General features: G+C 47.8%; 1 protein-coding gene across 1 annotated transcript; it reads right to left on the reverse strand.

The window, feature by feature from the left end:
- Nucleotides 1-20643: 20643 nt before the first annotated feature.
- On the reverse strand, nt 20644-110974 carry PDIA5 (protein disulfide isomerase family A member 5). The gene is made up of 17 exons (XM_060150471.1): nt 110815-110974; nt 89401-89527; nt 86429-86516; nt 76889-76972; nt 76584-76629; nt 72592-72684; nt 69571-69631; nt 64668-64735; nt 58035-58126; nt 57870-57941; nt 51408-51544; nt 34833-34903; nt 34140-34300; nt 31799-31929; nt 27516-27586; nt 21359-21493; nt 20644-20871 (listed from the first exon to the last, which is right to left on the reverse strand). The coding sequence occupies exons 1-17, from the start codon at nt 110860-110862 to the stop codon at nt 20791-20793; spliced, it is 1566 nt and encodes a 521-aa protein (XP_060006454.1). The 5' UTR covers nt 110863-110974; the 3' UTR covers nt 20644-20790.
- Between the last annotated feature and the right edge of the window lie 33205 nt (nt 110975-144179).

Consider the following 144179-nt stretch of genomic DNA (forward strand, 5'->3'; position numbering starts at 1 on the left):
TTGAAGGGAAGACGAACAGCAGATGGACAGTATTTATTAAAATTATATTGTAAGCCTTGTGGCAAATGACAGTGATATTATTTAGACTACAAGAATGCCTATGTTTTAATAAGATAAACTTAGTATTAATTATTATTTCATATATTTCAAGCTAAAAGCCAGCTTATAAATAATCCATAGGTTAAAGGAAAAATTATAACATAAATTATGACCATTAAAATTGTACAACAATGAAAACACTCCTTATGAAAACTTGAGTGAGGCAGTCAAATAGAACTAGAAGAAATACTATTTGTCTGATGGTTTACGCTGGGAAAAAAAGAGGGGTGGTAAGTTAATGAGCAAAGCGTTCAATTCAAGAAGTGAGAAAAAGGGTAATAGAATGAACACCAAAAAAATGGAAGGAAGAAAAAAATTAAGATAAACCCAGAAATTAATGAAAATAGTAAACATACAATAGAATGATCGACAAAACCAAAACAGATTCTTTGAAAGGTGAATAAAAGACAGAACTCTTGCCATCCTGTTCAAAGAGGAAAACAGGATAAGAAAAATCACAAATGAATATTGTCATAATGAATTAATGGAAAGGGTGACATAAATATAAACCCAATATAGATTTCAAAACACATTGGGGAATAACACAAATTAATATCCTATCAATAATCCTGAAAACATCCTTGAAATGGAAAATTTTTCAGGAAAAAATACCAAGATTGTCTAGAGAAGGAATATAAATCCTAGATAGACGAATAACTAATTTCAAAAATTGTGTCAATAATCAAAAATTGACACCCCCCCCAAGGCATGGGGCCTAGACTTTTTTAACTTTTTATTTTGAAATAATCATGGATTACAGAAAAGTTGTAAAAATAGTACAGAGTGTTCCTGCATAATCTTCGCTCAGCTTCCCCTACTGGTAACAAATTACATCACTACAGTATAATTATCAAAACACAGAATTTAACATTGATGCAATAACTAAAAAACTATAGACTTACGGAGAATTTTACAAGTTTTCCCAAAAATGTCTTTTTGTCTTGGGATTCAATCTAGCATCCCACATTACATTTAGTAACCATATCTCCTTAGTCTCCTCCATCTGTGACATTTCCTCAATCTTTTCTTGTTTTTCATGACCTTGATACTTTTGAAAAATAACAGCAAGTTACTCTGTAAAATGTCCCTCTGTTTTCTTTTTTTTAATTATTATTATTATTTTTTATTTTATTTTTTTTGCAGTACGCGGGCCTCTCACTGTTGTGGCCTCTCCCATTGAGGAGCACAGGCTCCGGATGCACAGGCTCAGCGGCCATGGCTCACGGGCCCAGCTGCTCCATGGCATGTGGGATCTTCCCAGCCAGGGCAAGAACCCATGTCCCCTGCATCGGCAGGCGGACTCTCAACCACTGCCCCACCAGGGAAGCCCCACACTTTTTTTAATCCAAGGAAATGTACTATTATTTTAAGACATATTAGAAAATACCATATTTTAATATAAACTGTACATGCATAACTTCCCCTTTCTTGTCACCTGTATTTTTCTACTCATATGAATTGAAGGGAAGATGAAATTATTTCAAAAGTAGTGAACCAAGGCCTCCTTAGCTAAGAACCAGAACTTGAAATAAATTAGGTTTGGTTCAGTCTGGAATATTAATTGGATTTAATTATTTATAAGCTAAGTGTCATATGGGTCCCTGATCCTTAAAAGAACTAATCACATTTCAAAGGGCAATGAAAAGCATATAAATGTAATAAAGTTGCCCAGTCTAATTACCAGCACATTATCTGAGAGTCTGTGGAGAAAGTGGCCTATTTGACATTCTAGAAACTAGCCTAGACTTTTGCATCAGACTTTGTACAATGTCATTTAATACCCATGGAGAAGAAACAAAGATTTTACACACACACACACACACACACACACACACACACACACAACACAACACAACACATACTTCATAAGGATACATGCATATTTAAAAACATATATCAGGTGCATTGGTGGATGACTATCTGGGGGAGAGTAGAGATGAATGGGTAAAAATAAAATTATATAAAACAAGAAAGGGACCTTCTATGGACTGACAATAATTTCCTATGAATTGAAGAATAAGATTAATCCAGCTCTCAGCACTTGAGATTACAAAAAAATTCAAAATACAAAAAAACAAATACAAAACAACCTGGACCTTCCCTTGACCTTAAGGTGCTTATAAATTAGAGGAAAAATGATTTTGTAATATAAATGTGATAGCTTGTAAGGTGCTAAGAACTTCTGGATTCTTAGCCAAAGAAATAGTACAGTAGGGCTTCCCTGGTGGCGCAGTGGTTGAGAGTCCGCCTGCCGATGCAGGGCACGCGGGTTTGTGCCCCGGTCCGGGAAGATCCCACGTGCCGTAGAGCGGCTGGGCCCGTGAGCCATGGCCGCTGAGCCTGCGCGTCCGGAGCCTGTGCTCCGCGACGGGAGAGGCCACAACAGTGAGAGGCCCGCGTACTGAAAAAAAACAAAAAAGAAAAGAAATAGTACAGTAATCTTTCACTTAATGAGTTACCCTAATGCATTAGTAATTTGGTTACCAAAACAATTTTTTTCCAAAAAGGGGGAAAGACTATCATAATACATTCAGTGGAAGATATCTCATAGTTTATACCATTCTTCATGCATTCATCTCTTTTGAACTGTCACATTTGGCTACAAGTGAAGAACTAAGGCACACAGGTTAGAGAGAAGCCATAGAGAGAACAGTGAGCCTGGTGAAAGATGTTACAGCCCTGGCATGGGTAAACAGGAGTCCCTCTTTTGTTTTGGAGTGAAAAGAATGTAAAGGCAAATATCCAAGTGATGCTACACATAACATGTAAGGATGCAGACTGCGTGAACATCTGATCCTAGTTACATTACTAAAGCAGAATATATAAACCAAAATTATTCACAGTTACTGTGATATGACACCAACCGTCTAATGGGAGAATTCGGGAGTTTCTGTGTTAAAATGCAGGTTTGTTTTAGATAAGACAAGGTAGGCTCAACACAATAAAGTTTTACCTATCACTCATGTCATGGTCCAGTGTCTTGGGCTGCTCCCTTAGCAGCTCTTCTCCAAAGGGGGACCCAGGGATCTTGGTTCCTTCATCCAGAACACATGGCGTCCAAGGGAAGAGAGAGCTGGAGGATCATTACAGGATGTTTTAAGAGTCAGACTGAAGGTTGTTTCCACTGCTCCCCCTGCATTTCACTGCAGAGAAGCCAGTCATAGACCCCACAGCATAATTATAAGGAAAGCTGGGAAATGCAGAACCCCCCACTCCCCAGCATCCAAGAACAAACAGAATGAGGAACGCCCTGTGTTGCCTCTGCCAGACAATCGGTATCAGGAAAATTATTGAAGAAATCAGAAATTGCTACTTTCTGATGCTTGTGACAATACACAATATGTGACCACTTATTTATAGACACAAAATGCTAGTCATTAAAACAACTAATCCCAATTTTTCAGGTTGATCTGGACAGCAAGTCTCAGAATAAAAAGAGCAAAAATCCAGCCCAATTTTCCCCTAGTTGTGCAGAAGCTCAGTAAAATGGTAGAATTTACGGTGCTCCTGTTGAGACAGATCTGATAGAAGTAAATAAACCTGTATTTCATTAAGGTTCATTACTCTGTATCTCTTGAAGTGTAGTCTTGAACCCAACAAGGTAATTTTATTTAGTTGAAAAAATTCAAAATTCAACCATTTATTTGGATGTGAATTTTAAAAAGAAAGAAAAGGAGCAAATTAATTGTACATAGCAGCAAAACTGAAAAAAATACCATTGCCTGGCCTCCCTTTGGATTCCACAAAGCTCACAGAAAAAAATAACCAGTATTAGGAATTCAAAATGTCCAGGACACCAAAAGAATGCTTTTCCCAACATAATCTGCAAAAGCCCTGTGAGTCAGGGAGGTACCCTCCTTGCCCTCCTCACTTACAACGAATGACCAACTGGCAGACAGAGGGCCTTGCCACTGAGGGTGGTGGATCTTAACCCTTTTTGGCATTGTGGATCCCTTAGTACTACCACCACTAGTACTAATACCACTACTATTACGACTCCTATCCCTAACTTACATTTATTGAGATTGCCATATGTCATGCACTCTGTTCTGCACTTACACAAACTCTTCTATGTTAATGCTCAAAACAACCCAGTATGGAGAAATCATCATGATGTCCTTTGTGCAGAAGAAGAAACTAAGGCACAGAGAGGTCCAGGTGACTTGCCCAAGGTTGCATAACTAGTTATCAGCAGCCTGGAGCAAGAACTGTGACCCAGGTCTGTCTGCTCCAGAGCTTCCTTAAGCTCTTAACAGCACTGCCTCGCTGGACCTCTGATATTACATAACAGTTATTACTGATATACTTTATAAGACAATGCTCATTATGAATACTGGTTAACACCAAAAAATAGGAAGCAAATGAAAATCAACCTGTCATCCTACTATCAAGAGGTCATGGCTACTAATTTATTGCTCTATTTCCTTCAACCATTTTTAAAACAGCTTTGGGTCAAAATAAAGGTGTCATTCTTTTTTCTGTTCAATTGTGTTGTTGAAATATAATTCACATACCACATGATTCACCCATTTAAAGCCTATAGATTCAGTGGGTTTAGTACCTGCACAGAGTTGTACAATCATTACCACCATCTAATTTTAGATTATTTTTGTCTCCAAAAAGCTTGGCATCCATTCCCCGACCCTCCTACCTCCCAGCTCTGGCAACCACTAATCTACTTTCTGTCCCTATTGATTTGCCTATTCTGGACATTTCATATAAATGGAATCACACAATATGTGGTCCTTTGTGACTGGCTTCTTTCACTTAGCATGATGTTTCTGAACATGTATCAGAACCTCATTTCGTTGGATAATATTCCACGGTATGCATATACCACATTTTGTTTCTCTAGTCATCTGTTGTGGACATTTGGGTTGTTTGTACTTTTTGGCTATTATTAACAATGCTTCTTTGAACATCCATGTATAGGTGTTTTGTGTGGGCATACATTTTCATTTCTCCTAGGAATGGAATTTTTGGCTTATAAGGTAACTCTATGTTTAATCTTTTGAGGAACTTCCAACTATCTTTCAAAGCAGGTGCACCATTTTACACTCCCACCACAATGAATGAGTTCTAATTGCTCCACATCCTCTCCAATGCTAGTTGTTGTCTGTCTTTTGATTACAGCCAACATACTGAGAGTGACGTTGTAGCTCACTGTGGTTTTGATTTGCATTTCCCTAATAATTAGTAAGGTTGAGCACCTTTTCATATCTTCTTTGGAGAAGAAGTCTATTTAAATCCCTTGTCCATTTTTAAAATTGGGTTATTTCTTTTATTGTTGAGTTATAAGAGTTCCTCGAATATTCTGGATACAAATCTCTTATCAGATATCTGATTTGTAAATATTTTCTCCCATTCTGTGGTTGTTTTTTCACTTTCTTAATGGTATCCTTTGAAGAACAGATGTTTTTAATTTCCATGAAGTCCAATTAATTTTTTTTCTTTGGCTGCTTGTGCTTTTGATGTCATATATAAGAAGGTCATGCCTTATTTTTAATAAAAATATTTTTAAACAAACCAGAATCATATTAGATGAAACATTTTGTATCTAGATTTTTTTCATATCATATTTCATCATATGCATTTTCACCTGTAATTTACCTAAAAAATTTCCCCAAAATTTTACTTTAAGGTTATGCTACTTAGTTTTATCAAGGCTTCAGAGATATAGTGGGATTGGAGAAGATGCTGGAAAACATTGCAAAAAAAAAATCCCAAACTAGCAAATCAAATCTCCAATTCAAAAATTTAATAACATTCATTTTTTTTTTTTTTTTGGTGGTATGCGGGTCTCTTGCTGTTATGGCCTCTCCCGTTGCAGAGCACAGGCTCCGGACGCACAGGCTCAGCGGCCATGGCTCACGGGCCCAGCCGCTCCGCAGCATGTGGGATCTTCCCGGACTGGGGCACGAACCCGTGTTCCCTGCACCGGCAGGTGGACTCTCAACCACTGCACCACCAGGGAAGCCCAATAACATTCATTTTTAAAGTAATATAATTACATTACAAAAATGTAGAAAGAAGAGAAAACAAAAATACCCATAATCTCATCACCATAACAGCCCCATCATTATCATTTTAATGTATTTTCTTCTGGTACTTTTTTTTTTAAGCATATCTTTGAAGAATTGCAATCATACAGTATATACAAATTTGCATTCTGCTGTTAAAATTTAACACACCATAAGATTTCTTCCATGTTTCTCCCTAGTTTTCATAACTATCATTTTTACCAGCTGTAGAATATATCAAATGAATGTACTATAATTTACATAACTATTCTTTTATTAGATATTTGGCATTTTTTCTGGAATCTCTCCCTCTTCCTTTTTTTCTTTTTTCCTGTTATGAGTAATGCATAGATTAATGTTTTATTGCTTATAACTGTTTCCATGCTTGGGATTATTTCCTTAAGATACACTCCTAGAACTGGAATTGCTAAATTGAAAGTTATAATTTTTTTCATGTCTCTCAATATTATATTGCCTGATTACTTTCCAAAAGATTTGAATCACTCTGAAATGCTATTGATGATGATTGATGATGATGCTTTGGGTACTATCATTTTTTAAATACTTTGTTAATTTAAGTTTTTAAAAAAGCTTCTTGTTTTAATTTGCATTTCATTTTATTACTCCTTAAACAGCCCACATAGATGGGATGTTCTGGTTTCATTTCCTTTTAAGTTAATTATTAATGCGAGGAACACATTTAAGCCTGTAATATATTAAATATGTAGCTATCTATATATATAGGTATATGAATACGAATATATATTTCAGGGGATGCACTACTTTCAAGTTTTATTTCAATGGTAAATTTATGTTTATAACTTTGCCATAGAGATATAATTCTAGTAAATTTCTTCTGTACTTGTTGAATCAGGGTCTATATATTAGTGAGACTTTTTTTTTCCCTAAGCAGAAGGGCAAGTGGGGTGAAAAGATAAATTAGTAAAAAAAAATACTCATTTAGATAAGGTATTATTATATCTTGATATTGCTCATGTTAAAATTTTATAGCCAAGTTCCCATCATTTTGTAGACATCTTTTAGTATGTATTATTTTAAATATAGCTTATTATTTTAATTATCTCCAATTAAAAGCACTTTTATATATCAATGTGTATTCTAGTAAAAAGGAGCTTTGGATTCTTTCCATTTTGTAATATGGCCTCTATTTCTCTCTTTAAAGTAATTTTAAATATAGCCAATAAGTCCCAAGGAGTTCCTTTAGATAAGCTATGAATTTAAAAATTAACCCACATTTTATTTTATTGTGCTACAGAATAAATGTTAAAGGATTTTCACTAAGTGTTTTTGTGCCTTCGCTAAGTACTTTTCTTTTATCTGATTATTCACACACTGCTTTCAATGAATACTAACTACTTCTATTTGGCATTCTATTTCTTAGTGAGAAGGTGGATTCACCACATCTTAATTATCATTATGATTCCATTACTCAGGTAGTCCTTGGAGACCACAAGAATTTGTCCAGTTACTTGCAGTTACGGTCAATCATTGCCACCTGAAATTAATGCACAATTAAGTCAAGTCATGAATATCCCGATTCAGATGTCTATCTTGAAAAAACGAAGTTAAGAAGGCATTTTGGCAATTTCAGAATACATTTTTTCTTTACTGCTTTTTAAAAGAGCCTATCAAAAGTTTACAAAATGGGGTTTCCATCGTGGCACAGTGGTTAAGAATCCGTCTGCCAACGCAGGGGATGCGGGTTCGAGCCCTGGTCCAGAAAGATCCCACATGCGGCAGAGCAACTAAACCCGTGTGCCACAACAACTGAGCCTGCGCTCTAGAGCCTGAGAGCCACAACTACTGAGCCCTCGTGCCACAACTGCTGAGCGTGCGCTCTAGAGCCTGCGAGCCACAACTACTGAGCCCTTGTGCCACAACTACTGAAGCCTGTGTGCCTAGAGCCTGTGCTCCGCAACAAGAGAAGCCACAGCAACGAGAAGCCCCCACTCATAGCAACTAGAGAAAGCCTGTGGGCAGCAACAAAGACCCAATGCAGCCAAAAAGAAATTAAAAAAAAATTTTACAAAATGATATCCATTTACTTACCACTTAACTTTGGATTTTTTAGAAATTTAGGAAGCTCTGAGGGTGGGCACTTATTTGAATCAAAACGAGGGCATTTTTCTGTTCCACTTCTCCTCCTCCATTATTATTTTCATCCCTCCCTGTGGTTGGTTCCTTCTTTCTTTCCCTATTACTCTTTTAACTTTATCTAATCCAGGTCCATATTCCCACTTTATTCCCTCCTTCTGGGTGCCCCTCCTTTTGTCTTGCCCTGCCCTTTCTTTGGACATCACCAAATATCTAGCTGTGTCTCTAGTTATCTTTTTTCATAACTCCTATTCTTTTTAATATTAATATTTGTTGTCCTAATTTTCATAGAGTATCACAGTAATTCATGCCCATTACAAAGACTGCAAAAACAGAAAATGTAGGAAGAATTGAAAACCACCAGTTATTCCAAGAAGTAACTACTATTAACTCATTCCTGTATGTCTTTTGTCTTCTTTTCATTAAAAAAAAAAAAAAAACAGGGCTTCCCTGGTGGCGCAGTGGTTGAGAGTCCACCTGCCGATGCAGGGGACACGGGTTCGTGCCCTGGTCCGGGAAGATCCCACATGCCGCGGAGCGGCTGGGCCCGTGAGCCACGGCCGCTGGGCCTGCGTGTTCGGAGCCTGTGCTCCGCAGCGGGAGAGGCCACAACAGTGAGAGGCCCGCGTACCGCAAAAAAAACAAAAAAAACAAAAAAAAACAACTTAAATCAGGATCTTATTAGATACATTTTGTATCTAACTTTTCTCACTTCATATTTCATCACAAGCATTTCACCTCTAATTTACCTAAAATGTGTAATACCTCATTGAAAAGAAATTGGAATATCTATAAAAGCAAGATGAAGAAAATGAAAATCACCCAGAGATAATCACTTTTAACATTTTGATCTGTTTATTTCTGGTCTTTATTCCTATGCATATTGTTACAAAAGCTGGATCATACTCTACATATATTTTATAAAATATTGAATTTTGTGTAAAGATTTTCAACATTTCCTCAACAAACATTTATTGAGCACTTAGTAAGTTCTGGGTGTTGGGAAATATAGAGAAGGAGACGGAAAATGCCTTCACTTTCATACAGCTTACTTTCTAGTGAGGAAGAAAGACGATAAGCAAACAAATAAGAAGAGATATGACATCCTGAGGGACAGGTGCTAGAGAAAAAGAAAGCAGAGCGAGGGGATGGAGAACAATGTAAAGGGTGTTGGCTCCTTTGTATGGGGTGGTGAGAGAAGGAGGGGCGCCCAAGGAGATATCTGAGCAGACATCTAAAGAAACAAATTTAAAAAATATTAAAAATACAATATATTTTTTCTGGATTTTGTGTTATTTGTAGTGGATTTCCGCTTTTTAAGTGTTTAACTTGAAATTTCTCCTTTTTATCCTTTTTTTGAAAAAGATTTTTTGACGTGGACCATTTTTAAAGTCTTTATTGAATGTGTTATAATATTGCTTCTGCTTTGTGTTTTGGTTTTTTGCCCATGAGGCATGTGGGATCTTAGCTCCCCGACCAAGGATCGAACATGCACCCCCTGCATTGGAAGGCGAAGTCTCAACCACTGGACCACCAGGGAAGTCCCTCTCCTTTTCATTCTAAATAAATATCTGCCTTTATCCCAAATTTTGTATTCTTTTCCTTAAAGAGGGCCCCTAAATAGAATAGGCATCAGTGCTCACAAATCGCGAATCTGTGGCTGGCAGTGCTCTCTGCGATGGGGGCTGGCAGACATAACTCTTAAAGGGAGAATGATGTTGGGTATCAGTCCTTAGACTCCACCATACTGATGGGTGGTCACTGGTTCAGCAGATCAGAAGCCCAATCTGGCAGTGGAAAAGCCCAGAAGCAGATTCACATTACATAGTTCTGGGCAGGTTTAAGATTTGGGTCAGGAATTCCCTGGAGGTCCAGTGGTTAGGACACGGCACTTTCACTGCCATGGCCCGGGTTCGATCCCTGGTTAGGGAACAAAGATCCCACTAGCTGCAGGCGCGTGGCAAAAAGGATTTGGAATCCCAAGTACATCTGAAAGTAATGCTGGAAACAAGAGGATGGGTTGAATACACATATAGCAAAAAGTTACGTGCCCAGATTCTACCGCCACCTCATGCATCACCCTGGCTGATGGAGCTTGGTTTATTCCAATTCATTCTCTGAGCTATTGCTATCAGCAATTTACCTTCTTCAGACACCTCTGGTTTTTTTTTAACATGTCAAAGTCTTCTGAAAACCCAGGGTCTGCTTGCACTCAGATAAGCCCCTCTATGCCTTCACGGGTTCGTTTATTTCTTGACAGAAGAATTTTGAAACCCAGACCAATTTGTTTCCACGCTGCAGAAAGTGGAAGGTTTTAAAGCAGTCAGATGATGAAGGAATTAAAGTCTGTGTCTGCTGAGGTTCTAACGTCCTGTAAGAGGAGACATTTGCTCGGCAGACTCCCACCCTCGATGCCACGCAGCACACTCAGTGATGTGGCAGCGTTTGAAACGCCATGTTCCACACGTGCTGCTTATTCTGTGATCTGGAAAAGTAGAGGGGGGTATTATTACTGTCACTTACTTTGCTGCCTTTTGAGTATTAGAGCCAAGATTATTTCAGCTGCATAGATCCTGTATTGCAATGATAATGCGGATGGATTTACATATATAGCTCCCTAGCGAATGATTTTTAGAAACAATTTTCAGGAGAGTTAAAGGTAGCAATAGATGAAAAGCAACTTAATTACTTAATCATAATGAAAAATTACCAACCTTTCGGAGGATAATGTTGTTGGAAAAACGTCTTTCCCTTCATTTTTCCATTGTCCCAGCTTTGGTTCCATATATACAAGTAAGCACCGCACTCTGGTGAAGCCTGCTGCACTCAGCCCACCGCTTCTGAACTCCGGCTGCAGTTCAGAACAACCTGGAGATCTTTTGAAACGTATCAGTGCCAGGACCCCATCCCCAGACACTCAGGTTCAGTTGTTTTGGGGGTGGGGCCCTGGCTCTGATAGCTTTTCAAGCTCCCCAGGTGGTTAATCATGGAGCCAGGATTGAGAACAGTTGCACCTGGGAAAAGATGGGCAGGAATGTGATCTCTCCTGCTCCCAAGGAGCAAAGCAGCAGACAATACTGGTGACTGCAGGGAACTCAGCCCCTGGGGTTACCGGTTTCCAGTGACAACATGCTGATGTCACCTGTTCCTTCCTTTTCCTCATCATGAGGTACTTAGGGCTTGAAATAGGAGGGTATCTGGGGTCTGTGGGGCACAACTCTCAGCTCAGGCTGTGAAGGTAACTGTCATAGAAAGGATGCCCTCCCTCTCAGCTAAATATTCAGAGTCAGAGATATGGGCCAAGAGGATGAGGACATTCTCAAAGTGACTGAGACTTTATTGCTGGAAGTGGTTCAGTGAAAAGAAAAGGAGGATCTACATAAAAGAATCCAGTGGCGGAGGAGCACAGATCACAAAGCACAGGGAGCAAGAAGGGCACACGGAAGAGGCCTTGAGGAGAGTTCCTGGAAAGCCTAGCTACTGAGGCTCGCAACAAAAAATTATGACAAAGCGAGAGAGAGGCATGGACATATATACACTACCAAACGTAAGGTAGATAGCTAGTGGGAAGCAGCCGCATAGCACAGGGAGATCAACTCCGTGCTTTGTGACCACCTAGAGGGGTGGGATAGGGAGGGTGGGAGGGAGGGAGACGCAACAGGGAGGAGATATGGGGATATACGTATATGTACAGCTGATTCACTTTGTTATAAAGCAGAAACTAACACACCATTGTAAAGCAATTATACTCCAATAAAGATGTTTAAAAAAAAAAGCTATGACAACAGAAAGGGCTGTTTTAATCTGCATCATTTTAATGGATGAGAAAAGAAAGTGAAACTCCACAACTTTTTATTTCCGTTTACTCTGTCAAAGAACATGATCACTGAATAAAATAAGATGGTCTTTGGTTAGAAAGAACTGAGATCCAGGATAGAAATTTTAACTGAAAAAAAAAAAAAGCCAAAACAGCTAAGAAAATTCTATTTAAAAAGAAAGTAATTAAAATGGGGTTTAAAAATAAAATAAAATAGGAATAGATAGATTAGTGGAACAGGGCAGAAAAGTAAGGCATCTGAACACATTTTGAAATTTACCATATGATAAAAGTGGCATTTCAGTGGGGAAAAGGTAAATTAATCAAAATGATGATGGGGCAAGTGGTTAGCTATTTTGAAAAACAAAACGCTGGATTCCTACCTCACTCCTTATAACAAAATAAATTTGAGGTATATTTTTAGATACCAGCAAAGCACCAGTAAATATATAAATATATGATCTTGGAGTAGAAAAGAATTTTCTGAATCTATATATCTATATACACATATACATGTACACACATACATACACACACATAAAAAGCACACTACAGGGACTTTCCCGGTGGTCCAGTGGTTAAGACTCCACGCTCCCAAGGCAGGGGACCCGGATTCCATCCTTGGTCCGGGAACTAGATCCTTCATGCTGCAACTAAAGGTCCTGCATGCCGCAACTAAAAATCCCGTATTCGGCACCGAAAATCCCACGTGCCACAACTAAGACCCGGCACAGCCAAATAAATAAATATTAAAAAAAAAAAAAGCACACTACATGTTTGTTTATGAACCAAAAAAAAGCACCAGACAAAATGCTTGGCAGGATACACACCACACTTAACAGAAGTTATTTCTGGGGCATGAAACTGGAGGGCAATAAAGTGAGACAGTTTCTCTCTCCTCTCTCTCCATTTATATTCTCTCTCTATATATATAGAGAGAAAGATACACATGTAGATATATATACACTAAGTTAATAACTAAATACATATTTTATATATAATAGAAATATATAATATATATTTAATATATATTTATATATAAAATATATATATATTTATATATAAAATATATATTTTATATATAATAGAAATATATAATATATATTTAATATGTATTTAGGTATTACAGTTTTTATATAGAATTTTAAAAACTGTAAAAAATCAACACTGGTTAACAGTTTGAAGAAAAGCACTTGCATGCTCTCAATAATTTCAGATTTTTTTGACCCAGACAAATCTCCCCTCAGGGGTCCTGAAAGAATGTGAGACACGGCTAAGTCATAATGCCGAGCTGGCATTATGCTGGGTAGCTCAGTACTGACTAGTGGGGCTTGGAAAGGAAGCAATAATTACTAGAAGCAAGCATCACCCACAGAAAGTTTTGTTGGTCATGGAAGTAAGGAAGGAAACCTGCATTGCATCTGAGCTCCGCTACTTACCGCCTCTGTCAACATTTATGAGTTACCTAAACTCCCGGAGCCTTGGCCTCCTCATTGTAACATCATGGAGTTGTGCGAGCGTTGTACGAAAGGGTCCTAGAAATGATTCCCAACTGTAAGGGGCTGTGCACAGGTAAAGGATTATTATTTTTTCACAGGGTTATTAGATTGGTTCATCAGAGGAATGTGGTAGACACAGTATATCCAGACCTCAACAAAACATCTGACAATATCTTTCACTGTATCTTTTAGGAAAGGTTGGAAAATAGGAGTTAGATGCTGGGACAAGTGAGGAACTTGTGGAATGACTGTGCCTAGGGAAGCTGAACTAGTAGACTGACAGGAAATTTCTGTTGGCCTAATACAGGAGTCTAGGTTACACTCTATCTTTTGCAATGTTTTAATTCTCATCAAATTTGCAAGGGACATGAAGTTAAAGACAGAAAACTTGTCAGAGACAGAAACCCAATCTAAAACATCCTGGCAGGCTAAAACAAAGAATTTTCAAGATAAAAGGTAACTAGAATAACTGTGTTTTATAATTACTTGGGGGTTAGGGGCACCGATCTTTTGCGTGGCCGAAAATAGCGTGTAACGTAGAATTGGCCCCCCACATCCTCCAATCCTCTGTATCCATGGTTCTGTAGCCATGGATTCAAGGACCCGTGGATCAATTGTGTAGTATTATAGTATTTACTACTGAAAAAAATCCAGATATAAGTGGACGTGCAAAGTTCAAATCCATGTTGTCAAAGGGTCAACTGTATATCAAAAATAAAATGTGCCAAGATCTTTACAAAAATATACATCCCAGAGCTAGCAAGGGTTACGAAAACAGGTTACTTCATAAACTCTTGGTAAGAATATAAATAGGTACACTGATGAAGGAAAATTGACAATATATATCACTGGCCTTAAAAAAACAGGCCTTAAGAACAAGTATATTCTTTGACCCAGAAAGCCACTTTTGAAAATGTGTAAGATGCATGAAATAACAAAACCAGAGCTGGCCATCCCAGCATTATTTATGATAGAGAATAACTATATATAACATATATATCTAATGGTATGAATTTATAAGTAAAGGATAGTATTTACATAGGATAAAGTACTATAAAGCAGTGATTCTCAGCTGGGGAATAATTTTGCTCCCATGGGACATTTGGCAAAGTCTGGAGATATTTTTGGTTGTCACAACCTGTGGGGAAGGGGAGATGCTGCTGGCATTTAGCAGGTAGAGACCAGAGATACTGCTAAAAATTCTATAGTGTGTAGAAAAGTTCCCCACAACAAAGAATTATCTGTTCCAAAATGTCAATAGTGCCCAGAAATAGTGTTGAGAAACTCTGCTGTATGGTTTTAAAAATTATGTGGAGAAAGAATAATGACAGGAAATGATACGGGAGAGTGTTTAAACATTTTGTAAATTTTTTAAGTTATAAAATACTAAGAGATTTTATTTGTGTGTGATCTTTAAAAATTGGAAGATGATACGCTAATCAATAGTAATTGATGAGTAGCAGGGCTATGAATGATTTAAATTTTCTTTTGCATGCTTTTCTGCATTTTTCAAAGTTTCTTATAACATATATTACCTTGAAAATAAGTAAAGAAAAATATTCAATGAAAATTAATTATCAAGGATTGGTCTTTTCTGTGAGCAGTGTGAAAAAGTTTTGATGGTTTTTGCTGACAGTGAGCCTGTAATCTTAGACTACATTAATGGAGATATAGCCTATAAGATCTGGAATGAGTGATTCATGGTCCTCTCCCCCTTGTGCTGGCCAGGTCTCACCTGGACTCTTATGTTCAGGACTGGCCATCACATTTTATCAGGAATGTAGAAGATGTATATTTACACTCTGCCTATTTATACAGAGAAAAGTTGTGTGTGTGTGTGTGTATTTTCCTATTAATTGATTTAGTAGAAGTGGTTACCTCAGTCTGATCCAATAAACTGAAAGTTCTCTTTAGGTAACTCTAGGATGGCTCCCTAGGTAAAGGTCCAGTCTTTAAAAGGCCCTCTTCTCCACGAGGTGTGGACAAAGTGAAACTGACAGAGAGAGGGACCTAGATTCACACCAGGCCCTGCAGATCCTAGCGCCCCCTGCTGCTCAAGGCTGCACCTGGCGTGGTGGCTGCTGAGGGTCACAGGGTCCTCCTGCTTCTGGGATACTCTGTTGCTGTCTGTTCCCAAAGCCTGAGCTCATGCACTTCCTTCCTTCTCTAGACCTGGCTGGGGCACCACCTCATTCCCGCTGGTGCTGTGGACCCCCGAGGTCAGCCTGTGATCTCACTGAAGTGACAGCTTCTGGTAAGCACATTACCTAGATTATCAGCCCATTTCTGCACCCCTCTGTGTGGGCACAGAGGAACTCTGGGTCCTGGCCAGACAGGAAGCAGGGCTGCCTAGAGAGAGTTAAAAGTCAGGCCCACTTTGCTAAATTGGGTCACTTAGTTTATATATTTAGGGCATGCTCTTTTTAGGGCATGTGTAATTTTTTGGGGGGTGTGGGGGTTTGGGGAGAAGCACTTTTTATTTTGATGTAATTTCACATGTAAAAAGTCACATATGCCCTTTACCTAGATTCACCAGTTATTTACATTTTGTCTCTTTAGCCTTATCTATGTGTGTGTTTGCACATATATATATTTTTTTCTGAATCATTTGAAAGGATATTAAAATCCCAGGAAAAATTCATATATAGATAAGATTATTCTAAAATTTATATGGAAAGGCAAAGGAACTCCAATAGCTAAAACAATTCTGAAAAAGAAAGGTAGTGGGAGAAATCAGTCTACTTGATTTCAAGGCTTACTATATAGATACAAGTAATTAAGATTGTATGGTGTTGGTGGAGGGATAGATATAGATCAATGGAATAGAAGAGAGAACCCCAAAATAGACCTCTGTAAGTACAGCCAACTGATTTTTGACAAAAATGTAAAAGCAATGCAGTGGAGGAAAGACAGTCTTCAACAAATGGTCTGGAGCTATTGGACATCGACAGGTCAAAATATGAACCCTGACTTGAGTCTCACATCTTATATAAAAATTAATTCAAAATAGATCATATATTTAAATGTAAAGCTTTAGGAAAAAAACAGAAGAAAATCTTTGGCAACTAGAGCTTGATGATTTTTGACTAGCGTGCCAAGACTGTTCAATGAAGAAAAGACAGTCTTTTCTACAATTGGTGTTGGGGAAACTGGATATCCACATGCAAAACAATGAAGCTGAACCCTTACCTTATACTTAACTCAAACTGGATCACAGCCCTAAATGTAAGACCTAAAACTATAAAACTCTTAGAAGAAAACATAGGAGAAAAACTTCCAACATTGGATTTAGCAATGATTTGTTAGAAATCACACCCAAAGCACAGGAGACAAAAGAAAAAAATAGAAATATCAGAGTTCATCAAAATTAAAAACTTTTGTGCATCAAAAGACACGATCAAGGAAGTGAAAAGACAACCCACAGAATGGAAGGAAATATTTGCAGATCATATATCTGATAAGGGATTGATATCCAGAACGCATAAAGAACTCCTACATGGGACCAATAACAACAACAAAAGAACCAGAGACAATCCATTTCAAAAATGGACAAGGAACTTGAATACACATTTCTCCAAAGGAGATATACATATGGCTAAAAAGCACATGAAAACATGCTCAACATCATTAATCATTAAGGAAATGCAAATCAAAACCACAATGAGATACCACCTCACATCCATTAGGATGGCTATTATTAAAACACACACACACACACACACACACACACACACACACACACACACACACACAAACCCAGAAAACAACTTTTGGCAAGGATGTAGAGAAATCAGAACCCACGTGCATTACTGGTAGGAATGTAAAATGGTGCAGCCACTATTGAAAATAGTATTATGATTCCTAAAAAAACTAGACATAGAATTATCATATGATCCAGCAATTCCACTTTCAAAAGAATTGAAAGCAGGGACTCGAACAGATGATTGGCACAATTTTGTTCACAGCTGCATTATTCACAATAGCCAAAAGGCACAAACAGCCCAAATGTCCATTGACGGATGAAAGGATAAACAAAATGTGGGTGTATCCGAACAATGGAATATTATTCAGTCTTAAAAGGAAGGAAATTCTGACACATGCTATAACATGATGAACCTTGTTCATCATGCTAAGTGAAATAAACCAGACACAAAAGGGTAAATACATGCTTTCACTTATATGAGGTACCTAGAATAGGCAAATTTATAGAGACAGAAAGTAGAATGGTGGTTACCAGAGGCAGGGAGGAGGCGGGTATGGGGAGTTGTTGTTTAATGCATACAGAGTTTCAATTTGGGATGCTGAAAAAGTCCTGGAGGTGGATATTAATGATGGTTGTATAATAATATGAATGTACTTAGTGCCACTGAACTGTATACACTTGAAAATGATAAATTTTATGTTATGTGTATTTTACAACACAAAAAGGCGCACACACACACACACACACACTCCTCAGTTGCAGCAGCTACATTTCAAATACTTAATAGCCACATGTGGCTAATGGCCACTGTGTTGGATATTCTAGGCCTAAAATAAAGGATTTGGGGGGAGGCGTATATTTGGTGGGCTCGTAACAATAATTTGATTTTCACATGTAGCTCAAGGATATCAGTTTCATCTTTCCAGGCTTAACATAATAAAATAATGGTAAACCGTAAGAGCATACCGGCAGGGAGCTCAGTTGTGACCAGTAATGCCCAGTCACTCTAACTGGGAACAGGACTGGCCCCTCCTCCATTCTATGTGATTTGGGCAAGTCACATGAGCCACAAGTTTCGCCTCTGATACATAAGAGGGCCCAGTGCTTTCCAGATGAGATTCCACATCTTTTTATACTGGTGGAGCAAATCAGTTCCTGAACCCAGAGCATCACCTTTCTGTGCCTGGCACAGAAGAGTTTCTGGAACCAAACATCTCTAGAAAGGGAGGGCACCATGTGGGGAAGAGGAGAAGGGTTGGGGGGCCAGCTCTGGGAGCTCTGGTTAGTGGTGATGGGGAATCACTGGTGGGCGAGAGGTATGCGGGACGCAGAGTAAGGCAGACCCATGGGGAATGGAAACAGAAGCAACGACCCAAAGCGGGGAAACTGAGGTTATGCCAAAGCCACCAGAACGAAGACTGGGAATCAGTTCTCTCCTAACTCTACACTTGCTTCTTGCAGAGAAATCAGCCTGCAGAGGTAAGATCTAGGGGAACCGAGGGGATAATGGCAGGTCCTCGAGTGAGGGCTAGGGCGGGGTCTGCACTGAAGATCAGTGAACCCCAAATGAACCAAGCGAGGCCACTGGGAATGGAACTAACCAAGGGCCATGATCTAACCAATCTGCAGAGCTCCAGAATTGGGGCACAGGGTTGAGGGGTGGAGGTCGGGGGGAGTGGAGGAGGGGAGCTCTGTCTGCAGAGGCAGCTGCCCAGAGCTGGGAAGAACTTGCTCAGGTCATGCCCAAAGTCATGGTAAACACTAGACCTTCTGACAAAGGCCCCATAATTAACAAATCCTGCATATAAACAGTGAAAAGGATGCCATTTCCCGATGCTTTCAAGTCCTCACACAGAAGCCAACCCAGGCTATGGATTAGATGGAAAGAAAGCCCTGTGCCTTGAATGTGAGCGCCCATGGTCCTCTGCCAGGAAGTGGATTTTGTCAGGTATTAAAGATGCAGTTAAAAAACAGCAACGTTTTTGGAGGCACAAATAAATATGTTCCTCCACAAATACTCCAAGTGTCCATTAAGTGTGCCCACGTGCTCACACACTCCCTCATGAGCCCCTTGCAGGAGCGGGTACATGATATTCAGCGTCAGGATCAAATGGCTCTTTGACAGCGTACGGCACCGGCTGAGCTCAGTGAACGTGACATCTAAACGTGTGCTCCTTTCATACCCATGCACCTGGGGGGAGACCAGGGGGCCACTTAAAAAAGTGGGTGCTTAGGGAAAAGAGAAGGCTGACCTTAGGGAAGCTGGGACACGGGCTTTCAAGACCTTTGACCTCACTTAACGGAGCTGTGCGCAGTGGCACTTCATCAAGGGCACCATGGGGAGCTCTGCGGCTCTCACCCCCGCCCTGGGGGACACATCAGAAAGAAGGCAGGGGCTGCAAGGGACGGGCCGGCCCAGGAAATAGGGCTGTGCCCACAGGCCAACTCCCCTGTAAGGCCACCAAAGTGTGCCGCCCAGTGTTGCAGCTCCAGCAATGCCACCTCTGAACTTCCCCGAGGAGCCCAAGGCTAGGACTGCCGCTTACCACGAAGTCAAGACAGGGGAGTGAAGCTGTTCTACTCCCTTCCTCTCCCCATGGAGGAGGACCATGGCTCTGGCAGCATCACTGGGCACAGGCCCGGTGTTAGTCATGCAGGGATGCAGAAAGCAGACCTAGTGGGAAAGAGTCAGGAGAGAGACGTGACAGAGACAGAGTGGGGCCTGGGTGGCACCCATCCATGAGAATGCAGTGCGAAGATGTGGAGGTTCCTGCAGCGGGGCGAGGGGAGCTGGTTTACAGACCAGCATCTGCACACGGAGAAGAGGCCACCACGTCCCACACACCGTCCCTTCCAGCCAGTGTGCCAAGCAAGCAGCTGCACAAAGGCCCCTCCCCCAGTCCACCTGAGATGCCCCTTCCAACCTGGGCTTGACAGCTGCACTCATCCCTAAGTGGAGACTTACTTTTCTTTAAAGGGAGAGCTGGGAGGGAATGGAGAGAGCAAGAGAAGACAGAAATAGCCGGAGAAAGAGAAATATGTAAATGCATTCCAGGAAAACGCCAAAACTGAAACCGCAATGACCCAGAAAAAGCTAATGCTTGGTTCCCGTCAGCGTCACAATCCCATTTTCCCTGATCATCTTAACGTGTTTCCCCTCAAAGTCAGTCATTTTCCAACAGGATATTTTGTGGTCTGATTCCGCTGTCCTGCTCTCCAGTGGCTGACAGGGGCCCGTATCCCATGCCTCCCTCCTCATCCCCCTGCCCCCCAGTCCCTTCTGGGCTGGCGTGGGGCTCTCCACCTCCCAGGAGAGGACGTGGAAGGAGGGAGAACACGGGTATCTATCTGTTAGAACAGGCTCCCTGGAAATAACCCACACCACCAAACAACTGGTTTAATTTTATTTCAAAATTGTACAAAACGGCCGTAAGCGGCTATAAAAAACTTCATCTTCAGAACACGTGGAAATTCAGAAACAACAACAAAACAGGTATCCTTCACAGTGTAATGGAAAAGCTTTCTCTGAGGCAGAAATTACAACTCCTCCTTCTTCTTTCCTAGTCTCTCATGGTCTCCCTCCCGGAGTGTTCGAATAAAACTAGTAAATCCCAACTCCTGTAGCGGAGGGAAAGAGAAAAAAAAGGAACTTTAACCTGATGCGGATGTGTGCCCCCCGCCTCCTTACTCCCCTTCCCTGACCGCCACCGCGTGCTCACTCCTCGGGACACAGAGAGGAGGCCGGGGGGTGGGGGAGCGGGGCCGCGGGGGAGCGGGCGGAGGTGGGGGCAGGGGGGAGCCGATGGGGGGGTGGCGATGGCTGGCCATGTGGGGAGGGTCTGCTTGGCTACAGAGAAGCCCTGAAAAGTGGGTGAGGAAACTGTCCTGCACCCTGGAATCCGCACCACACCCCCGCATCCCCCGGTTCTGGGGCCAGGACTTGTGTGAAAACCCCTTGAGATTTTCTCTCAGCCCGGCCAGAGCCTTGCCTTCTCAGCTCTGAGCACTGCAGCTGACCTCTGTGCTGTCCAGGAAGCCTCCTCAGTGGCTGTTTCCCTGCCCGTCAGCAGAGAGAGCTTGGGGCAGGTGCCTCCCTGCAACTCACCGTCGGATTGGTGTCGTACTTTTCTGCAAACTTCCCGTAGTGGTAGTAGTGGAAAGTGGGGTAGGCCTTGATGGCCTCCTGCTGACACAGGTCCTGGTTCTTCTCTTTGATGCAGTCAACAGCGGCACAGGCAATCTGTGGGGCCGAAGAAAGGGAGGGTCAGCATGGGGGTCTCCAGTCTGAGAGCTGAGGCCTGGACCAGGCTGTACTTGAGACCCACATCATTTGCTTTTTGATCTCCTCCCCAAAAGCAGGGATACGCTGAAGCAAAGCAGCCCCATTCCAGAGCTCCACTGAGACCGAGACTGCCTGTTTTCAACCCCCCAGGCAGACAGGTGAGGTTAGGGGACTTAGCTTGGAATGCCCTCAGACCACCCTTTAAAATCAAGAGTGTAATGACTGTAAAGGAAATTATGACTTGAAAGCATCTGTAAACACCACAAGTTTTGTGATGCTTTCTGTGAGGCGCTGTGGGACTCATTCGCTCATCAACTCATATTTCCTGAACATCTTCTGGGGGAGGTAGGGTAGTACCAAGGTTAAGGATAAGAGCTTTGGAGTCAAGTTTCCCATATTAAGACTTAAGGAAAATTACCCAGCCTCTTGGGGCCTCAACGTCTCGTCTGTAAAATGGAGATAACAGTACCTAGACTGTCAGGACATTATGAAGACTGAGTGAGAGAAGTCAGGTGAGGTGAAAGGGCACAGGACCTGGCACACGGTGAATGGTCAGTACACGTTAGCTGCTGTTAGAATGACTCCTACTGGCCCCGGACACAAGCTCTGTCCCCAGTAGGAGCTCAGCATCTGGTCAGGGAGTTGGATAAAGAGGTGAGTCCAAGGCATGACAGGAGGTGTGTGGAGGTGGTCCAGGGTGCCAAGACGGCCCGGGGAGTGGCAGAGAGGCGCTCTGCAAAGTTTGCCACGTGGGCTAAGGCCTGATGGCGGAGGAGAAGCCAGTTCCAGCCAGGGGAGCACATTCCAGAAACCGGGACAGAGTTCAGCATGAGTAAAGCAAACAGTTTTTGGTCAGAAGGAGGTTAACTGGCCGTTGGCCTATTCTTGCCCACTGAACAAATTCCACATGCAGGGTAGTTTTTCCTTATTTATTGTTCTTTCCCAATAAGAGGGTAAAAAGCAGACATGGGAAACGTTCCTCCTGTTGAGGGTCACAGAGCAGGGAAGGAGGGGAGAGGGTCAATTAAAGGCAACAGCAATCCACAAGCATTACAGAAGAGGGGCCGGCAGCTTCTGAGGAGAGGAGGCAGTGATGGAAGTCCTGCTATGGGCCAAGCCTGTTCTAGATGCTACGAGGACAGTGGTGACCTTGACAAAGTCCATCATCAAGCGACTGACATTCTTACTGCAGGCAGGCAGTTAACAGACACATCACAAGTGAGATCACTGCAAAGTCCAAGGGACGCTCTGAAGAAATCAAAAGAGGGTGCTTGGATAAGACCACGGCCAGAGGGGTTGCTTTCGCCACAAAGGCCAAGGAGGCCTTTCCAAGGAGATAACATTTGACCTGAGACCTCAGTGATGAGGAGGCAGCCAGCTGCGTGAAGGCCCGAGGAGAGAGCACCCAGCTAGGACCAGCCCATGCTGGGACCGGCCTGGGAGAGGAATGGGCGCCGTGCCTCCGAGGGCTGGAACCCACGCAGGAGCCCTGGCAGAACTACTACCACGCCGGAGGTTTAAAACTACTGAACAGCCGGGTCTCACAGAGTTCTCTGGCTGCTGGTTGTTTCCATTTGGGTGGAGGCCCCCTTTCCAGGTAGGAGAGCCCTGCAGGCCGCCAACAGTCCACGCTTACCGGCCTCTTACCTGTGCCCAGGTGAGCGGGGCTACCGTTCCGCAGGCAGCAGCGCTGACAGGCAGTGAAGAGTGAGCTGTGGCCTGCACTCTGGTTACCAGTCGCTCATCCTCCCTCACCCGCCCTCACGCCCCCCTTCTACCTCTTCGGCTACGTTACGTTCTACATGATGAGACTTCTTAGAGCAGAGTCTGCAAACTCTGCACGCAGTCCCTATCTGGCTCTCAGTCCTGTTCTATTTGGCCCACGCAGAATATTTTAAAAACATAAATCTGAATTAGCTGCCAAGCTAGAAAAACAGCCAGAAGATTTTATGTGAAGTTTGGCTCTCCAGCTTCTCTTTAAAAGCCAAATCTGAGGGCCCTTGCCCTGCCTTCCCATAGGGTCAACTTGCCGTTTGCCTGCGCCCCTGCAGGCTTCTGAGAACCCCAGCTTGCCCTCCAAAGACCTTCCTGAATTATTCAGAAACGTGAGGCAGAGCCTCTTCTGGGGACGTTTCTCGGGGCAGGTGCTGAGCGGCCGGCCCAGGGGGGGACCATGCACGTGGGGCAGCCTCTGTGTCCAGCCCTCGGCTAGGGGCTGTCACTCCCCTGCTAGGCTGTGAAAGCGTTTGATGAGCGCTGCTCCGGGCCGCTGCTCTCCCTGCGTCCAGTTTAAATTATGAATTTAATTTGTATACATTAAAATGGGGAAATGTGGGAAGCAGTGGGAAATGTCGTGTACAGTTTTACAAATCGACTAAAATAAAAATGGGTCCTCATTCTGAATCCCCTTGAACAGCTGGCGGCCACATACACGAAATGCTACTTCTGGCTGCAAAGGCTCCTTTGCTCTCAGTCTCTGTAGGAAGAGGGGAGACAAGCACAGGCCCCTCTCCAGGAAGTGACTGAGACTCTTTGGAAAGAAGGCAGCAAATAAACCTCTTTACATCTATCCCAATTTCACCTGTCTAAGCGCCTGCCCCCCTTATACCCACTCAAGATCTGCAATGACTCACCTACGGCACCAAACGTACACTGACTTCTAGATTAGTTCCATGGTAGGTGGCTGTCGTGCCCTGCAATGTCCCCTTCGCCCAGCACTTGACTTGCCACTGGCACCTGCAACTCTTGGCTGAAGGGAGCTAGAAGTAAGGCCCACAATGGACGGGGCTTGCAGACATGTCCCCTGGCTTTCTCGCCTCTGAGGGGGATGGCTCTGTCCCTGCTGAGGTCTCCAGGGACTGAGCCTAGTTACCCATGTGGTAATTTGCTCATTAACACCTGCTCTGGCTTCCCTTCCTCCATCCCCTCAACTGCTTCCTAAGACCACCTCCCCCAAAACCCCCTGCATAAGAGTCCCAGGCCCTGAGTCCACATCTGGGAGACCTCTGACGATGCCTATTCTTTCAGTTCTGATGCTGCCCCTTTCCAGCTGGGTAACTTTGGGCTAATCATTTAACATCTCTGAGAGTCAATCTCCTCATCGGTAAAATGAGTAATAATACCTAGCTGACTAAACGACTGTGAGGACAACACAACGTAAGGCTTTAAAAGTACTAGCAGAAGAGGCGCTCACAGGAAACATCAAATACATCATCTGGTTCCTTCATCTAGCCAACATTTACAGAGGTTTCAGGCGTCAAGACTGTGGGGGACTCAAGGACAAATGAGGTCCCTGTCTTCAGGGAGCTTTCCCTTCTGATGGAACTCGGGGGACCACACACAGCACACGCAACACGGCCAGAGCCTCGTCAGCCAATCACAGAGGGGCTCCTGCTGCCCCAGAGCCCATTCCTGGGACGACCTTGCACCTGGCCGGGAGCTGTGCTGCATTGCTGTTCCCTCAGCCCCTACCCCCAGGCTGGGACACCTTGAGGTAGAGGGAGAGAAAGGCCCCACTTTGCCAGCCCGGTGATCCCCTGACCCCCGCCTGCACCCACCAGCCTTCCACCTGAGACCCTTGTCCTCCATGGCCACGTCCAGAATGCTTCTGTTCCAACACTAACAGTGTGCAGCCCTTTCTCCCCTGCAGCATGTCAACTGCTAAAGTCCCCAGTAACCTCCTGGGAGGGGGAGGCTCCCCAGTTAAAATATGGGCTGCCTCACACAGCTTTATTGATTCAGTAAAATAAATCTCTGCAGGAGCTAATATTGACTTTGGCTATGAAAATGGAAGTGAACAACCAACTGCATATTGATTGGGGAAGGAACAGGGACCAACTTCTGGGTGGAAAAAAAAAAATGCAGTTCTGGCTCAGAGGTGGCAGCACGGGGTGTCAGGAAGGAGTCAGGAGACCCAGTTCCGGCTGTCAGTGACCCACTGCGCGTCCCTGGGCAAGAGATGCAGCTCCTCTCTGGGCCTTGATCTGCTTGAGGAGAAGGAGAGGGCTGGACAGGCCAGTGGTCCCCAAACACCAGCCTGTGGCCAGCAGAAGACCCAGCTCTTAAAAATGACACATTCCTGGAACCATCCCCCAGAGGCTCTGAGCTGATAGTTCTAGGATAGCACCCAGCCATCATGGCACCAGTACCCCAGACCAGAGACAGAAGGCTTCCCTGCTATTACTGAGAGCCGCCTCTAGGAACTCCAGGCCTGCCGGCTGCCTGGGACAAAGAAGTTAAGTGTGTTCCTGAAAATGAGTGAGAGTGATGCCTGGCTTGGAATAAAGGAAGTTGGAAGGAGGGACAGAGGGAATAACAGGGGGAATGACTCCAGGAAAAGGTCAGCGACATTACTGGCCCAAGTTAAGACAAGTAAGCAAAGGCGTATCAGTATCTCAGAGAAGGAGGGGGTCACCATGGAAATGGGACCCCTCTGCATCAGCAGAGGGGACAGGGAAGAGGAGGAATGGCCCTCAGCTGCCTACCGTGGGCACGGCCAGCCTGGCCTCGTTGGGACTGATGTGTTCCCTTCACAGACCCTGGAGCGCGGAGACCTGAGCATCTCGTGGGGCAGGAAGCCCCCACACCTGTCACTCTCCTGCGTGTCCAGAGCACCGAGTGTTCTGGGTGAAGAATGATGGGAGTTGGTATGGAGAGACTGCCAGTCTAGTCCTGGCCCCGGGGAGTAAAGGCCTCCCCACACCAACCAGCACCCAGCCCCGCAGGGACGAGCAGCCTGGGCTGCGCTGGAGCTCTCAGACTGGAGGCAGCCACTGTGCTCAGGCCCTGGCTGGCAGAATCGGCTGGAGTGGTGAGGGAGACGGAAGACAGAAAGTCCCTTCTTGCCGTGCCCCTCTCGATGCAGGCCAAGTGGCAGGGAGAGGAGAGAAATTTTTCTGGTCCTTGTATTCCCTCCTGATGGTGAAGGGTGCCTCAAGGGCACAGGCAGGACTTCTGGGTGACAACGGGACTCCCCAAGTTCAGGGAAGGGGCTCGGAGTCTAAGTCTTCACATACGTGCCCGTGGCCTACCCTGGCTTCCTCTGACTCGCTGTCCCTGTACAGCTCTCACCATCCCATCTCCACCACCGTAGGGCTGATGCAAGGTGATCTCATCATCTGTATCCCACCTGCCCTGGCCGCACCTGACAATTCCACCTGGGAAAATAAGGCAGCAGGCAGAGATGCACCGGACTTTGGCCTTGGGTGTGCGTGAGCGCATTTTGGGGGTCTTTCAGGGGACAGGTTCCTACGATGGAGCCCCAGGCTGGGAAGAGCCTTTGAAACCATCTAGACCAGCACCCTGACTTTAGAAGAAGGGAACTCGAGGCCTGGAGAGTCTTCCAGCTCACGTAGTTTAACAGCAGCCCCGATGCACCAGTCTGAGTTCCGGGGTCTTCTCCCTGCCATACACCCCCTCAGCCTTGGAGTCTGCCCTGGCTGCTGGAGCGGCCTGGGGGAAATGTGCCCGGGGCCCCCTCCCCGCTCTCTAATCCAATCTGCAGCTCTAGCTTGTTAATTTTATGCTTCATCAGTCAGCAGCTGCAGGAGCCTTTCACTTAGGTGGGATGAGGCTCTGCACACACGGCTGTGCTCTCCTCCACCTTGGCTGCCTCCAGTTGACTTTTGTTGGATTTTTTTTTATTTGTACTTTTAATTATACAAGTAATGCATGACTACAAATCCTACCATAAAAATATTTGAACACTAAAGAATAAACAAAATGACCCCTTTACCACCCCCTCCTCCAAGGAAGGGCTGTAACAGTTCAGTGTATCCCTTTTAGTTGATTTTGCAGCATAAATGCAGCCTGCTCTATCCTGCCTTGTGAAAAGGATGTCCTGGTTGCCAGGAATCCCCGGGTCTCAGCAGAACCTGTCTGGGGAGGGAGGGTACCTGAACAGAAGGGAGGAAGGTGTGGGCACTGGTGGCAGGGGGAAGCTGGAGGTGGGACGAGAGGTGAAGAGGAAGGGAATCCTTACCTTTCGGTCATCTTTGAAGGCATCAGCAGTGGCAGTAAAGTGTGGAATGACCTTCTTACAATGCGGGCACCCTGAGTGAGAGGGGAGGAGAGAGTTACACACATGGGGGAGGCTGCAGAGCCAGGGGCCCTGCCTGGAACCTCCAGAGAAGCCTTTCCAGGAGTTTCTCTCCACCCAACAGACTTTGGGGTTCATCTGATTCCCACCCCCCGCGCACCCCACTGTCAGGGTTCACGTATCAACCCCACCACTCAGACCCTCCACTGTGCATCTGCTGTTGGCAAGAGGGCTCTGCAGGAGCAGCGTCAGGTCCATTCCTGACGCTGCCCTCAGGGTCCATAAGAGCCTGATCCAGGGTGCAGCGGGAGCTTTGGGCTTAGAAAGGAGGACGCATGCTCGGGATTCTCTGAGCCTGTCACAAGGTCCCTTCTCTCGCCCCAGTGACAGTAGCAAATCTCTCCACTTCATGATGGAGAAAGTGGGGCTGGGGACGTAGGGGGCTGGGAACAGGCCCTCTGCCTGACCCCGGCAACTCATGCTTTGCCGCTGTTTCCCACATTCCCAGCAGCCCTCACCCCAGACTGAGCAGCCAAACCAGGCCCCTGGTCCTCATGCTGTCCTTCCTCCCTGCTCCACAATCCACCCGAACCCGAGATCCAGGAAAGGGAGACTCAAGGTCAGGCTGAGAGGAGGATAAGCTGCCAGGAGTCCCTGACGCTTCTCAGGGCCTGAGAAGTTCCCAACCCAGGGACGAGGATCTATAGTTTTGGAGGCCCTGGATGGGACAGAGGTGTATGTGGTGCCCTGAGCCCCTCCAGCTCCAGTGACAGGTCTCAGGCCCGGGGCTGGGACCTGTGTGGGACCACTTTCTCCTCCTGTTTCAGCAAGCCCGGGGCAGCGTCCACTGAGCAGAAAGCCCAGGAAGCTGCAGGCCACTCTGTCCCAGACCCGCTTCCCTGGCCCTTCCCTCAGTGCTCGCCAATTAAACCCCAAGCCCACCCCTCCCAACCACCCTCCAGACACTGAAACCAACTGCCAAGAGAACAGCACTGCTTTGAGGGAAGGAGTTCCCTGACTGTGGTGATTAATTCTGATCAAAACACAGGTGGGAGAGGCCAGATGCCCCACGGGCAGACCTGGCTCCAGCCAGCTTCCTGACAAACAGCCCTCCCATGGCCCTGGGGAAACCCAGGCAGGGAGGGAACCGAGACAGCCTGGCTCATCTGCTCTTTCCCTTTTCAAAATAAGATAATAATGACTGGCGTTTCAGAGGGCTTTGTGAATCCAAATTAAGGCTGAGCTACATGTGAATTTAGCACCTGAGCCTTTTCCTGAGATGGGCGGGACCACCCATGTGGCCTGGCTGGCAGAGTGGCCAGCTGGCCCCAGAGCAGCGTGGATGGTGATGGGGAGGCAGCTTCAGGGGATTTTCCCAGCATCCATCACAGGAGTAGAGAAGATAGCTAGGCTGGTTACGTGTTACACCAGAACTGAGATAAAGTACCTCGCAGAGCCGAACTCATGGCAGGTGCTAATGGCAATTACAAGAACACTGTACTAATTTGACCCAACAGAGGGAAGAACGGCTCAAATTCATGAAAACATCATACTACAAAGGAATGATGGTATATAGCTTTCAAAACGTGTAAAGAGCACAACGTGCTGGTTGAGAGCGCGTCAAAGCGTGCCCTGTGGCACCTAGAGGTCCCCTGTGAGCGGCACATGGACACCCATTAAGACGTCAGGCTGGCCGGAAATAAGCTACTCCCTTCCCCCAAATCTGGTGTCACTACTCATTTCTCCTTTCTAACCTCTCTGCTTACTCGAAGTATAAAGGTCACTGTCAGCCTAGTGCAAACTCCTGCTGCCATCAATTTAAAGCATCTAGGTCTCAGATTAATGGCCTTCTGGTACATCTCATTTTCTCATTATCCAAAAGAAAGAGCATGGCAGATGAATAACTAGAGGGGAGGCTGTTTTAGAAAGGGCATGAAGATGTTTCCCAGAAGTGTCAGTTAGGCCAGAACAGGCATGATTTTTTAATTTGGGCTCTTTAAAAAGGTACCACCTCTGTGTAACTGGAAATGAAAGCAGCCTCCCAGAGTGGGGAAAGAGGAACAAAGACCAAGGACAGGACAGAAAATTCCAATTCTAGAGACTCAGCCAAGCTGGCCTAAAAAGGGGTCACCACGACCAGACCATGATTCAGAGCAATGTGGGGGGCTTGGAACAGAAGAGAACAATGAAACAGCAGGAGGAAGAGCTGTGTAGAAACTGGGCTGGTAGGAAGTGGGGGGAGAGGAGAAATGGGGGTTGGTGTTTGCTTTTTTACTTTATACCTACCTTTATCTGTAGTATTTAGGTTCTTTATATAAAAGTATATGTTATATACTACATAAATTATAGATAAGGATATATTATTTTTATCATTGAAAACATTTTAAAGATTTTTTTTGTCTTTAGTTAGTTCCCTCTTTCCCTGCCTCTGTCCACTGATGAACACACACGTCTCAGGAGCCTGGAGCAGAGCTCAGGACAGGAAAGTGCAGCAGGGGAGATGGGAGACTCCAGGCACCAAGCCCTCTGCCAACAGGTGAGTCGCTCAGTGATGGGGCCCCGTGTGGACCGTGTTTAGTTATTTTTGTCAGGGCAGTCTGTGAGGCCCTTGAAGCCGGCAGGGACCAGGCCTCCTTCCCTTGTATCCTGGGTCCCCGAAAACATCCAGCACACAGCGGTTACTTGAGGCAGGTCATTAGCACCCCAGCAGGGTAGGCGTCCCCTGAGGTCTGGGGGGAAGCGGGGAGCATTTCTTTTTTCTTTTTTTTGCAGTATGCGGGCCTCTCACTGCTGTGGCCTCTCCCGTTGTGGAGCACAGGCTCCGGACGCACAAGCTCAGTGGCCATGGCTTATGGGCCCAGCCGCTCCGTGGCATGTGGGATCCTCCCGGACCGGGGCACGAACCCACGTCCCCTGCATCGGCAGGCAGACTCCCAACCACTGCGCCACCAGGGAAGCCCGGGGAGCATTTCTAGGGAAAGTATTTAGTCTGGACTTTCTCAAATCCACCCAGTGGCTGGTCAAGGACTCCTACTTCTCTGGCCAGGTTCCCGCCGGCTGCCGGGAAAGTAATCGCCCTCTGAATCGGGACTGTGACTAAAGGAGAGCAGCAGCCCAGGCTGCAGGAAGGGCTCTGTCACTGACTTGCTGCCGTGGCTTGGGCAAGTCAGGGATCCCCTGAGTCTCAGCCCTGCACCCCCAACTCTGCCCAGAAGGAAGACAACTTCTTAAAATCCACTCAGTCTTCCAGGCTTACTCTAAGGACAGAGGAAGACAGCAAGAAGCTCTGTAAGGAACCGACAGGGCACAAGGCCCACTTGTGGAAGAAAAGGCAAAAACAGAGGGAAGTGTCAGCTGCCTGAGGGCGGGGTCTGAGGCTGGGCCAGGAGGTGACCTGCCCAGACAGTGAGAACTGAGGAGAGACTTTACAGATTATTGACACTGGAGAGGTAGGGGCAGGAGGTTAGGACTCGACTGAGCTGCCTGCTTCTCTGTGGAGCCCAGCTTTATTATCCCCATTCCATTACATGGAGCTGTAACCTGGGGGAGAGAGAGGGCAACAGGGAGAGACAGGGCAACAGAAGAGTGAGAAATCCAAGAGCCTTTCCTTTATGTATCAATGAACAACTTGAAAATGGGAATACACAAAATTTGAGACCACAAACACCAACATTAGCAGACGTGTCATTCCTTCCACTTAGGCTTGGATTAAAGTGGGGATCACGGTGAGGACCTCTGAGTGACTATGATGGTACTTTTACCCCAGTTTCAAATCCATGGCTTCAGAGCCACTTGGGAAGGTCAGGGAAAGGAGGCTGGGCTGGGAGTGCTCAGCAAGATGAGGGAAGCAGAGGCCTAACCGGGCTGGCTGAATTCCCAGCTGCTAAGTTGCAGGATTCAAAGGTGAAGTCAGTGCCTGCAGGGATGGAGGGAGCAGACAGGAGGGAGGAGGCGGCCGGGTGGGAGTTTCCAGGCAGTTGAGGGGACTGAATAATTACAAGGCAGGCCCCTGGCACAGACAGAAGCAGAGGGCTTCAGGACTGATGTGAGGACAGAACCTGACAGAGCTGGACCTGGATTCTGAAGGACCTCAGCCTGGAATGAAACCTGCTCACAGCAGACAGCCCAGAGTCGGCCTGCGGCTGCCTGGTCCCTGGGGGGATCTTCTCAGTTCAGTCAGGCCCACCCCTCTCCCTCGTCCCTCAGCGAGCGCCCCAGCTACTTACAAGGGGCGTAGAACATGACCAAGGCGTGCTTCTTCCTCTTCAGGGTGTCCCGGAAGTTGTCCCCAGCCAGATGTACCACGCTGGTCTGCTGCTCTTCCCAGGCGGGCTCTGGGGGTGGAGGGGACTCAGGACTGCAAGAACCGGGGGTGGAGGGGAGACAGTCATTAGGAGAAGCTCGTGTACAGGCAAGCGCTTCCGCCGCCCCCAACCACTCGGAGAGCACATGAGAAAAAAAATCACTTTGCATCCTTTCTAAAACTGAATTTAAAACCTCAGTTTAAACATGAAGAACTGCGAACCATCTGCAAAGATTCCCTCTAAGGAGCCTATTAAGAAGCCATTTTGTGAAGGTGTGGAAGACCTGAGTCGCTTTTACGACCTCTCCAGTCATCTCCTTGCCATGGGGAGAAGCCCCTGCACCTGGGCTCCCTTCCCCTCCCTCCTGCCTCTTCTGGGACCCTGAAGCACCCTCCATTATCTTCTGCTCCTGAGCCTCTGTTCTGGTGGACAGAGCATGCGCCACGGAGGTGGGTCTGGGTTCAAATCCAGATTACTGATCACCTGTGGGACCTTAGGTAAGTTACCAAACCCCTCTGAGCTTCCATTTTCTTTTCTGCTAAATGAGTACAGTTGAGACCTACTTCCTGGGCTCCTTATGAAGAGCAGAGACAGTGTGTATGAAGCACCTAGTCGGTCAAGCAGCTAACAGTTGCTAAGAGCCTATGTGCTCTCATAAATGACAGGCATTCGATAAGGGTTTATAATTTTTCAATCTCCTTCTGTTCACTGGTTCCCTCCACTCTGCCTCACAAAAGTATAGATCTCCAGGGTCTTTTAAAGCCTTTGCTGCCCTTGTCCCCCTCCCTACAACCACACTTCTCTCTCCCTTCTGAGAAGTGTCTCTGGGGAGCGGTCCGGACCCCGTGCTGCCACACGCACCCCCTGCACTCCCTCCTTCACGTCAGCACCACCTGGCTTCTGACCACCAGGCCTCAGGCCTTGTACCCAGCGAGGGCAGCATGAGCACAGCACCGGGCACCCCACGGCCTCTCTCACCTTTCAGAAGCCCTCCTACCAGAGACCCCTTCCCTACCTTCCCAACAGCCTTCTCTCTTCTTCTGGTTCTAGCTCCGTGCCCCTGCAATTCTCGTAAGATCTCATCCCTCTGCGTGGCTTCCATAATCCCCTAGGCTGAGGATGACTCGAGCCCTGGCCTCTCACCCAAGCCCCCTATTTCCAGGTGTTTTTCAGGTATTTCCACCTGGAGGTCCCACTGTCACCCCAATCCCAACAAGGCTTAGAACTCTTCCCTCTCGTCCACACTTCCCAAAACAGCTTTCTTCCCTAACTTCTTCGTTTTGCTTAACAGCACCCCTGTTCTCGTGCCCAAGACGGGCCCCTCCCACCCTTCCTGTCTTCCCCACTTCTTTGCCCTCCAGGTGCCCTGTCAAACACCCTGGACTCTTTGGCTGACACCAACCTTCTGCTCTGCCCTGTCCCTGCATCCTGCCTCCCCAGGCTGGCCTGCTGGTGCGCACATCTCAGTCACCCAAGCGCGGCCACGTGTGCACAAGCCTGGAAGTACCATCAGCCTCCCCCGACACTGTCTGCTTGCCCTCCTGCTGGTGGCCTCAACCCTTCATCTCAGAGCATCTGCTGTTTATGCTCTGCCTGGAGGATTCCTTCCAAGCTCCCCAAAGAACCACCATTTGTCCCTAGGCAAGGCTCCTCACCTCTCTGAACCTAAGTTTCTTCACCAAGGAAATAGGAATAAAAACTCTGGCCTCAGTAGGATCTGAGTATGAAATGGGGCAACAGCTATCAAAGCACGCTGCAAAGGCTGGGAAGGTTCTAGCACTTAGGGGGTGGTGCTGTCAGTTACAGTGCCGCATGAGAGCTGGCTCAGCGGCCATGGCCCACGGGCCCAGCCACTCCGCGGCACGTGGGATCTTCCCGGACCGGGGCACGAACCCGCGTCCCCACAGCTTCCTCTCTTTGAGTATTTCCACACACCATGCACTGTGCTAAAGCACAATAATCCAATTTAATTCTCTGGACAAGCCTATGGGAAAAGTATAGTCTCCACTTCACAGATGGGAAACTGGCGCTTAGCAGGGTCACGTAAATGGCTTGGGGTCACGATCTGAGTGCAGGGCTCTTAGACTCCAAAGTCCATGCTCTTGGGCTTCCCTGGTGGTGCAGTGATTGAGAGTCTGCCTGCCGATGCAGGGGACACGGGTTCGTGTCCAGCGGCTCCTAAGGTTTACTTCATCTCCTCAAGGCCCTCTCCAGTGGCCGACAGCCAGGGACCAAGATGTGCTATCAAGACCAGCAGACTTACTTTTGCATCCACTCAATAAAGCTCTTCTTTGTTCTGAGCGCAGGCACTGCATACTTCTCTCCATTCTTAAAATACTTGAGTGTAGGAAACTCGGAGATGTGGAATCTTTCTGCCAGGGCCTTGTTGACGGTCGCATCAACAGCTGCAAGGACACCAGAGCTCTGGGACGGGGGAGAGGCCAACCATGCATGACAGCCTCAGATGCGGTGCTGGCAGAAGAGGAGCCCGGACACCAGCCGCCAACCCACCGAGGGCCTGCCGAAACCTCACAGGGCAGGAACTTCATACATCCCAGGAACAACTGGACACGGGCCTGTCCATCATTCTCATTTGTGGGCTGAGATGAAGCCTTTTAATCTCCCCCACCAACCAGGCTGTGTAGACTGTGGCTGTTCCCGGTCGGCAGGCTCCCACAGAAAAGAGGGAGAAACTTGGGGCTTCACCTCAGAGCCATGACCTGGCAGAGGTCACCTGGAAGGGTATGGGAATGTGACCCTAATCTCTCTGTACCCCTCCATCCCTGGTAGGGGCCCCACCTGTCTAAGACACATCTACTTGGGGACACAGAAGTTCCGCAGGCCTCCAGGGGCCAGGAGAGCTGCTACAGAGCTTGCAGGGGAAAGTCACTGTAATGATTCCTATCACTGACTCTTTAGGAGAGAGCGGTGGAGGAGTTAAGGAAAGGAAGCTTACATCTGCTTCTCCGTGGAGGACTTCTGCTGCATTCTCAAACTCTGGTTTCATTTTCTTACAGTGTCCACACCCTGCAGGAAGAAATCAAGAGAAACCATGTCCATGGCACAGAGGCTCCAGGGATGTCCCCTGCCTCTGTAAGAGAGCTGGGTCCTAGCCCCAGATACCAGGGGTACCCAGGAGAAAAGAAGAACAGCACCAGCTCAGAGAAAAGAAATCTTTTGCCTGATCCACTGGGGGTGGGGGGGGGGAGGGGCACAAGAGGCAAAAATGAAATAATTACATCAACAATACTGGTGATATGCATATAGGTCCTGTGTGCCAGGTGTGGCTCTAAGTGCTTTATACCCTCACAACAGCCCTACAAGGTATGAACTACATTATCTCCATTTTACAGATGAGAAAACTGAGGCACTGAGAGGGTGGATGACTGCCCAAGGCTACATACACAGCCACAGGTCACAGAGCTGGGCTGAAAACCCAAGCAATCTGGTTGTAGGCCACAGCCACTGGCAGCATGTGCTTCCCAGCACTATGCTACTGTCACCACTATCATCTTCTGCAGGGCAGAAGGGATTTGGGGCCTTGAACTGGGAATAAGAATTCACATAAGCAAGAGTATGGGAAAATGTCAAGTTCCAATTATCCCAATAAGGGAAGAGGTATGATATGACAGGCACAGTGATCTGACTTGTCATTCCCAAATAAATGGTATTTTCTTGGGACAAAGACTGCTTTGCCCTCCTCTCCTTACAACACTTGAACGCAGTAATATGTTATGAATAATGACATTTGATACATTAAAAAGGAAGCAAGCACTTTGTGTCAGTGATGACAGGACATTTGTAAATTGCTTTCATTTTAGTAGAAAGAGTACTCTCTGGCATCTACGCTGAAGGGGCTGTGAGGCGAGTAGGACCAGACTGGCTCAGGCTGGAGATGACTCTAAAGGGAAACCTGGCTGGGAGTGGGGGGTAGGGGGGCACAGACAAGGCTAAATGGATGGTGGACATGTGACTTGGCCTTCTCATGGGGTGTGCTACTGCTTGGGAGCTTAGAGCATCATAATTCTACTACTGATTATTGGGAAAAAGAAAGACAAGAAAGGAAGACACGTGGAGACCAAGCAACATGCTACTAAAAAACCAACAGTTCAATGAAGAAATCAAAGAGGATATCAGAAAATACCTCGAGATAAATGACAACGGAAACACAACTTTCCAAAATCTATGGGATGCATATAAGAGGTAGGTTTATAGTGATATAGGTCTTCTTCAAGAAATAAGAAAAATCTCAAATAAACAACCTAATCTACCATCTAAAGGAGTTAGAAAAAGAAGAACAAGCAAACCCCACGATCAGCAGAATGAAGGAAATAATACAGATCAGAGAGGAAATAAATAAAACAGAGACCAAGAAAACAATACAAAAGATCAGTGAAACCAAGAGCTGGTTTTTTGCAAAGATAAACAGAATTGATAAACGTTTAGCCAGGCTTATCAAGGAAAAAAGAGGACCCAAATAAATGAAAGAAGAGATATAACAACTGATATCAGAGATACAAAAAATCATAAGAGAATACTACAATCATATACCAACAAACTGGACAACCTACAAGAAATGGACAAATTTCTAGAAACATACAACCTTCCAAGACTGAATCAGGAAGACACAGCCTATCTGAACAGACTGATCACTAGTAGTGAAGTTGAATTTGTAATAGAATCATACACCATGATCAAGTGGAATTTATTCCAGGGATGCAAGGATGGTTCAGTATCCACAAATCAATCAACATGATATAACACATTAACAGAAGAAAGGATAAAAATCACATGATCATCTCAATAGATGTAGAAAAAGCATTTGACAAAATTCAACATACATTCATGACAAAGACTCTCATCAAAGTTGGTATAGAGGGAACACAGCTCAACATAACAAAGGCCATTCATGACAAACCCACAGCTAACATCGTACTCAATGGTGAAATGCTGAAAGCCTTTCTTCTATAAATTTATTTATTTATTTATTTATTTTTGGCTGTGTTGGGTCTTCGTTGCTGTGCACGGGCTTTCTCTAGTTGTGGTGAGCGGGGGCTACTCTTCGTTGCGGAGCATGGGCTCTAGGCACGCAGTCTTCAGTAGTTGTGGCACACGGGCTTAGTAGTTGTGGATTGAGGGCTCTAGAGCTCAGGCTCAGTAGTTGTGGCGCATGGGCTTAGCTGCTCCGCGGTATGTGGGATCTTCCTGGGCCAGGGCTTGAACCTGTGTCCCCTGCCTTGGCAGGCGGATTCTTCACCACTGCACCACCAGAGAAGCCCTGAAAGCCTTTCTTCTAAAATCAGGAACAAGACAAGGATGCCCACCTCTTGCCCTTTTCATTCAACATAGTATTGCAAGTCCTAGCCACAGCAATCAGACAAGAAAAAGAAATAAAAGGCATCGCATCCAAACTGGAAAGGAAACAAAATTGTCACTATTTTCAGATGACATACTATATATAGAAAACACTAACACCTCCACCAAAAAACTATTAGAGCTAATAAATGAATTCAGTAAAGTTGCAAGATAGAAGCTTAATATACAGAAATCTGTTGTTTTCTTTACACTAATAATGAACTCTTAGAAAAAGAGAGCAAGAAAACAATCCTGTTTAAAAACTGCATCAAAAAGGAAAGAATACCTAGGAATAAACTTAACAAAGGAGGTGAAAGACCTATATTCTGAAAACTATAAAACAATGATAAAGGAAACTGAAGATGATACAGAGAAATGGAAAGATAACCTGTGCTCATGGATTGGAAGAATTAATATTGTTAAAATGTCCATACTGGGACTTCCCTGGTGGCGCAGAAGTTAAGAATCTGCCTGCCAATGCAGGGGACATGGGTTCGAGCCCTGGTCCGGGAAGATCCCACATGCCGTGGAGCAACTAAGCCCATACGCCACAACTACTGAGCCTACACTCTAGAGCCCGCGAGCCACAACTACTGAGCCTGCGTGCCACAACTACTGAAGTCTGTGCGCCTAGAGCCCATGCTTCAGAACAAGAGAAGCCACCGCAGTGAGAAGCCCTCCTCACCGCAATGAAGAGTAGCCCCCACGGGCCGCAACTAGAGAAAGCCTGCACATAACAACGAAGACCCAATGCAGCCAAAGATAAATAAATAAATAAAAATTTTAAAAAAGTCCATACTACCCAAAGCAATCTACACAGATTTAATACAATCCCTATCAAAATACCCATGACATTTTTCACAGAGCTAGAATAAATAATCATAAAATTTATATGGAACCACAAAAGACCCTGAATTGCCAAAGTAATCTTGAGAAAAAAGAACAAAGCAGCTGGAGGTATCACTCTCTCTGACTTCAGAGTATACTACAAAGCTACAGTAATCAAAACAGTACAGTACTGGCACAAAAACAGACACAATGGATCAACGGAACAGAATAGAGATCCTAGAAATAAACCCACACACTTATGGTCAATTAATCTATGACAAAGGAGGCAAAATATACAAAGAAGAAAAGACAGTCTCTTCAAGCAGTGGTGCAAGGAAAGCTGAACAGCTAAATGTAAAAGAATGAAATTAAAATTACATTTTCTCACACCATATATGAAAATAAACTCAAAACAGATTCAAGACCTAAATGTAAAACCTGAAACTGTAAAACTCCTAGAAGCGAACACAAGCAGAACACTGACAAATTGTAGCAAAATTTGTTTGGATCTGTCTCCTAAGGCAAAAGAAACAAAAGCAAAAATAATCAAATGGGACCTAAGTAAACTTAAAAGCTTTTGTACAGTAAAGGAAACCACTGACAAAATGAAAAGACATCCTACTGAATGGGAGAAGATATTTGCAAATGATATGACTGGTAAGGGGTTAATATCCAAAATACATAAACAGTTCATACAACTGAATATCAAAAAAAAAAAAACCCATAAAACAAAAACAAAAAACCCCAAAACAAAACCCTAACAAAAAAACAACCTGATTAAAAAATGGGCAAAAGACCTGAACAGACATTTTCCCAAAGACATCGCTAATCATCAGAGAAATGCAAATCAAAACCACAATGAGTTATCACCTCACATCTTTCAGAATGGCCCTCATCAAAGTCTACAAATAACAAATGTTGACAAGGATGTGGAGAAAAGGGAAACCTGGTACACTGTTGGTGGGAATGTAAATTGGTGCAGCCACTATGGAAAACAGTATGGAGGTGCCTCAAAAAACTAAAAATAGAATTACCATATGACCCAGAAATTCCACTCCTGGGTATGTATTTGAAAGAAACAAAAACACTAATTTGAAAGGATACATGCACCCCAATGTTCATAGAAGCATTATTTACAATTGCCAAGATACAGAAGCAGCCTAAGTGTCCATGAACAGATGAATGGATAAAGAAGATAGATACATATATACAATGATATATTACCCCGCCATAAAAATAATTCTGCCATTTGTAACAATGTGGATGGACCTAGAGGGTATTAAGCTTAGTGAAATAAGTCAGACAGAGACAGACAAATACTCTACGTTATCACTTACATGTGGAATCTAAAAGAATAAAACAAGCAAATGTATATAATGATACAGTAACAGACTCACAGATATAGAGCACAAACTGGTGGTTACCAGTGGGGAGAGCGAAGGGGGAAGGAGCCAGACAGGGGTATGGGATGAAGAGATACAAACTACTATGTATATAATAAATAAGCAAAAAGGATACAGCACAGGGAAATATAGCCATTGTTTTGTAATAGCTTTAAATGGAGTACAATCTATAAAAATATTGAATCACTATGTTGTATACCTGAAACTAATATAATATTGTAAATCAACTATACTTTAATTTAAAAAAAAAAGAATGTGGACCAAAAAGAAAAAGAAACAAAGGCAGGCAGACAGACACATACTAGTATCATCAGAGAAGACCTCCCACACCCTCCAGGAGCCACTGGGCCATGTAAACAGCTTTCCTGCCTCCATCTGAGCACTTGGCTGGGACAAAAATTCCTCTCTCCTCCAAGGTCATTCCTGCAGAGCTCAGCTCCACATGGCACTGAGACAAAAACAGGTCCGTTCCATTCCTGCCTGTTCCAACTTCCTTAGTCCATTCTCAACTTGCTCCTCCCAGAGACAGGGGGCCTCACAGTGGCTACCCTAACTGTCCCCCTCAACACACACACACACACACACACACACACACACACTGATAACAGAAAACCCTGGCCAGTGTTGTCAAGCCCTCCTCTGGACAGAGTGCTCTGGGGGAGCCATGAGATGACTCGGTGGAGGAAACTCACTGATGGAATCCAGCCCAGGGAGTGGCTACAATTCTCAGCCGGACCAACATGTTGGTCCTTCTCAAATGGGCCCAAGCAAGGGCGAGGGACACCCGTGGGCTCATGGTCTGACTAGAGCCCACTTGGGACCCCCATGAACCATACAGGTATCAAAGTCATCATGATATTAAAATGTAAGAACATTATTTTCCAGAAATGAACACTTAGTGTTATCACAACCCATTTGCACTTTCTAAACAACTGAGTTACAAAAGCATTTTTTGTTTTGTTTTGGTAAATTGTTTGTTTGGAACTGAAAATGTGATTCCCCCACAGAACCAATCTTATACACAGATGCTATGCAGTCTCGAGAGTGACCACAAAAGTCCATTTAACAGGATGAAGCATGTAGAGCACGCAGTGCTATTTCTGTTTCACTGAGCCGTGCCCCAGATGGAAAGCACACAGACCGTGGTCCAGCTCGGGACTCCCAGCGGGCCTCTCTCCCTGCAGGCAGCAGCCACCCACAACAGCAAAAGGGAGAGCATCCTCCTCCGCTCAGGGCAGACTTCGGGCTTTTCTGGGTCACTGACATTGTTGAGAATCTAAGCTTCTCCCCCACTTCTCCCGTACTGATGCATATATGTTCCATACTGATGAATAACTGCAGAGGGCTCCGAATGCCCTGACCCACTCATAGACCCCTGGTTAAGAGGGCAAGGCAACGAAGGGCTGACTGCGAGGCAGTCACTTTGCCGGCGGGAGGCCATAGAAGAACAACGAGCTGTCCCCACAGGTGTCCAGGCTCAGGTATCCTTCCACAAGATCCGCATGTCTGGAGTAAACTGGATATCCTAAGGAGGATTCTACTGACTTAACATGACATATATTAAGACAAACTTTTTTTTTTTTTGATTCTCACTAAAATAAAAAAGAATAAATCACTCTTTGGGGCTTACAGTCAGGAGGCTCTACAACTCTCAAAGGAACCCCCAGGCCTGCCTCCAGGCTGACCGCTCCCTGAACCCTGCCCCGAGATGACCTCCCCTGACAGGGGCAGAGGGAGCTCACCCTGCATGAAGAGACACGGAGAAAAGGAAGCTCAGAGGCTCTCCTGCTGATGGAGGGTCTGTCACCCAAGAGTTCGGTCTCCCCTGGAGAGTAGGAAGTGAGCGGCCTGAGTGAGAGCCGCTCAGCCCATCAGAGCACAAGGGAGGATGCCCGGGCAGGCCTCAGGAGACCCGGGCTTCAGGCTCCAAGTGGTCTCCATGGCAGGCGGGAGGGGCAGGAAGGGGATGCTCCCCTGAGCACCCTCTCCTCTACCACGTTATGATTGGTGCTGTCAGGCCAGTGCTAGCAGGCCCCACGGTCAAGGTGGGTGGTGGGACTGGGTGGGAATGGGGGGTAAAGAAGACAAACCCACCCATAGAAAACCACTGTTTCTTTCCAAAATGTCCCAGTCAATGAGGCAGGACCCCTGAAGATGAGGGAGTTCACCTTCATACCTTTGCCAGGCTCAGCCCTTTGATGCCACTGCCCGCTGGGGAAGCAAATAGACTCCACATTGCCTGCCAACTTCTATTGGCGGCGGGCGGGAGAGGGCCTCTTAAGACAGAGAATTGGCTCACTGGGAAGAAGAGCTGTGATCGACCCACGATGTCTGCACTGGACACAGGAGGGGTGGCTGGAGGACATGCCAGGAGGCGCCAGATTCTTTGGCTTGTACCCACAGCTCTCTCCTGAACCTCTGGCCCCATCTCCCAGGACTCTGCCAAGGAATAAAAGCGCTCGCTCTCTGCACTGGCCTTCCACACACTATCTCAGCAGCCCCATGAGACACAGGGCAGGGATCATCAGAAATGACTGCTCTGGGAGATAGTGATAAACTGGGGATCCCAGGGCCACCGTTAAACAAGATGGGATTAGAAGGTGGATCTTCTGGCTGGAGCTGTGACCACATGAGCTGACCTTTTCCCTGAAGTTCTGTCCCCCAGCACCCAGCTCACTTCATCACAGCCCCTGCCCTGATGGATGAGACCTCTCCATGCGGAGTGTCCACCTGGGCTCTGGCCCCTACTTTGAGTCTCCAGTTCACTCCAGCCCCACCAAACTACCTATTTCTCTTCTACTCACAAAAGACATCTTATTCATATCCTCCTATGGCATTTCATTTTGTAGTGCCCTGTGACTATTATATTGCTGTCTCTTGGTATTTAGGGGCGGCCAGGGCATCTTTTCAAATCATAAATCATATCAAATTCCCTTGGTCAAAACTTTCTAATGGGGCTTCCCCGGTGGCGCAGTGGTTGAGAATCTGCCTGCCAATGCAGGGGACAAGGGTTCGATCCCTGGCCCGGGAAGATCCCACATGCCGCGGAGCAACTAAGCTCGTGCGCCACAACTAACTACTAAGCCTGAACTCTAGAGCCCGTGAGCCACAACTACTGAGCCCGCGAGCCGCAACTGCTGAAGCCCGTGCGCCTAGAGCCCATGCTCCACAATGAGAGAAGCCACTGCAATGAGAAGCCCGCGCACCGCAACGAAGAGTAGCTCCCGCTCGCTGCAACTAGAGAAAGCCTGCACACAGCGACGAAGACCCAATGCAGCCAAAAATAAATAAATAAATAAAATTTAAAAAAAAAAACAAAAAACTTTCCAATGGCTCCCATCACAAGTGGATCGAAATCCAAACTCCTTCTCTCAGCCACAAGTCCCACACTGTTGGACTTTCCTACCCTCCAACCTCAACTCAGGCCATCTCCCTCCTGTCCTCTACTCTGCAGCCTGTGGCCTCTTTCTGCTTTCCTATCTCACCAAGCTCATTTCTACCCCCATGGCTCTTATCGGGCTGTTTGCCTGGAACACGATCTTCCCTCAGGACTCTGCGTGGCAGATCACTTCACATCACGCAGGCTTTAGTTCAAATTTCACTTCTTCAGAGAAATTCCCTGACCACCTGACCACCTAACCCCAAGAAGCCTCAACTCATCACACTCACTTCCAATGGCCTGCTTATTTCCTTGACTGTACTCAAAACAGCTGGAGAAATGTGCTTACTTGAAACTTCCAATCCCCCAAGTGGATAAAAGCTCTCTACAGGCTTGGACATCCGTCTCACTCACCACTGAGGATGGCATCCCACACACTTTGTGAATGAATGAACCTCATGGCTGTGTTGTTCAGGTTATACCTGTGCACACAAGGTTTAACTGAACTAAATCCTTTTGGGGCAAAAGTCACACCAAAGAGTTGCTAGTTTAACTAAACACCTCTATTTAGTAAAACTAGGAGCCAAACCAGTTACTATGTGCATACGCTCCTCTCCACACCACCATTTATATACACTTCCCCCGATCCTTACTAGGTCTGGAAAACATCTTTGGAAATCTCCAACATCTCTGGATGTTGTTCTGAAGTTACCATACATTCCCAAGAGTTCTCTTGATAGCATTATGGTTTTCACTACTAACATCAATTCCCTCTGCTCCCTAGACAAGATACTAAGGCTAAGCAATAAATCTCTGTAAGCAGAGTTTGTGACGATGAGACCAGCCAGGCGCCAAGAAGGAGAGAGGCCCTGGCGGAGCAAACGTCTCCCTCGCTGGCACCCGCCTGGCCTGGGGAACTGTGGGTCATGAGCAGTGACTGCCTTGACCCCAGCCTCCGGGCCTGGCCTTCAGGCTGTCCTGGCCGTGTGGGCTGCAGGAGAGCCAGAGGAGGACGGTCAGAAGCCGGAGCAGGACTCCAGCCCACTGCGTTTTACTGTCCTGATTGTGATTTGATGGGCCATTAAGTTTTACTGCCAAACTTCCTTGTTGGGTTTTTATCAGCTTGTAAGTGCACTTACACTGACTTTCATGACCTGGCAAAGAGGCTGCCCGTCAGTTCCCTGACCACACTCTTTTCTGGCTGTGGGAATGTTGGCTTCCCGTCAATCCCAAACCTTCAGATCCCTCTGGATTCCGTTAACTTCAGTTACACCTATGATTTTATTGCAGGCCAGCTATGGAGACTCTCCTGGCTCCTGTAACCGGAATTTTCCGGGAGACCAGATGACTTTGGAAAGCTCCCTAGTACCTGGCTCTCAAGAGGAGCCTGGATTTTCCTACCCACATTCCTGCTGCCTTGCCTGGACCTTGGCTTGGGTGTGCCAGGGAGGTGGGGCTCCTACAGATGCTGACAGAAACAATGATGCTGTAACATTGTGATGGGCCCCCCAGAAACCTCTGGGCTCTTTCGAGGCTTCCCGCTGTATATGCACCAAAGCTGACTTGTAGACACTCAGACACTCTGGGGCAGACACACACTGATGAATGCCTCATCTACCACGCAGCCCTCTTCTTGCACGAAGAGAAAGTTGGGATTTTTTTCTTCTTCCTTTACGTTAGTGTAAAATGTAGATAACAAGTTTTAAAATTTTTTCTTCCAGGATTCTACCCTAAGGAAATAATCTGACATGTGGACAAATAATTATGCATGAAAATGCTCTCTGCAGCCTGATTTATAGTGGGGAAATAGAGTAAACTCAAACCTTCAACATTATGGTGCTGGTTAGGTAATTTATGGTGCCATTATATAATGGAATATTATGTGACCACAAAAAGTATGTACAAATAAGCATTTTTAATAACATAAGAAAATACTTACAAGATAATGTTAAGAAAAATGTAAAGGAAAAAGCAAGGAAAAAAGAACTTAACAAATGAAATGAAATCCCTTCCTCCCACATGGCACAACAAATGAAAAATCCAGATGAATTGGGGCTTCCCTGGTGGCACAGTGGTTGAGAGTCCGCCCGCCGATGCAGGGGACACGGGTTCGTGCCCCGATCTGGGAAGATCCCACATGCCGCGGAGCGGCTGGGCCCGTGAGTCATGGTCGCTGAGCCTGCGCGTCTGGAGCCTGTGCTCCACAACGGGAGAGGCCACAGCAGTGAGAGGCCCGTGTACCGCAAAAAAAAAAAAAAAAAAAAAAATCCAGACGAATTAAGCAAAATAAGAAAAACAAAAATATTGCCACAAAATGCAGGGCACTATTTTTATATCCCGGATGTCAGGATGGGAAAAAGCAGGCTCGCAGAGGCCTTGGTGATGAGGCTGTGGCCTCTAGAACTTGGGTTTTAATCCTGGCTCTACCTTTTTGGCTATGTGACCTTTCGCAACCTTCTCAACCTCTTGGTGCCTCCCTTTCCTAACCTGTAAAATGGGGATAATCACGATATCCACTTCACAGGATTTGCTGTGAAGATTAAACGAGTTAATATATGGAAAGTGCTTCAAACAATGTCTGATCCACAGCAAGTGCTCAATAAACATTCTAGCTTTTATCTGACTACAAAAATCTAGTGCTCTTTTTTTAAAAAGTTTTTTTTTTTGATGTGGACCATTTTTAAAGTCTTTATTGAATTTGTTACAATATTGTTTCTGTTTTATGTTTTTGGTTTTTTGGCCATGAGGCACATGGGATCTTAGCTCCCCGACCAGGGCTCGAACCCGCACACCCCTGAGTTGGAAGGTGAAGTCTCAACCACTGGACCGCCAGGGAAGTCCCGAAAATGTAATGCTTTTGTACACTGAAAGGCAGCATAAAGAAAGTTAAAGTAAGCAACAGACTAACAGAGAACATCTGGAACCCAGAAAATAGATAAAGATTAATATCCATAAGTATGGAGCTCTAGGTCAAGAAGAAAAAGACAACCCAGTAGAAAAATGGGCAAAGGGAATGAACAGGTGGTTCACAGAAGAAACATGGAAGGCTGATTACCACATGAAGAGATGCTCACCACCCCTGGAAGCCAGGGAGCTGTGGACAAGTTGCCCCTTTGCCCTTTTTAGCAGGAATGCAGACAGCTGATAGCATCCACGACTGGCGGGGATGCAGGCTCCGCCATGCACTGCCAGGTGTGGTGAGCCCTTTCTGGAGGGAAGTCGGCAGGTATCTATCAAGGCTCAAGCACACTTACCCCAAGGCGCAGCACCTTCCCTTCTGGGAGGCTAACGTGCCTAAACGTTTAGACACGCTCCCAAATCCATATGTTTACAAATGTTCACTGCATTGTTTGAACAAAGACTGGAAATAGATGTCTATGACGGGGATGGTTTAAAATCTATGGCATATGTAAATTATAAAATACTATTTGTTAGTTTAAAAGATTGAGGTAGATTTATATGCTAACATCTACATTTACACAAAATTATCTTTAAGACCTACTTACTGGTAAGTGGAAAAAATGCAAATCACAGAAAAATGGATAAGAAATGATTCCTGTTGTTTAGGAAGAAGCACAGGAGAAGGAGGATAACCAACTGGCAGCACTGGTCAAACCTGGGAAGGGAGGCCGGGCGCGGAGGGGACTTTCACTCTTTATACCATATTCTTATGCATCCCTTGAACCTTGCACTGCCAATAACAGGAATGTTGTTAATATTGTTCTTAAATTATCTGCGTCATTAAAAAATAAAAGTGGTAGCACAAAGGAGTTTTACAGCAAGATGGTTACACAAGTCTCCACGTGTTAGGAAAACAAATCAATTTAACTTTATGGTAATTTAAAAAAATAAAAGTTAAAAACGAGGGAATGATAAAAGAAAATGCAACTAGGAAGAATGATGACAAAAAATGGAAAGTGGTTCCTACCTATGGGATTATAGGTAGTTTTTTTCCTTAATCATTTATATTTCTCTGTACCGTCTACATTGTCTACAGAGATCACATATTACTTGGGAATAAGACATAAATGAAGTAAGAAGCAGAAATTCTGGAGTCTGACAGGGACCTGCTGCCGAATCCAGAGAGGCAGCCCAGCCCTGGAAGGCAGGTCAGGCCCTGTGGCCTCCAGCACACTCCTGCTGCTGGGAGTTATGGCAAGGGAAACATCTCATCCCAGGCGGCCCGTTGCCAAGGAAAGGGGCAGAGCTGTGGACGGGCCACCGTAGCCCTGGGGAAGGGGCAGCAGGGGTGCCCTGGTGCCCCAGCAGCTTCTTCTTAGGCCCCTGTCTGCCCCGTCAGCACCCACATGGGAGAGACAGGCTGCTCCTCAGGGTCCCCCTTCCTGGAAGCCCCACTCTGTCCCTTCTACCTCCCCACGCAAATGACACTCGGGGGAGCGGGGGTGTCATTACAGCACCATGTCCTTCCGGGCCTAACGCAGGGCTGCAGGTACAGAGAGAGGGAGAAGCAGGTAGACATTACTGCAGCAAAACGGACAGTGACAAGAGAAGACGAGTAACAATGTACAGTGACTCTTCTCGTTCAGAACGCTGCCGAAAGAAACAAAAGTCACCACGGGGCGGTGGCCGCTGGTGTCCTGCTGCCTCGCCCTCTTCGGACACCACTTAGTGCTCCGTGGGATCAGGGGGCCAGGCCTGGTGCCGTGGCCTCCCTCACCCACTCAGGGCCCCGCGCCGAGGGCCAGATGGACGGCAGAGGGGCCCGGGCTCTGTCCTCGCACCGCATGGTGCCCACGGCCCTCTAGGAGGCCACTGCTCGCATCACACTGTCCTTCCCAGGAGGCCCAGGATCCTGGACAGTGGGCTCTGGAGGGCACACCTGCCTGCGAATCTTGGCTCTCCCTGCTCCCTTGGTGTGAGCGGGGCCGGGACTGGAGCTCACGTACGTGGAGGGCCCCGCACTGTGCTGGGGGGCTGAGCTTATCTGTTCAATGACAACTCAGGCACCAGGAGTACAGGCTGCAGAAGAATCTGTGTGGGGTTTCTAAGGGACTCCAGCTGGGAGGGGAAGGGAGGAAAGGCTGAGATAGGAATTAAAGTGGCAGGAAAGCTGGAAAAGAGGGCAAAGAAGCAGGGGGCTCATGGAGATGTTTACTAATATGCAACAACCAGCGGCCCAGGTGCCTTTCCTGCCAAGAACTGAGGAGTACGGCTCCTCCGAAGGCACCCAAACAAGGTTCCAGGCAAGTGGGACCCGGAAAGAAACGAACACTGAGCACTTCTTCTGTACAGAAATAACACTGCAAAGAGAGACCATGGCTCTTTCTGGGAGTCTGTATCAGGAATAATGTTAATCCTCTTCTCTATATTTTCCTATATTATCCCTTTATAAAACATACATGGGGCTTCCCTGGTGGCGCAGTGGTTGAGAGTCCGCCTGCCGACGCAGAGGACACGGGTTCGTGCCCCGGTCCGGGAAGATCCCACATGCCGCGGAGCGGCTGGGCCCGTGAGCCATGGCCGCTGAGCCTGCGTGTCCGGAGCCTGTGCTCTGCAACGGGAGAGGCCACAACAGTGAGAGGCCCGCGTACCGCAAAAGAAAACAAAAAACATACACACACTCCTTTTTAATTATCAAAAAGGCATCAAGATAAATTCAGCTTTTTAGTTTGAGCTCCACTATTTCAGTCTGTGGGGATCTTTTAAAATCTTAATACCATTGTTCGATATTTTAACTAGCTTCCTTTTTCCAACTCTAACCCTTGCAGATTTGAAAGCTCGCCTTGCTTTTTATAGTTTCAACAAAACTGCTTATAAAAAAACAAGTACCACCCTCCAGACAGAACCAGGCCAGACTCACAGTCACAGAGCACCAAGGGGATGGTCCCCTCATGGTGGCCGCATCCTGCCCGGTTCTCCCTACTGCGCTTAGGAAAACAACAATTCATTTTTGATAAAAGAAAGACACACTAATTCATCAACTTAGCAATCCTATCCCAAGAAGCAAACCAAGCACATGTGGCAATCCTTAGTAGAATCTATGGTCTTCTATGTTGATAGATCCCAACTTGTTTTCCTAGGTCTCCAAAATGGTCTGTTTCTTAACCACTCCCTATTTGGTCTGGGATCGGCACCTGTAACACTGTAATTTCCGGAATTCACATTTTATTAGCTTGGGAAACATGAGCCAGCACTGCCAGTCTCTGGCCTCCTGACATTTGTCCTTTTCTCTAGGTCCCTCAAACACCACAAAAGTTCACGCCTCCTGGGCTCAGATTCCTCTCTAAACCATGTACAGTCCATCCCTTCTAAAGCCCACACTCCCAGATAAAGGAGGAGGACTGTGTAGAGAGATTATTTAATGAAAAGCCACTCCAATCGGATGGGAATTTAAACAGGCAGTTAGTTCTTCAGGGAGCTTCCCCTCGGGCTTTTGCCCTGATCCCTCTCACTCTGCCAGTCCAACAGAAATACACACACACACACACACACACACACACACACACACACACACACACACACACACAGGCAAAGCCGGGGGGCTGACAGACACCTCATCAGAGAATGCAGGGTCCCTAACAGGCAGACACCCACCAATAGAAGCCTCAGATATTTCCATTTCCTAAATTTGAGTCGGAACCCTCTCAACAAGGGTAGTGTACTCAGTAACAAAGACTAATGGGGAAAACAAAAGCTGCTATCTGGTTTCTAGTTCTCGTTCTCTAATTTAGCTCTCAACAACCTCATTTGTTCGTTTTCTCATTCATTAAGCCCTTACTCTATACCCATAGGTGACCTGGATTGGGGGAGTGATGATCATTCTGGTTCAGAGAGCAAGGAGGGTGCATTATAAGGGGAGGGGGCAGGGAAGAACTCTATAGCCAGGCTCTGGGGTCCAGACCCTGCAAGCGTCAGGTACTACAATGGATTGCTTACAACCTAAGAGTACAAGAAAGAACACAGACCAAAATTTTTGTGGGTCTGCAACCAGGGTTCTATAAAGAAAGGGCTTCATAAACAATTATTAAACAATTCCAATCTATCAGGTACATGTTGTTAGGATTCATCAAAGGGGATACATACTCTTCACGCTGTGATGCATAAAGCACTGCTCAAACCACTCTGCACTCTTCCAGGAGCCAGACGGCTCTCTCAACAGACTGGAAGCACTGACACACAGGGGGGACGTTCCCAGGGGGAACTGAAAACAGTGAGCTGGTATCTGCTTCTCCTGCTGGGACAGGGACGCAGGCAGGGTGAGTTCAGCTCTGGATGCAGCATGACTCCCTGCGCCTCCATCAGCAACACTGAGACTGGCCGGGAGAGTACACCGCAGCGGGGAGAGCACTGCAGTGCTGCCTGGCGGGCATTCATCAGGTACCTTCAGCCACAGAGATGCCCTCACTGAGCCCTTGCAGGGCTGGGCGTGATGTGCTCCTAAGGCCCTCTCTGTCATTGCCCCTAATTAGGAGGCCCTTTGAAACTTCGTGTTTTGGGGTTTTTAAAGATTTTTTGTGGTCATTCTTCTAGATAGTCAGAAGAAGAAAGGCCAAAAATAATTTTCCTTTGGATTCTCTTAAGAATTTGGCACTTATAAGAAAGGAGGACTTGGGGAAATCCCCAGTAGTGGTCTGTATATGAACAATTCCTGATTAACCAAACCCATGTGATACTTCAGGGGAAGCGGAAGACGGGAAGGCCAGGGCTCAGCAGTGCAGGACTCACAGAGCAGTGCCATTTCTCCGTGCAATAGTCTCCTTGTCTGTAAAGTGGGGCTAATCATACTCGCTTTGCAGCACTGTGGGTAAGATAAAAGGAGATGACCCTGCGGGCAGCCACTTGGCCACCGTAAGGCAATACACAATGACTAGCGTAAGGGTCTCTATGACAAAGATGATTAATAAAGTATTCTCTCACTAAAGATGCCTCTGTGGACTGGGCAATTATGACACTGATCCGTGAAGTAGTTCTTTTTGCTTTCTTTTCCCTCTTACCCACCATCACTGGGCCCAAGAGCTGGCAAGAAGCTATGAGAGAGGAGCACCCCACACACATGCACTCTGTCCCAGGGTGCTGGGGATCCACCATCTTCACCCATCAGGATGGGCCCACCTTTCCCAGGAATTGCTCCCTGGAACTCTGTGCCCAGGGGCTGTCATCCCCTTGCTCACCTTTCCAGAAGCAGCCTTCTCCCTTTGAGAAACGAATTACAATCAATTTTCCATTCTCCACGGGAACGGGGAGGACACTGGCCTAGAAAACTCCTGAGCTACAGGGCTTTTCCGCCAATACGGCCAACACATTTTACAGCATTCACATGTTTTCCTTCCTTGATGCACAAAGGCTGCTTCAGGCTGTGACGGACGCCAGCTGAAGCAGAAAGAAGCTGTTCTAGGTGCTGCGGGGTCTGAGGCTCCAGCCCTGGCCTCACTGTGCCCTTGCAAGTACTGGGCAAGATTCGGGCCCTCTTGGGGCCTCAGTTTCCCCACCTGTAAGCTGAGGGATGATTGCCGTCCTAGGTAATATCTAAAGGCTCAGAGCGGCGCCCGCCCTGCAGCGGCCGAGGGAGGGAGGCGGTGGCAGAGAGGAGCAAGGTTCCACTCACATGGGGCGTGGAACAGGACGAGCACAGAGGAGTGTTCCTTCACAAACTGGTCAAAGTCTTCATCGGTCAGGTGATAAACGGAGCCGCCCTCATCTGCCCAGGGAGTCTCGGGGACCTGGGGCTGTGGCGGCTGTGGACTGGAAGACCAAAAACAGGCAGAGCTCAGAGCACGCGCCGGGGCCCGCGCAGCCCTTACCCCCAGCGGCTCGCACGGCCGGCTTCAGGGGCGCACCGCGACCCCCCGGAGGAGCGGAGCAGGACTCCTCGGCCCTGCCCACCTCCACCGTCCCCTCAGAGCCCAGAGGTGCTCAGCTGATAGCCTGTGGCAAACAGTCGCTTCAGCTGCAGCCCTCTGGGCGGATCAAGAAACCTCACTTCCTCCCTAGAATCGGGGGCGTTCGTTAGCATCTCAAGCTCTTTCAAACTCTCAGCCAATTGGCAAGAATAAACAGCAACAGCAAGAGTGACCTTTGGCAAAGTTAACCGTTGTGCTGCGTGGTGCCCACAGGGCGGGGAGCGGGGAGAGGGCGTTAGAGGGGAGGGGTGGTGGTGAGGAGGAAAGGCAGAGGCCAGGTGTCTGAGAAAGACCAAATAGCCGGGAAGGGCTGGGGGCCGGGGAGGCGGGTGCAGGGCGTTCACCGACCAGGGTGGGAGGAGGGTCGTAATGAGGAAGGGTGGGGCCCAGGGGAACAAGGCACCCTAACTATGACAGCATCCAGGCTACATCACGAACCCTTCCTAGAGACTGGAACAAAGTTATCTGGTTCTCCAGAGGCGGAATGCTGGAGCAGAAAGGGCCAGGCTCAGAAGTCAGTCCAAATCCGCGCTCTGCCACCACGAGCTGCAAAACCTCGGGCTGGTGCGTAGCCTCCCTGGAGCCTGCCTCCACCTGGGACAGCCACGTGCTGACATCTGTGTCACCAGCTGTTGTGACGGGGGAGGCTCACAGCCGCCCTCTCTTGCTCCAAAGTTGAGGATGAGGCTGCTCGTGACACAAACTCCCTGATGCTTTATGAACACCTTTGCCAGAGCACCTTAATCGCTACTTTGAGAAAACGCTTTAGGATGACAGATGTGAAAAGACAACCATTGCTTCCTGCCTCTGAGAGCTTACCAAAAAAAAAAAAAAAAGTGTAAAGTTCCAGCAGCCAGGGCTGAGAATTCATGAGACCAATGTTGCCCACGCAGTGGAATCTGCAGCCCTCCCACGCAGCTGACACAGTGGGACCTGCCAGCCCCACCCTACGGCAGAGCCTGGGTCTGACGGCACCTTCAGAAGCCCTCTCTGGTGCTTTGGACGAGGCCCCACCGGTGGCTTCAGCCACCCTGGTGTGAAGCAATGTGAAGTGGCAGGGAGAGGGCAAACCACTCTGAGCCCATGCACATCCAATGTCAGGTAGCGCTGATGGCAAAATGAAGCTTTAGAATGAGTCACCAGCCAGACCACAGTCCCAGACCAACACCAAGAAACCTAGGTTCCAAAACCTGGGCTCAAAACACCAATCCCTGAAAACATCACCAACTCCACTTCAGGGAATCTATCTTTCCAATACACCTGGACACATGCAAAATTACGTACATTCCAAGGTATTCATTGTAGATGATTTGTCATAGCAAAGACTAGAAGAACCCAGTGTCCCTTGGTAGGTAAACTGCAGTCCTTCTGCACGATGGAGGGCTGAGCGTGGTAAAGGAGGACAAAGAAGCTCCCCTACACTCTGATGTGGGTAGACTGCTGGGATATACACAACAGGCCATAATGTGCTAACTTCTGCATAAAATAGAGAGAGATAAAAAATACTTATTCATGTTTGCGTGTTATCTGCATAAGGACTAATTAAAGTTGTTACCTCTAAGGGGTAGGAGGGAGAATAGGATGGAGGAACCAGATAAAAGGAAAACTTCAATGTATAATTTTTAAGTATCTTTTAAAAAATTATTTTAATTATGTGAAAAGAATCTATTCTAAAATTAAAATAATTTTTAAAAATCCAGCAAGATTATACACACAGAATGGAGAAGCCAGGCCTCAGCAGCAGTACAAGCATATGAAAGTGCCTGAGAAATTTCTAGTTAAACATGGAGGACATACTCCAAAACCACTAAAGTAACAGTACAAGAGTTTAAAAAAAAAAAAGTATGAACCCACAAGAGCAAAAAGAACAGGAAGACAGCAGCAAAGAGAGAAAAAGAGGTCAGTGCAAATTTAGAAGCTAGAAAACCGACTTAGCAAAAAACTTCTGCCTTTCTTAGAGGGTGGAAACTTGAGGTGCTGGGTGCTCAGAGGGGGCAGGGGCCCAAGAACCACCCTAATATGCAAAGGCTCCGAAGGACCAGGAGGACCCCCTTAAAGCAGGGCTGTGGCCTGGGGCTGAATGGGAGGCCCTCAGGTCCTGTCCATCTCCCCAGCAGCCAGGTGGGTGCACCTCTCCCACTCGGTGGACAGCAGTAAGTTTGCTTCCTGGAGAGGCCTGCAGAGCTGGGCACAGCAGTAAGAGGCACTATAAACTATGCTTTTCACTGTCTCTCTCCTTAAAGAATGGGGCTCCCTCTAGATTATCTCTCTACCTCCTACGCCTAACACAAAGCAGATACCAAATAAACTCTTTTTGAGTCAACAAGGGAATGAGAGAAGAAAAGTTGAAGGAACTGCAGGTGTCTAACCAGAAGAAGAGGAGACATGGGGAACACAACAGTTGTCTTCAAACATTTCAGACTGCACTGGGAAGAGAAACGAAGATTTATTTTCTATGGCTCCATAAAGGAGAACCAACACCAAGTGGAAGCTCCAGAGAAAGAAACTTTAGCTCAACAGAACTAAGAATGTTCTATCTACAACAGATAAGAGAGAAAGAGCCGGACTGGGAGTCAGAAGACCTGGCTTTGAGTCCTGTTTCCTCCACCTTCCAGCTCTAGGGGCTTAGGCAACCAGCCTGACTTAAACATCTACAAGGCAGTATATTTGTAGGCCCTTCTTCATCTGCCTTGCAGGTACATCTAGACAGATAATGCACGTGAATGTACGAAGTACTACCCAAATGTTCCTAGATATCATTCATAACCTCAGTAAGAATCATTCAAACATGAATGGACACCCTCAAAATGAGTCGAGGCCCTGTCCTCTGAGGTGTTTAAGCGGGATGGAGTAACTACATCTGTCCTAGAGGTAACACGACACGGAAAGGGAATTGCCGGGGGCAGATTCGCTGACTTTCACATTCCCTTCCAATCCTGCAACTCTGACTTCCCGCAGGTTCTCCAGGACTGGGAAGTTCACACAAAGCACGTCCTTGCCTGAGGCAGGTGCACATGCCATTGATAAGAAGATGCAACTCAAAACATGACAAGTCAAGAATGCTTTGTGTTTGTTTTCAGTCCACTTCTGGTTAGTATAAAAATACACAGGCAGAAATGGGTAGCTAGGTCAAAATGGATCGCCACTTCTGCACCCTCTACCTGCCAAGCCCAACTGAGTAGCAGGAAATCTGCAGAGAGTGGAATAAGAAACGCAGCTGCCAGAAGCACAAAGGGGCACACTGCCAGGATCATCGCATCTACCCCAGAGCCCTGGGGCGCTCCGACACCAGGGATGCCCTGCCTGGCCCACTCGCCAGTCACGTGTCAGATAGCAGGACTTGGCTCTTCTCTCCTGGGCTTCTGAAAGTCATCTAGAGCAGCGGCCCCAACCTTTTTGGCACCAGGGAGCGGTTTTGTGGAAGACAATTTTTCCACGATGGGGGTGGGGTGGGGGTGGGGGATGGTTGCAGTAACGCAAGCGATGGGGAGCCGCAGATGAAGCTTCGCTCGCTGGCCCGCCACTCACCTCCTGCTGTGCGGCCCGGTTCCTAACAGGCCGTGGACCACTACCGATCTACGGCCCGGGGGTTGGGGACCCCTGATCTAGAGAATTAGCAAGGCTGGATCCACCCTCATCCTTCTACATTTGGTGACCATGAGCCATGAGCAGCCAATGGAGAGGCCCAAGGAAGAAGTGCAGGGCAGCAGGAAAGGTAGGATCACTGCTACCCACCCACCAGGATTTGGTGGAAACCTGGTGAAGACTTAAAACACCTGGCACCAGGAAAACACACACACACACACACACACACGCACGCACGTACGCACGCATGCACGCACACAGCTGGGTATATGTTGGGGGGAATCTAGAAGGAAATTTGCCAAATATCACCACACATTATCCTTGGGTAGTGGAGTAAGAGGGCCACTTTTCCCCTTGTTTAAATATTTACGTTTTTCAATAATGATATAGCTCACTGATAGCCTTAAAATCAGAAAAGACTTCTTAAAAAATGAAGCTAGCTGGCAGCACAGTGACATTGCTAGATCTTGCTGAGGCATGAGATGAGGCAGCTCACTGGGGGTCCTCCCTGACCCCGACTGTGCTGGGGGAGTGGGCTATGGTCATGCCTTTGGAGGAGCTGCCCCCATGTGTGCACCTCCAGCACAGGGACCACAGGTGGTTGGGCAGCTCCGGAGGTGCTACCCAGGGGGACCCGGATGCTGTCTTCCCTTCCCCGGAGTTACCCCACCAACCTCAGCCGCCTGGAGACTGGAGACCCAGGGTGAACCAAAAGCTGCTAACAAGGCCTCCTGTCCATGGGGGTGAGGAGGGGAAGGCGGAGGTGGGAAGTGGGGAGGGCCAGCCCAGGACAGGGATCAGGAGGCAGCCCTGGGGGTAGGAGTGGGGCCCGGGACAGGGTCTGGTGGAGGAGCTGCGGTGGGCCTGGGTGGGGTGGGGGACGGAGTGGCGGAGTCCACCGGGGAGATAATGCCCCGTCGCAGAAAAGCCACTGACGTGCTCCCCTGGTCCAGGGCTAGCAAGCAATTCTGAACACTTTCTAAAAAAAATAATAAACCTTATCCTTCCAAGAAGATACGAGTGTATTTTGAAGCCAGAAAAGGTTAGAGAAGGGGGAGGAAAGCAGATTTTATGCTCTGGTGACAAATGAGACTGCCATTTGTTGAAACCTTCTCCCAAAGCAGAGCGAGATATGTGTGGCAGGAAGAGAGGACATGCTTATTATCAAGTGTAAAATGAAAACAGGGGTGCGAAGGCCCAGGTTAAGACACAGGATAATGGGGAGCTGCCTTCCTGGGCAGGGGCTGGAAATGAGGTAATAGATGGAGACAGAGATGTGAAAATGCTTCCAAGAAATAAAGGACACCATGCAAACATGGTTCTGCCATGGTGTTTTATCTCCTGGGCCCCCGGGAACCCACGGAACAGAAGATTGAGAGTTTCAACCTTCAGAATCAAACAGTTTGTTGTGGGTTTGGGGGTATTTTTTTTTTTTTTAGTACAAAATTTATCTTCCTTTCCCATTCTGAAAATACACATTTTCAACCTCACTGCTTTGGATAACTAATCCTTTAACGCCGTGCCCCTGCGGTAACGATGTCAATAGACAGCCACCATGCTGGCAGCTGGGGAAAGGGCAGAGGCTCCGGCCAGAACGCGGGGGAGCTGCTGCCGGGGGCCGACCCCAGCCCTTCTGCTTGGCAGCTGCAGGAGCTTGGACGAGCTACTCCATCACTCTGCTTAGTTACCTCATTCAGGAAATAAAGGTCATAATAATACCATCCTTATGGGGCTGTCCTGAGGATTCCATGAGACATAAGGTGCTTAGAACAGGGTCAGCCACAAAGTGGAGCTCCCAAAACGCTCCAGAATGCTGTTCTTATGCTAAGCACTGTGCACAAATAAACACACACTGGTGGTGACAAGTGTCAGGCCGGTGACAGGCAGAGCCCAGAGCAGGTGAGTGTTCCGGCGTGGGCTTCAGGAGAGCTCCGGCCACGGGGAAGGTGTTGGGGAGACAGACTCCCCATCCAACACACCAGTCAGGGTCCAAGCGTCACGCAAAAGTCACACACCTAGCATGGGGGGCGGGGGACTGCAGGTGCACGGGCGGTTTGGGTTATAAGGATCTAACCACATTATCAACAGGACCACAGGTTGCTACGAAGCAGCTCCGCGGGGCTGCACGGTGAACGGCAAAGCAGTCTGCAAATCTAAGGCATGAGGACACTTCTTAGCTTCAAGGCACATAATACAAAGTGTTATGTTTGAAATGAGCGTCTGACTGACAACTCTATTTTCAGAGAGACGTGCAGCGGAACCTCTCTCAAACCTGCCGTCCTGGGTGAGAAATACTTCTAGCCATCGGGTAGACTAAGGGGGAAAAACCTATCTGAAATGCAGTCGTCACGGCCAGTCACATGAAATCCTCCCGACTGGCACATTCTGCACGCACAGATCCCCCCCCTCACCTAGATGCAGCCCAGACAGCTGCGTGGGCAGCACAAAATGGTCCTTTCTTTCCTCATTCTCTTCCCAACCACCAGACGGAGCCCTGTGCCCAGGGACACCCTGGGGCCTGGCAGATGCCCCTCCCCCTCTGGGTACCCTCCCCCGCCCCACCAAGGCAAACGCCAACTTACTTCTTCAGCCACTCCACAATGTCCTCAGCTGTGGACCCATAGCTGTCGTACTGGAACAGAAACCGTCCTTTCCTGTGAAACATGAGGAGACACCGTGGGCTCAGCCAGGGAGGCAAACGCCATCATGGAGGGGAGCGGGCGTCAGCAGAGAAGCAGGGGACTTACTCGAAATAGCAGATGGTGGGGTAGCCGCGCACACTGTACTCCTCCTTGATGTTTTCAAATTCCGAGGAGTAGACATTCATCCCGGCCAGCACCTGGGAGCAAAGAGAGAACAGACCTGTCCACTCTCCACCCACAGACGCCCTCACCTTGTCCATGCCTGCCCAGCTGTCCCACCAGAAACAGATGATGGGGACGAAGCCTCACAGTCTGACGCACAGCCCAGGGCAGCGGGGGATCAAGGATAGCCAAGCCAGCTGGGAACGATGCCCGAGTGCTCTGGAAGAAGCAGTCATCTGGGCCCAAGGGCTGCCCCCCATACAGGCATTCCCTGCTGCCTGCCCTGTGGGAAAAACCATCCCAGAGCAAGACAAAGTTCTGAGGGTTGAAGAAGAAACCTGGCCTTGTTACCAAGGTCAACCAGGTCCTAGAGTGGGTTCACTGCCACCCAAGTACATATTATGCCTTTTCTCTGCCCATGTCAACTAAGGTTGTACTCTTCTCCCAAGTTATGGAATCACCACTGAGCCACTCTGCCACTCTAAGGCACCCTTGGACACCTTCCTGGATAATACCTCAGTCTGTCCGCCCCGGCTTCATGTGCAACATTCTCAGATCTCACAGTTAATGTGGCCAAGGAGGTTGCATGGTTCTCATGACCATCCACCTGCCTAACTCTCCTCCCTCCAAACCCTGTTAGGCGTCCTGTGGGGGACCATCACCTACAGCATCATTTGAGCATCATCTCTGAAGTCTGAACGTGTTCTGGTGGCAGGGGTCCACATATCCAACACCCCTGAATGGGAAAGGAAAACTGTAGTAGCTTGTATTACTGATGACAAGCCTATGTACTGAGAACAACCCAGAATGAGTCCCCTAGAACTCCTTTCCTGAAGCAGGAACTTTTTTCTATATGGCAGGATCAGGTGCCCGGAAAAAGGACTTTGAATCTGTTCTCACGAGAGAACACAGTGTGGCCAGATGTAAGAGGGCTGTTCCACAACGCCGGGTGGCATAGAGGGGCAGGCAGAGGAAGTTCAAAAAAGTCAGCAGCAGTTACAGAAGCAGAAAGAAGAAACCAGGAAGCGGAATTTTGCTGAATAATATGTAAGGAGGCATAGGGAGAGAAAACGGGAGAGAGCAGTCTCAGTGGACAATGAACTTGATTCAGAGGACTGTTTCCACTTGGCAGTCACGTGACCTTGGACAAGTCACTCACCCTCCCCGAGGTTCCCTGTTTGGAAGATGTGGGTGAGGAGACTATCACAGGGCTCTTGAGAGAACTGAATGGGATGACCCAAGTCAGAGGTTTTAGCACAAAACTGGTGCTCAAGTTCTTTATTTCCTACCAAATCCTGGGTAATGGGAGCTACCTGTGCCTCTGGCAGCTCCATCCCTACAGGCATCTAAACGTATCTTATGAACCATTTTAAGTACCTAGCACAGTGCCTGGCATACAGCAGACACACAATAAATGTTTGCTAAATCTGTTTTTTTTTTTCCTCCCACCCCCTTGTGGAATGCTATAAGGAATACAGGGAAAATAAGCCTGAGACAGAACTTCCTAGAAGCCCTGGAGCACTCTAAAAGCCCGTCTGCTCACTTCCCCAGACTGATTCAGCAGCCTGTTCCAGTAATAATTGTCTACTTTAGAGTTCTTTTTTAATGTCTAATTGGTCTCCCCAGTGTCAGTGCACATTCACCACGAGGTTAATCTTCCACATCCTCCTCTTTCATTACATCACTTCCCGGTGCAAAACCTTTCAATTCCACTGAATGCAGGCTAAAGTCTAACTCCACACTCAAAGACCATATGGTCCCTGTCTCGTTTTTTAATTCTTCTTTCCTACAAAAGCGTTAATTGTGCACCTGCTAGGGTCTAGGTTTTTAATTCTCCCAGGAATGAGACAGTCTGAGATTTCTGCACAGAGAGGAAGTTGGACTGTTTGCCGTCTGGGGCCCCTTGCAGATGGGAATATACCACAGTGGCTAGGAGCCTGGGCTCAGGGCTTAGGATGCTGGGTCTAAATCCTAACTCCTCTCTCAGTAGATGTTTTCCTTGAGCAAGTCACGCTTACCTCTGTGCCTCAGCCTCCTCATCTGCAGTCCCCTCCTCTGGTTGCAGTGAAGCCTAAATGAGATGGTACAAGTATCTACAACACTCAAAATCTGTTAGCCGTCTTCACTGATACCACTAAGAAGCTCTGCAGATGCGCTCACACTCCCAGAACCCATGCTGGATTCTCCTGGCCCTGACTTCGAGTATTCTACCCCCTTTGCCCATGTGGCCCACTCCCCCTCTCTCGGCTACCACCGAAGACTCATCCATCTTTGAAGGCAAATCACATCCCACTCCCCTAGGTGGCCTTTCTAAACCACCTTTGCTTGTGATGAACTCTTACTTCTCTGAGTTTCTGTAGCACTTCTGACTACTCTGGGGTCATTTATTAGTGAATGAGATAACTGTTTTTTGAACGACTACTTACAAACACTTTTTGGAGTCTGTGAATCCAAATGAGGCAAAACTGGTCTCAACCTAAGGAGAAGTTAGGGTCACCGTGCCTGACACCGAGCCATGTGCGCCTGGGGCCAGTCGGCTGACATAACATGATCTTCCTTGTGTCCAGCCCGTGCTGTGACAGGAACCAGCAAGGAAACTCCACAAAGCAGGAGCGTGTGAGCTAGTGGTCAAGGAGGGTAAGATTTCCACAGACATTCCAGGAAGAGAAAATGGAGACAAGACAAAACAAGACGTGGCTCACGAACCGAGACCATGCTGGTTTAACTGTAGGACACACAGAAGGGAGTAGGGGGAGAAGGCTGGGCGAGTTCACCGAGGTCGCTGTGGACCAGGCTTTAAGGTCTAAGAAACCAGGACTTTATTCAGGAGGTGCCGGAGAGCTATCGGGGGTTGTAAGGGGAAAGTCACAGGTCGGGGAGACAAGTCAGCAGTCTCTGGTAACCACCCTGTATGGTCTAACCAGGGTCTGACCCGGGCTAGTGGGCAGGGAGAGGATGGAGGACGTGAGGGGGACAGATGGATGACAATGGCCCGGCAAAAAGGCACACTGCAGAGGAGCCTGCGGTGCTCAGGAGGAGTCGGGAAGGAAAGCTGGCCACTGCCCGATGGAACGACACTGAATTTCATTTTAGACATCCTGCATCTGGGATGCAGGGAGAAGAATGCAGCCCAAGACGGGAAGCAAGCAGTCCGCCACGTGGTACTGGAGCTTAGAGACTCAGGCTCCACAGAGCTACATTGTGTTGAGCTATAGATGTAGATAAAAATCACTGAGGGACAGTCCATAGGAGACAAGGAGAGTACAGGACCGGGCCCTTGTTCCAATGTGTTAATAATAAAGGAAGGAGGGTGCAAAGCAGACCCTTGGCAGCACCCCGTTCGGTGAGTGGAAGGAACGGTAAGCACAGGGCAGTGGGAGCCGCGTGGAGGTGTCAGTCACCTGTACCTGTGAAGCGTCTGCAGGCTATAGAGCTGTCTCCACGCACCAGCCCATTCACGCACCCAACAGCCCAGGGAGATGGGCAGGGTTGGTGTTATCATCCCCATTTTAAGGATGGGGGAAGTGAAGGCTCCAAGGCAACTTGCCCAAGATCTCCCAGTGGTTAGCAACAGCCAGCACCACAGTCTGATCTGCACACATCTGTCACCAAGACCGACACGTTTCACTGTTTACACCCAGATGGCCCATCACGGCCAAGGTTAACAAAAGACTCAGTGTGAACATCAATAACTGGCAAGGCTGGGAAGAGGAGACAGACGAGGATGGGCTCTGCTCTGAGACGGGGAGCGGCTGCTGATGACGATGTCCATTAGTAGGAGTAGGTGGGACAGGTGCCGATGACTCACCAGACGTCAGCGACAGCAAAAAACAAGAGGCAGATCTGAGTCTGGAAAATGGCAAAGGCTGTGCATCCCTGACCCAGCCTCGCTCCCAACTTAATGACATCATTAGGTTGGACACCTCCCAAGAAATCTGTAGAGGAGGAAGGTTTCTAACCCCTGCCACAGACACGGCCAGCCAAAAAGGGCCCAAAGATGACAGAGGTGAAGAGGAAACAGGAGGTGCTGACCCAGCTGGATTTCAGCAGTGCGGTGAGGAGCAAGCTTTTGATTTCAGGGGACCAGCAGCCCATCTCTGCCCCGTGCGCAAAGACAAAAAGGAATCCACACCTCTGGCTGCCCCGTTCCTGGGAAGCTGTGGCCGCCCCATGAGCCCTGGCCTCTAGAGGCCTCCTGAAGTAGCTGATGGCCCCGGTGGCTCGGACCCTTCCTCCTTTATGGAGCTGGGAAAGGGTGAGAACTTTTCAAAAGGTGCTTTCCTAAGAAACTAAGGGGAAAGCAGAACAAAACAAACCCCAAGCAAGAAAATACAGAAGCAAAGTAATGGATGAGTTCACGTAACACAGAGGTAACTGACACCTGGCCAAAGCTGGGCTTGAATCGGCCAGGCTCATTGGGTACCTGAACAATCCCACTGACTTTTCTATAACGTTGTCTAGGGAACTGGGAGGGTCACCTTTTTCTATTTCTTGACCTGGGCCCAAGCAGGAGAAGCAGGTACTGGGTGTTTTTTTTTTTTCCATTTTTGGAAGCAGGTACCCTTAACAAGTAATCTTCAGGGCTAACCTTGCAAGTGAGCCTATTGTGAACCCAGGGCCCTTGTCCCACAAACATCCTTCCCACTTTGCCTCTGTCCTTAGGAACTGATGCTCTGAATTCCTTTCTAAAAGGAGAATATCGCTTTTAATGTAAATATAGAGCTTCAAATAAAATGTACCCAGTAAGCCACATGCTCATTCATTCACTCATCAGCATGTGTTGAGCACCTACTCTGAGCTTGGCCTGTGCTCTGTGCTGAAGAAACCCTCGAGAACGCACATCTCAGTGAGAAAACCTTATTATAATTAGTATCAACTGGTGGGCAAAGCGATCCAGAACAGAAGCAAAGATGAGCAGACACGACCATGCAAGGCAGGGACAGGCTCTGGGGGAGCACAGGAGGGGCCTGGAGGAATGCTGAGTTCGGCAGGGAGAGGCAGCATTGGCTGAGAATCTTCCAGAAAGTGCACGAGACTGGCACCAAGACCTCACCTGCTTTGACGGAGCTGGCTAGCTTATCTGTCATCTGAATGGGGCTGGAGTTCTTTACCCTCCACTGCACTACAGAGTTCGGAGGGTGAGCTGAACGGTTGTCTAAGTGTATACGGGTGCAGCAGAAAGAACTCTGTGGGTAATTAAGTCTCTTCTCCAGGCGAAATAATCTTAAAATATGGTATCTATTGAGGCCCCAAAATGTGAAGTGAAACTTCCCCAGAGTGATATATGTGTGCCCCAGGGCCAGACGTCTCCAGGCAAGTTGCTAAAAGTTTATTAGTGAGAAACAAGCAGGACACTGGTGTCTCCCCAGAAATGAGGTCAAAAGAGAAGCACCTGGTTCTTTGCAACCCAATCCTGGGGCCAGCTAGCAGGGCTGTCACCGTGCTCAGGGGCTGCCCTTTAAACCTTTTTTAATTGACTCTGAACTAATCAGCAACTTAGTTTGGTCCATAAAGATCACGGTGCAGTTTTAAGATCTCAGGACTCCCTTGGTGGGGCTCTGGCCCACCCCACTGAGATGGCACCTGATGACCTTTCACGAACGGAATATGGACTTCGCCATGCTCTCAGAGGAGCTAGCAGTTATTTTTCTGTTGCCACCAAGAAGAAAAAAAAAGAACAAACACCCAAAACTAACGAAACAAAAATCCCCAAACCTCTGTGGCTCGGGGTAAGTGCAAAAGTGGACAGACCTATGGCACAGAAGAGACAAGCCTGGCAAGGCGAAGGACACACAGACACGACCAGGCCCCTCAGCGACTGACGCCCAGCCCTGGGTGAGGTCTGACTGCCCCGGCCTCCCCTCCTCCCTCACTGACCATCCTGGTTGCTCCTACTTCTCTGAAGGCCCGTTTCCTCAGTGGCTCCCCTTCCCCTCCTGTCTGCTAAAGGTGGGCATCCCTGAGACAACCCTGTCTCCCGCCTGCTCCCCGGCACACTCTCCTTCCGAGAACCCGTGGGCTCAGGTTTCCAGCTCCCCACCGCCTCTCCCCGCTGTGGTTCCAACGTTCTTCCTGCCCCACAGGAACCACAGAGCCCTGCAAGCCCGGGCAGGAGGCTGCCTCATGGACCCTCTTGTGCTTTGGGCCCACCCTTGGTGTCACCGTGCCCCCCTTTCTTTGCCACTGGGCTCCCCGGGCACCGAGAGAGCCCCGGCCTGCTTTGGAGCCCAGCCCCCGTCATTCTAGGCCCCTGACGGTCTGCTGTTGGCCCCTGGCCTCTCGGCGACACCGAACGTGCCTTGCTGGTTTCCTGGTTATTTCATTACTGGTCTTTGACAGGCGCCAAATTCTCCTGGTCCCAGCAATTCTGGCCAGTTCTCAGCATCCGCTGAGGACAGGTCTCTGAACCACACGCCTGGGGCAGCAGGGGCAGCAGTAATAGAATAAGTCTTTCCCGTGATTTCAAAACCTGCCCTCTCCCCTCTTCCTGCACCCGTCCTCCGCCATCTCCCAGGGAGAGAGGGAGAAGTAGGGAGCTGGCAGGCAGCCCCGCCTGGCCCATGGCGCCTCACTTACGAACAGGCCCCGCAGCTGGGTCGCAGCCTTCTGGAAATGCGGCATTATCCTCTTGCACACGCTGCACCCTAGTCACCGGCAGGAGAAAAACCAAACGGTTACAACTGGCCCCATGCTCCGCCCTCTCTCCCCTCAGGCCAACCTCCACCAACAAGCATTTATCCCACCTCCAGAAGCCAGGACTGCCCCAGGCTCTGGGAGCACATGGGGACAGAGGCAGAGGCCCCAGACCCCCAAGAGCTGACAAACCCCAGCCCAGCAGTCACTCAATAAACGCGGGACTGACAAGCAAACGTGACGCAGCTGGGGGAGGGCAAAGCACTGAATAATTTAGAGCTGAGGATGAGTTCAACAGGAATTCAGGGAGCCGGAGCAGGTGCCAGGAAAACACCCCCTTGTGCGCAACTAAAAGCCTCCCATCGCTGCCCAGCCAGGGGCTGCAGATGAACCTGAATCAAATGCTATTAGGAGGAAAACTGTGCAACCATACATACAATGGCTTTGAGGATTTTCTGCCTCTTTTCCTTCATTAACAGTGAATCACACCATGGCTAGAGGCAGCCGAGCGCTGGCCAGAATCAGACACTCAAGTTCTCATCTTCCTTCGACCTGCTGGATGGCCCCGACGGGCCACCTCTTTGGGCTGCTGCCCCTTCCGGCAAATGAGGGGTGTTGGACCAGATGGCCTCAGGCCCCTTCCAGCACTGACACTGGGGAACTCTGTGATGTCTTTGACTCAACCCTCTCTGGTCCACCATGGTCACACTCCTCTCTCGGGTGGTGAAACCTCCAAATTTGGGGGGCTCAGGGCCAAGATAGCCAGGCCCCAAACACCCACTCCTACTTCAGAGAGACTTTGATTTAAACCCACCCCTTCCCTTCAACCAGAACAAGCCACACATGGGCACTGACACCGCAGGACACGAGCCCCAGTTTCCTCAGACAGGAGGAATTCTGACACACAAGGCTGTTACTCTTTCTGACAGCCGCTCTGCTGCAAAACAGGCTCTGACATGCTTCTGAAGGCCACAGACACCAAAGCTGCCTGGAACCCACGTCAGTCTGGATGTCATCTCGACACGGCACAGTGGGGACAGGGCCACGCAGCAGCAGACTAACAAGCTCTAACCCACATTTAGCTAATGCCTTGGCAGGTTGTGGGCAGAGTAACGCAGGTAGAGAGCTGCTCTCAGCCACTGGGCCAGATACAGACACTGGAGAACAGTGAGCAGGTCAAAACTCCGCGGAGACCACCTGAACCTCCCCAGCACCAAGTCTACTAGACAAGATGCACTGCAGGATATTTTGACATAGAGCTCTCAAAATGCCCACAGCCCCCCTCCTTGACGTTCCTGCCTGGCGAACAGATGGACACACACACACACATCAGCGCATTACGCCTGGGCTTAAGTACATGCTGTTAGTTCAGGCTCAGACTCAAGGAGACACAGGAGCTGCTGTGAGGTCAGCCTGCAGCGCAACCCCATAGCATCTGCCCTCAGAAGACAAGAAGCACCTCTCCCCAGCAGTTGCCACCACAGCATGGTCCCCACAGGCACCGGAAGGGAGGAATATGACACCTGTCAGGGGCCTTGTTCCCTCTGTGGGGATTCGGAGAGAAGAATGGAAACAGAGACAGCAGTGCCAACTCCCTGGGGTGCCCAAGCTCCACCAGGTGGATGCCACGTGGTAGAGATGGGATGCCGCACAGCAGCGGCAGAGGAGGGAGCTCAGCTCTGGGGAGAATGAGACCCAGGTGTGCATCACCCCTTGGCCACTGCTGCCTGTGTGATCCCGGCCTAGCAATGTAAGCGGTCTGAGCCTCAGCCTCCCCACCTGTAAGGTGGAGACAACACCTGCCCTGCAGGCTGAGGGCAGAGCCAACACCTGGGAGGGCGGGCAGAACTAGGCACCAGCAGGGGGGCCTCTACCAGCACAAGGCCTGAGAGCCTGCCTCCCCATCCATGGTGGGGTGACACTTCCACCGGGAATGGGGATGTCACTCCACTCCCCAGGAGAGAGGATGAAGGGGGCACACATCAAGCCCTTCACCCCCCCCTTTGGTCAGTGACTTGATGAGATGGGGGAAGTTGGACACCCACTGGGTCACACTCAGGAGTTTACTGCCTATCCTCACAGGTGTGGCCTCTCTCCCCCAGCTCTGCTGGTCTACAGCCTGCAATGACAGTATCCCCCGTGACTCCTAAACAAGTGTCAGTCAGCCAGCTGTCCCCATGGGTGGAGTACCGGGTGAAGAAGTTATTGAGGGGAAGAAGAGATGGAAGAGTAACAGGAAGCTCTGGGCCAAGCCAGTTGCCACTTGAGCTTTACCAAAAATAGAGCTCGTACTGTGATCCCTATTTGAGTTTATCTTTCAACTGATTCATTCGGGAGGAAAGGGCAGAGAGAAGACTAATTATCACTCTCAAACCCCAAAACTTAGAGCACCAGCCCTTTTATTTTCTCATTAATTCAGTCAACGAACATTCACTGAATAATCAGTAGGTCCTTGGGACCCAGATTTGTCACAACTAAAGGCTTCCACTGCCTTTAGGCTCCTTCATCCCAATCTTTGATCCGTTAGGATCAAAGAATCCTACAGGACTTCCCAGTTAGGGAATTGGTGTTTCCCAGGAATAAGCTGAATTATGAGGCCATGACTGCTTGGTTGGACTAGTATAATAAAAGCACAAGCTCGTTTCATTAAGAACAACAGCAACAACACAATCTGGGGATACCTGGGACCCAGGAGGCCAACCAATCTGATCCCACACAAGTGTAAACTTAACAGCCCCGAGTTTTCTCCCTCCCTCTCCACTATTCATTGTTCTATGACACCTACAAGGATCCTAGCTGCTTCTGCCTCAGCCTCCTATTCTACAAAGATAATAAGCCTGCTCGCAGCTCTGCCTGCTGTGATGTGGAGGACGGTCGCCCTTCCTGACAGCCTGGAGAGTCGGGGTGAGGCAGGGGGACTGGCATACACACTTCGGTGCACATTGCTAGTGAGCCTCTCCCCGCGATTACCTACTGTCGTTACGCTGCAACCTGCACGGTTATACCATGACCCTGCCTTGTGACACGTACTGTATACTGACATCACTGTTTTAGTCTCATTTAACCAATGTGTTGAGACCTGAAGAGTTCTAAGATAAACGAAGGGAGGCCCGTCCTCAAGGGACTACGCAGGCAGGATAATTCCTGAAGCAATTCACAGCTGGGCAGGTGGTAAGATCCCTCCAAGGAGAAACAAAAAGGGGTGAAACCAACAAGTGAATATTAATAGAGAGACCGACCCGGGGTTAAAGAGCTGACCGCCTGGGCAGCGCCGGCTCTAATAGGAAGTGGGACTCCAGGGCCTCTTTCCATAGGCAGGCACACCCCTGGGGCAGGGAGGGGTGGGGGGAGGCTGGGTGGGGGGCACCCAGCAATCAACATGGGCTGGGGAGAGGCTGTTGTCATAGTGAACAAGCCACAGGCCCAAGTCAGGCAGAACCCACAGAAGGGCATCCAGCCTGGGGAGGCATGGTCAGCAGGGTTGAGATGGGAGGAACCTGTGCTGGGAGAACTTCTCAGGAAGGGGGATTGGAGGCAGGCTTTTAAGAGGAAACAGAACCCTGTGCCACAGCCTGTGATACCCACTCGAGCCACAGACATGCCTGGGCACACCCACCTCCCATCACATACAACCCCTCCCTCGCTCCGGCCTTTAGTCCTTTGGCTTCCCGAAGGCGCATGTAGCTCACAGAGATCGAGCTCTAAGGCCACACACAGGCTCTAATCCGAGGTTTTTCAGTCTGTGGGGGGGACCAGTTAGACTTCAGAGGTGGCCCAGATGGGGGAATATCTGTGGCTTTGAGGACATACTGTCAACTACTCTACTCCACAGTTGTAGCTTGAAAGCAGCCACAGACAACATGCAAATGAACAGAGGTGGCTGTGTTCCGACAAAAATTAATTTACAAAAAAGGCAGCCGGCCCACAGGCCATGATTCGCTGACCGTTTATTAGAGGGTTACGAAGTAGTAGGAAAAACCAATTAATGTTTAAATAAAACAATGAAAAAGAAAACATCAACGTGCTCTATATCTGGTGGAGTGGATGGCAAGTAGTAAGGGTAAGTATGGTTTAGTGAAACTTTTCAGCTTACTTATATACTGGGCTGCCATGTAAAATATGTTTAATACTACAAATACAGTCAAAAAGTTTGAAAGCCCCTGCACTGATCCAACCCCTTCCTTCCCTTACAGAAATGGGAACTGAGGCACAGAGTAGTGAAGGACTTGACCAAGGTCACCCAGCCTGCTGGGTGGCACAGCTGGAGTCAGAACCCACGTCTCCTGGTCGTCATCTCAACGATCCTACTGCTGTTCCCACGACCTCTTGCCTCATATAGAGACTGAGCCCCAATAGTGGGCCCCTTTCTCCCTGGTCCTGATCCCCCGGTCCTCCCAGGTGGCTCTGCAGGAACCAGAGCTGGACGTGCAGCCGCCCCGAGGCCGGCCAGGCTCCGGGCGGTCGGCAGCCGCCGCCGCCAAGGAGAGCGAGCCAGGGCCGAGGTGCGGCTCCACCGGGCACACGGCTGCCAGCAAAGGGCCACAGGCCCGCAGGAGGCAGAGGGCGGGGAAGGCGGAGGGACCTGGAGCAGAGGCCCATGCTGCTGCTGGGGGAAGAGGCTAGAAGGATGCGGAAGCCAGCGAGAGAAAAACGGATGTGGACTGCAGGAGAGGCGGAGCCAGACGAAAAGACCAAGGAAAAGAGGTGCAGGCGGAGACGGTGTGAGCGCCGTGACTGGGCGTTCTAAGTGGAGGCCCGGGGCTAGTTCCCAGTCCCCCTTGCACCCCCAGCGGCCCCACCCAGAGTCTGAATGTCTGACTTGAACCCAAAGGAGAAAGTCACTCACAGGAAGCATAAAACATCATCAAGATCGGCTTCTCTTCCTTCTTCAGGAGCCGTCGGAAGTCCTGAGGCACAGAGAACACTGCAGGTTACAGACAACGCAGGAATGGAGACGACATTCCCGGGGGAACCACAGTGGTGGGAGGAGTGCGGCGGGGGTTTGGAAATCCCATGGTCTGACTTGGGGGCTGGGGGTGCAGTGCAGAGTCCTGGCATGTCAGGGGCTGAAAGACCCTCAGAGACCATCTATTCTAGCCACCTCACATGTTACAGATGGGGAAACTGAGCGCCCGAGGGGACAGATGGCTTTCCAAAGGCCACCTGGTGGGATGAAGTAGTCGGTACCAGGTTACCAGCGTTACTTTCAGCTCCCACTGAACAATGAATACGGCAAGGAGCTAACTGGGTCCCATGAGGCTGTCTCTTCTTATGCGATCTATGAAGTGGCTCTGTTGTGGTGGTGCTTGTTGTATTCACGGAGGCCCAACTTGGCCAGGTGCGGATCTGCTCATCACATAACACGGGGTTAACCCACCGCTATGAATCTTCTCCAGCCCAGCCCTACAGCCACCATCCAGGGCCCGAGGAGACCATGGTGCACACAGGAGCGTAAGGATGAGATGCACCCCCATTCCCAGGAGGCTACAAGCTAAATGGACCATTTGTGTTTGTACCCTTAGAACAGCGCCTGGCTCGTTATCAGACAATATATAATCATTTGTTAAATGAATATAATAAATGTAAAAAGACAGATGGTCACAACAGGGCTAATGGAGACACTTCAGTGTAAAGCAGGGCAGGAGACTTTTCTCCCAACCAGAGTCAACGATGTTTGGGAAAAAGCAAATCTGTCAAGGACTGCGGAGTAGCACCATGACAGAGCATATTTTGATTCAAATAAGCTCCTCTAACCAGTTTCCATGGAAGAAAATTAGAGGTTTTTCTCTCTTGAATAATAAGGAAAATAAGAGGAAATTTCAAAATGCAGCTTTCTGGCAGCAGCAAGGCATTAGGTAAATAGATGATGGTACATCCCGCACAATGGCATACGACTGCATTATTAAAAATGATGAAGAGGAATATTTAATGTCACAATAAGATGTGCATGTTACATTAAGTAAGGGTGAAAAGCAAGTTACAAAACAGCATGTACAATGTGATGACACTTTTGTGAGTAAGAGTATTTATGTGTGCATTAAGCAGAAAGCCTGGAAGGCTACAGAAAACACTGGCAGTGGGTATCTCTCAGTGGGGAGGGATGGGATGATTTCTTTTCTTTTCTTCTATGCTTAAGCTGAATTTTCTAAATTTTCAACAATAAACATATAGTACTTATAATTTTTCAGTTAGATAAAAAAGATTACAAATATTTTGTGGGAATTTATAACACTGCATAACAAATTCTGAAAATGTTTACTCTTATTTACGTAACTAGCTGGTTAAGGCACTCATTTTAAGACAGAATTAGTAACGAAGGTCTTTGACCCTGACTAGGGGTGGAGGGTGCTTTGAAAATGATCTTCTGGAATCCCTGGAGCTAAAACCGGTGAAAGATCTGAGAAGAAAAGGTTTTTCTGAGCCTGTAGCAATTTGGTTTCACACCCTCAACAGTAACAATATCGCATTACATTCACAGATGCTTAATTACCTTCAAATTAAGTGTGGAACTCTAAGCTTACAAACAGAAATTGGCAATTCAAACTTGAATTTGGAACTTGTTATTTTACGGGGATTCTATTAGCAGAAAAGCAGCAGCACACAGTATAACAAGAGGATTGCCTACAGGTGTAGAAAAAATATTTCTGCTTAATATTTCTAGTTACAGAAGAGCAATTTCAGGAGTTTCAGGACATGAACATTTTGGAGGAGCGAGGCGGCAGGCAACCACTTTCCAGAGAGGCTGAAAGCACGTATTACCACAAAATCTACCCGGGAGAAACCATCAGTTCAGGCTGTTAGTCTTTTCTTGGCGACAGGCACAGGTGCCGCCTGACACCTGCCCCTCCTCCTTTCCCCCAACATGCCTATTAAAAAGGCTTCACCTTCAAGCTGAGGACACTGGCACTTTCTATCCCAGAAACGTTGATGCCCATCCCCTAAATCGAATCACCCCTCAGCTGAAAGGCCCACTTGGTTAGCCCACGATGATCACACATGATCTCTCCTGCAGCAAGTATAAATGGCATCATTTTCTTCTGAGCTAACAAGCATCAAGAGTCAATAACTTCAAATGAAAAGGGGAGGCAGAGGAAGATAAAAGGCACATTTTATGTTATCAAGAGAAAAACGAACATTCTCCTTCCATCTACGAAAAAGCACTGCTTGTCTCACAGGCCATCTGAAATGTGACAAAGAAGTTCCTGCCCATCCTAATGTAAAGGCACAGCCAAGCAAGTAAGGCACACGTGTGTGCATGACACAAACACAGATACACACGGATAAAGAGGCACGTGCAGGTCAGGCGGGGCAGGCTTTGAAAGGAGGAGGGTCAGGGCTGTATGCAGACCGCACATCAGAACCACCCTTCTGACCCCAGCCCCCCACACCAGCCAAATCCAGAAACTGAAGTAAATAACTTGTTCAAAGTTAACACAGTGATCCAGAATTGTGAAGACCTGACCAAGTCTCTGGCAATCCAACCCAAACCTCACAGATTATTCTTAAAACAAAAAACCAAAATCCACTTTAAAATAAAACCCAAAAAACACAAAGGCAGTTCCAACAACTGAATAACCTAAGGAGGAGAAAACATTTAAACAATATCCCTATAAGGAAAATCTAAACACGCTAAAATACATTATATAAGGCAGCAAAGGACAGGGGAAGGGCTCAGGCAGTCAGCCTGTAATCTCCTGTTCGTTCCGTCACAGAGCGGGGAAGGGGAACCAAATGTTAGGGCCCTGGCCCAGCTCCCTTGGAGGTCCCCCAATACTCCCACTTCTCAGTTCCTTGGGCATCTCTCCTGGGAGACCCTGGTTAGGGGGGAAGCTTCCAGAGCCCATCAGAACTGATACGGAAAAATTACCTTTTCATTATCAATGTGGACAACATCTTTGGCTCCAGGATCTTCTTCCCACAGTGGGGGCCCTTTTGGATCCTTCAGAAATGCCACTACGGACTGACGAAAAGAGAGAAGGGACAACTCGTTTTAGCCAGGAAAAGAGGGAGGTGGGGGAATCAGGAACCTGCCCTGTTCCCTACCTGGAGACCCAAGTGCCTGGAACGGGATGCATTGTGCCCTATGGGGGAGTGCCACACTATCACCCACTGACAGCTTACTAAGGGCCCTAAAAATGCACCCCACCAGGAATTTTCAGCCACATGACACCTAACTCTGGTCCACTGACACCTACGATGCTTCTTCATGGACAAGAGAAGAAATCTGAGACAATTCGTTGGCTGATTCAAAACAGAGGCACGTGCTTCTAATAAATCTCACCTCCTCCAGAAAGTCTCCCTGATCAATTTGAATAGAGGTCTTCAATCCTGTGCAAAGTAAGATACTTACACATCAGGCAGCCACTAAAACTGTCAATCGCATAAGCAAGTGATCACAGCTGCTTGTAACCGGCTTGGTATTTCATGATCTAAACTGGTTTGGGAGTGTGTTAAATCCTGATCATCCTGTGAGGCTCAGGTGGGAAGCCCCCAGGGCAGGGTGCTCATCGCTGTGGCCCCCTGGGTGCTGGATTTCTCTCCTTAAGGACCCCCTTCTAGACGGACCAAGACCTTCAGGATAAAGGGCTTACTTAGCCTTTGTCATGTGGACAAGTGAGCAAATGCAAATCTCTGCTCCCCTCGGGCAGGACACACATGCAGCAGGGAACAGGGGGCACATCCCTCTGCTCCCCTCCCCACTTGCCGCAGTTCACTGATCCAGGACAGAAGCTGCATTCCCTTCCCTCTCACACAGTCATGTGGGAAATGCTGCTCAAAGCCTGTGAGAGCCAGAAACGGGTAACAGAAACCAGCCGAGGCTCCATCCCTCCAACCCTGGAAGGGAGTTGCTGGCCATCCATGTCAACAGATGACCCCTCAGTGTCCCCCAGTTTGATGCAAGATTCTGTTATTTCTGCCCACTCTGACCAAGCTCCAGGGAGCAGATGAGGAACTGGCTGTGCTGGGGTGGAGAAGGGAGGGAGGCCTGCAGTGAGAAAGGAAACACCCCCGTAGTGAGCCTGTGCATGCAGCCCACCCACCGGTCACACATAGAGGACCTGGGAGGCTTGTTATTTCTGGAAACTCCTATTTGGAAAGAGCACTATGGGAGAGTGGGAGACAGCCAGGACTTCGCAGAATTTCATTCAGGTAACGCTCTCTGTCCGTCCAAACAGAGCTGTGAAATGCCTGCTGGCAAGAAAAGTGGGCCATTTCCACCAGGCAAAGGCAGATCGCCTTCTCTCAGTCCCTAGTGAGAGCTTCACCGTGACAATACAAGCCAAAGTGGAAGCAGCAGGGCTGTCCTGAAACCCATACTCACAGCCACGAGCCATGTGAGAAAGACGCTTATAAGTGCCCACCCGCCCGCTGTTCCAGAAGATCCAGTGCCGGTGCTCTCAATTTGGGGTACACAGTGGACTTTAGGAGTCTGTGAAGCCCCAGACTCACAGGAAAACACTTCCTTCAATGTATGCATGCGCACGGTTTCTAGGGAGAAGGTCCATGGCTTTCAGGAGATTCTCAGTGGGATTAGGAACCCAAAATAGGTAGGACCTACTGCTCTGGGAGGCTCCTGTCCCATCCCAGCACGAGCTAAGTTAAAGGGCTACCACCCCTACCCCTGCCTCAGCATCAAGGAAAAAAGACGAACGTGGATGGAAAAAGGAAAAAAAATCACTTCTTTTAATGTAATAATTGAAACATTCATACTACCAATCTTTTGCTTTTCAGGTGATTCTTCTTTAATTGAAGTTGAATAATTCCATCCACAGGTTCTTAGTCTCCAAATCAGTCTAACCAACAAGACCTTGGGTAGAAAGGTCTGCAGGGAGGGGCACCTGGGACACTGCCGTCAGCTGTCCTATTCTGGGTGCTCTGAATCCCAGGAAGATTGCCCAACACCCTGCACCTTGGTCTGCATGGCTGGGAAACCACACCCACGGCCACAGGCCTTGGGAGAAGGTCACCCGAGGGCCCCCCGAATTTCGCCTTCCAGGCACCTCTGGTCCTCACCACTCATATACAGTAAGGATTTTGCTGGACAGTCGGCTGACAAGCAAAAGGCCGCTTATACAGGAAGGCCCCCTCTTTGAGTTCCCCGCTCTTTACACTCTCACTTATCTGGCCTCTGGACTCTAGGGACCCTGGCCTAGTCCCTGTGACCCGGCCCCCGCAGGACCGTACAGGGTGACAGCAACAACAGCCAGACCATGAGCCTGAGCCTGTGCACCCACCCTGCTGGGGGCCTCCTGCATCTTTCCGGAGTTAGAGGCTGGAGAAACCCTGAAAGGAAAACGGATCCGTGACCAAGGAGGGCTCTGCTCGTGGCTGCTCCCTGTAAGAAGCGGGAGCCATCAGGCAGTCACGGGGAGCTCCGCCATCGCCCCCCACCCTGCAGAACCCCAGGGGCTCTACTCCAGTCCTCGATGGCCCCACGCACTTCGGGGACCCTGGGACCAAGGATGCCCTCTCTCTGCCCAAGGCCCTGACCCCGTACAATGCTCAGCCCACTTCTCCAGCTTCTTGATGCTGAAATCACAGGAAGGACGGGAGCAAGCGGGTCCCACACACCTGGTCTTCGTAAGGAGGCAGACAGAGGCCAGGACTTGGCCTCCCTCACCCAGCCAAGTCCAGACCACCCGGGCTCCTCTCCTGCTACTGCAGTTCTGAGCAGCTGCTGCTCTCTGCTCCACAAGCCCAGGACAGACTCCTCAGAGGGCCAGCTAAACATAAACTGAACACAACCTCCAAACACAAAACGGAAAGCCCCCGCCCCTCTCTCCATCAGCACCTCCCGCACCCCACCCAGCGAAGGCTGATTCCTGCGGAGCACGTGTTCCCTCCAAGGACTTCAGCTGATGTCTTAACACAGAATAAGAGGGGTTAAGTAACTCTAGTTGGGAGAATTTTCTCTAAGTGGCTAAGTGGGTGTTAAGATGATGAGTAATCAGGCTGAGGCTGTGTACGGTAAAAGCTGCAGCAACTTAAAAAAGAACAAGTGTTAATGGATAAACAAGAAATGACCAGGGGGTGGGGGGAGAGAGGCAGAGGGAGAGGGGCACAGCTGCACAGACAGATGGACAGACAGAAAAGAATGGAAGGAAACAGATGGAAAGAGAGAGACAATGAGAGAGGAGCCCAGGGTCTAACACAGTCTGAGAAGCAGGAGAGTCAGAGAGGGTGGGTTCAGCACATGCTGGAACAGAAGAAACACATGGCCCCAGCCAGGGCAGGGGGATGCTGCCTGGACCACAGGCAAAAGAAGACTGATTTGAGGAAGGGAATGCACATGTTGAAGGAGGAGAATCCAAGGGCAGTGCAAGGACTCAGGGCTGGGGGAGCTGCTCTGTGATTAACAGGACAGCACCTGCAGGTCAGAGGATCTCCATATTTATTTTCACTGATGCGTTTCCATCTCCTTCTGAATTGCATCTGTAGCAGGGAACGATCTCACTGACATGGGCATCTCATCTGCAATGAGCTGCATCAGCCCCAGAGGTGCTGCTTTGCCCGGGTTCTACAACACTGTGCTCACCTGGGCACAGCTGGCCCCCTCCAGCCTGTGGGTGGCCCCTGTGGACACCACTGCAGAGGTGAGGGAGGGCTCTGAAGCCACAGCGAAGGGAGACTCAGGCCTTTGCAGGGGAGGGCATGATGTCATACGTATCACTGGACAACTGCTGATAGAGTCACAAACTGTCTACAAGGTCAGTTATCCCCACTCGTTTAACAGTTACAAACTTTTCCAGGTATTCTGCTGATCTATGTTCTAGAGATGAGGATCCCTCAGGTCATTTGGAAGGGCATTTGTACACTCTGCCCTTCCTCCTCTGCTGAGAATGAGGGAGGGAAATTTACCTTAAATGTCACAGCTCGGTTATATTCAGTATGAAACGCACCATCCCTGTCAAATGAGGAGAAAAACGTGTTAACTTTAGGAATGGTTGTGAAGACACTTACTTACCTTTGGTTTCCTGCAGCATCTTAGTAAGATTCAGTTACTGAACACAGGTCAAGTTTTTTTTTTTAAGAAATAATTGTAAACACAGAAAAAGAACCATTCTGAAATAAAATTAATCTCACTAAAAATCGCGGTTTGCTGAGAATACCAATGAAAGCTTTCAGCATTTACTTGGAAATTGGAAATGCCCACATGTACTTACTGGTAATGGAATAATTCGACCTTTTTGTCCTTTGCGCTTAGGTCAACTTTCATCTTCTTGCACAATTTTCTACTCTCTGCGTCACTGAAAGACACAAATGTCAGGAAAAAGACACTTGTTATCTGAAGCCCTCACGAAGGTGCTAACGGAGTAAAATTTGCTGGTGGCCCAAGAGTAAGGCAGGTAGCTTGGAATTCTCAGTAGCAAGTGAGGCCCTCACTACGCATGGGCTCTCAGGGAACAGGAGGAAGTAGAGAAACCAACAGGATCTGGACTGATTTGGAAAGACAGGGGCAAGCAGGTGGGGAGGACACATCACTACTTGTAAGGGGCAACGTGATGGATCCAGACAAAGGAAGTGCCCCAGGAGCTTAGAAGGCAGATGGTCCATTCTAAGAAGGAAAATAAGCTCAGGACAGTGGTTCCCAGTCCTGGCTGCTCATGAGAATCACCTGGGGAAGTTTTTAAGCATACTGATTCCCTGACCCTCCCGCAGATCACGACTTCAGAAGCTCTACCTGCAGCCCCAGCAAGTTTTTGTTTTTACACCTCTGATGTGTGCCACATGCCACCTGCTATATACCATCAAACCAGAGTAGGAGGGAAATGGTCTGCGATGTTGAAGGAGTTATGAAATCTGACCAGGTATTGACAAAAGCCGAAATGACAAAGGGGAAAGGTTTGGTGAAGTGCTAGCGTCTGCAATATCACACTCCTGCAACTCTTCTCATACGAAGAGTCTGCCGGGTGCCATTCACCGTTTACCGAGTGCTCGTGCACGACCTCCTCTAATCTTGGCTCCCTTTCCATTAGACCAGGGATCTCAAGATGTGGCCCCTAGACCAGCAGCATCACCACCACCCAGGAACCTGTCAGAAGTGCAAATTCTCAGCCCCAGCCCACACCTGCTCAGTCCAAACTCCCGGCGGGTCCTCGAGCGACTGTGTTTTAAGGAGCCTCCCAGGTGATTCTGACACCTGCCCCTGCCCTGCTCTGCTCTTCCTCCTCTCCCCAACATCTCTGCCCCCCCCCACGAGGTTCGGCTTCCCGTGTGCCCTATGCCGGTGCCCCCAGAGACCTCACCTGTTCTCACGGCCCCCCCACCACCTCACCACATTCAGCCAGGTCTGCCCGACAGCCAGCCAGAGGCAGCCAGCTACCGTGCCCGCAGGGCCGTGCTCCTCACTGCAGGACCCTTCCCCACATCTCAATGGACTCAGCGAGGGCACCTCCGCCCACACCCACACCCACTGGTCCCCGGTGTCTACACCGCATGAGAAACCTTGTTCTGCCAGGGATGACAGCCACCTGAGGGAAGTCCTGTCGGCTCCCACCTGTTTTACCTACCTCAGCACCTTCGACAGCCACCAGCTTCACACAGCTGAGCACCAGCCCCAGAGCAGATGGACTAATTACACCATTCAGCTCAATTCTAAAAGCCACACTCCTCGACGGACAAGCAAAATTATGGGACCTCATTTTAAGTGTAAATGTGCAGTTTGCAGTTCAAGAAGAATGTCTTGCGGGACAGGTGTGTGGGTCGGAGAGGGAGAGTGTCAGGCACTCCCAGGGGCCCCCCAGCCCAGCCCAAGCCCAGAGCCTTCCCTCCCTGCGTAGCCCTACCTGTGGTGGCCATCACTGCAGCCGCTGCAGCTTCCGGCACCCCCCATCGGCACCCCCAGCAAACAGGGGACTAAAGAAACACACGAAGCACTTAGAAAGGAAAGGCTGTGGCCTCTCCCTCAGGCTGGAAAGGGCCTTCTGAGATAGGGAGTCCAGAGAGAAGGGATAAGCTGGGCTGCGGAGGGGACCCAGAGGGCTGAGAGCGTGCATCAGGAGGCCCTATAAGGGCAGCCCACGCAGCCAGTGGCTGAACTCTTACCCTAGAGCCCTGTGGGGTTGCTGGGCTCACCTCCACTGACGGTGGCGATTACAGTTTGGTCTGCCCTGTCCTGAGGGCGCTCTGTGGAGAAGCCACACTGACAGGCAGAGGGTCTGTGTGTGACAACTGCGTCTGAGGCGCCGTTTCCCTGCCCCAGGGGAGACAGGAAGGCTCGACTTAGATGTTTATAACTGTTCCCTTGGCACTTTCCCTGTCCGGCTTTGTTCTGTTGCGTGCAACCGTTTCTGTGACCACCCACCGTCCACCCAAATGTGACATCAAATAGTGGCTGCGGCAGGAACCAGGTCCAGGTGGCCACGGCCCCCCTCGCCCCATGCTGGCATCCAGCGGGGGCACCCAGACTGCAAGGCAGCCCCATGTCAGCTCTCTCCTCCGTTGAGCCTGGCTGGCAGCCTCTGCCTATGACTTTACAAAGCAGAGAGAGAAGCGATGGGGCCCATCATTGCAACCCCAATCCCTGCCGGCTGTGTGGGAACCCACTCCATGGAAAAGTGTCACTCTCCCGGTGAGCCCAGGCCAGGCTTAGGAGCAACACTCCAAAGACACTGGGTAAAGCTGGAGGGGCACGGAGGTTCCCCGAGAGCACATCCAGCCCAGCCCGCAGCCTATGGCCCCCACAGCTGTCCAGTGACCACAGCTCTGTCACTGCCACAGGATTCCTTGTGGCAGACTCTGTGCAACCCTCTCCCCTCCTTAAGTTATAGGACACTCCCCGAGGATTCTCTCCTCTTCCCTGCCCCCCTACACACACACACACACACACACACACACACACACACACACGCACACGCACACGCACACGCACACATTCTCCGAGGGGTAGGTGGGGAGCCAGCCTCCCGTCCTCTCTGAGCATCTTTGGCACAGACCCCAGAGCCTCAGCCCCCCTCATCCAGCACTGTCACATGCCCTTCCCCGCTGTCTCCACACCTGACCAGCATGTCCACCGTCAGCCCCCATCAGAAAGGCTTGCTCCACCAAGCCGAGGGCTTTATTTTGTTCATAGCTGGTTCCCCAGGGTTCCAACAGCTGCTGGCACATAGCAGGCGCTCTATAAATAGCCTGAGTGAGCGAGTGAATGATGCCGGCTGTTGCGCTGGGATGAGGCACTCACTGCTGGCTCTCTGGGCTCTGCCTACTGAGCTCCAGGAATCCTGCCAGGTGAAAAATCCTGACAGTGCGCTCTCAGATTGGCTCCCCTCCCTCCTACGATTCTGTCTCTCAGAGAGTGTGTGTGTGTGTGTGTGTGTGTGTGTGTGTGTGTGTGTGTGTGTGTGTGTGTGTGTGTGTGTGTGTGTGTGTGTGTGTGTGTGCGCGCGCGCGCGCGTGCACGCGTGTGTGTGCGCACTAATTGCACAGGTCAATAAAAGTCATAAGAGTTCAGGAAGGGGAGAAATTACCCAAGCTCAGGGACTTAAAAGGATCTGGGTTGATAGATTATGCACAATTAATTGTGCTGCCGCCCTTCTCTAGCCAGTGACTGAGGCTCTGGGGGGAAAAGACAAAGGCAGTGAGCAGGAAAATGAGCTGTTCTGCCGGGGATGGAGAGGGAGGGGACAACCACAGAGAGTGGACTGGCCATGCAGAGGTCCTCATCTGCCACCCCCAACTGTCCTGCAGGAACCAGCCTTTTCTGCTGGGGAGGCTGGAGCCTCAACACCCTCTGCCCATTTACTCACCCATGACCTGCTACATCCCCTCCTCCCCCACCTCCCTGGGCTCTCCTCTACAGAGAATGTGAAAGGTCACCGAGGCCTTTTCACACTTCCCTCCCCACCCCTGACCCAGATAGGCACATACACATGGGCGTTTTCGTTTGACTTTGATGTGGGTTGCTGGCCAGCAGTGCAGAGTGGCTGCAGGTACGTGGCGTTGTGTTTACTAGATGTACACGTGCAGTGGCGATCATTCAAGAGACTGGCAACTCACACTCCTGGGAGTCAGACCCAGGGATGAAAGGTGGGGGGTAAGAGTAGGAAGAAAGAGAAGAAATAAGGTGCTGGAGGCTCGGGAAGGGGAGGTACTCGACTTTGAGAAGTCGCAGCCTAAGTATCAAACCCTCCCCGGAGTCACTGTCAGTTGGAGTGACTGATGGCTTCTAGATCTGGCTCTGCCGCTAGCCAGCCTGTGGCCTCTGGCAGGGCCCTTGGTTTCCCAAGCTGCAGAATGCGGGAGTTGCCCATGTGAGCTGGATGGAGCTCTCTATTCCCCTACAGGGTCAAGTATTACTGAAGCATCAAGGCAGGCTGCCTGTATCCTGACGGATGGACCAGGAGCCAGAAGCCAGGACCGAGGGTGGAGGCTGGGCCGCCTCCGGCAGCGGGTAGAAAGCGGACTACACTGAGGACCAGAGGCGGGGCCCCCAGCCTGTCTTGGACACCGTGTGCCGTGGCCAACTCAGCCTTCCTGGGGTCCCTTTCCCCAGCAAAGAAGGGGTAAATCCCTTTCTTCCATCTGCTCGGGTCTAACACGGGATTCTGAGTGGATGGACCTGTGACCCCAGAGGGTGGGTAGCAGAGGAGAGGTGGGACGGGCCCCCACTTCAGAGACGTGAAAAAAATGCAAGATAAGGAGCGAGTGAGCAAAACAACACCGTCAGCATGCCTGCAAGGTGCCCCATGCAGGGGACAATGTGGAAGGAGGTAGCCGGAGGGCAAAGGCAGGAGACAGAGAACAGCCTAGAACAGCTGGGCCTTCAACTTGCCTGGACCTGGGTGGCTGGTCACTAGCCCTGATGATGAAGGGACTCCCACAACAGGAGTCTGGCTGTCCCCCTTGGTGCCAACCTCAAGAAGGCATCATGTAGCAGAGCTCATGAGAGTGATGGGAATACGAGAAAGAAGAGCGTGCCTTCTCATCCTCCACCTGCCTCCCCGGCCCAGCAGTCCCGGGGGGACACGTCACCCGCAAGAGGGCACAGCAGTGTGCCACAAGGTGTCTGAAGCCACGACACAAAACACGGCGTCTCTTCTGGAAGCCTGCTTTATCCCATGGTAATTTCAACACGCTCACATGTAAAGGAGCAAATGCTAAGTTCGAATCATTTTTGGAAGAAAACATGGGCTTCAAAATATGTTATGCCTGCCCTGGCAGGCCCCACGTCTTGGATCTGGGAAGCCAGCACTGCTCCAGGGGAAAGAAAGCAGATGGGAGAATGAGAGCAGGTGGTAAGGTAATGACCTTAAACCCTCAGGAAAAGAAGGCAGCAGGCGCCCCATCGGGCAGCCTCAGCCCCGTGAGAACCAGCCCCAGGAATTAGCACCCCGGGCATGGCTCCTGCCTGCTGGCTCCGGCTCCGCCGCCCAGAAAGCAGCCCTCCGTGCCAAGGCCGAGCCCCGATGCCAGGCTGCAGGGCACGTGGGGAATACCAACTCCCTCACACTCAACCCACTTGAGAGCTGGACAACTACCACCAGCCAACCCGAGCGTGGCTGCTGAGATCTGAGCCAGGAGGTGGAGTGAGGGGAAGGGAGAGCTGACAAATCCCTGGACAGAAGCCAGAAACCCTACGGACACTTCAGAGCCACAGGTTACGGGGGCCCGGGGCCCAGCGGAGAGGGGTATGTGTGCCTGCCGGCACGCAGGCAGGAGCGGGGAGGAAAGCACCAGAAAAGCAAGAAAAAGAGAAGAAATATCCACACACAGAAGAGAGGAGGAAAAAGACCAAAAGAATGGGGGAGGCAGGGACCCGAGAAGGGAAGGAGCAACAGAAACTATCAAGGGAGAGGGAACAAAGCGGGAGAGAGGAGAGATGCTGAGAGGGAGGGACCGGAGAGACGTACGAGGCAGACACCCAGGGTGGGGAGAGACACGAAGACTGGAAGACACAGCCTCCCACACATTTCCATGAATACATGGGTCTGTATACACATGCATACACACGAGCACGTATGTGTACACACGTATGAGCCTGGCAGCTTCCGGAACGCTCTGAACCAGGCTATGCAGGGATGGGAGCAACTTGGAAGATTCAACTCCATATTTCACACAAGAGCAAACTGAAGCCCAGAGAGGGGCAGTGACTTGCCAAAGGTCCCACATCTATTTGCTGTCAGAGCCTGGACTCAGAGCCAGGCCTCCTGACCTGCAGTCCTCCAAGTTCCACAGCACCGCATAGCTTTTAAGGGCCAAAGCAAAACACCCTGTCCACTGGGCTGACTCTCACACCCAGAAGTTTCTTCAGGAGCGTCCTCACAGTGACCAAGGGGTCCTCATCCAAGGAAAAGCTCTTGAAGACAAACACAGCATTTCCCTCCCTCCAGCTTCTTGGAATGTCCTGACAGTCTGGCCCAGATGAAAGACAACAAGAGTAGAATGGGATCTCACATTAAATTCTATTCTACAAAGATCTTCAACACAGACCCGGTAAGAAGGCAGAATACGTATTATTGTTCCATTTCACAGATGAGGAAACAGACTCAGGGTAACCGACCTGTCCAGGGTCATGGGGCTAGTAAGTAGTGGAGCTGACCCCTCAACCGGGGCCTGTGTTTACTGCACACACCTCTACAGACGCCTCACCCCGGAGCACTGTCTTCTCTCCCCCTAGGATGCCCTCTGTCCCCCTCACCTGCCTTTTAAGGGGGGAAAGCAGAGGGGCCATCACCCACCCCAAGCCCTGGCATCCCCATTCCCACCTCCGACCCTTCACTGGCAGGGCAGGAAGCAGAGGTGGGGAACCACACACAGCAGGGCCTACTCGAGGGCAGCTGTGCTCTGGCTGCCCGCCTGCTGTTCCCCTGCTCACTCTCCCGCAGAGTGCACCCACCGGAGCGCTTCTGCCCATCCCAGGGCGTCTCATTCAGACTCATAAACACAGACTGAGTGCGTTTAGGACAACAGCTGAGGGCTGTCATCACAGGGTCCGGAGTGCACACGGTGGGTTCCCTTAATTAACGGGGCACATTCAGAAGTCTCAGAGCAGGAGTGGCTGAGCAGACGGGCAGAACCGGCTCATGTCCTTGGGGATCTCTTTGTGTAACGGTGATCCGTGAACTGCCACCCAGGGTGCCCTGCACGGACCAGAGCCCCGAGTTCTATCCCTTTGGCTGTTCTGGGAAGATTTAGCTGTATCCTGCCTCTGACTTCAAACTCGAACCCAGGTATTCCTGCTTCCAACATCATCCAGTACAGCTCCATATTCCACCTACCCATCTAAACTTTTAAAAGCTATTTAATATTGCAGTTTATACTTCCTCTTAAAGGCATAAAGTGAGTAGCAATTATGCGAACAGTCGATCCTTTTGTCTTAAGGTTACCTCTTTTAAGCTCTAAGGTGCCCCCCCAGATTTTCATTTTAGAACATCAAAAGTCACAGGATTATTTCTCCCATTTGCACTTTTATTGATTCCAGACAGCATGTCTCCAAATGAGTCCTGAATTCTATTCCTGGTCTGTGTTCACACACTAACCCTGGCCCCATAAAGTCCTGCCTGTCCAGGGCCAGATGACCCGAGGGGCCCACACCACAGGGAGCTGCCTGCAGGGAAAGCCAGGGCACTTTAAAGACCTGCTATTCTGAGGTCTTTGCCCCAAATTTGAATTCGACCTCCTCTGTGAAGTCTTCCTCAACCTTTCCAGGCAGAACGAAGTGACTAATCACCTGGCTAGGTGTCTGCTTCCTCTCCTCCTTGCACACTGAGCTCCTCGAGGACACTGTTAGCCATGTGTGTCCCTCAAAGCACAGAGTAAGTGCTCGGGAATGTCTGCTGACTGGACCCAGATGGATGGCGCAGCTAAACGAAGCTCTTCTGCCCACTTCTGCCACCTACCAGCCTGATGAGAACTCCCTGTGATGAGGCTCTGTCAGCTTGGCAGGACTGATGTCATCTTTGGGCGTGGAGATTCCAAAGCACCCTGTCCCCTCTAATAGGCTTTAGTACTTTGCCAGTCACAGAGATCACGCCTAGTAAAATATGGGAGACAGAGACACACCTGGAAGATAAGAACACTTCCAGCCCAACTATGAACTAGAAGTAACCAACAGCTACAGTCTCGCCAACTGTCTAGTGAGCCGTCTGTTCCATTTCGCTGGTGTTTGAATCAACTGGGAGGCGTGAGGCCAGACAGGCACGTGTGTGTGTACATGCGCGCACATACACAAACACACACACACACACACACTCACACACCCTACAGCAAACACCGACTGGCTAAGACTTCTCCTGGTCTCATTCAGTGCTTTGCCAAAATATGAATCTCCTTCAATTCTCTCCAACGATGGGCAGGACCAGCTTGAGGTTATCAACTTATAAAACTGTTGTGTCCCAGAAGTTCATTTGCAAAATAGCCACTTAGAACTCAGAATAAAGCGGAAGATTGCACTGGAGTGGAGCCCATAAAAGCTCACTGAACCCCACAGGGTAGCGGCAGGGCTTGTGACTCGGGCAAAGACAGAGACAGTAAAGGTTACAGAGATCTTTATGGGCCATGCAGGAAAAGAACTGCCTCTCTTCCCAGGAGAGCCCACCTCGTCCCCGTACTAACAAGACTGAAATACCGCCTATGCTCCTCTCCTCTCCTCTTCCCAAGCCCACACTCCCGATAAACTCCAAGTCCAGGTGAGGAGTGGCTGCGCTCAGCGGCTCTGGAAACACCTCCTGTCCTTGTCAAAAGGACATGTAAATGCTGGCATCCACCAAGTGCAGCGCAGTGCCTTGCGTGCAGCCAGTGCTCAACAAACGTGCAAAGAATAATCCTATTCTTCCCGACCTTTTCCGTATGTTTCACTGTCTATGTGTCTTTGCTCTGTTTTTGCCGATCTATGCCCAACTGGGAGCTAATTATGTGACAAAAGGTGTGTGTATAGAAATCCCAGCAGCAAAAGCACTGAACACAGGGAGATGTGGCAATTACTCCTAATGACTGAAAGGAAAGGGAAGCTGAGCACACCGTGGACTCAAAACTCCCAAACTCAAAAGCATCAGAGGAATTCGAGCAAGAGCCCCCTTCGCCACACTCAGAAGCAGCTCTCCCTCCCACGGGCTGGCGCTTGCTTCTGCCACCGCAACACCGACAAGGAAGTCTCCGGGAGGGGCAGGCGAGGCAGGACGAGAAGTAGCTCACAGCAGCATCATCAGGACGCGTGGGGGTAGGGACGCAGGCCAGAGGAGAGAGCCGGAAGGACTGAGCCACCTGTCCAGGACTGACACATCTAACGGAGCCACCTTGGGGCCAAGGCAACAGACAGGTCGTCAGCTGGCCCCACCGCTTTTGCACCGTGGGCACTGGAGTCCTCTATTAAGGGCCCGGGCTACAGACCCCCCCACCCAATAAGCAAGCCCCCCGAGTGGCCCTGGAAATCATCTTGCCTCTTTGGGCACCAAGGCCCCCTCTGCCACCCACTGAGGAGGCAAAATCAGGTGACACAGGACAACAGAGTAAAAAGCAAAAGCACTACGGAAGAGGGAAGAAGAGGGGCGGGGCCGGAAAGACAGGAGCGGAGCCACACCTGCCCCTCCTCCAGCCCACAGCGTCCTGCAGCATTGCTGGGCCGGGGGTGGGGGTGGGGGCCTTCTGCAGCCATCTCTCCATCACATTCCCTCTCCCAGAGTATCAATCAGGAACAAGTCCCACCCCACCCACCAGAGCCCACGCCCGGCCCTCCAGCCACCATACCCCACATCCCCAGGACATACCCACAGTCCACCCAGCAGATGGTGCCTTGTCCTTTCACTGCCTGGGCCACAGTAGACAATAACCTGAGATGACTTTCAGCTGCAGCCTCTGTGAAAAAACAGAAAATTAAACATCTGTACCCAAGTGCACCATGGCCTCCCCTGCCATCTTCCCTCAGGGGCAGGGAAGGATGGAGACCAGTCCTAGAGGTGAGGTCCTGAGCACCAGTTAGAACGTCGTCCCTGCGGCAACGGTTCTCTAAGAACAGCCCAGCTCTTCTCAGAAAGCTCTGCTCCCGCCATCCTCACAGACGCAGAACCCTAACCCTAACCCGCCTTCAAGCCACACCTCACGCCTCACTCTTCCCAGAATCTCTCGGCCGGATCCTCAACTTCCAGTAGACTCTCTGACTCATTACTATTCTGGGACACATTTTGAAAATCCTATAACCGAACAATTACAATTCTATAACTAAGCCGGGACCGAGTCTGCTGATTCCACACTGGTCTGCCCTGGTGCCCAACCTGGGAGCTGACAAGGGAGAGACCAGACCCTTCCTTCACTTGTGTGTCACACACTCACCTAGGGACTCGGTACAACGTGGTGATTTAATGAGGTTTACGTGTGACACTAGTCTCTGATGGACTGATACTAAATGTACACAAGTCACTTTCACAGCCCTCTTTCCCAGCACTGGCAGTACCTTGGGGGACAACCGCAGGACCGTGGACTACGCCCCGGGGCCGGGCAGATGAACATGAGAAAGGAAGAGGCATTGGGCAAAGCCCCTGGAAACTAGGAAGGCGGGTGCTTAGAAACGGAGCCTCTGTGGCCAGGATTTCCACGCTGCCAGCCTGCAGCGGTCCACTGCTGGGTGGCTGTGGCCAGGCTGTCACCTTGCCCCGTCACCCCTGTGAGCTCCCTGGCAAGGGCCTCCACGCAGACACTAAGGAGAGCGCAGGCTGCCTGCCGCCTTCCCCCAGCAGAAACCACAGGACACACTCCACAGCCAAGCAGAAATTATATGCGAACTAGCTACCTCCTCAGATCTCCTCTTCTAGTGTGGCTAACGGAAGCTGTTTGTGAACACAAAGCACGCTGAGCCTTTCACGCAGCGAACGGAAAGCATCCCGCAAGAGCCGTGCACGGAGCCACCTGCAGGAGGCCCTCCCAGGAACCCCCCAGGCCCACAGGAGGAGGGGGCGCAGCCGAGGTGGGAAAGGCCACCCCCCACCCTTCCAGCTGGGCTCTGGGAGGCAGGGGAGGGAATGTAGAGCCATGTGAAGGCCCTCCCAACCCTGCCTTTCAGCCGTGGAAGGGGAGGCACTGGCTGGAAGGGGTGGCGTGGGGGGGAGAGAAGCCAGTTCCCGGCACTGCTCCCAAAGCCCCGGGAGGTCCCCAAGTCTCAGGAGCAGGGCTGGGCAAGAGGCAAGGAGGCAAAATCACCCGGCCCGCGACCAGCGGTCCAAAGCAGGGAGGAGCCGGGCACACAGGCAGCACTGAGAGTTCCACTACCAAGAGGCAGAGACAGAGGCTGGGCGACGGCCCGAGAGAAAACAAGAGCGCTCCCAGCCCTGCCTCCGGCCCCTGCAAGCCCTGGTCTGGACACCTCGCCTTCCCACTCTCTCCTTTCCGAATCCTTTCCTGGTGGCGAGCCTCCTGTCGCTGCAGACTCAGAACATCTCTCCGCGCGCTCCAGCAGAGGAAGCGAGGCGGAGGCAGCAGCGGGACCAGCTCCACCGCCCACTGGCTGGTAGACCTCAGATCAGGCAGCTGTTCTCCCTGAACTCTAATTCCTCCCTCAACTGGACATTACCCGCAACCTCACAGCAAAGCAGCAAATGAGAGTGTGTCACACAAGTTCCTGTCAGAGTCCTTCTAAGAAGATGAGCTTATGTGAGGGGACCCACCCAGGGAAGGACCTGAGCGAGTCCCTGGAGGGCACTGACGACCCCCCAGCTCCGGAAGCAGCCAAGGGGGCTGAGCCACGCTGGTCCAGGGCCCTAGACCCCAGGCCTCAGGAGCAACTCTGCTTTTCCCCTGCCTTGGTTTCCCCCTATTCTCGACAGGAAAGGAATGCTAGTCACATGCCGGGCTCCCAACAACAACCCCAGGGAGTGTGTGCCAGGCCCTGGGAAGGGCAAGCACGTGCCCGGGTGCTTGGAGGATGCAGGTTCACGAGGGACACATATCCAAAACATCCATCGGTGCCCCACGCCAATGGGAGTCGAGGATGAGCTGCCAGGGAGAGCTGTGCCCGGAACCAGCCCCGCCACTGGCCGCTGCTCCTTCAGGGCACAGAATACTTGGCATCCTTGGGAGCAGCGAAAACACTTAACTCTGCTGGAACAGCATCAGCAGTCAGACGTTCAAAGTCGCGGCCAAGAGCTGAGCAAACCTCTCTCCATCCGTGATGCCCTCGCCAGCTTCAAGGTCAGAAGAGGCAAACCACTAGTCCTACCCCCGCTGAAGCCACCCTGTCCTGAGCGTGGAGCCCACTCCAAACTCAGTCTCTTGTTCTGACCCCAGAGCGGGACAGACTGGGGCCAGGCAGGGCCAGGGCTGCCAGCCTGGGTGCGTTCCCCCAAGCCTGGGACCAATTCAGCTGGCGACAGGTTGGCCCAGTCGATTAATCAACAGCTCTGGCGAAGCACGCCCTGGCAGGGCCGGCCGTGCCGTCCAGAGAGCCAGAGCGTCCATGCCGGGTGGTCACTGTCCTCTGTCCTCCTTCACACACACGTCCTCTCCCCCTGAGGTACTGAGGGACTCCAGAGGGCTTTTCCTAAGAAACACTGGTAAAAGGGAACTGAAACGCCCTCTTAGGGATCCAAAAGCAGCAGAACTGACACCCCTGCATCTTCTGACGGACCTTCCCTGAGAGGTTTTTAGTCCCACTTCAGGCACTTTAGTGCCTCCCACTTCTGTCCCCGTTCCTTCCTTTCCATCCCGCCGCATCCCTGACGATGGCCCCAAGGCCAGGAGGGACACTCACCAGATTTGGAGTAAAGCACCAGCACGTTATTCCGGGTCCTGAGAAGTTTTTTCAAGTCCTTGGGGTCAGAGATTCTCTCGACGAGTGAGGAGAACTTTGTAGAGGACAGCCACGTCGGCAGGACCACCTGGGGATCAAGGAGCCAAGGACCATGAGTCTCAGGTCCCGGCTGGGGCTGAGCAAGAAGGGGTGCCCCAGATGTGCTGCCTCTAGGCACAGCTGCCTTGGGAGGGATAAGGCTCACCCCTCCTCCTCTCAACTCTACACCTGCCTTTCGCCTCATCCCCTCACCAAATCGCCCCCCCTCCCGCAGGGACTCTTCCGGACCACTTCTAGTCACCAGCTCACCCTTCATCTTTTTTATGAAGCCGTATGGACTGCACAGGTACATAAGCACGCTGCATGGACATTCTTGCCATCCTTTCAATCACGACCTCTCTGGGAGGTCAATGTCTGTACCCTACACTGCACCCAAACACCACACACTGGAGCCATGTGAAAACTCCATCCCACCTAGCAGCACCAAAGCCCCAAGTCCACAGGGAAGTATGATCACCTCTTAATGTGATCCCGTTTAGGGTGGGAATGGATGGGTGAGGGGTTTTCCACTCTCCCCACTTAGCCAATGATCTCAGGAGATCAGCCAACAAGAAACAAGCCAATTCTCCCACAGAAAACCCTAGAAAACCTTGGGCCCTAGAAGTACCAGGCACCTCCGCAGGCATGAAGAGAGGTGGGCTGAAAAGCAGGGGCAGGGAAGGGGCGGTTGTTAAATGTTTGAACAAAGAGCTGTCACACAGCAGATCCCCTCACCCAACCCACACAGCCCCCTGCCTAGCCGGCAGAAAACACAGGGGTTACCATCTACAAAGACTGAATAAGAAAAGCTCTGCCAGGAGACACCAGGCAAAGGTGGGAGGGAGTATGGACAAATTGAACCTAGAGATCTCCCCTAAGCCCCTACCCCCCAGCATCTCCCTTCCCTTTTCCAGAATGTTGCCAATCTGACCCCCCCCAAGTAGGTTAGAGAATTTTTCTCTAGGTTAACTGAGGAGCATAAGAAAAACAACCAAAAGATAGTGATTTGGAGACTCTTCCAATGAAACAGCTGACTTCCCATTCAAATACCCACTGTGAGGCCCTCCCAGTAAACAAGTGCCCTCCACCCCCTCCCCACACTCAAGAGTCTGCAACCCACAGCCTATGTCTTGATCTTCATTACACACAGATAACCAAGATTCACCAGACGTCTGAGGGAAGCCCTCAACACAAAGACAGAGATGAGAACAAAACAATGGAAAGATGAAACTTAAAAAGAACAGAAGAAAACAACTAAAATTATTATCCTCAGAGAAATAAAATGGTGCATCCATAAGACAAGAATAGAATGCTATGGAAAAGGAATAGTCAAAGAGAACAATGAAAACCTCTCAGAAAGTAAAATCCGTGCAAAAACAAAAAATTTCAATAGGGCTGAAGGTAGAACTGAAAAAACTCCTATGAAATAAAACAAAAAGATCAAGAAATAAAAAGCAGAACAAGATAAGACAAATAATAGGTATTCACTAAGTGCAAGAGCCAAATTAAAGGAACTAAAGAAAAAGAAGAAAACAGAGGAAAAGAAATTATCAAGGAAATAATTCAAGAAAATATCCCAGAACTGAAGGATGTTGAGTTTCCAGGTGAGAGGGCCCAACATCACCAATAAAAAAAAGACTCTCACCAAGTACATCATTGAAAATTTTCAGAACACTGCTGACAAAGAGGAGATTCTGAAAGTTCCAAAGGGAAACAAAACAAAACAAAACAAGAAAACCATCACACACAAAAGATCAGGGGTCAGAACTGGCATAGGACATTTCATCAGCATACCAAAAGACAATGAAGCATTGCCTCCACAATTCCCCAAGTAACATGATTTCCAACTGGAATTCTATAACCAGCCAAACTGCCTGTCAATTGTGAGTAGAGATTGACTCAGACAGACTTAAGGTCTCAGATGTGAAAAATTTACCACCAAATTTCCCATTCTCAGGAAGCAACTGGAACTCATGCTCTACCAAAACAAGAAATAAATAAAAAATGAGAAAGACATGGAACCTAGGAAACAAGGGATCGAACAGAGGAGAGAGGCAAGAAGTACCATGTTGATGGTGAAGAGAAGTCCCAGAACAAATGTCCTGACCCCACGGAGCAAACAGCCCAGAATGGAACAAGGACAGAGGACAGAGGAATGTGGTCAATAGGAAGAGGCAACTACAGATTATCCTATATGCTTGATCTTATAGATCAGTTAAATAATCTGACGGAAGTCACACAGCTAATAAGAAGCAGGTCCAGCATCTGAACCCCAGTCTCTCTATTTGACCCCAGGCCCTCTCATGCCACTGCCTCTTTGTAGCCAGAAGTCTCACATTGAGTCTGAGCTCTACCACTCAACAGCTAAGATGCCCGGGCAACATCACTCTATCTTTTAGACGCTTAGTGCTTCGCATCTGATGTGGAGAAAATGATACCTCCCTCGTGGGACAGCTGTGAGGATGAAATGGGGTAACTTATCGAAAATGCTTTATAAATCATAAAGCACTCTAATAGGATCAGTTACCGTAATATATAATACAAATTTCCATCTCAGCAGAGTAGGAGATGGAAATGTGGCCATATTTTAGCGTTTCTAAATATAATCTGCCATTGGTTGCAACTTTACCCTTCTCCCCAGGGTAAAACCATCAGGAGGAGCTGTCCAAGAATGATTTCTCCCTTATTCTGCCCCAGCAGGGCAGTGCATGATGCCTGAGGACCCCCTGCCCTCATGCAGCGACCTTGAGAGCTCACCAAAAAGTTCATCCCACCTTATTATCACGTTATTCCATTGCTCCCAGGGAGCTAACGCACTTCAGACTAAAAGGTCCATAGCAGAGTGCACATGGTTAAAGGAAAAAAATACAAGAATCTGTTGGACACTGCTGTTTTAAATCCTCAAATAACCTGGCCAGTCAGAAAAACAATTACCCTTGCCCAGTGCCTCAGGACTCTGACCCGAAGACCAGCTCTCCGGAGGCTGGCCGGCACCTGCACTTCTGGACAGGGGAGCAGGAAAGGGGAAGGGAGGGCAGGCTCAGTGCCCACCTGCCTGGGTAGTACAGCAGGGTGCAGCTGGGCCAAGCGACAGCAAAGTGTCTACAGCAAAAACCACAAGAGCACCAAGTTTCAAGGCTTATCCACAGCTTCCTTCCTAGAAAGCCCGGCGAGTCCCTCAGGTCCTCTAACCAACAGCCACTCTCAGAGTAAACAAACCACTTTTCAGCCAGCCACCAAAGGCTCTGAGCCAGTGTTCACCCTCACACAGCAGAGAGCTTCAGCTCCGCCAGAAATACAATGATGCTGGGGCTTAAACTCACGGTCTGCGGCTGGCCTGGTTAAGAACCCTTTATGGAGGGTCCATCTCCTCTTCATCTCGTCCCATCCCTATTCCAGCCCCTAGACTAGGAGCACCTGGCCCCTTGAAAGCCCTGTTTGTCCAGCATAATAAACAAGACAGACACACTGGCTGCCACACTCTTGAGCTTTGCAGAGGTACCCTGCTGGGAGCATGTGACAAGGTAAGTCCATGACAGCTCTCAGGAGACCCAGAGGGACCACGGAAACCAGACAGACCTAGGGCAGTCAGAGAGGGTCTGGGCTGGAGAGTGGTGGGAGAAGGCAGATGGGGCCAGGCTGGGGTGGAGGGTGGGGTCTTCAAAGCCTGGCTCAAGAGCCCCTTCTGGCCCCATCTCAGACTGGACAGTCGTCAGAAGGCTGGAGTGAAGGGACCTGCTGGGTGGTTGCCCAAGTGGAGTGAAATGGGTCAATCCAAGAGCCTCAAGGGAAAAACAACAGAACTCAATGATTATTCATATGTAAGCGAGGAAGAAAGAGAGTAGAGGCTAAAATGACCCAAGGATTCTGTGCTCAGAAATGGAACAAGAACCAAAACTGGAAGAACTGGGAAGCAGCACCAGCAGAAGAGGCTTCTGTCTTATGTTGAGGAAGGTGATAATAAGCTTGGGTGCAGACATGTGGACAAGACGCCCCAATGCAGGTGTCCTCCAGGCTGGAGAGTGAGCCTCAAGGTCAGTGAAGTCTCAGGGGTCGGGGTCCAGGGAGAGAAGTCAGGAAAACCCTCAGCTGAGGAGGAGGAGGAAGGACCAGGAGAAAGGTGGGAAGAAGGTAGGAGGTACCACAGACCTGGTACCTGGTCAACACAGACCAGGGAGGAGACACACAGGAAATCAGGTGTGATTTGCAGGTGAAGGTCAGGGCCAAGTCCCCAGAGATGTTCCGAGAGCATTCTGGTGATGGGAGGGCGGCCAGAAGCCAGGCTGCAGAGAGAAGCACACCCCACGCAGTGGGGAGCACAGGCGGCCACAGGGTCGGGAGAAGGATGGGCTGTCTCCACCTAAGACAGGGAGCTGCATGGACGTTTGTGGGCACTGGAGAGGCAGGATTTGCAGGGAGAGGATCTGAAAATTTGGGAACAAGAGGAAAATAGGATAGGTAGATCCAGGGGGAACTAGGGGGAACCAGGGGACTTTGGTGTGCAAAGAGCTAAGATGCTCAGTGTAAGATCCCTGAGAGAGGAGGGGGAAAGGCCCTTGTGTCTGGCCTTAGACAGACCCTCACCTTAGCAAGCAACCACAGGGGCAAAGGGAGCGAGGCCCTTTCCTCCCTCCCCTAACCCCAAGGGGACTCTCCTCCGGCCACTTAACATTCTCCTTTCTCCTCCACTTCAGTCGATTTTAACCTTTCCAGTGTGCACGCTCCTTCCTTTCCTTAAGATACAGCTGCAGTAAGCCTTGGGTCTCCTTGCCAAGAGCCTTCCTGCGGACTTCATAAGGCACAAGCCACAAACCTTGCTAACAACAATAACTAAGGCAACTATAACTACTTAACGATGCACAAACTCTCTGCTTTGTCAAGCCCTCAGCGGGGATGGGGCAACGTTTGAGAAGGAAGCCAGCCACCTTCCGAGCCAGCCACGGAACTGTTCCTGGGTTCCACAGGCTCTTTACATTCTAAGTCTTTCCCTTTGGAGGTAGAGGAGAGAAAAAAAATCCCCTTTGTGCCCTATGCAAACTCCTTCTTTCCCCCAATAATTGTTTTCTTTCTGCCCCAGCCTTAACAGTATTTACATCAGGGCTGAGCTACCCCATGGGCTGGGCTGAGATCCATAAAACCTTTGCCTGGGTGCAGGGAAGAACGGCTCCCTTCCGCTACTGCTAGGGAATACAGGCCCCCAAAGCCAGGTCCTGCTTGCATCAGAGTCAGTGCCCGCCCCCCCCACCCCGCCATCAAAGTACCAGTGCCCCCAGCCTCCAACCCCTGTCATAGTACTACACCCGCCTCAGAACACTGGGCCCCTCCATCAGAAAAGCAGCCCCCTCCACCCTGAGCCCCTTCCCCCGTCAGAGTGCAAGGCGCTCTGCAGAGCCCACTCAGGGTGCCTGGCACGAAGTCCTCACCTCCACCCTCCACCACGGCTGCAGGCAATGAGGTCGAGGACACCGACTTCTCCCCCTCACCTTCCAGACTCCCTGCAGTGCTCTCCTAACAGGTGTCTGCCCTGTTCGGGGCCCACCAGACAAATGGTCCTCCAGCCTGGAGGCTCACGCTCCTCTCCTCCCTTTGTGGTTTCCCCACACCCCTCAGACACCACAGAAAGAGCACTGCTTCTGGAGTCAGACAGACCTGGGGTCAAAGCCGGGCATTATCACTTATAGCTAAATGATCTCAGATGTTACGAGTGTCATTTCCCTGCCTATAAAGTGGAGAAGATAATACTGATATCTGCGGGGTTGCGGGGTTGGCTGAGGATTAAAGGAGGGGGAGAAAAGTACATAGAGAACCTAACATAATGCTTGGCACACAGTACACAATCATGGTAATTATCTGTATTAGTACCATTAGTGAGACAAATCACAGAGCAAGGGCAACAGAAGAAACGGCACCTTTTCCTCTCCAGGGCCCTGCCGGCAATCAGGCAAAACAGCACCTCCAGGCAGGAAGAAATGTGCACGTACACACATGCAGCATCAAAACCTCGAGTGATCACCCGTCAGCACAGCAACCATCGGGCCACACAGCACATGGAGGACGGTCCTTCCAGGTTTTGTGCCCATTTGCCCCTCACAATAACCTGATGAGTGGGCACTAGCCTCATCCTACAGATGAGGAAACTGAGGCTCAGGGAGGTTAGCTTACTTACCAAGGTCACACACAGTAGGTCAAGTTGCAGAGCTCGGACTAGAGCTCAGGCCCCTCGGGTCCTGGCCAGGGGTGTTTGCTTCCCTCCACCCCACAAGCTCCTTGGACTCGCAGCAACCCAAGTGGACCACCTTCCCTGAAGTACCTCCTTCCCCAGCCAGGCCCATCAAAGCAGCCAGGAAAAGCCCAAATCTTCCAGAATCCCCTGGCAAGGAGAGTCCCAGCAGGGATTTACACTAACCCTCTGCTTCCCGCAAGCCTAGAGCACCCTGTTGTCGACCACCCTTCTCGGGACCCTGGGGTAGTCAGCCCAGATCTGCCATTAATCAGAGGTGTGTACAGGGGTCCGGGCTCCCTTCTGCCTCGCTGTCCCTCTAACACACCACACTCACAAGCTCCTCTCTTCACTTAACCTCACCCACCATCACCACCAGCCTAGACATAAAGAGTCATACAATTCTGGAAAATAACAGGGAGAACAGTCCTTGCCACATTACACCCTCAGCTTTAAAAAGCTCCAGATCTCTGGGGCGCATGCCAGCACCCTCACATTCTCTATAGCCCGGGAGGCTGTCTGTCGTTATAGATTCACTATTCAATGCAGATCATGAAGCCAGAGGTATTCTATTATGTAAAAGCAACTTGCTAAAGGAAAAAGAGTTGAAGACAGAAGGTTAACATTACGGAAAAAGGGTGGAGGTGGGACTTGACCTTTTTTGCTCTGTCACCTGAAAAAAGATACCCTTCTTATGTTGGGAGCTGTGAAGAAACTGGTTTAATTTAGTGTAGCCCACATTTTGCTCAAAATAGTTCTGAAATGTCAGAATCTAAGTCTAGACTCTTAGGAAGCTAGTGGTAAAGGGATCCAGGAATAAGGTTAAAAACAGATGACTTGAACCCAAGGTCAGAGAACTCCAGCTGGCTGAGTATTTGAGAGCTAGAGGTTTGTTAGAAAGAGTCAGAGACCCAAGTTTTGTGCTGGCTTTGATACTTACTGACTATGTGACCTTGGACAAGCCATGTCTCCTCTCTCCTTTCTCTGTAAAATGAAGGGGTTGAAAGTGATTTCCAAAGTCCCTTCCAATTGTGATATTCTGCAAACCTAGCTTCATGACCACTACCAGAGAAGTACGGTGAGGTAATTACACCTCATGAAGGAACTGCTGAGTTGCCCTGGGCATGTGGCCACCCACATTAAAAGTCAAACCTCTCAGTCTTCCTTGCAGCAAGTGCCCCTGGCATGTAAACAGAAGTGTTATGTGGCAACTTTTAGGAACTGTCCCTCATAGACACCTGGTATGAGTCTTCTTAGCCTCTTCCTGCTTCCTGCTTGCTAGAATTTGGAAAGATGGCTGGAACTCAAGCAGCCACCTTGAGACAATGAGGTAGAAGGACTTGCTAAAAATGTGGAGTTATCAAGATAGAACGTACCTGGGACCCTGATACCACAGAGGGATATACTGGCCCTAGAACACCCCTTTCCAGCTTCTATGTGAGTGAAATAAACAGTCGCTTTAAGGCACTATCATTCTGGGTTTTCTGGCATACATGCAAATAGATCTTGTATGCCTACTGAAACAAAAGCTTTAACTAGAAAGAAATACCAACATCTGCTCCAGTTGGGATATTTCAAGTCATTGAATCATGCATTATACTTTAGATAAACTGTTACAAGGAAGGAGACAGCGAGACTATCAAGGATCTGATTTACTGTGTTCCTCCTAATTACCCGAGTTGCACTATGCCTGTCCCTAACAGTATCTTGGTCACCTGGTGACAGCTACCCACAAGTGAAAGGAAAATTAGCTAGTAACTCTCCAGTTTCCCCACAACCTCAGCCCTTTACTAGTAAGGGGACCACTGCAGGCGACCAGAAGGCCAGGACATTCCTTGTAGTTCACAGGCTTGAGCTGGGCTGGTTGGTTTCCCAGATACGAGACGCCTCTCAACGTTTCTCACATGCCATCTCCAGCCTCCAGGTAGCCCTCCAGAGCCAAGGCCTCAAAATCTCCTGAGGCTGCGCAGTACAGAGGAGCCCGGAAGGCTGTGGAAACTAAACATGTTAATACATAGAAATCCGTGTCCCACCATTTCATTTTGGATGGCTCCAGTCATTAGAAAGTCAAGTTCCTCCCCCTCCCAAGCCATTCTGCCAGCCTATCACACTCTGAAGACAGCAAACACATTCCCTCTTAGGATTCTGTAGGGGAAATTCCCCGACTCCTCATGTGCCCCCAAGCTCCTCACTGTCCTGAATGATCTGCCCCAGACACCGCCATGTTCCTGGTTCCCAATGTGACTGACCCCAAGGCTGGGGGCACGGTGGCAGAGCCTGAAGAGGGTAACGTGCCATATTACACTATAATTTACTTTTGGAAATAAATACCTATGCTTTCATAATTCACAATCTTGATTGCAAATCTTGATTTTTGGATCATGGTTTCCTTAAAAAAACTGAGAAACACCATTAGTGAAATCTCTTAAAATATGGCAGCCAACTGCCATACAGTGCTGGCAAAAGCCTAAACCAGTACATTTCTTTTGGAAAGCTATTTGGCACAATTAATCAAGTATCTTAAAAGTATTTACGCTCCTCGACTCCGTAACTCCACTTTTGGGAATGTGCCCCGAGGAAATTAGCAGAGATTCTGACACATACATGACTTGCTCGGTCCTACTCATCAGAGTCAAAAATTGTAAACGACCTAAATATTCAACAGTGGAGGAGTGATTACTGAGAGTAAACCACTCAACAGAATAAAACGTGCATTTACACGATGTTTTCAAAGATTGTGCAATGAAAAGATATTTTTTTAATGTTAAGTTTTTAAAAATAGAATTCAAACTGTACATGGTATGATTACAACTATACACAAAATTATGCTCAGAAAATAACTGGAAGAAAAAATGCATCAAAGTAAGGCTTCGTCCTTGTGCGTATTTTTCTAACTTACCATAATAGGCATGTCCAATAGAAATACTTAAAGAAACAAAATTTACCATCATTTGATTACCGTCACGGAAATAATTAATAATCTCAAAGTATCTCCCCACCACAAGAAAATATAACTTTACAGTTGAGACACCTGGCAGAAACCTCCTCAACTAAGGGACCAACAATAACACCACCAGTAATGGGTCAAATCAACTTATGTCTCCTGATATAATGCACTGAAGGGAAACATCCAAAACCAAATTGAGGGACATTCTTCAAAAATGTCAAGGTCCCGGGCTTCCCTGGTGGTGCAGTGGTTGAGAGTCCGCCTGCTGATGCAGGGGACACGGGTTCGTGCCCCGGTCCAGGAAGATACCACATGCCGCGGAGCAGCTGGGCCCATGAGCCATGGCCGCTGAGCCAGCGCGTCCGGAGCATAGGCTCCGCAACGGGAGACGCCACAACAGTGAGAGGCCCGCATACCGCAAAAAACAAACAAACAAAAACAAACAAACAAAAATGTCAAGGTCCCGAAAGACAAAGACTGAGAAACTGGCCCAGATTAAAGGAGACTAAAGAGATATGACAATTAAATTCAACATGTGATTCTGGATTAAGTCCGGAGCCAGGCGCTACATTCCTGACTTTGATCATTGTACTCTGGTTATGTAAGAGAATGGAAACACTGACGTGTTTATGGGGGCAAAGGAGAGTCATGTCTGTAAACTTTATATATGCAGAGGGAGAATATGATAAAACAAATGTGATAAAATGTTAATATTTGTGGAATCTGGTGGCCGAAGGGCAGATGGAAATCTTTTATATTCTTCTTGCAGCTCTTCTCTAAGGCTATTTCAAACTTAGAGTTAGGGGGAAAACACCTAAAATAAGACAGAAAAAAAAGAGATGCCTAGAATACAACCAAATACTGCCCCCACCTCTTCCACAGGCTTCCTGAAATCCTCGGCCATCTATCCAGTGTCACGGGCACTTTCCCATGTAAGAGCAGTGCTCACCTGCCCTTCTTTACTTCCAGCTGACTGACTGCTCACTCCTCTGCTCACCTGACATTGTGTAGTTTTTTTAATAAAAACTATTATACAGAATCTGCAAAGAACTTTGCATGCAACACGTACCTAGAATGGCTTTGATGAGTGAGGGTGGGGGGGGGGAGAAATGTTAATTTTTAAATATAGGTAATTTATGCCCCTTAAATGGGCAAATTTTAAGCATCTGTCACCGAGCACTACAGCTAAATACCCTCTTCACAAGGAGCTAATAAGGCCTAACCTCAAACCTAGTTTGAAGATTTCGCCACTGATATTTCCCAATGTTCAAATAAATGTCCACCACCCAGCAGACTTTGAAATAAAAACAAGCACCGCCTGGATGGCGTGTGTGTCTGTGTGTGTGTGTGTGCGTGTGTCTGTGTGTGTGTGAGAGTGACAGAAAGACAGAAGCCTGGCCCTGGGATGTGGACCCCTGACTAGCTACAGCTGAGGAGCTAAATGTGCTTAAGAAAGAGAGAGAAGTAGGAAAGCGCTTGGCTGGCACAGAACCCAAGAGAGGATCCTTTAATCCCTACATCGAGGGCCTAGGGATGCGGCCATGATAATGATAAGAGCTGCAAGTACAGAGTGTTTGTTGCGTGACCAGGAGCCAGCTAAGCTGCTCATGTGACTAGTTCATCTAGTTCATTCTCTTGGCAAGTGAATTAAGTAGGTACTTTCATTATACCTATTCTATAGATAAGGAAGCCGAGACAAAGAACAGTTAGAAACTTGCTCAACGTCACTGGCAAGTAGGTAAGAGAGCTGTGACTCAGATCCAAGATGAAGTGGAAAGACCGATTCCTAGAGCCACACACGTCTCACCGCTTGCTCCTATAAATGCACAGCCAGCTGCACGTCTTATATTTTGCTTCCTTTAAAAGCCACACCGTATACATGGGCTACACAGTTTTCCCACCTGTTTCCACAGCACAAACATGGCTGTCAACAAGGGAGAGTTCAGAGGCAGGACAACTGATCTGAGAGCTTATGAAAACAGGTTTTCTTATCCTGAAATTGCAACTGCAGTGCATTTAACCAGGACTTAAGTCCTAAAGCTTTTAATGTTGTGGAAAACCTCTTCTAGAGCCAAGAGGGCTCTGGGTTGCTGCCAGCCTGGTGTGCCAGGCCTGCTAACGAGGAAGAGCTGGTGGAGGGAGCAGAGAATTAGGTAGCAGGGACGAAGGAAGAGCAGGTGAATTCCCACTCCGGAAACCCAACCCTGCCTCAAAGCTCCATTAATTGAAAATAACAATTCAAGTGCTCATGACTCATGAGGTAAATCTGTGCTTTGACATACAGTATATCATTCAGTCCCCTAAAGCTGAGGGTCTAAACTGTCATTTTCTACCCCTCTGGCCTGAACCCAAGAGCCAAGTCATAAAATCACTTCGGTGGCTTACCACCAGCATTTTTAAAAATAACATTAAAAAGGAAACATCCATGCTTCCCTGGTGGCACAGTGGCTAAGAATGCAAGGGACATGGGTTTGAGCCCTGGTCTGGGAAGATCCGACATGCCACAGAGCAACTAAGCCCATGCGCCACAAATACTGAGCCTGCGCTCTAGAGCCCGCAAGCCACAACTACTGAAGCCCGCGTGCCTAGAGTCCGTGCTCCGCAACAAGAGAAGCCACCGCAACGAGAAGCCTGCGCACCGCAACGAAGAGTAGCCCCTCTTCGCCGCAACTAGAGAAAGCCCGCATTCAGCAACGAAGACCCAACGCAGCCAAAAATTAATTAACTAATTTTTAAAAATTAAAGAGAAAAGGAAACAGCAGTCTGTACCATAAGCAGCAAGACTGTTTTTGGTGAAAAATCTGCATCTGTTATGTTCATATAGACATATATGTACTTGATTATAATGTAAAATGCAAAATTGTTCTTCCAGGAGTTGCAGTAAAAATGTTTGGAAAAACTGCTATAAACAATCTGTGTGGGAGGTGGTACCATCCCCACTTTACAGATGTGAAAACTGAGGTTCAAAGAACTTAAGGAGGGCTTCCCTGGTGGCACAGTGGTTGAGAGTCCGCCTGCCAATGCAGGGCACGTGGGTTCGTGCCCTGGTCCGGGAAGATCCCACATGCCGCGGAGCCGCTGGGCCCGTGAGCCATGGCCGCTGAGGCTGCGCGTCTGGAGCCTGTGCTCCGCAACGGGAGAGGCCACAACGGTGAGAGGCCCGCGTACCGCAAAAAAAAAAAAAAAAAAGAACTTAAGGAATTCAACTTGGGTGAAGTCTGAAAGGGCAGAGCCGGGACTCAGAGGTCTTCTGGGCACAGATTAGAAGCTCTTCTCTTTGCCCATCAATGTGCACACTTCCCACTGGTATCCCTCGAGGTCTCTCCACTCCCCAGAGCTCCACCCAGAACAAGACCCGAAAGGCCAGCAAGTCTGCTTTCCCTTCCAATCTAGCTACTGAGCACAACCAACAAGAAAGAGCTTCGATGACTGCCTGAGCCATCTTCTCTGCTACCCGCTTGTGCACACTTCCCTAAACGCCTGCAGAGAAACGCAAAAACGGCCCATGCTTCAGCCAAGTGATGCCTCACCAGTGTGTGTGACTTGTAACATGGGCAGAAGTTGTGCCACACCACTCGGCCCAAAGCTGCAACCCTGGCTGGCAAAATACTGTCCACCACGTAAAATTAACGTTAACTTGTAAATGTCTCCAGTTTGTAGTTGCACAACAGCAATAAGTATAAGCTTTTTGGAAATACAGATTCCTGGGCCTTCCCCTTGAAGAAAATCACCTCGTGGATCTGGAGAGCCCAGGAATCCATTTTTACGCATACCTCCCTAAGACGGCTGGATTCACAGCCAGGTTGGAAGGCCATTATTCCATCTTTTAAAAACCCCCTCCCTGGACTCCATACCACTCCCCTCTCCCTCACAGCCAGAATGTTCCATCTCCCTCCCCGCCTTCTACCCACTCCTCAGCATTGTCAGAGCTGTCAGCCCCCCACCATCAAAGAGGCTCTTGGTGGAGGTTCAGCAATGACCTCCACATGGATAACCCAACGGGCACCTCCATTTCTCGTTTTGCTCAGACTCTTGAACCCAGGCAGAACTCGCTTGGTCTCCCTTCTACCTCTCCAGCCACCCTTCCTATCTTCTTTGTAAATCCACCTCCACCATCCTGCAAATGCGGGAGTTCCTCAGGGCTCACTCACTCAGTCCATCTTCTCTTCCTGCCCCACACCCTCCCCTGGGGTCCCCCACCTGAGCAGCACCCCTAAATTAACATCCTCAGCCCAGACCTCCTTTCTGAGCCCCACACCCTCACATCCTGCTCACTCAGCGGCTCTTAAACCGGGGTCAAGTATAATTCTCAAATGTTAAAAACCCAATTCTCATACAAACAAAGACTGAGCATATTTCAAAGGGTTATTAACTCATTAATAAGGGACCCACTAAAATGACAAAGCTTGGTCAAAAGAGGATATAAGAAAAAAAAGGTTAATAAAAAGATTTTAAAAAGAGGTTATAGGGAATTCCCTGGTGGTCCAGTGGTTAAGACTCCATGCTTCCACTGCTGGGGGCCTGGGTTCAAACCCTAGTCGGGGAACTAAGATCCCGCAAGCAGTGCAGCACGGCCCCCCCCCCAAAAAAAAGTAGTTATAAGAAACTTACAAGTGGTCGATGAAAAACAGGTATGATATGATTGCTAAATGAGATACCAAGCCGGTTAATGTCCTGAAGGATCTCTCTTCTCTATCAAACAGAAATCATTTGCATCCTTTCTAACTTTACAGAGTATGGGTCCTAAGGAATAATAAACAAAGTGACATTCCCTTAAGTACTGGATGCCGCTGAGGTGGGCTTCCTAGACAATGCTCCAGTGTGACATTAGAAAGTCACTAGATCATCTTTTATTTCCAAGTTTGGCGATAATTTTTCTTACACTGGGGTCTATGAATTTGGATGGGGAAATATCACATCTCTATTTTCACTAATTTCACTAAAGTTTAGCCTTCCCTTTATTATGAATGTAGGTAACTAATTACAGTAGCACTTACAGTGTCTGTGACTTTGCCATCAACAGAAATCACATTTTCTCATCACAAGAGGATTGCTGCAGATATCTTGAAACACTGTCTATGCTTATCACTACTTAAAATTACAGAAATTATCAAACTTGCCACTAGATCTTCTTATATGATGCATTAAAAAATCATACTATTTTGTCACAATTTATTATATTTTAATAACTATATTTCAATATCACTGGTTTCTTTTGTACTCCTATGCATTCTGTTTTATACATTTAAAAACATTTTTCTAAGAAAGGGTCCATAAGTCTTCAGAGAGGCCTTTCCTGACTCCCTGCAGTAGGACAGGGACCCCTGTTACACATTCTCTTACCACCTTACCTTCCTCCTTCCAGCACTTACTACCTGAATTAAATAATAAATTAGTGGCTCTCTCACTAGGCAATGGGAGGAAGGGATGGTGTCCATCTTAGTTATATTTTGTCCCAAATGCCTTGGTATAGTATGTCTGGCTCATAAAATACTCTCAAGAAGTATCTGTTAAAAACAAAAAAAAGGCGGCTTCCCTGTTGGCACAGTGGTTAAGAATCCTCCTGCCAATGCAGGGGACACGGGTTGGAGCCCTGGTCCGGGAAGATCCCACATGCCACGGAGCAACTAAGCCCGTGCACCACAGCTACTAAGCCTGCGCTCTTGAGCCCGTGACAACTACTGAGCCCACATGCCACAACTACTGAAGCCAGCGCGTCTAGAACCCGTGCTCCGCGATAAGAGAAGCCACTGCAATGAGAAGCCTGCGCACCGCAAGGAAGAGTAGCCCCCGCTCGCCGCAACTAGAGAAAGCCCACACGCAGCAACGAGGACCCAATGCAGCCAAAAATAAATAAATAAATTAATTAATTAAAAACAAACAAAACACCAACAAAAAAGAAAGATCTGTGGAATAAATGAACATCTGTGACACGTGCAACATGCAGACAGTGGTCCATGTTTCTTTGAAATGAGGAGCATGTACAACACTCTGCCCAGGACCCAGCGGGTCAGACCCCTTGATGACAGCCAACCTGCTTGTTCCTCGGGAGCCTGCCCTACTTGGTCCTATAACAGAGCTTTCCAGCCAAGCCCACATCTTGGCTCAGAAGCTAGATCACCCTAATGTTTTAAGCCCCAATGTAAGGCCCTCGACCTAGATCTCCATTAATACCTTCCACGCGAAGGATTAAAGGATCTGCTCACGAATTAAAGACATCTGCTCAAGCCAAGGGGTTAGACAAATCGTGGGATTCTTTGGGGCGATGGATTCTCTACCCCTGCCCCAGCCAGCTGTGAGGAGTGGGGAACTCTGAAGCGGGGCACAGGCTCCCCATCAGGCCATCTGGGAACAGAGCGCACATCCACCTGGGGGCTCAGTATGACCTTGGGGGATAAAAAGACGCAAAAAGGCTATTGTAATCCCATACTCCTTCTGAGTGTCTAACCCCGACTCCCCCGCACTGCATGACTGCAAAGCTAATCATTTAGAAGTGGTCATAAACTGGTGTGTGGAAAGAGGCCCTGTTGGACGTAGGTGGTCAGAGGGGACAGCTATCTAGAGCCATGCAGGAAGGTGATGAGAAGGGCAGGAAGGATGGTCAGTGAGGGCCTGGCTATGGCCCCTACTCAGGCCATCAGGGAGCTAAAGAGCAAGGTTCACGGACTCCCCAGGTAAATGGCTGGTGCTGCGATTTCAGAAAATAGCGCGTGCCAAGGAGGCTGCTCAAACATTCAGGCGACCCACTCATCTGCCTATGTCCTCCCCTTCCAGGCCATGACCATCAGTGGTCTCTCTTCCTGCTCTGTCAACCTACTCATCCCTCTCTCGGGGTAACAGTACTCAACGAGCTTACCTCACCCAGCTCATGTGGGACTCAAAACTACACAGGTGTGAAATATGTGGAAATGCTTTGCAAACTCTAAAGCCCTCTACAAATGTACCAGGTGTCTTCTAATTCTCGTTGCCAGGTCAAATGGGTAGCCAGAGGCCTGGGTCAGGGCCACAGGATGGGCCAGGCAGGAGGAACAGAGCTCCTTCCCTCTCCCACTGAAACCTAGGACACCAGGTGTGGGGGAAAAGGAAGCGGGGGGCAAGTAAGCCATGGAAGTCCGGCAACGTAGGAGAACTTAGGCTCTCCTACACCCCATGCGCACTCTCTGGTCCACTGTCATTTAGCCTCCAAAACCTACCACAATCACCAAGGGAGACACAAGAGCCCCACAGAACAAAACCACAAAGCTGGGGCGTACCTTTCAGGGAGGCGGTGTGGTTGGTATCTCCATTCTCAAGAGAGGATCCACTTTCAGAAGAAAGGGGAAACACAGAGCACTTAAATCCTCAGTTCCTCTGTCCGCATGCACGCGTGCCCGCGCACGCACACACACACACACCCCCATCCAGAGGCTCTGCAGCGGCCCAGTGCAGAGGGGCAAGGAGCCATCAGGAGCTCAGCTCCAGGGGACTGTGCCGGGGAGAGTCCTGGCTGCACGGGCCCCCCAGCCGTGTCTCGCAGCCTCCGCTCACACCCGCTCTGGCCCTTCACTGGCTTCCGGGCACCCCTTCTCCAACGATCTGAGGTGACTGCTGTGGCTCCTACTTAGTGGGCACGTCCACGTGCCACACAGTGTGCTGGGTGCTTCCTGTATTATTTCTGATCCTTTCAGCTTTGCAAGATGGGTATCATTACCACCACTGACAACAAGAAAACAGTCAGGGCCCAAGGTCACATAGCTCCTGAGTGTCTAGCTGGCTAAAAGCCCATGTTCTTTCTATACCATCGCACTGGACTACATCTTGTAGATAACAGAGAAGAAAGTAACAGGAAGAAAGTGTTGTTTTGGGAAAACTAATCCAGTCTCTCCCGCTCCAACCCAACCCTCCACTGTGGCGTAACTCCTCTTGTTAGTGAAAGGGCGTGAAAGGGCCGTTTTCATCATATCTCTCCATTGCCTAAAGAATCAAGTCCCTAAAGCTTTGTCAGGCATTTAAGATTCTTTCCAATTCACTTTTCCAGCCTCGTTTCCCCAACCCCACCCTCACATCCTCCCTTCCATCCAGCCCGGCCCATCACTCCTCATTGCCCACGTTTCTGTCTTGGCTTCCCTGCCTGCAACACTAATTCCTTCAACCAAACACAGACGGGGGGGTGACTGCACGCCAGGTCTGGGCGAGGTGCTGGGACAGGGAGGATCCCCGCTGTCACAGAGTCTGCCTTCCTTGTGAGGCATGAGCTGCGGCCCTTCTCTGGCCCCTTGGTGCCCCAGAGCATGACCCTGGTCCGAATCCACAGCACTGTGTTTGCCACTCCTACGGCACTCAGTCATTCCAACTCGTATGCCAGTTCTGTTTTAAAACTTCCTCTGTAATGTGTTTACTTCCGTGGGAGAAGTGCACTCCAGGTTCCAAGCAGCATTATCAATGGCAGTTGGGCTCTCATGCCAGCCCACAAAAGCCTACTAAATATATAGCGGTGTAGAACCTAAATACGTGTACGTTAAAAGCTCTGCAGGAGAGACCAGGGCAAACGTCTGCTGCTTCCTGCACCCCTACCCACTGTGCCATCAAGTTCTGAGCTTCACGCCACCCTCTGGGGCAGAGGCCTGAGCAGTGGGAGGAGGGAAGCAGGTGGGAGCTGGCAAGACAGAGATGGAGGGGGAAGAACGCTGATGTGTAATTCAGGGGCCTGGCTCCCATCCCCCCTCTGTCTTTACAAACTAGGCCTCAAGTGGGTGAGTCCCTTCCCTCTCAAAGCCTTACTTTTCTCTTTTAAAATCAGGGAGCTGAGTTAGGTCAGTAGTTCTCAGACCTCTGAAGCTCACAGATTGGCAGGATATATTTTTAAACATGTATTTAAAGTATATGTTTAAAAATATGTAGTGTGTATTACATATATATTTTAAAATAAATTTTATCAATTAAAGGACTTTTTAATAAAATCACAATATACTATCACTGCTTTCATTTTTTTCAAAAGGACATTATAAACCACTCCTCCACCCCCCCACCCCCCCACATGCACTCCCTCAATATGGACACCGTGTCAGAGAAATGAAGTTTTTAAACCGGAAATATTTGGAATCATGAAAAAAAAAAAAGCCATTCACCATTGTTATTTTTCCAATTTGTCCGTGAACCAGTGCAAACTTCATCACAGCCCAGCTCCAGGCCTCAGCCTGACGATGGAACCCTTGAGCTGGGTGAGGCTGAGTCCTCTCCAGCTCTGACATTACTCCACTCTGAGCGAGCTCTGGATGGAGACTATACAACAATCAGCATGGATGGCCCCGGGCAAGGGTCAGCTGCAGGAAGGAGCTGAGTGGGACAGCAGGAAGGGGCAGTCGGCTGCAGGGGTAGGGACAGGACAGCCTGGCCTCCCCAGCCGCAGGCCCAGGGCAGAGACACCCAGCCTGGAAGGGCTGGAACTAACCTGTCCCAAGTGTTGACTAGCGCTGTTTCCACCCCAGAGTGTGGAAGGCTGCGAGTCCCCAAAGAAACTTTTTTAAAAGTTCCTTTACTAACTTTTTCTGATCAAAAACTAATGCACATTCATATAGAAAACTTGGGAAGTACCAAAAAAGCAGAAGCAAAGAAGTAGGCAAAAGTCACCCACAACTCCACCTTCCAGAACAATCACTGTAAACATTCTGATGCACTGCTAATCCCTCAAACACTTTTGTAGCTATCTTCAGCCACCCTGGGATTCAGTTTTGTATCCTGCTTTTCCCCTAATTATCACACTCAAATACTTCTCCATGTCCTTAGATATTCTTCATAAGCATCATAACATATTTTGATAATAAACCCAGCATTGTAGTAAATACCAATATTCTTTATAAACATGACTTTCCATGGTATGGATAGGGCCAGAAATCATTTAAACATGCTGCCGTTGTTAAGCATTTAAGCCACTTCCATATTTTTGCTATTGTAAAAAACGTGGTGGGTGTACACCCCTGTCCATGAATCTCTGTAGACCCCTTTACACTTCTCTGTATCTCTTGGGTCACAGCCCAGTGCTCTGCGTGTATCTGCCCCCAGTAAATACTGAGTGGACAAAGAAATCCAATCCACTCCCAGGAGCTGCAGAACCCTTATCAGATGGACGTAGAGTTTATATTTACAAAGGCCCACCCTGGTGTCCACCCGCCACTCATCACTGACCCTACACCTCAGGCTCACACCTGCTAAGTCAATCTTGGGCTTGGGGAAAGGAGAAGATGTCAATTCCTTGTTGAGGCCTCCCAGGTTCTAGGGCTCTCAGCAAACCTACCCACTCTCCACACCTCCAGGTGGAGGGCATCAGCAGACCTCAATTCCCTAGAGGACTCCCACAGCCCCTCCTGAGGGCTCAACCCACCCCTTAGGAAAGTCATGGCTGACCTCCCTCTAAATTAATGTATGGCTCCCCTTCAGGCGTGCTCCCAGAACTTCCAGTATCAGCACTCACTGTTCTGTCTTTATCTGCTCACAGGACTGACTCCCCTGCCCAACGCAGGGCAACACCAGAGGGCAGGAACAATGTGTGTTTTGCTCCCTGCCCAAAATCCAACCCAGTGCCAGCCAAACAACGGGGTTGATAAATAAATGTTTGCTGAATGAAACTTCTTTCTGGTCTGAGTCTCAAGCCTTTTATTTTCACAGGAGGGAGAGGAAAGGGGAAGAAGAGAGGAAAGTAGGACCTCCTAAAACAGCCCAAGTGCAAAGACCTGATAGCGGGTGGCACTGGAGATGGCCCCCTCTGCACAGTCCAGCAGTTCTGCCTGGCCTAGAAACCAGTCCAGACCAACCGGCAGCGGGAACAGAATACAAACAGATCAAACACACCTAGATTTCAGGAAGTGACACTGCCCCACTCCAGCCTCGTTTCTCTCCAAGAGAATGGTCAGATCTAGAGGGGCAAGGACCTTCCTTTCCCACCCATTTTCATACAACTAGAAAATACAGGGTCACTCCTCACTGGCAAACCCAGAAGGTCAGGGTATTGAGAGATGGAAGTATTTAAAGCAACTCAAGCCACACTCCATTTTTTTCTCCTCACGTTTCGTCCAGCATCCTCGCCACACCCAAAAGAAAAAACCTGTAAAATCTGGGTTGGAGAGAGTGCCAGCAGCAGGAGGTTCCCTTCAGGAACTTCAGGTAAAAAAGGAGCCAAGATTGTCCTAAAATAAGGCAGACCAGAAGTTATACTAGAGGTGTGGAAGGAGGCCGTATTATCCTATCACACACCCACAGCAACACCAAGGCCAAATCCGGGGCCCTGGGTGCTGTGGACACACCCATTCCAACCTCTCTCAGGGATGCCCTGCGGCATTCTCCCCCACCCCACAAGGGTAGCAAACTCCTCCGGAGAGCCTGCACTCCCATCACCCTGGCCCACCCCTTCTCCACTCCTGTATGGTTTTGCAGTTTAGAGCTACGTCCTCCGATTTCTCATCCGACCCTCCTGGCAACCTTGTTAGAGTGGTATTTAAAGCGTCCCCATTTCATGGATGAGAAGATTAAGTCAGGTACATTAAACGATAGGCCGCGTCACAAGCCAGAAAGTGGCTGAGGTTCCAGCCAGCCTCAGTTGGGTGAAGGAGCTTAACTCCCCCGCGGTGACCCCACCCGGCCCCGCCAAGCCTGGCCGGCTGGCGGAGATCCACGTGGTGACTGGAGGTTCGCGGCTGCTCAGAGCCGAAACCAAGAACTAGGTGGCTGGCTCCAGAACAAGGTTTCCGGCAGTGCTGGTGGCAAGCACCCCCTTCTTACCCCGTACTCACACAGGTACAGGGCCCGGAGTCTGGGGTGCAGCACCCCCGCAAGCCGCCGGCGTCCGGCCCTAGCCCGCGGCCGCCCCCTGACCTGCGCCCCTGCAAAGTTGTGTCCGCGGCGTAAGCCCCCCACCCTCGCGAGGGATCGCCCAGCGCCCCCGGGGTCCCCCACCCCGGGCTCCTTTCGACCTTTGAGCCCCGGAGCACCCCGCTGCGAGTGCACGGCGATCGCCCCGCTGCCTCCCCCGCAGCCACCGGGTCCCCGCCTGCTCGGCACGCACACCCCCAACCAGGCGCCCGGAGGCATCTATCTCCCCGCACGTCCCGGGAGGGCCGGGAGCAGGGAACTCGGACCCTCGCCGGGCGCACGTGCCGTCCCGGCCCGGACCCCAGCGCCACAGCCTCACCCAGACCGCCAGCAGCAGCAGCAGCAGCAACCACGCCGGCACGACCCGCGCCATCCCCGCCGCAGCTGCCCACGGCCGGTTCTGGTCCCCACTCGGGCTCCCGCGACCGCAGCTCCGCCGGGGGCAGCCACCGCCGCCACTTCCCAGCCGCTCCCCGCCTCCGAGTTCCCGGTGCCACGTCTGCCAAAGCATGCGCACCGCGCTGGCAGAGCCTGCCGGGGAGAAGTGCGTGCTGGGAGTTGTAGTTTGCAGCATGGCTGAGCAGGGGTCCGCGGGTGTGAACTTGGCCCCCAGGCCAGGTAGAAGTCTGAGTGGAGTGCGACATGGTCAGGGTCAAAGAGTAAGGGAAAGCAGTTAATTTGGGGGGCTTGCTCTGTGCCTAGAACTTTAGAAACAAGATCTCCTTCAGCTCAGGTAAGTTTTATTTTCCACACTTCGAGGATGAGGTGGCGGCCCAGAGAACTTAATATGACCCAGATCACACAGCCTGGAAATGGCAGAGTCCAGTGCTGCTTGTGGAGGATAGGAAAAGCCGTCGTCCCTGCGTCCCTCCGTTTCTTTTTTTCATTCAGAAAACTGTATTGAGCTGTTGGAAAACAGTTTGACATTTCCTCAAAAAGTTGCACAGAGATGACCTTATAACCCAACAATTCCATTCCTGGGCATGTACCCAAAAGACTTGAAAACAGGTATTCAAACAGATACTTGTACACAAATGTTCATAGCAGCATTATTCACAATAGCCAAGAGGTAGAAACAACCCAAGTGTCTATTGAGAGATAAATGGATAAACAAAATGTGATATATTCATACAGTGGGATATTATTCAGTCATTAAAAGGAATGAACTACTGATGTATGCAACAATGTGGATGAAACTCGAAAATATTATGCTAAGAATGGAGCCAGACACAAAAGTATGCATATTGTATGATTGCATTTATATGAACCATCCAGAAATAGGCAAATTCATAGTGACAGAAAGCAGATTAGTGATTGCCCGGGGCTGGGGGGAGGAGGAATTGGGGAGTGACTGCTCAGTGGGTACAAGATCTCCTTGGGAAGGATGAAAAGATTTTGGAAAAAGACAGAAATGATAATTGCACAACATTGTGAAGATACTAAGTGCCACTGAATTGTACACTTTAAAATGGTTACTTTTATGTTATGTGAATTTTATCTCAATAAAAAAATTTTTAAAGAAAAAAAACCATCATTGAATCCATTCCTTGTGCTAAAACATTCATGTGTGGAATCAGTTATTCATTCAAGAATTTTTATTAAATACCTACTACACCCTGAGGCTCAAGATATATAGTAGTGAGATGGACAAGGAAGTGCACAGTCTAGGATTGATAGGTTATAGCTGGAAGATCTTTGCTCACTGTCTGGAGGTTCCAAGCTCAAAACCTAGAAGTCATCCTTGATTCATCCTCACTTCTCAACAGGCCCATCCAACCCATCACCACATCCTGTCAGTTCTACCTCCAAAATATAACTCTTCTGCCACCTCCCAAGTCTAAGTCACTGACATGTCTCAGCCACTCAAGGGCAAGACTGCGCCTTCCATTTGCCTGCTCCTTCCTCCTTGTACCCCCTACAATGCAGTTGTTAATGTCAGTCGGATTTTGTTAGCCATTTCCTGGAAACCCTCCAATGGTTTCCCATTGCCCATAAAATGAAATCCAAACACTTCCCCATGACCTGTGAGCCATGCATGGTCTGGGCCTGGCCTCTAGACTTCATCTCCTGCCTCTCCCCTACGCTGTCCACTTGGCTCCAGTTACACAAACCATCATTTCCTGCCCATCCCCCACCATCAGAGTTGTTCCTACTTCAGGGCTAGTACTTTTCCTATTCTCTCTGCTTTAACACTCTCCCTGGTCCTTGGTCTGACCGCCACCTTCTAATCCCTTCAGGGCTCTCCTACATGTACATCCTCAGAAAGGCCCTTGGAGCAACCCATCTAAAGGATCTCCACCCCCAAGCCCCTTATCCTCTAGCTCAGGTTCTGCTGATTCCTTGCCAGCCCTTGCCACAATCCGCCACTACTCGTTTAGTTGGTGTGTCCATGGTCTCCTGCTACAAGTGGAACGTAGGTTCATGTCTCTCTTGTTAGCCACCTAACTGCAGAGCCTAGCATAGGACCTGAGCCTCAGGTGGTTCTCAGAGTTCTTTTGGATAACTAACTGATTGAATGAAGTGATGTGTTGGAGAGTTTCAGAAATTCCTGAATCAGACGGGAGACAGGGCTTCCTCTGCATGCTCTGCATCCTCAAGCTCATGATCTGCATATGGGAAAGTGGGCCTTTCAGCTCCTCCTCTCTGTTTTTTTTGGTGACTCTGCGCCAGGCCAGGAATGGAACCCCAGACCTCGGCAGTGAAAGCGCAGAGTCCCAACCATTGGACCGCCAGGGAATTCCTTCTGTTTCTCATCTGTAAAATGAAGTGGCTGGTAAAGATATAGAGCACCTGTACTCCCATGCATTGATGATGGGAATGTAAATTGGTTCGTCCACTTTGGACAAGAGTATATGTATAAAATATGTACCAAAATGTTCATAGCAGCTTTATTCATAATAGGGCTTAATTGTGCCTACTCCCCCACAAGTTCATATATTGATGTCCTAACCCCCAGTACCTTAGAATATGACTATATTTGAAGATAAGGCCTTAAGAAGTAATTAAGTTGAATGAAGCCATTGGGATGAGCCCTAATCCAATATGACTGGTGTCCTTATAAAAAGAGGACATTAGGACACACAAAGAAAAGAAAAGACTGTGTGAAGACACAAAGAGAAGATGGCCAGCTACAAGTCAAGGAGAGAGGTCCTCAGAAGAAATCAACCCTGCTGATACCTTAATCTTGGACTTCTAGCCTCCAGAATTGGGAGAAAGTAAATTTATGTTGTCTAAACCACTCCTTCTGTGGTACTTTGTGATGACAGCCCTAGAAAACTAATACAGTGGCTAAACTGAAAACAATCCAAATGTCCTTGTAAAAGTAGATAAGTAAATGATATCCTATTCTGCAACAAAAAAGAACAAACTACAGATATATACAAGAACATGGATGAATCTCAAAACCCTGATGTTGAACAAAAGTAGCCAGACACAAAGAAGCACATACTGTATGATTCCATTTATCTGAAGTTCAAGAACAGGTAAGCGTAATCTATGGTGATAGAAGGAAAATGGGGGTTCCCGTGGTGGGGGCGGGGAGGAGGAGAGATCAACAGGGAAGAAATAGGAGCAAACCTCTGGGTGCGAGAAATGTTCTAGATCTTGATTAAATGATGGTTACATGAGTCTACATGTATAAAAATTAATGTATTAATTGAGCTGAATTAGTTGAGCTGTATGCTAAGATTTGTACACTTTACTGTATATAAATCATATCTTGATTTTTTTAAAGTTCAAAAAATGAAGGGTGGAGTGAATCAGCTAATCTTCAGGATCCCTTGTAACTCTTGTATGTATCTCCTGAGTCCAAGACTGGCTAAAAGCTCCTGGGTCCAGAGGAGGGCTGAACTCTGCAGAAATTAACTGCCAAAAGGGAAAGAGTCCAGGAGAGGAAGGAAGGAAGGAAGCCATGGGTCTATGAGCCAGAGAACCAGAGGGCAGGGGACTGAGAGGGAAAAATAAAAATTGCCAAGAAAACAAGCCATTTCATCCTGCAATTGAAACTAGCTAAAATGAGATTTATGGCCCTTCTGGGAACGTTTAACAATTCTAAGCTTCACTCTCTTTGAAATATTAGGAGAACAGCACAGGGCAAGTGCTGTCCCTCCTCCATTACAGCCCTCAATGGGAACCATCCATTCTCCAGCAGCAGCCCCACGGGGCCCGGCCAGAGAAACTTCTCGTCCTGCGGTCTATCGTGAATTGTGAAGCCACCTTATATTTGTGTGGCCAGTTCCTCTCCATCATCTGAACTGAGACGAGGACTAGTGTTCTGACATTCAAGCATGGAGGAGAATTGGCCAGAACAAAATGGGAGGAATGTTACGTCCAAACACAAAAGAATATGTTCTGTATAATTCCACTTACATAAGCTACGAAAAAGGCAAAAGGTCTCTGTTTTGTTAGAAGTCAGGATCATGGTTACCTTTGAGGGAAGGGTGTGGGTACTCACAGGAAGGGGTCTCTCATGGTGCTGAGGTTCTTCTCCTCCACCCGAGTACAGGGTACCTGGGTATGTTAACTCTGTAAAAATTCATCACACACATTCATGGGTTATGCTGTCCTTAACTTATATTTGAGTAAGAAGTTCACAGTTTTTTTAAACAAAAGAGGAGGAATGAGATGGAGAGAAAGAGAAGTCAGCTCTGAGCAGGGAAGGTGGAAGGAGAGGAGAATTCTAAAGAAGAGACAGCTGGGAAATCATGAGTAATCCCTACACCTGGGTGAGCACCGAGTCCCACCAGAACACCCCATGCTGCTCACAAGCCTTTGCCTCTGTTCATCAAGTCTCCTGGCATGCCGCTACACCCGTACTCCCACTCGGCTGATACCCACCCAGCTTGGGCACCCCCTCCTCCAAAAGCTTCTTCTGATACTCATCATTTTCCCACCAACACCCCCAGCAGTCCAGGGCTAAGTGTCCCTTCTCTGTGCTCCCACACTTTCCTGTGTGGAATGTGGTCCTTAAGATCATGGACTGTGACAAATTCATAGAGACAGAAAGTAAAATAGTGGTTTTCAGGGCTTGAGGGGAGAGGGAGATGAGGAGTTTGTGTTTAATGGTTATAGAATTTCAGTAGGATGATGACAAAGTTCTGGAGATGGAGAGTGTGGGGTTAGTTGCCCTACCATATGAATGTACTTAGTACCACTGAACTGTGGACTTTAAAATGTTTTAAGATGGAGGATAGTCTTCTCCACAAATGATGCTGGGAAAACCAAATATCCACACACAAAAGATTGAAGTTGGACCCTTACCTCACACCATATACAAAAATTAACTCAAATTGGTCACAGACCTAAATGTAAGAGCCCAAAGTATAAAACTCTTAGAAGAAAACGTAGAGGGAAAGCTTCATGACACTGGATTTGGCAATGATTTCTAGGATATGAAACCAAAAGCACAGGCAACGAAAGTAAAAATAGATTAACTGGACTACATCAAAATTAAAAACTTCTACACGTCAAAGGACACAATTAACAGAGTGAAAAGGCAGCCCACACAATAGGAGAAAATATTTGCAAATCATATATCCGATAAGAGGCACTGAAGAAAACCAAAACAGAGACCACAGTTTGAATATACTCAGAGACACAACACTCATAGTCACATAACCAAAACTTAAGACTGTCCTGATTTTCCCAAAAACAAAACTTAAGCTTTCTTCATGTCAGTGTGATCTTATGGCTTCCTAGCCAATTAGTTACAAACAAACAAGCTAATGCAATGAAAAGGAACATGAGTTTCTAGGAACCAGTCAACAACAGAAAACAACGTACCCCTCATTCATGCTTTATAAACTGAGCCATAACTGCTGAAAGCAAACTTCTAAAGTCTCCCTGTTCCTGATCAGTTTATTTCTCCCTCAATAAAATATTCATACCAAGTAAAGCTTTCTGGATTTTTCTGACAGGGGTAAATATCCAGAATATAAAAAGAACTCCTACAACTCAACAACAACAAAAACCAGCCTGATTTAAAAATGGGCAAAGAACTTCAATACATATTTCTCCAAAGAAGATATGCAAATGGCCAACAAACATATGAAAAGATGTTCAACATTACTAATCATCAGGGAAATGCAAATTAAAACCACAATGAGCTACCTCCTCACACCCATTAGGGTGGCTACTATAAAAAAACAAACAAACCAACCCAGAAAAAATCAAGTGTTGGTGAGGATGTGGAGAAACTTGAACACTTATGCACTCTTGGTGGGAATGCAAAATGGTTCCGCAGCAGTGGAAAACAGTATGATGATTCCTCAAAAAGTTAAAAATAAAACTACCATATGAACCAGCAATACCACTTCTGGGTATATACCCGAAAGAATTGAAAGCAGGGTCTCAAAGAGATATTTGTACGCTCATGTTCAGAGCAGCACAGTAGCCAAAGGTGGAAGCCACCCAAGTGTCCATCAACAGATAAATGGATAAATAAAATGCAGTATATACATACATTCAACCTTAAACAATAAGGAAATTCTGACACGTGCTACAATATAGATGAATCTTGAGAACATTATAAGTGAAATAAACCAGTCTCCAAGATGACAAATACTGTATGAGACCTCTTATATGAGATACCTAGAGTAGTCAAATTCATGGAAACAGAAAGCAGAGTGATAGTTGCCAGGAGTCGGGCTGCAGGATGGGGATGGGGAGTTGTTATTTAATGGATACAGAGTTTCAGTTTTAAAAGATGAAAAGAGTTGTAGAGATTGGTTGCACAACCATCAATCAATTGGTTGAAAATGTACTTAACACTCTAGAATGTACATTTAAAAATAGTTCAGAGGGTAAATTTTGTTATGTATATTTTACCACAATTTTTTAAAATTTTAAATTATAAAAAAGAAAATGTGAAAATTTCAAAATAAAGTAAAAAAAAGACTTCAGTTTTTAAAAAAAGATGGTTAAAATGGTACATTTTATGTTGTATATATTTTACCATACACACACACAAACACACACACACACACACACAAAAGAATATGAGCTGTGACCTTAGAAAGGCATGGGTTTGAGTCCTGTCTCTGCCACTTACTAGCTGTGTGGCCTTAGAGAAGTCACATGACTTCAGATCCCCATTCTGTAAAATGGGGATAATAATAGTACTTTCCCCATTGGGCTATACTGAGGATTAAATGAGATTATATATGCAAAATATCTAGCTTGCATTTGTACTGGATAAATATGTCTCTCTTCGATAGCCCTGTTCATAATATAATTTCCTCTAGTGTCTAGTTCCTCAACCACCCTAACCCCTGCATCTCAACACACACACACTAGATGTGAACTCTTTTTATTTTTTAATTAATTTTTACTGGAGTATAGTTGATTTACAATGTTGTGTTAGTTTCTGCTGTACAAAAAAGTGAATCAGTTATACATATAAATATATCCACTCTTTCTTTAGATTCTTTTCCCATATACAGTACTGAGTAGGGTTCCCTGTGCTATACAGTAGGTCCTTATTAGTTATCTATTTTATATATAGTAATGTGTATATGTCAGTCCAAATCTCCCAGTTTATCCCCACCCTTCCCCCTCTGGTAACCATTAGTTTGTTTTCTACATGTGACTCTATTTCTGTTCTGTAAATAAGTTCATTTGTACCATTTTTTTAGGTTCCTAGATATGAACTCTTAAGAACAAAGACTGCATCTGGTTTACCTTGTTTTTCTTTGTGTCCCCCAGTGGTCAGGCCAGTGCCCAGCACATAGTAGGAGCTCCTTAAATGTTTAAAATAAACTTTAACAAGAGGGCTTGACAAGGCAGAAGGGAAACCTTCTCAACATTAATATGGACAAAGAGCAGAACAGGCCAATTTATTTTAAGACCAAAAAAAGAATCCTCAGAGACCTGGGTTAGAGTACATCCTTCTAAAAACAGGGGTATAGGGCTTCCCTGGTGGCGCAGTGGTTAAGAATCCACCTGCCAATGCAGGGGACATGGGTTCGAGCCCTGGTCTGGGAAGATCCCACATGCCGCAGAGCAACTAAGCCCGTGCACCACAACTACTGAATACACATGCCACAGCTACTGAAGCCCGCACACCTAGAGCCTGTGCCCCGCAACAAGAGAAGCCACTGCAATGAGAAGCCTGCGCACTGCAACCAAGAGTAGCCCCTGCTCGCAGCAACTAGTGAAAGCCCGTGTGCAGCAACAAAGACCCAACACAGCCAAAAATAAATAAATAAAATAAATTTATTAAAAATAAATAAATAAATGGAAATAAAAACAGGGTATAGAATAGACAGCTTAAGGGTGTCTCTGTCAGCCCCTTGTTTCTACGGCAGGCCTGGAAAGAGTGTGCTTGGTTATTGAATAATAATTAATAACTCATTATTGGGCATTGATTGAACATTCATCATAGACTCATTGCAGGGCCTCCCTCTGACATTTCATTAAGAAAACATCACGTTAAAAAGCCCAGTCCTCAACTCAGTAAGAGCACTTCCTGCTTGTCCTCTCCGGCATTGATCCTTAGCTCTTCCACCTGTCTCACACACCCCTTTCCACCCGTCTGTCCTGGCTCCAGCTAGCAGGATGCTTAAACCTGAGGCCCCCCAAGCCAAGCCCTTGGCCTTCACTTAGAACAGTCATCTTCCCCATGTGACTGTGTTCCCCCTAAGCCTCCAGCACTCTACCTAGCCATGTCCCCCTGGCCTGGACCCCCGGAGTGAGACCATGGCAGCCTGAAGTTGTGCTTTTCACTTCTTTGTTCTGGTCAGGTCTCCTAGAGGGCCATATCCCTGATGTCTCTGTATGTTTTTCACCTTCTCCTTTTTTTCTCAGGATTTAGCTCTCTAAATGGCTTCAACTACAGGGCCCCAGGCTCGAGCTCATTAAAAAAGATTTTGGCTTGCTAAAACTAAATCCAGAGTTGACCTTAGATGATACCATTTTCTCCCTTAACAATAGTATTCACATTACTAAGGACTTCAAGTTTGTATTTAAAGCCAAGTGCCAAAAGCTAGGATGTCCTCTCATCCTCTACCTTGTGGGCTCACCCTTCTGTTGATAGTCACACGTAAATGACTCAAAACCTCGTCCCACATGTGATGGGAAACCCAACACCTTCCTCCGCCAGATACCTCTGAAGAGTCCCTGGAACAAACCAGGATGGGATTCTGGGAAGTGTCAAAGATAAGAGCTCCAGTGTCTGGTTTCCACTGAAGCATTTGAATCTCACTGGCACTTTGGTTTCTCTCCACCCTGTGCTGACACGAACATGATGCAGCCCCCTTGCCTTTGATTCTCCAAGGCAAGCACAAACACAAGGATATAGCAGAGTTTTATTGAAGGATTTATTGATTACAGAGGACAGTTACATCACCACACAACTACTAGGCAACACCACAGATGGCAAATGACCTAAATGGAATAAATACTAAAAGCCCGCAGCACTCCATCCCAGGGAACTCCTCTGGTTAAGGCTTCTCCTCAGAGTCCCTGCCCACCCCCCCCACCCCCACCACCCCGTCCCACCCCCCCACCAATCTGTTGCATCACCTGTCTTGGGTTTCTGGCACAGAGTTCCTGAAACTCTTGGAATTTCCTGAGTGGTGACGGGAGTGCATTTTTTTATTCCCAAAGAGCCTCTTTGGACTACACCTGAGTTTATGCTAATGAGTGACTCAGGGTGGAACCCTTAGAAAGCTTCTGAATAGGACCTGTTCGTAGAAAGACCAAACACCTGATTAGCTCCAGGGAGGGGTAGCAAGCTGGAGACTGAGACATAAAAACTCTTGAACAATAAGATTTCCGAATTGGCAAACACATTGATGTGCTGGGAGGTTGGTGCACCTGGAGAGGACGTGGAAGCTCTGTGCTCTCCCCATAAATACCTTGCCCATTGGGCTGTGCCAGAGTGGTATCCTTTATAATAAGCTGGTAAATGTAAGTACCGTGTTTTCCTGCATTCTAGTGAATTAGCAAACCTGAGGGTGATTGTGGGAACCCCCAAATTTTTAGTCAGCCAGGCAGCATTGTGGGTCTCCTGGAGACTCCATTTTTGCCTGGCATCTGAAATGGGGGCAGTCTTATGGGACTGAGCCCTTAACCTATGGGGTTTATGCTAACTCTGAATTGACTTATTGGACCCCCATTAGAGAATCAGACAGGATTCTTTCTGTGATGGGCATTGCTCTTATGGGGTGTGTGTGTTTGGGGGATCTGCAACTACGTAGGTCTTGGTGAGAGTCAGGTCCTGCATCACATTACGGAAGCCCCAAAGGCCGTACTGCAGGCAGGGTGTGGGCTCTGTGATCCAAGTCAGCCAATCAGCTGCTTAAGCCAGTGACTTTGTCTTTGGAGCAAGTGCTACAAAAAAGCAGGGAATATTTATAAGAGGAGGACCCGTGCTTGGGCAGCAGGTCCCACAGTATCCATCCCTAACCAGGTGTTCCTTGGTGTGATCTTGGCTGGGGTCCCGGATATCCAGCTTCCAGCCTGTTTTTCAAGTCTAATCCTCCAACTGTCCTATAATGTCCTCCAACGTCCACAAATTTTTGGATACTCTGCTCTTCAAGAGCTGGGACTTAATTCCCCTTCCCCTGAGGATGGGCTAGATTTAGTGACTCTCTTCTCATGAATAGAATATGGTAGAAGTGACTATGTGTGACTTGCAAGACGGGGTCATGAAAGGCATCGCAGCTTCCTCCTCACACTCTTGCTTGGATCCCTCACTCTGGGGGAGGCCAGCTCCAATGCCATAAGGACATTCAGGCAGTCTCATGGAAAAGCCCATATATAAGGGAAAAGAGCTTCCTACCAATAGCCAGTGAAGTACTGAGTTTTCCTGCCAACATCCAAGCAAGTGAGCCGTCTTGAAAGCAGCTCCCCAGCCCCAGTCAAACTTCAGCTAACGGAAGCCCCACCTGAGCTGCTCCCAAATGCCTGATCCATAGAAACTAGGAGATAATAAATGTGCATTGCTTTTGGGGGGCATAATTTGTTATGGAGCATGAAGAGCTATTATACTTCCAGATTCTGTGAGCCACCGAAAAGCCTTCCAGTAATTTCTATTTCTACATAAATTAGCCAGTTTCTGTTGTTTACAACCAAGAGCCATGACTGGAACCACTTCTTCACATCTTTGCCCTCAACCCCAATCCACAGCCCCAGCCTCTCACCCTCCCCCTTTATCAGGCAGGGTAGTTCAGATTTGGGTTTCTCATGATCTCACCAGCCTACCCAGTTTATTTCCTGGAGCGTTCACCTTCCTCACTCAAGCAGGCTGTCCAAACATCTTCCCAGCTGCAAAATCAGCCTCACCACTCCCTGAGAAGGCAAACGCAGCTGCAGACCACAGTGGCACTCAATTACTTCCAGCCCACCTCTCCTGCAAGCCTTGCCGTCCGCCTTCTCCCCTTATCATCCACTCCCTGCTCTCTTATAGGTTTCCTGTGATCTCGTCCTCTTTTCTGGAAACCATCTCCTTCCTCAGTTTCCTCAACTTTGCCCATGCTGTGTTTCTGCCCTACCTCCTGACTGCTCCTTCTCTGGTTTTCATTCTCTCACTTCCTGAGTAAGGAGCCTGCTGCCTTTTCTTCCTCTGTGCTCTCCTCCAGCTGCCTTGGCATCGCTGGCGGCTCCGGCCCTCAGCTGAGAGTGACCCACCCCCAGCCTCTGCTTCTACAGCCGGCTCCACTCCTGAACCTAATTATTATTTCTGTCACTGGCACCTCAGCTCAATGTCAATGTTTGAGAGCCACTCATCTTCTCTCCTGACTGCCCTCCTTCTATTAGTGGTACCATCCTTCCTTCTGGAAACCAGGCTTAAACTCCCATCCCCTTTGACAGGTCCTTCTCCTTTACTGCCCCATCCCCTCAGAGGCTGAGTCCACCACATCCCTTCCCTTGGTATTCCCCACATTTCTCTCCAGTCGCTCAGGCTCTACTCACCTCTCAGACTGGCCTCTGCGCGCACCTCTCTATTATTATCTCTGCTTCCCATCCATGTTCCCCAAAAGGAATTGTTCCTACATACAGCCTCCAGAGCAGTATTCCTAAGGAACAGTCCTTATCCTATCATTTCACTTAGAAACCTTCTATTATATTCAACAGTATTAAGTACCAGCTGCATGTGAATTATTTATGATTCTTTGCATACAACCTACTGAAACCAACATGTGTCGGTTTAAACTGAAAATGGGAGCTGATGACATGGCTACGGGGAGATCTCACAGCACCCACAGGCAGGAATGCAGCCAAGCCTCAGACCTGAAAAACTCTTAAGACTCCATGTGCTGTCTCTCCATCCGCACTCTGCCTTTCTCAGCATCTGCTCCTCTACCTCCCCTGCAGACCCCAGCTCTCCCGGGTACTCAGCCCCTTGCAGAAGATGCCTGCCTCCCAGGAGCCAAGGCACTAAAGAGACCAGTCCCCAGTGGAAATGGAGTCTTTCAGTCCCCGTTTCCAGTTTGCCGGTGTGCCAGTCAGGAATCGTCTGCTTGCAAATAATGGACACCCAACACAACTAGCTTGGGCAAAGTGTAATTTATGGGCTCTGATAAACAAGCCTTGGAAAGGGCAGGCTGGGGCAAGGCCTTCTGGACAGAAGGTTACAGGGACTGAATGTCATTTATCTCTCCGTTTCCCATGTCTGCCTGTGAGTGTTCTTTGCTTAAGGTAGACCCGCTCCTTCCACATACTAAAGGACACTAACGACACCTGATTAATCTTGCCACCTGAGAAGGTTGGCTCTTCTCCACAAATTCTAATTCAAGAAAAATTCTTAGAGTGGGCTGTAACTGATCCAGCTTGGGGCATGTCTCCATCCGTGGGTTAGGTGGGAGGGGCACTAGATAAGGGTAGAGCAGAAAGCATAGACTCTGGAATAAGACTGCCTGGGCTTAAATCCTGGCTCTGTTACATATTAGCTGTGTGACTCTTGGCACTTAACCTCTCTGTGCCTCAGTTTCTTTGTCTGTAAAATAAGGATAACAATAGGACCCATCTCAGAGATTGTTATTAAGATTAAATTTAGAGTGCTTAGAATAGTGCCTACCACAAAGTAGGCTCTGTGTCAGCAGTAATGACGATGATGACGACAACCACAGCAAGGGAAGACGAGAGGAGATTCACTCTTCTTGAACCATATGCTTGAGACAGGAGCAGAAGTTCAACCAAAGGAGTGTATGTTAGTTTTCTAGGGCTGCCTTAACGAAGTCCTGCGGACTGGGGGACTTAGAACAGAAGTTCATTGTCTCGGCTCTGGAGTGTAGAAGTCTGAAGTCAAGATGTAGGCAGGGTGGCTTCTTCTGTGAGCTGCAAGGGAGAATCTGTTCCACACTTCCCTCCTCACTTTTGGTAGCCTTAGGCCTTCCTTGGCTTGTAGATGCAGGTTCTCCTGTGTCTTCACATCTTTCCTTTGTATGTATCTGTCTCTGTGTCTTGATTTCCTCTTCTTATAAGGACACCAGTGTTTTTTTTAAATTTTCCCTTTATTTATTTAGTTATTTTATTGGCCACGCGGCACGTGGGATCTTAGTTCCCCGACCAGGGATTGAACCCGCACCCCCTGCACTGGAAGCGTGCAGTCTTAACCACTAGACCACCGGCAAAGTCCCAGGACACCAGTGTTTTAGATTAGGGCCCACACCGATGACCTCATCTTAATCATCTGCATAGACTCTATTTTCAAATAAGGTCACATTCACAGGTACTGGGGATTGGGTCTTGGACATTACTTTTTAGTAGGGATGGGGTGGGAACACACAATTCAACTCATAACAGATTTGGGGCAGTACTGGGGCAGACCAACAGTAAATGTCCCCTCCATTTCTAACTCCTAGGACCAAACATTCTGATCAGCCCAGCTTGGGTCAGTTGCTCATCCCTGGTCCTATCAACAGCTGCTGGAGGGGACAGTGGGGACAAAGAGTCACACTGCCCAAAATAACTGCTAGGGACAGTGGGCATGCCTCAGAGAAAGGGCTGGGATGTTGGCTCACCTGCTGGACAAACATCTCAGACATTGTCCACTCCAACATGCAGAGTGCCAGTCGCTGGGAGGTTCCTGGAGATGAGCAAGAGGGTGTTTACACTAGAGCAAGGGAGAAGGTCCCCTATGAAAGCACTAATGGCAGCTACCACAGAATTAGTGCTCTAGTGGAAGCACAGACAAAGAAAGCATCATGAGAGGGCTTCCCTGGTGGCGCAGTGGTTGAGAGTCCGCCTGCCGACGCAGGGGACACGGGTTCGTGCCCCGGTCCGGGAGGATCCCACATGCCGCGGAGCGGCTGGGCCCATGAGCCGTGGCCACTGAGCCTGCGCGTCTGGAGCCTGTGCTCCGCAGCGGGAGAGGCCACAACAGTGAGAGCCCCGCATACCGCAAAAAAAAAAATAAAAAAGCATCATGAGAGTGTGAGAGAGGATTGAGAAGTCCCCCATTGGAAGTAGGGTGGAGGGGGCCAGAAGGAGCTCCACTGGAGGAGTGACAGCTGAGCTATTCTTCAGAGAGGAGAACTGGGATAAGTAAAGAAAATTTAGGGGTGGTGAGAGAGGAATAAGGAATCAGAGAATAGTGGGGAAATAACCTACTGTGTCTGGGTAGTCAAGTGAAAAATGAGAAGTGATAGCAAACATTTACAGAGTAGTAATTGGGAGCCCGACACTGTTTTATGCATTCCACGTGCATAATCTCTGCTATCTTCACTATGATCTCTGTACACTACCATCACTCTTGTTTTACAGATAAGGCTCAGTGACTTGCCCAAGTCACATAGCCAGGAGATGGTAGAACCCAGGGTCTTATGCCTCGTCTCCTCTGAAAGATTAGATTGGAAAGTTGATTAGGCACAAAACATGGCCAGTTTTGCCAAGGAATCTGGGGTTTATTCTGGAGGACACAAGAAGCTAATGAGGAACTTTAGGCAGAGGAGTAGGCAGAGGAGGACCTGATTGGGCCTTTATTTCAGGATGACAGCTCGGTGGCAGTGTGGAGGATGCTGAGAAGCAGGGAGAGGTTCCAGAAAAGCCAGCACCTGCCATCTCCCCACCCCACGGGGGAGAAGAATTAACCAGTCATCCTTCTGTATAAGACAGCACCAGGAGCACCAGGGACTGTTTGCTGGCTCGTTCGTTTCAATTTAATTTTTATCAAAGCATAACCTATATACAAAAAAGTGCACAACTCAGAAGTGTGGCTTGATTGATTTTTCATCAGATGAACATACCCCTTAGGTTCATTCTTCACTTAATGATCCTGCATCCTTCCCTATCAAAGCCACCTCTGAAACCATCACTCTAACTACCCCATCCTGCAGTCGGAAATCTCCTACTGCTTAACTATGATTCAGCATGTTCTCTGAGAGTTGCGCTGCTCTTGGAAAGTGGTATGGGCAGTGGCAGAGCTGGAGGACTCTGAGTCACCCTGTCCAGCTGGGCCTGGCTCCCCTTGCTCTTGGTGTGGCTTTAGGCAAGTTCCCTTACCTCTGTTGGGCTCAGTCTTCATCTGTAAAATGGAGTCAATAATGGTTAGCTTCTTTCATAATTTCTAGAATTTCTATAATTTATAGAAATTTATAAAATTGATACAATATAACATTATTATATATAATACATCTAATTTATACAATGTATAAAATTAATAAATTGATTAATAAAATGCAGTAAATATTGACCATCACCATCTTTGTTGGTGTCCATTCCATTTTACTTTGATATACATTTTTAGAGGAGTTTTATTATTTTTTATATTTATTTATATTTTATTTATTTATTTTTTTGGCTGCGTTGGGTCTTTGTTGCTGCACGCGGGCTTTCTCTAGTTGCGGTAAGCAGGGGCTACTCTTCATTTTGGTGCACGGGCTTTTCATTGTGGTGGCTTCTCTTGTTGCAGAGCACGGGCTCTAGGGTATGTGGGCTTCCGTAGTTGTGGCATGTGGGCTCAGTAGTTGTGGCGCACGGGCTTAGTTGCTCCACGGCATGTGGGATCTTCCTGAACCAGGGCTCGAACCAGTGTCCCCTGCATTGGCAGGTGGATTCTTAACCACTGCGCCACCAGGGAATTCCCTATAGAGGAGTTTTATACAACCAGCTGGCAAGGTGTCGCAGAGGACACAGAGGTTAGGAAGATGCATCTCTCCCACCTCCCCAAGCACTCCAGATATAGTGGGGAGAGGTGAAGAAGGTACAGTGTGGAAGCCAGGTACACAGATGATCCTTAGAAGATTCTCTCTTAGGTGTGGTGTTTTATGGGACTTTGATGGAATTTGTGACCCATTTTCTCTCTCTCTCTGTATCTCTGTCTCTCTCCCCTGCTCTGAAGGGCTCTACCCCTGGCCTAGGGGAATCCAGGCCCAGACTCAGGTGGTGCTTGGATGGGGCTGGGCTGGAAGCCGGGTCGTGGCTCCCTGAAGTGCTACCAGTAAGCTTCATGGTTCGTGTTGCATTTTCAGTTCTCAGTGATTGTATTTCCTCCTTTCCCCACGTGCACTTCCAGCCAGTTCACCTTCAGACTGCCTCTCTCCTCTGTTCAACCCACACCCTTGGAAGTAGAGGAGCTGTAACAGTAAAACCTCCAGGGTAGAGCCCTGCTTGCCTCTTAGGCTCATCTCTGCCATTGGCCTCCTGGAAGGTGAGCTCCCCAGCTCTTCTTGACCTCCCATCTCCTCTGGGAGATGGGTCCTCAGGCACACTTAGATCCTTACTCTGGGCTTCACTATGTATAGGGTGGGAGCAGGAAAAACCGTGGCCAATGGAAATTAGTGGTTTCTGGGACATCAGAATCCTGCTCCTCTGGGATTTATTTCTGAAGTATGGAAATGTAAAAAGGATGCTGGGGGGTCAGAAGCTGGAAGTCCAGAGCCCTGGACATCAGTCCACTTCTTGACAGGCCCTGATGCTTTTGCTATTTCTTTACTTCTTTGAGCTTTAGTTTCCTTGTCTATAAAATGGGAATAATACTGACCCAACTCATCTCAAAAGGGTTAGTGGTAGCACTTTTAAAAAAGTGTACTTTGCTATGAGGAATGTATGAGATTATTATTCTTTACTATTGCCTCTCTTTCTTGCCACCTTGCTATTCAAAAACCTTGTAATATTTTTTAAAAATAAAATTAAAAGTGATACATGCTTGAAGCAGACAATCCAAGCAGTAGAGAAGGGCCTAAGGCGAACAGTTCAATTCCCCTTCATCCTCTCTCTCCCAGTGCCCCAATCCCATCCTCCTAAGACCACCACTCCTGTTCATTTCTTATCTATCTTAGACACCTTCCATGCTCATGCAAGTGAATATGCATGCAATAGGTTCTTTTCATCTCCAAATCAGAACATATTGTGCATCTCTTCTGTACCTGGCTTTTTCCCTTCAGTATTTTGCAGATCTTTGCATTTAGCACAAATCTACTCTTTAATGGCTGTGTGATACTCCAGTCTGTGAACCTACTATGACATGTTTATCAATCCCTTAAAGTTAGACATTCAAGATTCCCATCCATTTAAGGCCCTTCAGGCTGGCAGATTGGAGACTCCACAATTGTCCCTAACATTGTGTTCCTCTGAGTTCCCTCCTCACCGGAATTCCTGGGCCTCCAAAGTCAGGGCTTGTGGGAGCTGAATGCAGCCAGGCACATCCGCCCTCAGGATGGGAGGAGCAGTGGCGTGGGTTGAGGTCTCCCTAGGGCACAGGAAGCAGAGAAGGAAGTAGGTCTGGGGACATCTCTCAGGGTCATTGCCTCTGTTGACCTTCTCAGCCTCCCTGCCTGTCTCTGGGTCTATGCGGGGAAGCTCACTCTCTTATCAGAATCACCTAGGGAACTTTACAATCTCAGAGCTGGACCACACCCCAGGTCAATTAAACCAAAATCTCTGTGATCTCACCCAAGACATCCAGTATGATAATTATTTCAAGTGATTCTACTGTGCAGTCACAAAAACTACAGCCCAGAAGCCTGGAGATAAAAATGGCATGACAAACCTGAGGGCCTTTACTTTCTTCCTCTTGTTTCAACCCTATGAGAGAGGTAGGATTATCCCACAGCAAACAGCCTAGAATGCATTTACCCAGCATGCATGCATGATGCATACAGGAAGTAGTTCTTTTTCTTTTTAACGTCTTTATTGGGGTATAATTGCTTTACAATGGTGAGTTAGTTTCTGCTTTATAACAAAGTGAATCAGTTATACATATACATATGTTCCCATATCTCTTCCCTCTTGCGTCTCCCTCCCTCCCACCCTCCCCAGGAAGTGGTTCTTATTCATTCCTTGCTGAGTATTTATTTGGTCACTGACTCATTCAAAATCGTTTATGTAAACTGGTAAGAATCTTTTAGCAGGCAATTTGGTGATATGTATCAAGAGCCATAAGACTGTTCAAAATCATTGGCCTACTTATTCCAGTTTCAGAATCCATCCTAAAGAAGTAACATAAATATGGGGGAAGGCTATATGCATAAGATGTTCATTGCAGCATTATTCATATTAATGGAAAACTGGAGAAACCTAAATGTCCAGTGATACAGGTATGGGTAAGTAAACTGTGGTACAACTATTTGCTAGAATATTAAGTAATCATTAAAATTATTGCTATGAAGACAAAGCAATAATATGGAAACTGCTTGTGCCATAATGTTAAATGAAAACAGGGGGTACAAGCGTGTGGATACACTTTGATCACAACTGCATGCAGAGGAAACTGAATGGAAAGGAAAAAATTATAAAGGAAAAGAACAAATGCTAACATAGATTGTGTTAGGATGACAACTTTCGAAGTTTTTACATTGCTACCTAGATGGAAACAAATTGTAAGAAAATTCTGCCTTGTGTATTTGTTCATGTCTATCTGAGACTTGGGGCATCCTAATGTTCAGGTCTTCACCTACCATGCTGAGACCAAAATCTAGTGCTTCAGGCTTCACCCAGCACTTCACCCAACACAAAAGCCACCCAACACAAAAGCCTGATAATAGTGGGTAAGAAGTCAGAAGATCTGGTTTTTGGGCTTCCCTGGTGGCGCAGTGGTTGAGAGTCCGCCTGCTGATGCAGGGGACACGGGTTCGTGCCCGGTCCGGGAAGATCCCACATGCCGCGAAGCGGCTGTGCCCGTGAGCCATGGCCGCTGAGCCTGCGCGACCGGAGCCTGTGCTCCGCAACGGGAGAGGCCACAACAGTGAGAGGCCTGCATACCGCAAAAAAGAAAAAATGAAACAAAACAAAAGATCTGGTTTTTAGCCCCTGCCCCAGTTTCACAATTTGATCTCGAGCAAATCATTCCTCCTTTCTGAACGTCAGTTCCTTCATCTGTGAAACAACAGATTCAACTAGAAGGGTGCTCAGAACCTTCCGGTTCTGAAACATGGTGAGCATGATATTGATGACAATGAAGATGATGTTAATGAACCCTAAGTGCATTCAGCAGCATTAAATGGCAAACTAAGAGGCAGAAAAGTATCTCCCCTAAAACCTCTGCAGGCAGGCTACCTCTGTTTCTTATTTCCACATTCAGAATCTCTCCCCTTCCCTGCCCCACATTTAAATCCTGAAAAGCATAACTGAATAAATGTAAGGCAAATCACACACCTCTCTTCAATATTTGGTAGTTTCTCTCCACATCACTCACATACAGTCCTGATGACTTGTAAATGTAAGTGCCTCTGGAATATGCAGGAGACTGCATGAAGCCAAACAGGAAGCTCTGTTCCACACACACACACACACACACACACACACACACACACACACACACACACACAGACTTTTCATCTTGATAAAGCGATTTTCCTCAACAGGCAGAGGACGGGGAGCCATAAATCAGTGACAACACAGCTCACCGGGGCTGCGCAGCCCTCTGCTCCGGAGAGGTGTCTCTCTTATATGATGCGGATGCACCAGCCTGAGGCCACAGAATAACAGGGAGAAAGGTCTGGAGCTGTTAAAAGCAGAATCACTCTGAGGGGAAGAGAAATTGAATCCCAGGATTTAAAGAGAGCAGTAAAGGTGATGATGGGAAATGTGAGGCCCAGGGATACACAGTGAGGCTTGACTCATCTGGTAGGAAGGAATATGCTGCTGGGATTCATACATTTTCCACATGACTGAAGTTTAACTGTCCAAGTGCCGGGACTTGACCCTTAACCCCGTTAGAATGCTTCTCGATCTTCTTAAGTGTCTGCGTGGAACATAATTTAGACTTTTTCTAATAACACAAGGGAATGGAACCAGGAGTTATATATTTGGGGGGTGATTATTTGTGAATGCCTGTATTCCCCACTGGACTGTCTAGGACATGCCTGGCCCAGAGCAGGCACTCAAGCCATGTTTGTTGAATGAGAGAGAACCCTTGCTGTATAATACGCTGTATTAAGAAGAACTCTGTTGGTCATAAGTATCAGAAAAGGACTCATGCTAAGCTAGGTAAAAATGGAGATAGAGGGATTTATGGGGTCTCTACCTGGAGTCTGAGCACTAGGCATTCACTGGGACTAGGCTGGAGTCCTGGGGGCTGGGGGGTACCCAAGGAAAGTTCCTTCTTCTCTCCGCTTATCTTTGGGCTCCTCCTTTCATATTCTCTCTCATTGTTGACCATCTTTTTCTGCTCTGCAGAACAGCACTACTTTCATCTTCAAGTTTATAGGTCCTCAGCTTCAGAAAGAGACTAGCCCTTCTTTTCGGTTGTTTCAGTTCCTAAACTTCTGGGGACAGGACTCCATTTGGCCCAGTTTGGTTGGTGTGTATCTCAGAACAATAGGATGACCACCCTGGAAACTTTATAGGTGGAGTTGGAGGGATCCCCAGATAAAGGAATATGGATTCACGAAGCAGTAGGCACTGACAACGTTCACATTATCTCCATAAATCTTTACAATAACCTTTAAGGTGAGTGAGCCTGTTATCTGCACTTTTTTAAAAAAATAAATTTATTTAGTTTTACTTTTATTTATTTTTGGCTGTGTTGGGTCTCCGTTGCTGTACGTGGGCTTTCTTTAGTTGGGGCGAGCGGGAGCTACCTTTTGTTGTGGTGCGCAGGCTTCTCATTGCGGTGGCTTCTCTTGTTGCGGAGCACGGGCTTTAGGCATGCAGGCTTCAGTGGTTGTGGCACGTGGGCTCAGTAGTTGTGGATCGCGGGCTCTAGAGCGCAGGCTCAGTAGTTGAGGCGCATGGGCTTAGTTGCCCCGTGGCATGTGGGATCTTCCCGGACTAGGGCTCGAACACGTGTCCCCTGCATTGGCAGGCGGATTCTTAACCACTGCGCCACCAGGGGAAGCCCTATCTGCACTTTTTAAGTGAAAAAACTAAGGTTGAAAAAAGATACAGAATTTGCCCAAGGTCACACAACTAGGTAAAGGTGGAGGAGACTGGAGGCAGGGTGGTGGGAGCTAGGTGCCTTCCAAGCCTGGGCGTCTCTCCATGCCGTGAAGTCTCTGGTCAGCCACCCAAACTGTGGCCATCACCCTGCACTGCGGTAACTGTGGCAGACGGGATGGCCCATAGAGGTGAATGATCACTGACCCCAGGAAACTCCCTGTAAATTGCTCTCTTGGAAAAGCCCCAAAGTCAGCTTGCTTTTTGGCTATTTGTTTCTCTCTCATAAAGCTAGGTGAAGGTTGTATCCTGCCTGCTCTTGGGGGCAATGTACTGCAAGCTGCTTTCTGCAAAATTAATTAGCGAATCAAAGGTCAGAGCTGCCTTCTCCCCAGTGATTGCTCTGGCCTCCAGAACAGCTTTTTCCTCTTCACTGTGGCCATCCATGTCTTTTAACCCTTCAGCAGCTGTGGAAACCATATCAGATATTTCTGCATCTCTACCATCGTGAACTGGATTGGGACCCACTGTGCCTTCACGTGTAGGAGGTTTGTGTTTGGATGTGAAGAAAGATTATCTTTCACCGTTGCCAAGAAATTGTGCAGAAGTGTTTTGACACAAATTTATTCAAAACATCACTATTATCATCCTCCCCTTCATCGGATGTCACTTTTCTCCAAATATGCCATTGGTCACAATTTCCTCAAGTTCTTTTTTTTTTTTTAATACTGCTAAAGTACTTTTTTTTAATATACTATTTTTGCTAAAGTACCTTTATTAATTTTTTTTTAATTTATTTTTGCTTGCGTTGGGTCTTCATTGCTGCACACGGGCTTTCTCTAGTTGTGAGCGGGGGCTATTCTTCATTGTGGTGCGTGGGCTTCTCATTGCGGCAGCTTCTCTTGTTGCGGAGCACAGGCTCTAGGCGCACGGGCTTCAGTAGCTGTGGCACGCAGCCTCAGTAGTTGTGGCTCACGGGGTCTAGAGCGCAGGCTCAGTAGTTGTGGTGCATGGGCTCAGTTGCTCCACAGCATGTGGGATCTTCCCGGACCAGGGATCGAACCATGTCCCCTGCATTGGCAGGCGGATTCTTAACCACTGCACTACCAGGGAAGCCCTCCTCTAGTTCTTTTTAATGTTTGACTTTCAACAGACTCTTAGGCACAAGCAATATGAAAGCCATATCTTTAATATTGTCACAAGGCTGAAGAAATCCTCTATAGTGTCTACTTGTTAGAGCAGCTTGCTCATAACATTTGTTTTGTAATAATACTTCATATTCAGAATATTCCCCTGGTCCATAGGTTAGATCAGGGAAGTAACATGGAGGGGGTGACAGAGAGGGCAGGAAGCTGGTAAAAATATCATCAGACAATAACCTCAGAGAGCACGTTATAATTATCTAGCAATAAGATAGCTTTGCTTACCTAGATAGCTCTGTGGTTCTCAAGTAATCTTTCAGAAAATGTTCAGAAGGATATTAGTACTGTTTAAAAACAAAAAAGAAACAGGTCCTAAATTGAGGCACCTGTGCTAAGCCCATGTCACCAGATCAGGACAATACCTAATCTAATCGCAGTTTCAACCTTTTCCAGGAATGTAATCTTAACTGCTCAGCCTGGAATTTCCCTGTCAGCACCAGTGAGGCAATGCACCTAATAGATCCTTTTGTCCCCCAAAGAAGGGTGACATTGCCTGAAATAATTCTTTTTTTTTCTTTGTGACTTCCTTGTCCCACCCCCTCTCTGCCTTTAAAAGCTTTTCCTTTTCTGTAGCTCTTTGGAGCTCCTTTTTGTTGCTAGATGGGCTGCTGCCTGATTCATGAATCACTGAATAAAGACAATTAGATTTTTAAAATTTACTCCGTTGAATTTTGTTTTTCAGCAAAAATTTGGTGGCAGCAAAGTGAACATCTGACGGTGTTCAGAGATACTGAGAAACACAGGTGTGATACCCTCAAACCTCTTTTTGAGGTCCCTGTCTTTCTTGACATTTCTGAGAGCCAGGGGTAAGTTCCTCTCGGCTCTGAGCTCCACTGTCTTTGCACTGAGCTCCTGATCTAACTAACTGGTTTTCCTTTGTAGAGCAGGTCAGCTTGAGCTGGTAGACAGTTCTACCTGGAGCTCAGACCCTACCATTTATTTTGGACCACAGTTCCCAGGTTTTTGAGTAGAAACCCCAGAGCTTAATTCTGCCCCAAGATCCACATAAGAACTGTTAATGACAGTGCACAGTTCCCCATTTATGCGGCGCTCCCAGTCGGCAGTTCCCATTTGTTGAAATCCGCTGGTTCAGTCCTTTCCCCAGTCCAAGGTTCCAAGGGGGGGAATTGGTAGTGGTACCCACAGGTCCTTTTCTTGACTAGGATGTAGTAACATCTCTCGGTTACTGCCAATATATTAAGGTGCACATGTTTGTTTGTGGTTTTATGTAGATAAAGGCTAATTGCTAATGGGAATCTCAGAAGTCAAAGAAGCTGCAAAAATTCATGGGCACAGGTCAAGCATTTAAGAGCTGTTAGAGCACTTGCCACCTTGCCCAAAGACTCCTGTGTTAGGATAAGTGGTCATGGAACAGGTTAGATTGACGCTAAGTCACCTGCCAATCTCAAGAAAATGTCCATGCAAGAAGTACACTGTAAAACACAACATAATCCCCAACCCTTCAGCACACCCCTCTTAGGTATTAGTTTGGCTCAAGAGATGCAAAGGCTTAGCTTAAATAAATAAATAATTTTTAAGAAATGGAATCTTTAAATCCAAAGAGCTAAGTGAGCCACGTTTCAGCACACCTGCTTATTTTATGTCTAAGAACTGCAGTCCTGGAAGCTATAAATAACTACAGAAAATGACTAAAATCTTACTAAAGACAACCTAGAATTTTGTGTCCTGAGAACTTGGCTTGGTAATCGTCAGGTTAGGGTCCCCAAAATATGGCTGGCAGAAATGTGGGCTGTGGGGACTTTCCTAGTAGTGCAGTGGATAAGACTCCGCACTCCCAATGCAGGGGGCCTGGGTTCGATCCCTGGTCAAGGAACTAGATCCCACATGCATGCCGCCACTAAGAGTTTGCACGCCACAGCTAAGGAGCCCGCCTGCTGCAACTAAGACCCAGCACGATCAAATAAATAAATATTTTTTTAAAAAAAGAAATGTGGGCTGCACCCCATTTGCAGCTAGATATGGCTGACAGAAATGTGGGTTGACCTTCATTTGTGGCTAAGGGTCCTACCAATTTGCTGCCAGCCCTCAGGGGAATTACAACCTAGAACTACAGTGACTATTATGAGGAAGGTTCCAAGTAGGTAAGATCATTTAAGAAGTACATTTTAAAGCAAGGGCCTGCAAATCAAACTAACAGAATGGGATACATGTTTTAATTTGTATACAGAAGGCTCCAAAGGGCTTCAAAATTCCAAAATAGCTTCATTGAAAGATTTGTTGCAAAAGGCTAATAAAAAAATTAAAGATACAAGAGGTACCTAAAGTAAAAGTCTGTAAGATTGTTGCAACTCCTACTGCTCCCCTTTATCATCCTTTACTTGAGTATTCGTTCTAGCAATCTCTGTCCAGATTGTCTTTCGTCTCTGAAGAGACTACAAGACTATAAACAAAAGTCAGCCAAGTTAGTGGTCTTACAGACATCCTCATATCTTCCTTTAAAGGAGGGCTCTTGTATCGGCCTCTCCCAGAGTTCACAAGACTCTGAGGGATTTTGCTGATAAATTACTATGATATTCCCTTTAAACAGTCAAGGGGAAACTAAAATTAAAATTAATAAAAAACCTTTCCAAATTTTGGTAAGCATCAGAGTTGCACACTCCACTTAAACCCCACTCAGAATGTGTAGATGGGATCCTGCAAGAACTGGCAGAAGCTGGCTAAGGATAAGAATTCTTAGCAGAGTCAGCTCTCCTGAAACACTGTCTGTGGTACCCGATAAAGAGAAAAATAAAATTTCTTTTGCACCCTCTTTGGGGACCCCTCTTTAATCCAAGGGGTTATTCAATACTGCCAGAAATACTTACTGTTTATCCTGGTTGAAAACTGACAAGATTATACTGAAAAGGAATTTTAAGTAGCTCTGCAGTCAGAAATTAGCCAGATATTGGAAGCTGATATTGAGTCTGATAAGATTATTTTTTTAAGGCCTCCTCCACTAGGTAAAATGAAACTATGTACCTGTAGGGAAACAAAAAAATTTTAAAGCCCTTGCAAAAGGATTTATGAATGGAATCCCCTATGATGTCATTTAAGTTACAACCTAATTCCTTGAGGAATTAAAAGCTACTGTCCTTACCTTACAAATCTTTACAAAAATAGAAATGCAGCTCTAGAAGCAATTCAAAGTTCATTTTTACCAGTCCCCAACCCTCCCCTATTTATCCTTTTTTTAATATACATTTATTTATTTATTTTTGGCTGCGTTGGGTCTTCGTCGCAGCGCGGCTACTCTTCATTGCAGGGAGCAGGCTTCTCCTTGCGGTGGCTTCTGTTGTTGTGGAGCATGGGCTCTAGGTTCACGGGCTTCAGTACTTGTGGCTCGCAGGCTCTAGAGTGCAGGCTCAGTAGTTGTGGCGCACAGGCTTAGTTGCTCTGTGGTGTGTGGGATCTTCCCAGACCAGGGCTCAAACCCAGGTCCCTTGCATTGGCAGGCAGATTCTTAACCACTGCACCACCAGGGAAGTCCTGGGCAAGTATTTTAAAACTTTTGATATTTTTGACAAACTTCCCAAAATCAAATTCCAGGTGAAACCTTTCTGACCTTGAACTAACTTTGGGATTTTCCAGAGGGCCCCAGAACATCTCAAAAGATTTGTTCTCTCCTTATAGGAAAGGAGATGTTAAACTTACTTGATAATTTGAATTCAGCTTATTTGATATGTAAAATTACATGGGAAGTATTGCCAAATAAGGTGTAACACTAAGCCTTCTTTATGTTGTATTTGTAGAGTTATATGCTCTGAGTGTTCCAGACATTGTGTAAAATTCCAAAAGTCTGATATGACCTGGTATGATGTTATCAACATAATTCCAGTTATCATTTTAAAGTGTTGTGTGTCACAGAAACAACAAATTTCCTCATCAATTCCATTATAATTAACTCTCATCAGATCTTGAACAATGGGCATTTTTTAAAAAATCTTTTGTCAATGACAAACATTTATTGTCTTACTCTGATGCCTTTACAAAAGCATTCCTACAAAAATACTTCATCTGCATGGAAATTTAAGGAAAGGACTTTTGACAAGTACAAGTTTATGATAAATTTAAGATCATAAAACAGAGCTGGGTAAAAATTTCCAGAACTAACGGGAAAAATGGATTCAAGCAGAACAAGAATTAATAACATGGACTGAATAAACTGAGGAGGATTACATAATTTTTAATGACTTTTTGTTTGAAACATTGCTGATTCTTTTACATTTTATTTTTCCAGATTTAACAAAACCTTTTTCTCTTTTCTCTTAAAGCTTAGCAACAATTCGATAAGATATACCTCTGTGAACAATGATGAAACATTTACTACTTTCCCCTACCTGATCTTGCCAAAATTTGGAAACTCTTACATATTTTTTTCATGGCAACACAATCATTTGCATAAGTTCAAATAAAAATCTATTCCTTTTGTAACAGAACACAATTTGAAACATTGGCTATATTACCAAGGCTTTGACTGGATTGTGATATTTGACAGAAACATGCATAGACTCAGATATGGTCAATTCAGCTTTAAGGAATTAAAGTTGACTTTTTGGAGCCAATAAAGCCTCTTGGAAAACCAACCTGGTACCTTGCTTACAAGGTTCCAGCAAAGCCATCTTAAAAATAACCTATATGGTCAATCAATATTCTTGCTGTATTTATGTAAATAATCAAGCCAAATTTAATGCATACAAATTGTTTTATTATTATTGTCCTTGGAAAAAAGAAATGGGGATAATTGTAGAGAGAAAAATTGTGTTTGCATCTTTGTCTATATTAGATTCTAGTCCTGTTAGTTGTCTTTGAGGTTTTGTTATATATCTATAAATTGGACTGGATTCTGAAATCCAGTTTCCTCAAATATCAGGCTATGACTCTCCAAACTAATGATTCCAATTTTCTCCCACCCTTCTGATTTGTAATCAGTAAAAACAAAGAGTGCCCTTGAATTTTCTTGGAAGGGACTAAGCCAGATTATCCTCACTGCTCAGATGGCAGCTAGACTTCAGGGACTTGAACCTTGGATGTACACCTCACAGCTGAAGAAGGCTCCCCCTGTCATCTGGTCCTGCACAAATGTTAAGAGACATCCATATCAAATCAACTAGGAAGAGAAATAGTCGAGGTAGACTGCTTCCTCCCAAGATGCCAGATCAAGACTTCATACCTAAACTAAACATGAAATCACTTTTTCTTCCCTTTCTTTCCTTTACTCTGGTATTGGCCTGGAAGTATAATGCCATCATCCATATCTAAGGGGATATGGGTCAGTTAGGTTTTTCCTAACCTGAAATAAAAAGTTGTTCTAAATTCCATAGGTTACCCCCCCTTAGCAATAATAATAATAATAACAATAAGGGGGTAACCTATGGAATTTAGAACAACTTTTTATTTCAGGTTAGGAAAAACCTAACTGACCTTTGGTTTGAATAGGTAAATGCAACAGTCTCTGCAAATGAATCTATTAACAGTGCCATCTAAGTGAAAGTGGTTTGTACCCTGACAGGATTTATCCTTGTCTGTGGTGGTTATCATTCTCCTTGGGTCTACGAATGCCTCGATGGCTGGTGCATAACCAGGCCACGCCTCTTAGGTTATCTAATTATGCCCCTGTTTACACAGAGACACATCATTGGTCAACTCCCCTGAATTTACATCATCAAATTAGAAAGGACCTACTAGGAGGCTTCTATAATTCAGAATTCACTTCTTTTGACAGGTCCCTACTTCCCTGTTTAGGAATGACTACACATGAGGCTATGATCGGAAACATCTCCTTAATTCTTAAAGATATTGCAGCATCCACCGTTAAAGCAATAGCTGCCTCGCCACCACCCCAAATCCTTAGACTCTGTGGCCAAGCTGCTTCTGATAATAGAATAGCCCTTGATTATCTTTGAGCTGAGCAAGGAGGTATCTGTGCTGTGGCCACCACCGCCTGCTGTACCTGGGTTAACTCTTCTGGGGAAGTTAAGGCTCATTTACATAAGATCACTGACCAAGCCACTTGGCTTTAAAAGGTGACTCCTTCAATGTGGGCTTTCTTTGACTTATTCGATTTTGATTGGTTTGGGTGATGGGGATCTTGTCTCCAAAGAACACTCTAAACATTGGTTATTATCCTGCTTATAATAAATAATCATAGGACTCTCTCTGGCACTTTGTATTCTCTCAAAGGCTTTAAATGCATGTTTGCAACCACTGACCACCCAGGAAATGATCTCCCTAAGACTAGAACATTAGAAAAGAAGCCAAGAGAATGACCGACTTAAGGATTGTAAAACCGGAGCCATGAGCTGTGAATGTCACAGAGATTAAGCAAAGATGTCATGACCTATAGATAACACACAAAGGATCAACAAAAGCTGTGAGTAGTAGCTGGGAGTGATGCCAATAGCTTAAATTTTGTTCACATCTCTCAGTTAAGCTGAGAGTTTGATCGCAAAGGGGGAATTGTTAAAAAAAAAAAAAAGAAAGAAAGAAAAAGAAAGAAAGAAAGAAACAACAGGTACCAAAATGGAATCACGTGTGCCAAGCTCATGTCACCACACCAAAGCTTAATACCTAACCTAACTGCAGTCCCTACTTTCCCCGGGAGTGTAATCTTAACCCATCAGTCTGAAATTTCCCGGTCAGCACCAGTGAGTGAGGTACTCTGCTTAACAGATCCTTTTGTACCCCCAAGGAAGGTGACCTTGCCCGAAAAAATCCTTTTTTCATTTATGACTTCCTTGTCCCACCCCCTCTCTGATGTTAAAAACTTTTCCTTTTCTGTAGCTCTTCAGAGATTTCTATTTGCTAGATGGGATGCTGCCTGCTTCATGAATCATTGAATAAAGCCAAATAGAAAAAGTTTACTTAGTTGAATTTAGTTTTTTAACAGTACCAGTTACGAAAAATATCTTTGAGAGCAACTGTTGCCATATATTTGAAAGATCCAGTCTGTGACATTTTTAAAAGAGATTGCAAACTCCCCAAGGTAATAGGCTTTCAAATAACAGAAAACAACTCAAAATGATTGAAACAATAAAGAGATTTAACAAGAAGGCTAGAGGTAAGGCAGTTTTAGGGTTGATCAGTTAATTAGCTTAAATTATCAATGATCCAACTTCTATCTTTCCTTTTTGCCACCTAAGTATGCTAGCTAGCTTTCCTCATGGTCACAAGATAGCCGCACTCTCTCCAGGCATCACATCCTCACATATCACCATTTAGAGGCAGAAAAGGGGAAATCTCTTTCCTGTGCCTCTGTTTAAGACTAAGAAACTTCTCTTGGAATATTCTCCTCAGCAAATGGATACTAATATCTCACTGGACAGAAATTCAGTCACATGTCCTTTACAAGGACAATCACTAACAAAATAAATAGAATCATTTTGAATGACTAAGGCTGATTGTTGGATTGGGGTTGGGGTGACCTATCCCTAAAATACATGACTGCCTGATATCTAAACTGAAGTGGGGGTGGGGGGATGGCTATTGGGCAGGGCACCAACAGTGTCTGCTACAGGGCTCAATACACGTTTCTTGATTTTAATCTATTTTATTCTCTTAAACCCCAGGACATTTGATTCACTGACATGTACTGGGAGGGAGATCATTAAGCCTCACACAATAAACTGGTTTCAGAAACACTATAAAACTGCTCAAGAGAGACAGTATTCAGAAAAGAATTCCTTGAAAAAGCCACAAAATTGGTCTATAGCTTCAGGACAGTGGTTACTTTTCACTAACGTGGTGTAACCTTCTAATTCTGTGTCTCATTTTGAAACGCTAAAGCAGCCTCTCAATAAATACATGACTCCATCAACCACACTTGCTCATTCAGCTCTGTTTGCTGTTGCAGTTAGCATTGGGCCAGAGACAGGATGACTATATGATACATAAAATAAAAAGTTTATCCATGTCTACCTGTATGCCTGGCTATCGACCTACCTACCTCCCCGCCACCTTTTAAACTCTCCACATTCCACAAAAGCTGAGACATTTTGCGACGTTTTCATTAGAGGAACGTGGGAATCCTTCATAGGATGACACTTGTCACGTCGCCAGCTCTGTTCTAGCACGTGTGGTTTCCCTTCGGTTTGACAGTTAGGATTTTTCCACTGCAAGCAGCAGAAACTGGCAATGGCTAATTTATGTGGAAAGGAATTTATTTGACAGACATGGGGAAGCTCAAAGAGTCAAGGGAAGTTCCAGAGATCTGGGTAGAGGAACTAATCACAGCTGCTGGGATGAATTAACCCCAGCATGCCAGTTCTGTCCTCAAGGTCCAAGGGTCTAGAGAGAAAGTCTAATTGGCTTAGCTTGGATACATGCCTTTCTCTTAGCCGGAGGGAGTGGGCACCTTGATTAACATGTCTACCAAAACTGCAGCAAGGGAGCAGAGTCATTCCCTACAGGGAGATCAGGGTGCTGCTGCCAGAGGGAGCTGGATAGTGGGCAGGCCAGTGCAGCCATCCACAGCACCACCTGAGCACTGCCGGAAAACAATGCACAATCAGTAAACAGGACTCACTGGATGTAACGAGAAAACAATTATTTTCCTGCTCCGCATGTCTCATTAAACCTGCTTAGTAGAGGAAATCTATTTCCCATGTCTGAATGTACAAACTCTACTCACTTTTAAATAATGAAACAGCCTCTGATCACTCTAAGATGCAAACACACCCTTAAAGTCAGTAATGGAATGTTAATTCTCTTAGCACTTTCATCTTCATTCAAAGATAAGACTTTCCCCCCATTCCCCCAGCTGGGATCAGTTGCAAGCAAGCTGCCTGCCTTTGGCCATGAGAGTGGTCAGCCTAGTTTCTCTTCTCACTACCTGCTGCTTCTCATCCCTTCGTGGTCGCAGCAGAGGAAGAAGGAGTGGGAAGGAGGAAAAGAAAGTTTTTCTTTAACGGGTACTGTCATAAGATGGCTTTGTGCTCTCATAACACAGCACGTATGTAAAACTGACTCTCTTGTGGGCACTTCCATGGACGCTTGAGGCTTCCCTGCTGGGTCTCTTTGCAACTCTCCTGCTCTTAGCCTCCCAGGCAGCCAACCTCCCTCTCTTGCCCTCTAGGTTCGTGGGAGCAGGTACCAGTCTCCCGTGCTCCCCTCCTCCAACTGTAGGGGGTCCCACGTTTAGTTTTCTGAGTGGTCCTGAGGCAGGAGACAGATGGGCCCCCGGCTGAACAGCTGGAGTGTGTCCCCTGTGGACAGATACTCCAAGATGAAGAGGAGAAGAAGCTGAGCTCTGCCCAGATAAGAGAGAAAAGACCACATGGTCCTCATTCTCCAAGTCAAGGAGACCTTCCTGACTACACATGTGCAGAAAGGCTCCTAGGAGGTCAGAAAGGGAGTGATGAGAACCTACCCACAGGCCTCTTCGCTAGAATCCATCTTGGCTAAGAGATGCGTGTGCACACACGAGAGGACCCTGAGATAAACCAAATATGAACTCAGAACCAGGCGAAGCAAGATGATTGGCCAAATGAAACCCAGAAGAAATGCCCCATATACTAGCGATTCACACTACCACGAGGGCAAGACTCTCTCTCTGAGCTCACCCATGTGTCTATCCACACGTACACTTTTTCCTCCAAATAAACACTTTACTTGTTTCATTACTTTCCACCTCTCTGTGGAAATTCATTTCTACACAGCTGATGGGCCAGGGCCTTGTCACTGGCCACTGGTCTGGTGGCTAGGATTCAGCGCTCTCACTGCCACGACCTGACTTCAGTCTCTGGCCGGGAACTAAAATCCTACTTTAAGCTGCTGCAGGCCGAGGCCCCCTGAGATCAGTCCTGTGGTATGTCCCTTCACCAGGCTTGAGTTGCGGAATGGGCACTGGCATCCTACCCTTGATGATATGTGTGAGTGTGCGTGTGTGCATGTGTGCGTGTGTGTGTTTGATTCTCAGCACAGTTCTCTCCCAAGAAATCCTCTTAATCTTTCCTCCCCAGTCGCCATCCCCCAATTTCTTTTATATCTTCATAGAATGTGAAGAGTTCAAGAACTGCAAATAATTTTTTAAAAAATTCTTTGCCAACAGGTGATAATGGTATCTTGTCTTCATTTGCATTTCTTTAATTATTAGTGAGAGTACCCATTTTTCTTATTCCCTATGACACATCGAATAATAGAAATAATTAACACGAAGCTCTTCCCATGCACCAGCTACATCACTTACGCTAACTCATTTAATCCTCACATGGACCCTATGCAGTAGGTGCTATTATTATCCCCATCTGGCAGATGAGGTCCAGAACGATGGGTTAACGTGCCCAAGGTCACACAGCCAGTGGGTCTGGCTCTAAAGTGCTTCTGCCTGGCTTTCCCCCTTTTCCCTGCTCTGTTTGCTCTGCTCTGGATCCTGACCTTTTTATTCTCCTTTCTCTCCTTTTCCCTCTTCTTCCAGTCACTTTTCTAGGGAGCATTTTGACCTTTCCAGCTGTTGTCAACCCATTCAGTTCAGTTCAACACACATAGAACGAACACTTAGCACATGCCGAACACTGTCTTAGGGACTGAGAGGCAAATACAACCCAGCATGACCAGAAGTAGTCATCTAATAAGGGAAGCACGTGTTGTATATGTGCAGCTCATCACGGTTTCCAAGCACATTCACCACTCTCTCGCCACAGTTCTTGGTCTCAAAGAGGTTAAATGACTTGCCCAAGTTCATACAACGCAGAAGTGATGGAAGAGAGAAGAAAATATAAGGGCTTCTGGAATACAAATCAACCAGTCTCTGTGTGAGCTCTGTAGACCTTTTCTACTTTTACGGTTGTCATTGTCATTCCATGTCCAGGGACTATTTGTCATTAGAAATAGCTTTTATCTCCACGTAGAGCTTACATCTCCTGGAAGGATGCTCTCTGGTTAATTGATGTATTACTACAGCAACAGTGCCAATAAAAACCAGAATAGCAGGTACAGATTTCACATCCACAGACTAGGGTGTGCAAACATGTAACTACATTTTCTTATAACTCAAGTTCATTTCTGACCTCAGGCCCCTATTCTGCTCGATGCAAGAAATGTATTCTAGTCACTTTCAAGTAAATTCAATGAGACTCAGTATTTCTCAGCCACTTTTTATTGAATACTTAGTTAATTCAACATGATTTTTCCTTTCCATTTGGGGATGGTGTTGAGTTCCTGGAGGAAGATGGGATCCTGCAAATGCTCCCCCGACAGTGGGGTGGTGAGGTGGAAGTCAGTGTCTGCGTCTTCT

Source organism: Lagenorhynchus albirostris, chromosome 5, assembly GCF_949774975.1.
Source record: "Lagenorhynchus albirostris chromosome 5, mLagAlb1.1, whole genome shotgun sequence".
Lineage (NCBI taxonomy): Eukaryota > Metazoa > Chordata > Mammalia > Artiodactyla > Delphinidae > Lagenorhynchus > Lagenorhynchus albirostris.

What these genes read in the sequence shown, in the direction of transcription:
- PDIA5 (XM_060150471.1), bottom strand. Translation starts at nt 110,862, where the DNA reads ATGGCGCGGGTCGTGCCGGCGTGGTTGCTGCTGCTGCTGCTGCTGGCG. An exon ending in CCCAGCTGCGGGGCCTGTTC is followed by an intron (nt 58,127 to 64,667) that starts GTAAGTGAGGCG and finishes CTTTGCTCCCAG; the next exon opens with GTGCTGGCCGGGATGAATGT. An exon ending in AGTACGACACCAATCCGACG is followed by an intron (nt 20,872 to 21,358) that starts GTGAGTTGCAGG and finishes CCTCCGCTACAG; the next exon opens with GAGTTGGGATTTACTAGTTT.